This window comes from Erpetoichthys calabaricus, chromosome 16 (assembly GCF_900747795.2).
Source record: "Erpetoichthys calabaricus chromosome 16, fErpCal1.3, whole genome shotgun sequence".
NCBI lineage: Eukaryota > Metazoa > Chordata > Cladistia > Polypteriformes > Polypteridae > Erpetoichthys > Erpetoichthys calabaricus.
In genome coordinates, this window is record NC_041409.2 from 46320204 (window position 1) to 46464382 (window position 144179).

General features: G+C 40.3%; 2 protein-coding genes across 3 annotated transcripts; one reads left to right on the plus strand and one right to left on the minus strand.

Annotated features, from left to right (window-relative positions):
* Positions 1–9765: 9765 nt before the first annotated feature.
* Positions 9766–93188, minus strand: LOC114666741 (SLAM family member 5-like). Of its 2 annotated transcripts, none has more exons than XM_051919923.1 (7): positions 92817–93188; positions 65312–65623; positions 37666–37941; positions 34944–35057; positions 34180–34256; positions 13728–13787; positions 9766–11201 (listed from the first exon to the last, which is right to left on the minus strand). In XM_051919923.1, the coding sequence occupies exons 1-7, from the start codon at positions 92959–92961 to the stop codon at positions 11112–11114; spliced, it is 1074 nt and encodes a 357-aa protein (XP_051775883.1). In that variant the 5' UTR covers positions 92962–93188; the 3' UTR covers positions 9766–11111. The 2 variants fall into 2 exon arrangements, with proteins under 2 accessions (XP_051775883.1, XP_028677553.1); XM_028821720.2 differs by having other exon boundaries at positions 37651–37941.
* A 13852-nt stretch (positions 93189–107040) lies between these two features.
* On the plus strand, positions 107041–108736 carry LOC114667054 (uncharacterized). The gene is made up of 2 exons (XM_028822163.1): positions 107041–107455; positions 108264–108736. The coding sequence occupies exons 1-2, from the start codon at positions 107041–107043 to the stop codon at positions 108734–108736; spliced, it is 888 nt and encodes a 295-aa protein (XP_028677996.1).
* The last annotated feature ends 35443 nt before the right edge of the window (positions 108737–144179 follow it).

Genomic DNA, 144179 nt, shown 5'->3' on the forward strand with positions numbered 1-144179 from the left:
ACTGTGGTCAGCACTTATTGCATTGCAGTATATTTTGTCTCTACTGTCATTTTAGCTTCTGCAAAAACAATTCACATTTTGTATGTGGTGGATGTGCAGCAGTCGTGTTTGCTGTCCAACGTTATATGCCTGTCTTGTGTGTTAAGCAAGCATTTACCATGTATTGCTTCTTAATTCACAAACTACACATTGCCTGCAACTCTCTGAATATTGTCTCTTCCAAGTCGGATGATTTTTCGATGCCAAACACACCATGTTGATTCAATGAGTGTGCTATGGCTCATTAAGTTAAGAAAAGAGGGAATTGTAGAAATCATCAATGTGTGTTTAAATAAAAGCAGAAGGAAAAAAAAAAGCGCATGGTCACTGTAAAAAGACACATTTCTGACATTTTTGACTACGCCCATAGGCAAGGCAAGCTGCCTGGACCACTTCTAGTTTGCAAGACCTTGAACCTCTTAGGGATCCATACATTTCTTAGAAAAGTAGCATAGCTCAAAATAAAGGAGTTAAAGGGTCTTTTGGAAATACAGAAAAGCTAATAAACGTTTTGGTGTCCCTGTTAGCTAATTTCATATTTTGGTGGGGGGGCTAATGGGGTGAGTTAATGCATGCTCATGAGAGACAGTAAAAAAAATATGTGGTGGTCCCACACCTCCACATACGATAAATTACAGATAGTAGTTTTGAAAGAAAAAGCAGACTACAGACTGACAAATTTTGTCACTTGCTTACATGGAGTCAGCACGCAGCATGCCTCCACCATCATCTGCCACTACCTGGGGCAAAAGGCATTCCCTGTATCAGGTTTGCTTCAGCAAGTAATTGTTGACTGCCTTGTATTGTTCATAGAGACAGTAAAACATACAGTCATATGAAAAAGTTTGGGAACCCCTTTTAATTATTTAGATTTTTGTTTATCATTGGCTGAGCTTTCAAAGTAGCAACTTCCTTTTAATATATGACATGCATTATGGAAACAGTAGTATTTCAGCAGTGACATTAAGTTAATTGGATTAACAGAAAATATGCAATATGCATCATAACAAAATTAGACAGGTGCATAAATTTGGGCACCCCAACAGAGATATTACATCAATACTTAGTTGAGCCTCCTTTGGCAAATATAACAGCCTCTAGAAGCATCCTATAGCCTTTGATGAGTGCCTGGATTCTGGATGGAGGTACTTTTGACCATTCTTCCATACAATATCTGTCCAGTTCAGTTAAATTTAATGGCTGCCGAGCATGGACAGCCTGCTTCAAATCATCCCATAGATTTTCGATGATATTCAAGTCAGGGGACTGCGACGACCATTCCAGAACAATGTACTTCTCCCTCTGCATGAATGCCTTTGTAGATTTTGAACTGTGTTTTGGGTCATTGTCTTGTTGGAATATCCAACTCCTGTGTAACTTCAACTTTGTGACTGATGCTTGAACATTATCCTGAAGAATTTGTTGATATTGGGTTGAATTCATCCGACCCTCGACTTTAACAAGGTCCCCAGTCCCTAGACTAGCCACACAGACCCACAGCATATTGGAACCTCCACCAAATTTGACAGTAGGTAGCAGGTGTTTTTCTTGGAATGCGGTGTTCTTCTTCCACCATGCAAAGCACTTTTTGTTATGACTAAATAACTCAATTTTTGTCTCCTCAGTCCAAAGCACTTTGTTCCAAAATGAATCTGGCTTGTCTAAATGAGCATTTGCATACAACAAGTGACTCTGTTTGTGGTGTGAGTGCAGAAAGGGCTTCTTTCTCATCACCCTGCCATACAGATGTTCTTTGTGCAAATTGCACTGAATTGTAGAATGATGTACAGATACACCATCTGCAGCAAGATGTTCTTGCAGGTCTTTGGAGGTGATCTGTGGGTTGTCTGTAACCATTCTCACAATCCTGTGCATATACCTCTCCTGTATTTTTCTTGGCCTGCCAGACCTGCTGGGTTTAACAGCAACTGTGCCTGTGGCCTTCCATTTCTTGATTACATTCCTTACAGTTGAAATTGACAGTTTAAACCTCTGAGATAGCTTTTTGTAGCCTTCCTCTAAACCATGACACTGAACAATCTTTGTTTTCAGATCTTTTGAGAGTTGCTTTGAGGATCCCATGCTGTCACTCTTCAGAGGAGAGTAAAGGGGAAGCACAACTTGCAATTGACCACCTTAAATACCTTTTCTCATGATTGGACACACCTGTCTATGAAGTTCAAGGCTTAACGAGCGAATCCAACCAGTTTGGTGTTGCAAGTAATCAGTACTGAGCAGTTACATGCATTCAAATCAGCAAAATTACAAGGGAACCTAAATTTGTGCACAGCCAGTTTTTTACATTTGATTTAATTTCATACAACTAAATACTGCTTCATTAAAAATCTTTGTTCGGAAAACACCCCAGTACTCAGATGTTCCTAGGAAATGAAAGACATACCACTGTTATCTTTTTTGTTGAAAGTAGATTAAATTATTATGTAGGTTGAGAGGGGTTTCCAAAGTTTTTCATATGACTGTATATAACATGGATTTGCTTTGGGTGGGCAGGTCATTGAGCAGCCTCTGCTGGTGCTGCCTTTGCCGGTCTGCCAAAACTCTGTAGGCCATGAAGGACCTGTAAAAGTCTGTGCACACTTTCCAGGCCACTGCCAAGCAGTTAACTTAGACTGGGGTACATCTTCAAAAGTTTTTGCACCATAAGATTGAGAATGTGGGCAAAGCATGGTACGTATGTCAGACTACCAAGTATTAGTCTATGGGAATTCATTAATTTGGAGAATGTTTATGACAGAGTGCCACATCCAGAGGTCTGGAAGTGCATGCGAGAGAAAGGAGTACCAGAGAAGTATGTGAGGATTGTCCAAGATATGTATGAGGGAGTGAGGACTCTGGTTAAAAACAGTGTTGGGGTAACAAACAAGATTCCAGTGACAGTAGATCTGCACCAGGGATCTTCTTTAAGTGTTTGCATCATTGATCTGGATATAGATATGTTGACTCATGGGATAAAATACCAATCCCCCAGTGCAGGCATTTTGCTGATGACATTGTGTTGTGTAACAGCAGAAATTAGAAACTGGAGAGGAAGTTGAAGGAACGGAGAAGGGCTTTGAAAGATAGCGGTTCAAAAAAAAAAAAGAAGAAGGAAGAATATTGGTGGTTTAGTGATGGGCAGGATTCAAAAGCTAGCCTGCAGGGAGAGCTATTGAAAAGAGTGGGAAAAAGTAAATGTAAAAAGATCATGGTAAGAATAATTTGGAGCTGAGACATGGGGAGAAAGGGGAGAGCAGGAGAGAATGCGGAAAAGGATGTGTGGAGTTACGGGTACAAACAAGGACAGAATAAGAAATGGGAATCAGAGGTATAACAAAAGTGGAAGAGATATATAAAACAGTATAGAAAAGTAGGTTGAAGTGGTATGGACATGTGATGAGAAGAGACAAGTGAATATTATGGCAGAAGAGTGATGAAAATGGATGTACAGAGGAGGCAGATGTGGTGGTGGGTGGATAAAGTAAAAGATTTGAAGGAAAGGGGTTTGAATGGGGTGGAGGTGCAGGACTGAGCTATATGGAGTAGGCTGATCAGGCACATCAACCCCACGTAGAAGTGGGAAAAGAAGAAGAAGAAAATCCCATATTAAAAAAGCCAGACCTGGATGTATTGTTGAAGTAATTTTAAACATACCCTTTATTGGAAAGATCTTAGAGAAGGCTGTAGTGAAACAAATGTCTTGGTAAGACGATTCATTTCAGTCAGATTGAAAACCTCATCTTAGCAATACAACAGCCCTTGTCAGGGTAACGTGATCTTCTGATGTCCACTGACCAAAGAAATATTTCATTACTGATTCTACTGGATCTCAGAGCATCATTTGATACAGTTGACCATAAAATGCTATTGAAAATGTTGTGGGAATCAATGGGTGTCCACTCTGATGGTTTAAACTAGAAGATTTCACTTTGTAAATTCAAGTCGGGAACTCTCCGAACAAACTCCTGTTAGGTATGAAGTGTTTAACCACATCATGTTTTACAGTAAAAGATTAAGGTGTCCTCATCTGATCTATTCTTCTAGGCTCATGTAAGTGATGCCTGAAAGGCAGCATTTTTCTGTCTGCACAATATTGCAGAATTGAGATAGATACCAGCTGTGCATGATGCAGGAAAACTTGCACATGCATTTATAAATTCTATATTCTATTATTGCATTGAACTACTAATTGGATGCTCATCAACTTGTATTAATAAATGGCATTTAGTTTAAAATGTAACAGCCAGAGTATTCACTGGAACTAGAAAATTTTATCACATTAGACAAGGGTTTCTAGCCTTCACTGGATACCTGTCAGATGTTGTATAAAATTCTGCTTCTAATCTATAAAGCCATAAAAATGGACTTGCACAGAATATTTGTGCAACCTACTACTTAAACACTGACTGCCATGACAGGTACACTCTCAAGATTCTACTCTCCTGGTAGTACTATGGGTAAATTAAAATGCATCTGAGACAGACATCTGTTGCAAGAGTGCCCAGGCTTCTGCAAGTATTTGGGGCTCTGATACAGTGTCAATATTAGCTTTGCTAATTGGCACCAAATCTTATCATAGGAAAATGTCCTCCTTTTCAATCACTCTTGGTGATGATGTCATCACACCTTCTTCTTCATCTAGGAAACTTCTTGTCATTTTGTTGATTACTCCCTTTCTTATTCTACCTACACAAATTACATTAAGAAACTTTCTTACTTCCACCTTTGTAACATACTCTGTGTTCTCTCATTCTTCTCCTTTTCTAATGCTGAGAAACTTGTCCCTGGTATTACCATATTCTGTATCGACTACTAAGTTTTAAGTTACAGTGCCACAAAGCTGTGGAATGGTCTGCCTTCTACTATAAGAGATGCCTCTTCAGTCTCAGCTTTTACATTTAGGATGAAGGCTCACTACTTCAGTTTTGAATACCCTGAGTAGAGCTGCTGATCAGCTTTGCATACTGCATCTCTTTTGCTAGTCATTAATACAATATTTATAAACTGTTACTAGCCCTCGCTTATTCTATTTCACTTCTCAGTGGTGCCACTGCTCTATTGCCAGCTTGTCTGCCTGCCTATGAAAAAGTAATCTCAGATAAAGGAGCACTGAAGTCATCAGGTAATAAGGTCCTTTCATCAGATTGGCTGGCCCAGCAGTGACTCAGCTGTAGAACAGCCAATAGGAGGGAGACGGTTGGCTGAGGTGTCCAGGACTCTTATTGTGTCTGGCTTGTCTGACTACTTTTCTACAATCTGGCTGTGGTTCTTTTTTTTAACATTTTATCGAATTTATTAAAAGCAAGTAATATTCCATACAAGCAAGTCAAACTTGACAAAACTAAGTTCTAAGTTCAAACCAACCTTGACCCATGAGAAAGAGAGCAAGGCCAACAGCCAAAGTAAAACTTTAAGAGTAGAAAAAAGGGGGAGAAAATCCTTTCCCCCAATTTAGATGCTTATAATGTTTAAATGCTTTAACCTACCAGGTTTAAAAAAAGTTTTGAACAAATCCTGCTGTGGTTCTACAATTAATTGATTGACAGATATTAGCATTTTTGATTTATGTTAATTAGTTTCTACTTTGTTTTTGATGTATTTTAAAAATTCTCTCTCCTTATTTGTTACAGTTTTGTATTTAGTAAGTGGTATCATTTCTTGCATTTTGCCTTGAGAGATGTCTCAGGGCTTGGTGAGCACAAAGTTGTTTGTACCATTGTATTGTATTTCTGAGGTGACAATGACAGCTCAGTAAAAAGGATTACTTGTGTTCTGTTTTGTGTATTGTATTGTATTCACCCCATCTTTAACACCCATTGCACGCCCAACCTACCTAGAAGGGTAGGGTCTCTCTCTGAATTGCCTTTCTGAAGATGTTCAGGGGCTGTTAAAAAAAATAGGGCCTGGAAAAGCCAATTCAGGCAGTCCTTCTGTGGTTTTGGGCTATACAATGAATACATTGTTGTTGTTAATGTATCAACCTACTGGCAGGTCCCCCTTCTAATCTATTTTCACACCTCCTGATGGTTCAAAACTCTAATGCTAGAGTCCTTACACAGACCCACTACAGCGAGCACATAACACCCATCCTGCTGCACCTTCAATGACTTCCTGTATCTTATAGTACTGAAAATAAAATTCTATTAATAACCTATAAAGCTTTAAATGTCCTTGCACCAGACTACACCAGTCCTCCATCACTCTGGTCATGTCTGCTTACTAAGGTTTACTGATTCTGTCAATCTCATTGGGCACCAAACATAACCTGCACTCTGAGGGCGACAGGTGCTTCAGACTTTGGGTTGACCTCCCTAAATTAATGAGATCAGCCGACACATTTTATTCTTTCAAATAAGTGACTAAAAACATATTTAGTCTGGAAGTCATTTAACTGACCCTGAGTTTTTGACCCATGCTTTCAGCTTACCCTCTTTGTCCGTATGCACAAGATGATTTTTGTTTATATTAGAAATTATGTTATTTGTCCAGGGTTTTCTTGTAGTATTCAAATTTTTTTTATTTTATTCTGGTTTATTGTGTCTTATACTATTTAAATGCCTTGTACATCTTGTTTTTATTGTGTCTTATACTATTTAAATGCCTTGTACATCTTGTTTTTATCTTTATTTAGTGTTTATTGTAGATATTATTTTGTATCCAATGTTCTATATGCCCTGTTGTTTTTTTTTCTGAATTTCTGTGAGGTGCTTTGAGCATGGATAAGGTGCTGTATAAATAAAATTTATTACCATTATTATTTGTGTGTTTTTCTTTTAGTTTCATAAATTTTTTCTTGCCTTTTTGAAAGATAGAGATTGTATTACTGTCACTTAAGTATATCTTTTACTGAACTGTGTGTTAACATATGTGTTTTGTTCTCTTTAATAAAATTGAATTTAATAAAAAAAAATACAGCATCATGTGTTTTCCTTTCCTACAAAGACTTAAACAAAATGAGCCAAATTTAGAACATTTCTATAAGAAAACTTTCAGTTCTCTTATTTTATTCATATGTTTTGAACAGTGGATGAGAAAGTGAAAAATATTAAGCTATACTGATTATTAGCTAAAGGGTGGCTTGTTTGTTGGAAATTTTATGTATTTTAAAAATTCACTGTGTGACTAGTATGGCACCGCTGAGCCCCAAACTCGAGACTCAATAATACCCAACACAGTCACTGGTTCAAATAATGGATTTTTTAATCCACCATGCTCAAAATACAATAAAGCACTGCTAATATTCATGCAAGACAATGAACTCCTTTCCTCTTGTTGTGGTGTGAAATTTTGCATACAAGTTCGTAAATAATTTACAGTAATCCCTCGCTATATCGCTCTTCGACTTTCGCGGCTTCAGTCTATCGCGGATTTTATATGTAAGCATATTTAAGTATATATCATGGATTTTTTGCTGGTTCGTGGATTTCTGCGGACAATGGGTCTTTTAATTTCTGGTACATGCTTCCTCAGTTGGTTTGCCCAGTTGATTTCATACAAGGGACGCTATTGGCAGATGGCTGAGAAGCTACCCAACCAGAGCCCGTATTACGTATTAAATAAAACTCCTCAAATATATTGTGAGCACGGGGGCTGTTCGCACCGCTAGAGGATACGGCCGCTCCTCAATATACGCTGAAAGATTACCTTCACATTGCTCTCTTTCTTGCTGGGCTGACGGAGGGGGTGTGAGCAGGGGGGCTGTTCGCACACCTAGACGATACGGACGCTCGTCTAAAAATGCTGAAAGATTACCTTCACGTTGCTCCATTCTGTGTAGCTGCTTTATCAAGCGACATGCTTCCTGCACGGTGCTTCGCATACTTAAAAGCTCGAAGGGCACGTATTGATTTTTGATTGTTTGTTTTTCTCTGTCTCTCTCTCTTTCTCTCTGATATTCTCTGCTCCTAATGGAGGAGGTGTGAGCAGAGGGGCTGTTCGCACACTGACCTAGAGGATACGGACGCTCCTCTAAAAAATGCTGAAAGACTACCTTTACATTGTACCGGCGGTGCTTCGCATACTTAAAAGCAAAACAGCCCTATTGATTTTTGTTTGCTTTTTTCTCTCTCTCTCTCTGACATTCTCTGTTCCTGACGCGCACTCTTTTGAAGAGGAAGACATGTTTGCATTCTTTTAATTGTGAGACGGAACTGTCATCTCTTTCTTGTCATGGAGCACAGTTTAAACTTTTGAAAAAGAGACAAATGTTTGTTTGCAGTGTTTGAATAAAGTTCCTGTCTCTCTACAACCTCCTGTGTTTCTGTGCAAATCTGTGACCCAAGCATGACAATATAAAAATAACCATATAAACATATGGTTTCTACTTCGCGGATTTTCACCTTTCGCGGGGGGTTCTGGAACGCAACCCCCGCGATCGAGGAGGGATTACTGTATATATCTTTATTTGTAACTTAGGCAAAGCAAATGTAATAGTAGTATTTCATTAGTGAGAAACATTCATGTTTACCCCCACACCCCCCAGACTAAGTCAGGATAGTGAATTTTACAACAGGGTTGGGGGAAGTGCCTCAAACAAGTTTGGCAAATGATTCTCAGGAAAGACAGACTACCTGGCTGGCACGCTTCACCTTAACACATGGTTTTAGGGGCAGGTGTGAAGGTATTCCATGCCCCATTGGTCTGAAGTATGGCTGTTTGGAATTGGCTTGTATCAGAAGCCTTTAAGTACCAAGACACCCTATTGGCTGTAGGGGTTGGACAGAAAATCTATAAATTTGCTTGCTTTACTCTCTCTCTCTTACCAACTGATAAAGGAGCATCTCAGACAACATGAACTGAAAAGGACAGCACAATGAAGAGTACATTTCGGCAGCCATATTGAGACAGGCATGCAGCCTGTTCTGAAGAAAGCTGACCAGAAATGATGCCTTAACTAGAGACATTTTAAGTAACCACAAGTCTGTGTCCCACCTGAAACTACACAACAGCATTCATCAGGTTGTATGGTTGCCAATATTCACATGTACTTTGCATATTGTTATTATTTATGAATATTATCAATAATACATTATTTAAATTGTAACTTAACTCCTGCTTGTCTTTTACTACACCTAATTGCCCGAGGTTATAAATGTAGAAGGCAAGGTGGGGAGAGGTTATATGGTACAATACTTTATAAACAGTGGTAAGTCTGTAAGATTTGAGGCATTCTGACAAAGGCTACACATTAATAATACAAAAGGGGAAAGTAGAGTAAACCAAGACAAAACACCTCTCCTTGTGCCTCCAGTTGAGTGTCGCCCGCTGCCTCTCAATTCTGACTCCTTGAAGTAAGGCAGCAAGCTCCTTTTATGCTGGACCCGGGTCAGCTTCTGGTGACCTGGCATGACTTGAGGGGAGCACTTCTGGGATGTTTGGGAATCAGGGCAGTTCTCCCTCCCCGACAGCTCCCTCTTGCATCACCCAGGTGCCCCGACCAGTTTGCACTTCTGGAATCCAGTTCCCGTGAACCCCTGCAAGTGTCCAAGTTGGGGCGCCTCCAGCGGACCACTGCCACCTAACATATGGGGGGATGGAAGTGCTCTTGACCTCCAGCTTTGGCTCATTCATCTCCTGGCACCTTCCATCTTGACAGGAGGCCATGCTGTTGTCCAGCTGAGAAGTAAGTCTGTCCACCATTGCAATCACAATTGGTAAAAAGTAGAAATCACTATTAAACAAGAAGGCTTGATGACATATCTGCTTTTGTGTAAAAAAGAAGAAAACGAGTAAACAAAAATAGTTTATTTTAATAAAAGTGAGGGAGGGAGGAACATAGGGAGTAAAACATGTAATAAAAATACAACAGAATCAAAATAAAAAAAAAAAACACTAAATTCTCTCTGGGCTTAATTTCTGGGTTATTATTACATTCAGTATATTAGTATGGCAGCCCAATCACCCTATTCAGTTTTCAAGCATTTCTCTCCCCAACCAGTTGGAGCCTTTGTCCATTCTACATTCAAAATCTAATCCCACTGTTGGCCTGAAGGAGCTTTTAAAACCAGGTCCGTAATGAATATAATCATAAAGCCATAAAGTGGCATGGCAATAACACCACCTAGTGGCCCCAGGTGTTCCTGTACTTCCCAAACACCAATACAACTACTGTGAAAACCAGATTGTTAGTCCTCTGGAGCCACAATACACACTGCAGGGGCTATGCATTGCCCTCTACCAGCCTGTGTTGTACAATCCAATTAAATACTAGTAGTGCCTCCTGCTGGTAACACTTTCAAGTTTCTTTTATAGTTTATATTACCAAAATGTATTGACTGTACAATGACAATAAAGCTGAATCATTATTATCACCATGATTCTGTATTGAGTCTAAATACATGCCAACAAGCAGTCTGATTAAAGCAAAGAGTTCAATGTAAATTAGGAATTAGACTCTAATCCAGGGATTGTTTGTAATAAAGAAAACAATTTTAGCATGATGGACTAGAATTGACATGAAGTATTTTTCTAATCAAAAACGTGTTTAAATAAGTAAATGAACATTCTAATTAAACCTATAAGAAGTAAATTCCATAAAATAACTGTTAGGAAACTGAAAGCGGTTAAAACTAGTAGTCACCATGACACTCCTGGACTGAAAATGACTGCTGGAATAAACCATCATTCTAAATTCATGATGTGGATTTAACGTATATCCGTGTTACACGTTTTTCTCTTACAAAGGTTTATGCAGGCCCTGAGAATCTCTATATAGAGTACCAATATAAGAAAATGTTTGACCCAATAAGTTGAGGCATTTGCAAGGCAGGTAACACAAACAAAAAAGCTACATGACAAGAAATATAAATGAACAAATATTTGTTCTTTGCATGTGCTCAGCATGGCCAGGTTCTTCTTGATGAACAGTTGACTGCCTTATTCTTTTGGGTTGCTGCAAAGCAGCTCATAAAGATCCTGATGATTTTAAAATACAGAGCAGCTTTGGGTTAATGCAATGGCTTTGTGGTTTTATTCATTAAGTCAAATACAGTACTGATAAAGTAAATTTACATTGTGAGCCTTTTTACAATTTGAAGAAAAGTACAATCAAAATGTCACGCCAGACATCTTCACATTTAGAGGATAACTTGATACTGTGAGGATTCTTGAACTTGACGGTTTTTCACGGTGTCATAAACGGATGGAGTCTGAACATTTGTTGGTTTCTGTAAAAACAGAAAAATATATTATCACATCATTATGTGTGATGATATTTTGTATTTACAATAATACTGATGAAATGATTATTATCAAATAAACCAGCAAAAGGGATGTTGATTTTCTAATGAAAAAGGTGGTCACTCTGAATAATTATGCCTTTGATTTAAGTGTGTACTACCCAATGTTGGGGATATCTCCTTCCCTTGACAGTACGGGGCACTCCAGCTCTGACTGGATTAGCAATTTCATTCTAATTTGAAGGTTCCATGGTTTAGCTACACAACTATCAAGTTCACTTACATTCAGTCTCAATAAACTTTACAACCAGAGAATATTCCAGAAGTATCAGTATGATGCCTGGATTTCCGGCAGCTAGCTTACTTCTCTTTTGAACCCAGTTATCGATAGTCATGAACTAGTGCCATGAGGACGCATAACAACAGAGGAAAAGTGCATTGTACTTTCTGTTCTCAAAATAAGTGTCCATAACAAAGTGCAGTGCAGTTGCTTCTTTAAAAAAAATAATAAATATGTTCTCTGGCAGTTAAAATCAGTAATCAATAAATAGCTAAATAAATACATTCTTCAAGGGTTAAAACGAAAATCATAAAATTGGGTGCTTCTCTTTCTCTTGATTCTCCATGCCTCTCTTTATTTCTCTTCACCACACATTCACCCAACATCCAGGTATGCTGAATGGAAGCTAAGACATTGGCATGCGTGGTCATCTTTTAAAACAGCCATCATAGTCATTTACCCACTGCAATGTCCAAGCTCATCTCCATTATCCCACCACCATCCTTTGGCATATGTTTACAGAGGTAGACATAATTAAGTAACATTAGGCTAGGGTCTGTTTTTCCAGCAAGTGTAGCAGAACAGGCAACAAAAAGTTGATTGCCACAAGTGAAAAGATGTAATTTACAATCATAGATTATAATCGATAAAGCAATTAAACTTAAATGATAAATTAACCAACAATACAAAAGATCACAGAGCAAAGGATTTTTTTTCTTTCAATTAGACATACTGTATATTCACAGAACAGGTGGGTCTTCAATTGCTTTTGCTTCTTAAATACATCGAGAGAGTCAGCAGTTCAGATGGAGGTGGGCAGCTCTATTCATCAACTCAGAATGACACAAAAAAAAGTCTCGATTGAGATTTGATACCACACAGAGATGGCATCACCAGATGCTGTTCACTGGCAGACCTGAATGGCCGAGAAGGAGCATAGCACCTCACCAGTGTCGCCATATACATTGACTACTCTGTAGGAAAGCATGAGGTATTTGAACTTAATGCATACAGCTATAGGAAGCCAATGCAGTGACCTGAAGAGAGGAGTGACATGTGCCTGTCTCAGCTGGTTAAATACAAGATGGGCCGCTGCATTCTGGATCTTCTACAGCGGCTTGATAACTCATATGTAGACCAATCCTCAAAGCCCTTTGGCTGCTCCTGCTCCTTGAATGCTCAGCAGGCGCAACGTGCCTGACCAAAACATTTACCAACCCAAGCCTAAGACATGGCATTTTTATCCTCTAAAATCTCTACCACCACAGACCCCTAACATGCATCTACCACATTCAGATGAGAGGTAAGAATCAGCTCCAGACAGGGTGCCAGTCCTTTCAAGAACACACCCAAAGCCACAACTCCACCTGGAAAATTTAAAGTTACCACTGCAAATAAAAACCATAGGATTTGGGAGGAAAACAGATATTTTCTCGCAAAACTACACATGGAATGCTCAAATTTAACTGAGATGATGGCAGGGTTGGAATTTGAGTCCAGTGACTGAGAAATATGCGATAGTAGTACTAACTATTATACCACAATACTGTCTTGAACACTTTCAAGCTATCATAACTAATCAACAACTACAAAGAGAAATCTGCTGAAGTGATCAGGAGGAACAAGAACTTTGGTTAAAATACTTTAGTAAGACCTTGAATAATGAGTCCGTATTAAAACCACCAAAGCTATTCTATCCCCAAAAAAGTTATTCATATAGTCAAATAAATATCTAAAATAGACATTAGCTTGATTAGGTCCTTTAAAAATGAATTAAGTTGAAGGTTCTGGCAATATTGGTGTTGGTATCTAGAAAGCAGACACCTTACAACCAAACCATCCATATTAAGAAATGTCGAAGACTGAGGAGATACCAGCTAAGGACTAATTTTTAATCTCTTCGTAAACAGATTATGCACACTACAATCTGGACAGATGTCACTATGCAATCTCAAAAGATTATCATGCAATACTCCTGAATATTGGTGGAAGAAGCAGTAGATGACCATTTATTATGTGAAATATCACTGAACAGTAGATAAAACAACAACACACAATTGTCTTCCTTATTGTTACTGAAACGCCTTACAAGTGTATGCAAATATACCTCCATGGTGCAAGGTGATCCCCCACTCTCTTAAAGCTCCCATTATTAACATTAACAAAGAACTTTCAACACATATTCCAGTCTAGCACACTTTATGAAGGTCTCCACAAGCAACATTGCGACTTACCTTTGGAATATCTATTGTGTCATAAACAGTCATAGGAATGTTTTTACTGTTTTCTTTACCCTGAGGAAAAAAAATAAAATTGTTTTATGTATCTTGTGTGTTATTGTTTGCAAAGTACAAGTAAATACAAGGGTTGTCCAATAATTTATCTACCTGAGCATAACACATTTCTTACAAATTTAAACTTGTCACTAGAGATCAGGATGTGTCTTAGCATGCTGTGTAAGACCATTTCAAGCATTAAATGAGAGAGGATGACAAACACATCTATCTGTGAGTCTACAAAATAAATCAACAGATTAGGAGCATCATTCCATCATTAAACTCCTTACAAAGGAAGAGAAGAGGCCAAATGAAATCCATGAGAGGCTGAAGGCTGTGTATGGTGATGATGCATCGTCATACTATTAGGTGAACATTTGAGCAAAGCATTTTAAATGGGTTCGGGAATAAATTCAAAATGACCCCCAAACGGAGTGTCCTGTGGAGGCATCTTGACAGGAAATGTGCAAAAAACTGGAGGCTAAGATTATGGAAGATTGTTGTGCTAAGGTTAATGTTATAGCTCATGGACTAAGCATTTCACCCATTTGATGATGTGAAAAGTCAGTTCCCAATGGGTTCCTCAAATGCCGACACCAGATCAGAAAGCATGTCACTAGGAATTCTGTCACGAGAACTTGAACTTTATGTCTCTAAATCAGTTATGACCTTTACAAAATCAAACAATACAAAATTATTGAGTAACACCATGTAACAGCTGAAACAAAATGAAATGCATGCACACAAAATGACATTCTCAAACTTGCTCATTCAATTAAGGATCATTTTAGCCAGGAGCCTATCCTTCCAGCACTGGACATAAGTCGTGAAACAAGTACAGTAATCCCTCGCTATATCGCGCTTAGACTTTCGCGGCTTCACTCTATCGCGGATTTTATACGTATTAAATAAAACTCCTCAAATATGTTGAGAGCATGGGGGCTGTTCGCACCCCTAGATAGATTATCTTCACATTGCTCCCTTCCTTGCTGGGCTTACATGTGGCTGCTTTGTCAAGCTATATGCTTCCCGCACAGTGCTTCGCATACTTAAAAGATCAAACAGCACGTATTGATTTTTGATTGTTTGCTTTTCTCTCTCTCTCTCTTGCTCTGACATTCTCTGCTCCTGACGGAGGGGGTGTGGCAGGGGGGCTGTTCGCACCCCTAGAGGATACAGACGCTCGTCTAAAAATGCTGAAAGATTATCTTCACATTGCTCCCTTCTGAGCAGCTGGTTTGTCAAGCAACATGCTTCCCGCACAGTGCTTCACATACTTAAAAGCTCGAATGGCACGTATTGATTTTTGATTGTTTGTTTTTTTCTGTCTCTCTCACTCTCTCTGACATTCTCTGCTCCTGACGGAGGGGGTGTGAGCAGAGGGGCTGTTCACACACTGGCCTAGAGGATACGGACGCTCCTCTAAAAAATGCTGAAAGACTACCTTCACATTGCTGCCTTCCTTGCAGCTGCTTTGTCCGGCGGTGCTTCGCATACTTAAAAGCCAAACAGCCCTATTGATTTTTGATTGTTTGCTTTTTTCTCTCTCTCTGACATTCTCTGCTCCTGACGCGCACTCCTTTGAAGAGGAAGATATGTTTGCATTCTTTTAATTGTGAGACGGAACAGTCATCTCTGTCTTGTCATGGAGCACAGTTTAAACTTTTGAAAAAGAGACAAATGTTTGCTTGCAGTGTTTGAATAACGTTCCTGTCTCTCTACAACCTTCTGTGTTTCTGTGCAAATCTGTGACCCAAGCATGACAATATAAAAATAACCATATAAACATATGGTTTCTACTTCGCGGATTTTCACCTTTCGCGGGGGGTTCTGGAACGCAACCCCCGCGATTGAGGAGGGATTACTGTATAATCAGAGCACCAGTCCATTGAAGTGCCCAGTTGAGGACAATTCATAACAACTAGGAAACTAGTTCACCTGATAAGAAACCATCACATACATGAGGATAACATACGAACATCATACAAACATTGACTGGACATGGGATCTAAACCAGGATAATGTGTCCATGAGCCAGGAACAGTGACCACTGTACACCTGTGCCACATACATTACAAAATGATTGAACAAAACCAAAATTTGAAAACGGTCTTAGCAATTTTAAAATGTAAAATCTACTTACACTATATACAGGCTATCTTCCATCCATGCACTCATTTCCTGAACCTACATAATCTAATGAATAAATCACCCTTTCTATATACTGCCATAAGTAGTATGCACTATTACAAGGCACTTTACAGAGCAAATTGAATTACAGCGCAGATATATAGATCACCACTGTAAAAATCAGAGCACAATGTACACATAAATACCAAACAATAATAAAAGAGAATATAGAAAGTGACAACTTAAAAACCAAAAACAAACTCTAGCACTATCTGTTGAAGTGGATTATACATGGTCATTAATATCATGTTGAGTGGTTTGCCCTCTTGACCACTGTTAAAATCTGCTACTAAAATACTGTCATAATCAGTCTTAATGTCTGTGCTAGGACATTAAAAACAGTTTTTTTTGGATTTCTCCCCCGAAAAAAACAAATCTTCCTCTACAAAAGACTTAAATGAACAAAGTGTATTCTATAAGCTTTTTAGCCACCAGTTACTCAATAAAGATAAAGATAAAAATAAAGATAAAGATAAAACAAATAGCTATTTTTTATCTTGCAAGTTATTCCACCACAGCAGGAGAATGAAATACAAAACAAAAAGCAAACTCCGGTACCACTCTGGGTTCTCCTGAATGCCAGTCTACTTGCTCATATACGCACATCTAAAATACGACCAAGCATTTCCTTTCTCATTCCTCTTCTTTCTCCTACAGTCCCATACCCTATTCACTTTAAAACATTACAACATTAGAACAATCTAGACGAGAACAGTCCATTCAGCCCAACAAAGACTACCAATCCTATCCACTTAATACCTTCAAACTAACATCAAGTCAAGTTTTGAAGGTGTTTAAAGTCCTACTGTCTACTCCCCTACTTGGTCACTTATTCCATGTGTCTGTGGTTCTCTGTGTTAAGAAAAACGTCTTCACATTTGTCAGAAATTTATTCTTAACAAGTTTCCAACTGTGTCCCCGTGTTCTTGTTGAACACGTTTCAAAATAACAGCTTGGATGCACTGCACTTATTCCTTTCATAATTTTAAACACTTCAATCATGTCACCTCTTAATCCATTTTCACTTGAACTGAAAAGGTTCAATTCCATTAATCTTTTCTCATAACTCATCCACTGTAGTCATAGAATCATCCTAATCAATGTTCTCTGGAGTCTTTCTTGTGCTGCTATGTCCTTTTTGCTGCCTGGAGGCCAAACCTGTACACAGAACTCCAGATGAGGCCTCACCAGTGTGTTTTAAAGCTTGAGCAGAACCTCCTGTGACTTGTACTCTACATATCAAGGTGCTATATAACCTCACATTCTATTAGCCTTCTTAATGACTTATGAACACTGTCTGTCAGTTAATATTGTTCAGTCCACTTTGACTCCTAAATCCTTCTCATAGGGTGCACTTTCAATTTTACTTACTACATATAATACTTTACATTTATTGACATTAACTTTCATCTGCCACAAATTTGCCCAAGCCTGTATGCTGTTCTAGTCCTTCTGCAATGATTCAATGGATTCAAGACTATCTGCCAATCCACCTATCTTGGAATCATATACAAATTTAACTAGCACTGTTTTTATATTGGGCGGCAAAGTGGAGCAATGGTAGCGCTCGAGCGTAGCAGCGAGCGGAAGCACAGAGCAGCGGCGTCTCCCACAGGCACGTAGCACTTCGCAAACACCCGAGCAAGTTCATCTGAAGTAAAGCCAGCAGCTGACCAGTAGAAATAACCGGCAGTGAGAAACTAAAGTCGATCGCTCAGCAGGTGGTGGAAACTTAAAGCCGACGGTCTCTGAAGCAGAAAGCACTTAAGTAACTACAGAAAACAGAGAATATGACATCAATACTAAACATAAGTTCTATGTGCTCTCTGCCCGTTGAGGGCACATTTATATGTTGTGTGTCCTGCAGCATGTACACTTCAGGTTTTCCGGCCGACATTGTAGACAGCTTCACCTGCCAAAAATGTTTAGTTAATTTAGAGTTGGTTGGAAAAATACGCGAATTGGAGGACCGCGTTAGGAAAATTGGATCGACTCGGTTTATTTAGACAATTTGGCTACTTCTGATTCGGCTTCAGTCTCTCCTGGTCCCACTGTAGTCAGTGCACGGCCGAAGTCAGCAGCACCAATTCAGCCACAGGGCGAGTGGGTAACAGTAAGTCTAAGAATCCAAAATGTTGTCCCCCGGCACCCAGGTCACCAATTCGGACCCAGAACAGATTCTCAGCACTCCACAGCGCGCCTGTGTAAACTGAGAATAAGAAAGTGCTCATAATTGGCGATTCCATAGTGCGGAATGTTAGAATTCCAAACTGTGTTAAACCAGCAGTTAATGTTAAGTGCTTCGCAGGGGCCAAGATTTCTGGCATAGAGGCCGCATTGGACCGTGTCGCCGACGATGAAGTATCTACCTTATTGCTGCATGTCGGCACTAATGATATTTATTCACAGTAATCTGAGGTATTAAAGAGGAACTTCATCTCTCTATGCATCAAAGCCAAAAGAAAATGTCGGAATTTAGTTGTATCTGGCCCCTTACCAAGATTACATAGAGGGGATGTGATTTATAACAGATTGCATTCCCCTCATTGCTGAATAGAAACCTGGTGTGCAAACAAAAGCATAGCGTTTGTGAACAATTGGGATGATTTTTGGGAAAGGCCTGGATTTTTCAGAAGAGATGGTCTTCATCCTAAGTGGAGGGGATCTTATGTATTATCCCAAAATATGGCAGCAAAACTGCCTGGTTGACTGATTAGAGCACCATCCAGGCCGCAGTCATGTGATCTTAAATCACAGGCTGTTGTTTATCCCACCTGTTACTTTCCTGAAGCTGTTACCCATAATCCTTGTCATGGGGCATCCAGTAAATTTAGTCTTGATACAAACCTTAAATTAATTGATAACCAAAAAATAAGGCATATAATTAGACCAAGGGATAAAACCAGACCCTCCACTAGGGGCATCTGTAATAGAAATTTACTTCAAATTAAAACAAAAAATATATCAGCAGTTCAGAAAGAACCATGCAGTTTTAAATGCTGCTTATTGAACATTCGCTCTCTTGGCACTAAAGCTGTTTTGGTAAATGATATTATATTAAGTACAAAATCTGATCTGTGTCTTCTCACTGAAACCTGGCTTAGTAAATGTGACACTGTCCCCCTAGCTGAGGCGTCACCAGATGGCTACTCGTTCCTTCAAAAGTCTAGAGATTTTGGTCAAGGAGGAGGCCTTGGAATAATTCATTGTAACAAAATGCAAATCACTTCTAAAAATTTAGGCAACTTTACATTCTTTGAGGCATTCAATTTAAATATTAAAACAGATTCCAACACAATTATAGTGCTAGTCTACAGACCACCAGGGCCATATTCATTGTTTAGCAACCTTCTATCTGATTTGGCTATAAATTATGATCACGTAGTACTGATGGGGGATTTTAATGTACACATTGATGTGGAAAATGACACTTTTAGCAAATGTTTTACTTATTTGTTAAATTCAGTAGGATTTTGTCAGATTGTCAAAGGTCCAACTCATAATCATAACCACACATTAGATTTAATTATAACTTACAAAGTTGAAATTCAAAATTTAAATATCACTCCATTAAATGAAGTTATTTCCGATCACTACTTAACCCTTTAACCGCCAACTCCCTAAATATTCCCCAAGCCAGGCGAAATCTGAACAATTTTTGTTTTTTTACTTTTTTACATTTTTTTTACATTTTTTACATTTATTCAAGCAGTATTGACCACTAAATGTTGTGCAAGTTGCCAGTGTATACACGAAATCTATAAATGTAACCTGAATTCTCAGCTAAGCAAAACATCTTGATACCAAACCGTGCCCTTTTCAATGGTAGATACTGTCGAAACTGTAAGCGGCCCTTCCACGACAATAAACTTTCATCAACTGCAACTGACGGTCCTGGCATGTAGGGCAACTGAAATGCTTCAAATAAATGATCAATCAAAGGACGTAGCTTGAACAAGTGGTCGCGGTTTGGATCTTTCTTATCTGGCTCGTTTCTGTTGTCATTCAAATGAAAGAATTTCAGCAGCAAAGAGAATCGGTTACGTGTCATGACAGCTGCAAAAATAGGTGTTGCATACATAGGATCTGTAGACCAGTACATCTCAATATCTGGTTTTCTGATTATTCCCATCAACATCAAAATCCCAATGAATTTTTTCATTTCGTTTTCATCAGTGTCAAACCAAGCACGAACACGGGAATGTGGAGGTAAATTGGGATTTTTCTCAATAAACTGTGCTGCATACAGATTTGTCTGATGAACAAAATGTCTAATCAAATCAGGTGACACAAACAGCTCATAAAACTGCTCAGCAGTGTAATTGTTTACATCAACAATAAAGCCACACGTTCCCTCAAACGAATGCAGAAAAGGTAGTTCACCACGGGCAGCAGCCCAGCTGAGATGCTGGGGATACACCCACTCAGCGCCGTCATCCGATGCGTCTTCATTCACAGTATCATGCAGCGCACGTTGCTGCTCATCACTGTCACTAAAATCTTCTTCAGAACTGCTACAATCATGATCAGAACTGTCCAAAATCGCCTGCAAAGCCTCACTTGAAGTCAGTTTACGTTTCGCCATATTCACAGCTGTTACATGCGAATCACGTCACATGACCGGCCAAAACAACCACAGACTTGTCGAAATACAACGTAGTAATAATACCCACGCCAAACCGTCAGTTATACTACATGCAAGGCATTCATATAACCACAGGCAAATGTGCCGGATAATTCCGGCAGTATGGCGTTAGCATTAAAACAGCGGTGCCGGATATATCCGGCAGAGGGCGGTGAAGGGGTTAATTACATTTGATTTAGTCCTGCCCTTGTCAACACACTCCCAGATTAAAACAAAGACAGTGCGACATCTAGATTGTAACTCTGCTTCAAAATTTATAGATACTTTGAGTAAGTCAAGTGTAATTGTGGAAAACAATTTAGATCAGTTAACATCAAATGTAAACGTGGAAAACAATTTAGATCAGCTAACATCACATTACAATGTGACCTTGAGAGATGCTCTGGACACAGTGGCTCCCCTTAAAACAAAAGTGATCAAAGCACATAGAAACTCTCCCTGGTTTAATGAAAACACTCAAGCTCTTAAATTAGAGTGTTGAAAACTGGAGCGCAGATGGAGAACAACAAAGCTACATATCTTTCAAATTGCATGGACAGAGAGTGTTAATAAATATAAAAAAGCTCTCTTTAAAGCTCGCTCAGAATACTATTCTACATTAATAGATAACAATAATAAAAATCTTTGGGTACTGTTTAGAACAGTGGCTAAATTAACAAATGGAAATTCAGATCAACAGTGCAAAATACCAACAGATATTAGCAGTACAGACTTTATGAACTTCTTCAATGAGAAAATTAAAAATATAAGATCCCAGATCTCTGCATCACACTACAAACCAAATACTAGCTTAGCAGACCCTGTCTCACATTGCATTCAGCACTTTAGTAATTTTAATCCTGTAACTGAGCAGGAAGTCTTAACTTTAATTTCTAAAATGAAGCCCACTACTTGTTCCCTAGATCCAGTGCCAACAAAACTAGTAAAAAGTGCAATGAATGTTCTTGCAGCGCCTATTCTAAACATTATCAGTAGTTCATTATTGCATGGCACAGTACCTGATACACTAAAAGAGTCAGTCATTAAACCATTACTTAAAAAGTCAGACCTAGACCCACACATACTAAATAATTATAGGCCTATTTCAAATCTACTGTTTGTCTCTAAAATACTAGAAAAAGTAGTCGCCAGTCAGCTTTAGTCACACCTTACGCATTACAATTTATTTGAGAAATTCCAGTTTGGTTTTCACACTGGTCATAGTACAGAAACAGCACTAACGTGAGTTGTAAACGACATTCTGATATCCTCTGATGAAGGAAAGTCCACTGTAATTATGTTGTTGCACTTAAGTGCAGCATTTGACACCTTCGACCATTCTATTTTACTACACAGGCTAGAAAATGATGTTGGTCTTACAGGCACTGTGCTCACTTGGTTTAGTTCTTATTTATCAAATTGATTCCAATATGTACAGAAATGTGCTGACAGTACTCCATCATTATACACAGAAGTTCAATATGGTGTCCCACAGGGCTCAGTACTGGGACCTTTACTGTTTTCACTTTACATGCTTCCACTGGGATCTATCATTAGGAAACATAATGTTAATTTTCACTCGTATGCAGATGACACAAAGTTATACCTTTCATTTAAATCAGATGAAGTTTCTCCGATGTTGTCTTTAATTAGTTGTGTTAGCGAATTAAAGGAGTGGATGAATGAGAACTACTTGTCTTTAAATACAGATAAAACAGAGATGTTAATTGTTGGAGGGAATGACGCTGATCATAATATTTTGTCATCATTTAATTCAGCTGGAATTCCAATTAATTTTACTGAATCAGCCCGCAATCTAGGAGTTATCTTTGACTGTAGCATGTCATTTAAAGCGCATATTACAAAGTTGTCCAAAACATGCTTCTTCCATCTTAAAAATGTTAGGAAATTAAGGCGCTTTCTAAATAAAAAGGATTCTGAGAAATTAATTCATGCATTTATCTCTAGTAGGATTGACTACTGCAATGCGGTGTTCACTGGATGTTCAGACTGTTCTTTATACAGCCTCCAGTTAATCCAAAATGCGGCTGCAAGAATTATTACAAGAACAAGAAAATACGAACACATAACTCCAGTTCTTAAATCCTTACACTGGCTCCCGGTTAAGTTTAGGGCAGATTTCAAAATCCTTCTTTTAACATATAAAGCATTAAATGGCCGAGGTCCGGCTTACTTGTCTGAACTTATCATGACTTACAAACCAGAGCGCACATTAAGATCTCAAGATGCTGGTCTGCTTATGGTTCCAAGGATTAATAAAATAACAATGGGAGGTCGAGCTTTTAGTTACAGGGCCCCTAAACTGTGGAATGGTCTGCCTGCTACTATAAGAGATGCCCCTTCGGTCTCAGCTTTTAAATCCCGGCTGAAGACTCACTACTTCAGTTTAGCATATCCTGACTAGAGCTGTTGATTAACTGTACATACTGCATCTCTGTTGTCAGTCATTAGCACTAAAACATAAGTAACATGATAGTTAGAATTGGATACTAACCCTCACCTATTCTGTTTCTGTTCTCGGTACTCAAATGTGGCACTTGGTGCCACGGCCCACCTGCCAAGTTGTTTTGCCTGCCTAAGGTAAAGTCATCCCTGATGGAGGATCGCAGGAATCGTGGGAAAGAGGGGTCCTTTCATCGGATTGGCTGGCCCAACACTGTTTCAGCCGTGGAATGGCCAAATGGGGGAGGCAGCTTGATTGATGTGGTCTCCAGGAGTCTAAAATTATCCAAATCTTATGTGATATCATCTACTGTTAAATTCTGCTCCGTACTTCTAAAAAAATTTTATTTTTTATTTTTTACTGAGGATTTGTTCTGTTCTGTGTATTGTATTGTATTGACCCCCTTCTTTTGACACCCACTGCACGCCCAACCTACCTGGAAAGGGGTCTCTCTTTGAACTGCCTTTCCCAAGGTTTCTTCCATTTTTCCCTACTAGGTTTTTTGGGAGTTTTTCCTTGTCTTCTTAGAGAGTCAAGGCTGGGGAGCTGTCAAGAGGCAGGGCTTGTTAAAGCCCATTGCGGCACTTCCTGTGTGATTTTGGGCTATACAAAAATAAACTGTATTGTATTGTATTGTAGCGCTGCTGCCTCGCAGTAAGGAGACCCGGATTCGCTTCCCGGGTCCTCCCTGCATGGAGTTTGCATGTTCTCCCTGTTTCTGCGTGGGTTTCCTCCGGGTACTCCGGTTTCCTCCCACAGTCCGAAGACATGCAGTTTAGGTGGATTGGCGATTCTAAATTGGCCCTAGTGTGTGCTTGGTGTGTGTGCGTGTGGGTGTGTGTGTATGCCCTGCAGTGGGTTGGCACCCTGCCTGGGATTGGTTCCTGCCTTGCACCCTGTGTTGGCTGGGATTGGCTCCAGCAGACCCCCGTGACCCTGTGTTAGGATTCAGCAGGTTGGAAAATGGATGGATGGATAGATATAGCTGAACAGCTGCTAAGACTCCAAATGACTCAACATGGTTACTTTATTTTAGGTAAGGATTACATGCTGCAGCCAACTGTTAAGTGAAAAGATAGTGGCCCTCTGTCTGACTTAACTGTGCTTTTATAAAGGCAACCTGGTCCCAGTTTTTGTCAGCTAGTGACACTAGGCTGTCACCTTCAAGGTAGGAAGTCTTCAGGCTCCTTACTAGACCTTATTTTGCTTGTTCTTTTTCTCTAAAAGGAAGGTCAGGCATCTCTGGCCCCTGTTGCTATTGCAGGGCACTATTCCTGACAAAATTGACCATTCCATATGGAAGATCTCTCTTTATCAGTGTGCTACTCCTCACTGGAGGTCTGGTGCAGGACTTTCTCCAAAAGTACTTGTCACCTTAGTAGTCTATTTGCACACTACTTCAGCAAGCAGTTAATGATTACTCTGCTTTGTAGGAGGTTCGTTTTTTGAATTCTATTTTGAAATATGCTCCTACTATCTTCTCTGCTCTATTTTATTAAGTGTGCTTTCACTTGATTTTTATTGTTATTTTCTTCATTATTTAAAATTGCTTCTTTGTTTAAAGACTTCTTTGATTTGAATAAACACATTTTAGACATTCATCAGAAAATTGACTCAGTGCACCAATTATACATTGGACAACTAATATATCAAAGATAGTAGTTCCTTTTTTCTTGGTATTTGGGTTTAAGAAAATTGTTTTGTGTAATTTTGAATTCCTGAAAATGCATCTTTATTTGTTATTTTCTAAAGTCTTGTCTGTTCACATCAATACTATTTTTTGTGCAGGAAAACCATTGATGTCTCCCTGAATGAACGATTAGCTGTGTTTCTAATTCACCACTCTAAGGTTTCATTTTAGCACAGTTCATTACCAGCTCAGACAAATTTATGTCCATCAGTTCAGCCCAGGGAGATGAAAAAGCAGTACATAAAGTGCTGACATTATCAATGCAGCAAGTGAAGAGCTTGCCACTTAGTGAAAAAGAATTTAACTTATAACAACAGAGGGACTCATGTAAATTCACTAAAAGAGTGGTGTAAGTGAAATTACCCTGAAAGTTTAGGCACTGACTTAACTCCACACTAAGTGGAGAGAAAATAAGCAATCTTTATAATCTTTCTTTAAAAGTCCATCTGGCAAAGCACTAAAAAAGGATTACTGTAAAAGGACAGAATGCTTCCACTTTGCTATTTAAAACTTGTTGAAACAGATGGTTTAACTGGAGAATCAAGTAGTGAATGGTTATGCATACCATGATGGAGACGAAATCAGATTATTTATTGAATTTGGGAAATTAACTAAAGTGCCTAAAGTTATGGTGTTATCTAACACTATATGTATGCAAAAACAGAGCTGACACATACAAAATAACCTTATGCTTATGTGGATGACATGGATATTAGCAATGAGGTCTAACAGTTAATCCAAATAAGTGTATAAGCAAGGCTGTTTTGATACATTATTTAGGGAATAGTACGGAAATTGAATTAATGAATTAGTTATAAAAAGCAGGATAAGTGCTAATATTCATTAAACAATATATACATACAGTATCTTAGGTGGGCTGACTATAACAAAGGTTTCAAACTGCATGCTATTATTTGTGGATCTCATGGTGACAGGTTTATGTTGGTCCTGTTTTAACAATTTTAAAATAGGTTTGGTGCCTTTGCATTTCAGGCTGGTGGTCCTGTATATCAAATACAGGAACCAGCCCTGGAAAGGTGCCAGTTTGTCAGAGGGTGCATTTGCATTTATTCATGTTGGGGGTGGGGTGGGGGGGAGGCTTATTTTAGAGTCTCTAACCTAATATGCATGTCTTTGGGAGGCAGAGGAGGGGAACCCACACCTCACCTGGGAAAGCATGTGAGCTGAATTTGGACAGTGCCTAGGCCAGACATTGAACCCAGGAGCTGTGAATTCTCTGCACTACTATGCTGTCTGTCTCTCCTTATAGTGTCACTCCCCATCTCTCATCTTTGTGCCCTCCCTGAGATGACGGAAGTGGGTGCTGAATGCAGATTAGGCATCTTTGTTTTAGATCATTGAGCCAAAAGGGACAATTCCTCAAGGTCAGCTGTCAAAGAGGCTTCTGACATTGCAAGTGGCAATGCCCTGTATGACTACAAATTCTTTCAAATTCATATCCCTGAGTGAATCCAGATCATAGAACCATTTGTCCATGTTCAGTAATAAACTCCCTATCCCAGATGCTATCCTGTCCAAAATGGCAGAGGTGAGTCATGCACTGAGGACTTTGGGATTAAATAGGAAAGCATATCAGTCAATTGAGGTAAACAGGGAAACCCCACTCAGGCAGCATCTCAGCCTTCAAGGTCTGATGGCTTTTGGCACATTAGTAAGCGCATCTCTCAGATTTGCAGTTTGCAAGTTTATGTTTAATTATTCTAGTAAATTGTTGATGTTTTAAAGTTTAAATAATGCATAAAAATTAAGTTCTTCTTTAGTTTTCTTTTAATATTTTTATATTACATTTATTTTACTAATTGTTAAGGTTTATGCCTTTTAAAACCAGCCTGTGCCAGACTTCTTTGCAGATTTCTTAACTAAATCAAAATGGCTATAGGTCCTCATGATCATTTTCGGTCAACTGATTTATTCAGCTTCAAAAAGGAATCATACTTAGCAAGCTGCTTTAGCATCTTACAATGAAGAAATCTCTTTAAAAATAGCCTACAGATTTGATGCAATTGTCAAGATGACTTTTACTGTTAAATTGATTATTATAACCTTTTATTGTGAGCTCTTGCCCTGGGCACTCTTACAAAGCTTTTTAATTAAACCCTTTTGATCTGTGATCCAGCCTCGCTGTGCTGAGCTGCTACTGCCTGTTCAGGGTTAAGAACTGATAAGAACCAGTGTAAGCCAGAGTAGGAGACAATCTGACTCCGAGGGTCCATTTATCAGTAACTTGCAAGGACCTGAGAAATGCTCGCTAATCACATACTCTTGTAATTAACTGTGTATTTAAGAAGTGTGATCAACAGTCGAATTATGTAATATCATCTACTGCTGAATTCTGCTCTGTACCTGCAATATTTCTATCACACTATTATATTGTATTGAGGATTACTTGTGTTCTGTTCTGTGTATTGTGTTGTATTGACCCCCTTCTTTTTGACACCCACTGCACGTCCAACCTACCTGGAAAGGGGTCTCTCTTTGAACTGACATTCAAAAGGTTTCTTCCATTTTTTCCCTACTAGGGTTTTTTTTTGTTTGTTTTTTTGGGAGTTTTTCCTTGTTTTCTTAGAGATTCAAGGCTGGGCTTGTTAAAGCCCATTGGGGAACTTCTTGTGTGATTTTGGGCTATATAAAAATAAATTGTATTGTATTGTATGAACATTTCATGTAAGAAGTATAAAATATAAAACAGAGATTGATTTATTAAATTAGAATTCATGTCAGTCAGTCATTTCCCAACCTGATATATCCTAACACAGGGTCACGGGAACCAATCCCAGAAACACAGGGCACAAGGCAGGAAACAAATCCCAGGGCAGGGCACCAGCCCACCACAGAGCACACACACCAAGGACAATTTAGGATCACCAATGCACCTAACCTGCATGTCTTTTGACTGCGGGAGGAAACCGGAGCACCCGGAGGAAACCCACGCAGACAACATGCAAACTCCACACAGGGAGGACCCGGGAAGCAAATCCAGGTCACCTCACTGTGAGGCAGCAGCGCTACACTGTGCCACCGTGCCACACTATGATTCAGTCATTACCTTCATGGTACTGCAAGTTGCTCCATGTACCCATCAATAAAGGAATTAGAACATTATAACAATCTAGATGAAAACAGGTCAGTCAGCTCAACAAAGCTTGCCAGTCATATCCATTTTTTCTAAAATAACATCAAGTCTAGCTTTGAAAGTTCTAATGTCTACCACAGTACTTAGTAGCTTATTCCAAATGTCAGTGGTTCTCAGAGTGAAGATAATCTTCTTAATGTTTAGACAAAATTTACCCTCAAGAAGTTTCAAGTGGTGCCCCCGTGTTCTTGATTAACTCATTTTAAAGTAACTGTCACAATCCACTGGACTAACTCCCTTCATAATTTTAAACACTTCAGTCATATCCATCCATCCATTTTCCAACCCGCTGAATCCGAACACAGGGTCACGGGGGTCTTCTGGAGCCAATCCCAGCCAACACAGGGCACAAGGCAGGAACCAATCCCGGGCCAACCCACCGCAGGACACACACAAACACACCCACACACCAAGCACACACTAGGGCCAATTTAGAATCGCCAATCCACCTAACCTGCATGTCTTTGGAATGTGGGAGGAAACCCACGCAGACACGGGGAGAACATGCAAACTCCACGCAGGAAGGACCCGAACCCAGGTCCCCAGGTCTCCCAACTGCGAGGCAGCAGCGCTACCCACTGGGCCACCGTGCCGCCCCACTTCAGTCATATCTCTTTTTAATCTTCTTTTGCTTAAACTGAAAACGCTCAGCTCCTTCAGTGTTTCCTCATAATTAATCCCCTGTAACCCTAGAATCAGCCCTGTCGCTCCTCTCTGGACTTTTTCAGGCACTGATAAGTCCTTTTTGTAGCCTAGAGATCAAAACTGTACGCCCTGAAACTGACTTCTTGAATTTCTCTTTGACACCATGTATTGTCAAACTAAAGTGGTTTAATAGAGGTAATCCTTTTAAAAAAGTGTTTATTGTACACAAATATGTTTGCCTAGGACATCTTCATCCAGATGACTGAGACTGGTTTGGGGAGTTTTTAGTCAATTCATTAAAGACTACATTAGAACATCAGGGGCCTCATGTATAAACGGTGCGTACGAACGTTTCCACGCTCAAATCGCGATGTATAAAACCTAAACTTGGCGTAAAGCCACGCACATTTCCACAGTACCTCATACCTTGGCGTACGCAATTTCTCCGCTCGGTTTTGCAGACTGGCGGCACCCAGCGTCAAAGCAGTGCTACTGTTCCTGTGTGGTCACCCTTTCTTTCTTAGACCCACATTCCTGATGCGGCTTTATAAATACACTGAAACTAACTGCATATTGTTTATTAGTGTAATGCATCTGATTGTAATTAATCTGCAGCAATATAATGGTCCAGGGAATAGCCATAGTATTCCAAATACCATAACTGCTTTAGCGTTGTTACGCTCACTGCACCTTCTTCTTCTTTCAGCTGCTCCCGTTAAGGGTTGCCACAGCAGATCATCTTTTTCCATATTACGCTCACTGCACCACTCGAAGTATTTATATCACTGTAACTGAGTGGGGAATCACAGCAGCAGCTGATCGGAAAGAGAATTATCGGTATACAGCATGAAGCACGCGCTGCCTGAGCCACGGCAAAACGTTTCAGAGACTTTCCTGTACGGACTTCGCGGTTTAGAAAACGTTTCATCCCAAGAACTATAAACGCACTCAATCAGTCCATCAAGTGCTCCTTGTAGAACTGTTTGTACTTATAAGTACAATTACCTCACTGTAAACTTGCACTACAGTTATAATATTGCACAACCTGCGCCACTTTATAAAGCACGTATTTACATATGATGACGATATCATTTTTAAGATGAAATGCAGCAAAATATGTTGATTATATCAAACAGACTAGCAAAATACCCGTGCTTCACAGCGGAGAAGTAGTGTGTTAAAGAGGTTATGTAAACATATATATACATATACATATATACATATATATACATATCTACATATACACATATCTACATATACATATATATACATATATATATATATATATATATATATATATATATATATATATATATATATACATATACATATACACATCCACATATATATACATATATATATATATACATATCAACATATATATACACATACATATACACACATACATACACACACACATACATACATATATATATATATATATATATACACATACAGACACATATATATACATATACATATTTACATATCTACATATATATACACATATATATACATATGGGCGGCACGGTGGCGCAGTGGGTAGTGCTGCTGCCTCGCAGTTGGGAGACCTGGGGACCCGGGTTCGCTTCCCGGGTCCTCTCTGCGTGGAGTTTGCATGTTCTCCCCGTGTCCGCGTGGGTTTCCTCCGGGCGCTCCGGTTTCCTCCCACAATCCAAAGACATGCAGGTTAGGTGGATTGGCGATTCTAAATTGGCCCTAGTGTGTGCTTGGTGTGTGGGTGTGTTTGTGTGTGTCCTGCGGTGGGTTGGCACCCTGCCCAGGATTGTTTCCTGCCTTGTGCCCTGTGTTGGCTGGGATTGGCTCCTGCAGACCCCCGTGACCCTGTGTTCGGATTCAGCGGGTTGGAAAATGGATGGATGGATGGATGGATATATATACATATCTACATATATATATATATATATATATATATATATATATATATATATATATACATACATATCTATATATATATATATCCAAATCCCTGCGCTTCGCAGCGGCGAAGTACTGCTTTTAAATTTTTATTAAGAAGAAAAGAAAACCTTTTTAAATTGAGGGAAAATATACCAATAACAATTTGTTAAGGATCTGTTTTTTTGTGAAGCTGCCTTTACACAGCCTCTCTGCTGTTTTATAAACGAACGCCATATAAGGCCGTCCTTTCTCCTTGCTTAGCAGTTCTGTATTCTTTTATTATTCGTTTATCACGATTGTAATAGTTATTGTGTAGCTATTTGAGACTCACTGTTCTGTTCAGGTACCCATTTCCTTTATGTAGTCCGCGGATTCTCCACTATTTTTTGTTTGTTTATTACGATTATAGTTATTTATTGATTCCCTTCTTTAGCTGACTGCCTGCTCATATAAGGCGCTCTGCTGTTTTTTTGTGAAGCAGCCTTTACACAGCTTTTCCGCTGTTTTATAAACGAACGCCATATAAGGTCTTCCTTTTTCCTTGCTTCGCCAAGGAAGCAGCCTTTTTATTTAATCCATGGGTTCTCTGCTGTTTTTTTTTTCTTTTTTTACAATTGTTATAGTTCTGTTTGTATACCACGTTGTCAGTTCAGCACTCCGGTTGTAATATGACCAAGCCGTGCAAGCTTACTGTTAAGAATGCAACGTATAGTTGTGCAGGAGAAAAGCAATCTTGCCTTAAATCAATGGCAACCTTTTGTTGGTCTATGAACTTAATTTAAACTTTAGGTTTACACGGTGCTTTGTTTCCGAAGTACCTGCACTCATGAATATGTCTGTATGCGTCAGTCGCTCAAATCCCCGCGCTTCGCACCGGTGAAGTACTGCTTTTAAATTTTTATTAAGAAGAAAAGAAAACCTTTTTAAATTGAGGGAAAATATACCAATAACAATTTGTTAAGGATCTGATTTTTTGTGAAGCTGCCTTTACACAGCCTCTCCGCTGTTTTATAAACGAACGCCATATAAGGTCTTCCTTTTTCCTTGCTTCGCCAAGGAAGCAGCCTTTTTATTTAATACACGGGTTCTCCGCTGTTTTTTTGTTCGTTTATTACGATTGTTATAGTTCTGTTTGTATACCACGTTGTCAGTTCAGCACTCCGGTTGTAATATGACCAAGCCGTGCAAGCTTACTGTTGAGAATAGTTGTACAGGAGAAAAGCAATCTTGCCTCAAAGTTCAGTCAGTTCACGTGAGCCGCTCTCTTGTGTGATGTTGCGATGTCCACGGCTTAATTTAATGTTAGCTAAGACCCGGCACTTAAAAGTTTCTTGCTACAACAATTTTAACTCCGTTACAAAGTGATCCAAAGTCTCGTTTATACCTTGTGTCTTCTCATTAAACTTGAATGTCGCGAATATGGTATTGCAAACGGTAGTGGGAGCGTTTCTATAAACTTAATTTAAACTTACGGTTTACACCGTGCTTTGTTTCCGCAGTAGCTGCACTTATGAATATGCTTGTATGCGTCACTCGCTCGCTTCTTATTGTTTCGCTGCCTTCTCAATTGTGTAATGAATGTTTTCTTCAGCGCTGTTTGGGGCTCTTCCTTGTTTTGTATGTACTTTGTTCACAGTCAGTTCACGTGATTATGTGGGTGGCGTGATGACACGATACGCAAGTCCGCCTCCCACGGCCATCGAGGTGCACTCTATTACAGTATATGGACAAAAAAGAGGTTCCAGTTATGACCATTATGCGTAGAATTTCGAAATGAAACCTGCGTAACTTTTGTAAGTAAGCTGTAAGGAATGAGCCTGCCAAATTTCAGCCTTCCACCTACACGAGAAGTTGGAGAATTAGTGATGAGTGAGTCAGTCAGTGAGTGAGTGAGTGAGTCAGTCAGTGAGGGCTTTGCCTTTTATTAGTATAGATAAAACTTTAACTTCATTTAAATAATCCGTATTGTTAATAATTAAACATGTGAGGACACGGTGCCGTGGTGCTAGCTAGTTCAGAGATTGTTCCTGCATTGCATTGTATTCTTGCTGGTGCTGACACGACACTGCAAGGATAGACGGATAGAATAATTAAACATGTAATACGAAGATATTTCAATGTTACTTAAACGTTTTGAAGAATCGGCATTCTAAGCTTACAGATGGCTTAACGTCTATTACAGAGCTGATTGTGTGGCGATTGGGTATTTGGAGAAAGGAAAGTAAGGACAGGAATTGGAGGTTAGTACGTTTGAAAGAGACAGTACTGCTGCAATAAATTATTTCATCGAAGGTCGCGCATGGCGCAGCAAGCCTCTTACGTGAGACATGAACAAGCACTGCGCCACCGTGTTCCCATGTTTAATAACATGCTTTCATTCCTATCATCATGAAGAAGATATCACGTATACATCTCAGTATTTTAATTATTCAGAGAGCTGTAATATCACGAATGTAATAGATTCTGTGTCCTGTCGGAGAAAGAGAAAGAACAGAAGCACGTAGTGATTCACACACATAGAGCACATAGAAGATCAAATACAGAACAAAGCATTTAACGTGATACTTAGTTAGAATGGGATTTGAGAAACTAGTAAATTAAATGATTTTAAGATGAAGTTTATGATGTTCTACTTTAATGGCAAAATAAACTATTTGATTAAAGTGGAAATTTCGAGATTAAAGTTGACATTTTGTGCTTTTTTCACACTGTGTGCCTTTATTTTCTATGTACCCTAATAAGCTTTCATATGACACTCAGACGGTCCGCTACGAGTCGCCTTTTCACGCCGACTTTGATATGTGACAACATCTTTTTTATTTAGGGCCCTGTGCGACTCTGTGAACTTGAGTTTTCGAGTTTCTCCGACACTATGTCACTCGATCAACTTTCTTTTGTTGATTATACCACTGTTTAAACCAACAAATAGTACGTTTTTCCTTTGCCTCCACTTGGTATTCGCTAAAATTCCTATATTTTCCCCCGTGCTTTTCCCATTGTCTTTTCATAGAAGGCTATTTATATCGATTTGAATATTCAAAGAGGCATAATTCTGGAAGGAGCTGGGGTGGGACCGAAGGCGCTTGCACGTGCGTTACTTTTCACGCTGATCGGGATTTATGTAGTGGAAGAACGTGAAAGTTTGCTTGTGCACAGATTCCTGCATCTGGATTTTTCTGTGCGTACACCCATTCCCGGTTTTGTGCTTACGCCATGTTATAGTGTGAGTTCTACGCACGGCGTTATACATGAGGCTCCAGGGCTTTAAAAAGGCCATTTGCTCATCCTATTCACCTAGATTGTCCTAAATAACATTAAGCCGTGATTTGATGGTCCCTAAAGTCTTGTCCTTTCCCACCCAACTTATTCATTTATTCTATGTATCTATGGATCTTTGCATGAACAAAAACTGTCTAACATGTGTGCGAAATCTACCCATAACAAGATTTCCAGTCACATCCCCGTGTTCTTATTATAAAATTGATTTTAAAGTAGCAGTCTGAATCCTCCGTACTAATTCCGTTCATACTTTTAAAAACTTCAATTGTGTACTTTCAAGTTTCAGACCTCCCATTATGCATTCATAATTTACAGTAGTGAGCTCCATCAGTAACACTTATTTCCACATAAAGGTTTTGCTGTCCTCTGACCATTCTGACTGCATCCTTTCTACTCAACTGAGGTCTGTACTGCTCCACTTTTGATGCCAATTTGTTTACTCACCTCACTTGTTCCTATGCTGGGTGCTTCAATTTCTGCGTAAACAGTATATGGGTTGATTTTCTCTTCTTTATCTAATTCTGACAAAAAATATGCATCAATTAAAAAGATGTAGAACTTTAATTATCCATTAGAGTTGTTGTTGTTGTATACCTTAAATGATTCAAATCATTTGATTTCACATTTGAAAACTTTCAACATGGCTACAAGACACCGACACCTGCGGTTATTGTTTTGCATATTTAAAGTGTGTGTTAGTTCCTCATGATAACTTCATCAGTTCTGAAGCAGATGTAAAGTATGTAAACTTATATATATAAGTATATAAGTTTATATTTTGTATTTGATAAAGTACAAAATGAGATATTGTGATTAACACTTTACCTAATTACAAACATGAATTACTGTCTTAATAAACACTGCTTTAATATTTTGTATTCAGCTCAAACACATGTACCAGTACTGTATATTGTTTCTACCTAAGTTACATCAAAAAGGCTGTTCTTGACAAATGTACAGTTTACTTTTAAAAAATAAAATAAGAATTTAAATTGCACAAAGTAAAGACCATCTTGCTATTTGTCCTCTGGATGAAAATGTATTTTTCTATAATGGATATCCTATTGTGCTTATGCTATAAAGATTATAATGCATTGAGTTCTCTCTTTGGCCAGAATGTCAAGAACAAATCTGGTAAAAATGATGTAACATATGGTTACTGAGTAGGTAGTTGTTCAAGACAGAATGCAATTTAGCATGTTGCATACCTTTCCTATGATGTTTTCTGCAGTACATCATTATTGCCACCAGAATTATCAGAGCAAAAAATGGGGGAGCAACATACGGCAGCAATTTCATGTAGTCATAATCTGAAAAGAAATCTGAATGAAAAAACAACTATCAGAATATTCTGTCAAAGCATTAACTAACATCAGGTAATTGCAGGTCAGTGAAGCAATGCATTTACAACTTAGTGACGAAAATTGTATTCTTTACTCCTTTCTAGTTATTTTCTTAAACACACAGAGCATCAACATCCCTTATTCACAAACCAAACAACAATAGGGGCACAATGGGCAATGCAAGGCAGACATTTTATACTACTAAAAATGTCATAAAGAACTTTCATTAACTAAAGGCTAAGCCTGTGTGATTTACTTCATTTTCTCCAGTTCTAGCCCTGTTACTTAGCCATTGTCTCCTAGCATTCATTGTGTCTCCACATATTTAATAATATGCTGAATGAAAATAAAAACAGCTATATGAGGAAAGATTGAAGAAGTTGAACCTTTTCAGTTTAAGCAAACTGAGATAAATACTGTAGGTGGCATGACTGAAGTGTTTAAAATTATGAAAATAATTAGAACATTGGATGTCCACTTTTACTTTAACATTCATTCTAAACAAAAACAGGTAAACACATTGTTTTAGGAAGATTTTACATAAATGTTAGAAAGTTCTTCTTTACACAGAGAACTAGAGTCACTTATAAATAACCAGGCAGTAGGAAATACTGTAGTACTTTGCAAACATTCAAATGATAAGTTTGTGGTATTATAGTTTTTTTTTTCCTTGGCTTGAATTTATTTATTTTCTCTTTAAAAATTGTTTTGTAAAATTTGAATCATTATTTTTGTGTTTCTGTGTTAACCTGGTTAGTTTTTCATTATTATTTCTTAGTTAGGTACTAATTCTTTAAAAAGGCATGAATTCCCCATACTTTGTGGGTAAACACTTCAAGCACTTGTTGAGAACCTTGATAAGCACTTAATTTTAAATGATACTTTTGATGCCCCTTTTGGGCACTTAATTTTATACTCTTGAGGTTGAATTGTCTTATTATGAATCAAATGAAAATCCATCCATTATCCAATATGCTCTATCCTAACTACAGGGTTACGGGGGTCTGCTGGAGCCAATCCCAGCCAACACAGGGTGCAAGGCAGGAAACAAACCACAGGCAGGGCACCAGCCCACCACAGAACACACACACACACACACACACACCAGGGACAATTTAGGATCGCCAATCCACCTAACCCGCATGTCTTTGGACTCTGGGAGTTAAACCGGAGTACCCGGAGGAAACCCACACAGACATGGAGAGAATATGCAAACTCCACGCAAGGAGGACCTGGGAAGCGAACCCAGGTCTCCTAACTGCGAGGCAGCAGCGCTACCACTGCGCCACCCCAAATGAATTTTAAAAATAAATTGAGGATTGTGTTAACACAGAAGTCTTCTGCCTTATATGGTATGCTTCTAAAAGATGTTAGATATATTGCTTACTTTGAGGAAGTCAAAATAAAGTCATCAATGCAACTATCAAACTCGACCATATCTTCCTATTATTCACTAGCAACACCAAAATGTGAAACTGTGTACCTACTGGTTTAGCCCTTAAACTACATGTAGTTCCACCTTGAAGATATTTAGCTAAGTTGTGCAGGCACTATGAGGTAGTACTGCACATATTTTTTTTTGTTAGAAGAATTACAGGTCACCTGACTACATCCACTCAGTTCTTGTCATCCTAAGCTATAAACCCAAGTCATTCTAAACTTTGAAAGAAGGTATGAATGTCATCAGAGAGCCTAATAGTTATGGAGCTAGCTTATGATACGCTCTACAACATGTATACATCTCCATTACACTGGTTTGTTTTATGTTTCTAGTTAGTTCAGTTCTGAATGTATCTTCAGAGATGTACAGCGTAGAATAACTGACAACTCTAGAACGACCCTATATGAGTGTCAGTCAATGCATACAGTGTACTGGTGTCCACTTAGAGGTGGTTCCTGCCTTATGTAAGATTCAGCAGAGATGGGTTCCAGCTCACATACATCCCTAGGCCTGCAGATCCAATGTGATGTTTTGTTAATATGTGTCCTGTAATTTTTAGAACAATTTACAAATAGTCTGTGTTATCTTTCTCATTCCATCTGAAGCAGAACCACACATTTTAAGAACATTAGAACATTAGAACACTCTAGACGAGAACAGGCCATTCAGCCCAACAAAGCTCGCCAGTACTATCCTCTTCTTATTTCTTCCAAGAAAACATCAAGTCGAGTTTTGAAAGACCCTAACGTCTTACTGTCTACCACACTACTTGGTAGCTTATTCCAAGTTTCTATCGTTCTTTGTGTAAAGAAAAACTTCCTAATGTTTGTGCGAAATTTACCCTTAACAAGTTTCCAACTGTGTCCCCGTGTTCTTGATGACTCATTAAGAGTCGTTTAATCCACCTGAAGCTTAACTATAAAATCAATCTGTAGAAGATTATAAAATTCAAGAACAATGTTCACTTATTCACCTTGACACTGACCCCCCCTTCACTTATTATGAATTAGTATACAGTATGCATGTTAATATTGGTGCTATAAAAATAAAACCATAATTGTTGACAATCTTCTCTATCCAGTTTTCACTTTCATAAATTATTTTAGTTTAATTATTTTTTGGTTACATTACCTCCTTTATTCTGACGCTGACATTCCTTCCAAGGTTGTACACTTTTGTTGATGTTATCCACAGGATTACTAGCCTGGCAAGTGAAGACAATGTCTTCATCTTCACGGCTAAGTGACAAGTTGAGTTTTCCATCTTGGCTCCTTGAGGTGTCACCTTTAAATGATTCTGGTTTGATCCAGCTGTAACTGACCTGATTGCGGGTGTTGGAGATGCAGAGCAGAGTAATATTGCAAGTGTTGTTACCACTTGCTTCACTTATGTTTATGTTGATCACAATTTCTTTAATTTTTTCTGTAAAAAATACCCATGTGAAATGTCAGTAGATATCTATTATGCAATATAATGCAAACAATGTTATCCCTAGATGGGGAATTGGCAGGGTGAATAATACGAAAAGACCAAGAGATGGATGAGACAAAAAAATCAAAGTTTAAAGAATTAGCATGGTTTGTTATCAAAAAAATATCAAACTATGAAGGTCAATACATAATACCAACAATTAAAAATCCTGAAGGTCAATAACATACGCTAACTACCAACTCAACATTTTTTTGTTTGAATTTAGAATCTTGGACAACCAGGAAGTATGCAACACTGACCCTTTGCTCTATTAGAGATAAGTGATTGGCAGTAAAATGTATAGTTATTAGGAGAAAAGACATTAATATAAAAATGGAACAGAGCATCAGCTTTCCCATTCTTAGCCCCTGGTTGATATGAGATATAAATAGGATTTGTTATGATCTGTAAATATCATGAAATGAAATTTGGCTAACTCTAGCCAGTATCTGTTTTCTTTAAAGCTAATTCTATTGTCAGTGATTTACTGCCTCCTACAGAATATGTTTGCTCTGCCATAGTTAGTTTCTTAAAATAAAATGCACAGTAGTCTTGTATCAGAAAATTGTTGACGTAACAACGGACCTACTCCAATACCAGAGGCGTGTACTTCCAATATAAATTGAACCTCAGGATTAGGGAGACAATATATAGGCGCCAATATAAAAAAATATTTTAGATGACAGAAGGCTATTTGTGCCTCTCTTTGTCCAATTGAAATTTTTGTTACTTTTTCATATTAAACATATTAATATGTTATTAATTAATTATTAATATTAATAATCACTGTAATAAAGTTGATATGAATCTTTACACTTGCCTAATGCATTCAGGAGGAACCCAATTTAGTATGGCTGCAATCATAATCCTAATCTTGTTATTTCAATGCAAAAAAACACATTTTCCAACTTTACATATAAACTGTTTTGTCTTAATCAATGTAGGAGTCTTTAATGATGATGAACATGAGTTCTAAGATCTTCAGAAAAAAAAGATGTCATCAATGTAAACTAACACACATATTCTCAATAAATCTCAAAAAAAGTCAATAAGAAATGATTGGAATACAACCAGCACATTAGCTAACCCATAGAGCATTATTCTTTGTAAGTAATTCAAAGTAGATGTATTAAATGTTTTTCACTCATCCCCTTCAATATTCCTATATGTTAACAATGATACATTTCAATGCACTGCAATCTTTTTTCTGTACAAAGAAAAATCCCACACCTATTGAACAGCTGGATAGTTTATCCATCCATCCATTTTCCAACCTGCTGAATCCGAACACAGGGTCACAGGGGTCTGCCAGAGCCAATCCCAGCCAACACAGGGCACAAGGCAGGAACCAATCCCGGGCAGGGTGCCAACCCACCGCAGGACACACACAAACACACCCACACACCAAGCACCCACTAGGGCCAATTCAGAATCGCCAATCCACCTAACCAGCATGTCTTTGGACTGTGGGAGGAAACCAGAGTGCCCGGAGGAAACCCACGCAGACACGGGGAGAACATGCAAACTCCACGCAGGGAGGGCCCGGGAAGCGAACCCGGGTCCCCAGGTCTCTCAACTGCGAGGCAGCAGCGCTACCCACTGCGCCACCGTGCCGCCCTGGACAGTTTAATGAACCCATTTTGCAGCTTTTTCTGTAAATATTACTTCATGGCTTTGTGTTCAGGATAGGATAGGGTGCATACTTTGTCAAAATTTTGTAGGACTGAGTCAGGTAATAAATAATTCAATCAAGCAATTATTTTTCAAATGGGGAGGCAACTCTAAAGATATTTGTTTGTTAAACATATTGTAACGGCGGTGGACAAGTTACATCAGCCAGGAATGAATCACCAAATTAATGAGCTGGCATTACATCATCAATAGCAGGAGCACCTAAAAAAAATGGCAACTCTGTACAGATGAACGTGCTTTTTCCAACTAGTGTGGCAAAAGGCAAGGCATCCTTTTAAGGATAGCTAGCATCCTCAAAGAGCCATATAAAGAGCAGAGAATCCATCCATTGTGGTGCTTGGCACTGATGTTACATTGGTGTCAGGAATGGGACATGGAGAAGATCAACAGTCCAACTTAGCAAATTGTCAGGTGCTTTGGAGACTTAATACGAACCTGCTTGACTCTTCAGAGGAAATGCTGGAGATTCCTAAGGCCCAGATCCATAATCTAGAGTGCCGTTTGCAGCAGCAGTTCAGGGTTGGAGACAGCTGAGAGACTGATACTCCACTGCTCCACCACTGCCTCTCCATTTTCTAAGGTCCATTAGCCTGGGTGCATGGACACAGGCACAGCGTCAGGCTCATGGAACTGGGGAAAAATGTGGCCGATTGAGTTGCTGCTGGCCCCAAGTGAGCTGTGTGAAGCAGAACCAGTGATAAAAATGTGCAGGCCAAGGACAAGGCAGATAATAGAAGTATTGTGAAACAGCGGGGAAGGGAGAGTCTCAAAGCTAAGACCCAGACCTGGAACATGGTTTTCAGTGCCAGTTCCGTAATGGAAAACAGAAAAAAGAGACTGGTATATCTGCATCTTCCCTACAGCTGACTAGCATTGAACATCTTTGTTGCACCGAATGACAACACAGCACTAAACATCCCAGTTGTGCCATCTGCTTGTGCAGCACGCAACATCCCTGTTGAACCATCTGACAACACAGCGCTCCCAAACCCAGCTGATGTGCCCTTGTCACCAGCTGCATAACCGAAGTGGGTGAGAAGACCATGAGTTTGTGCGCTGTTGCAAAGAGTCAGAAGTGGCCGCTAGGTATTGTGACTTTGAAGGGAGGGCTATGCAATGGCGCTGGACAAGTTACATCAGCCAGGGATGAATCACCAAATGAATGAGTTGGCATTACATCATCAATAGCAGGAGCGCCTATAAAAATGGCAGCTCTGCACAGTCGCTAATGCTTTTTCCAACTAGTACAGATATAGGAAAGCAGTCTTTTTAATGATAGCAAGCCACCTCAAAGAGCCATGTAAAGAGCAGAGAATTCATCATTTCTGGTGCTCGGCACCAACACTACAATATTGTTAAATTCAGAATAGTCAGGAGGGAGAATTGAAACAGTATAGCAAAGCATTGTGAGCAAATAATTTAGTAAACAGTGGTTTTGACACTAACTGCACTAAGTCTCTAATTTCCTAAACTGTTTGATGGTTGTGCTTTTGCAACCACTGAAATCCTAAGATAAGGCACGATATGGAAGACAGAATAACAAAGAAAGTTATGGTCACAAAACAATACAAACTGCTATTGGTGGAATCATCAGAGATCCATGATATTATGTGTCGTGTGCCACAAGATTTATTTGGGGTCCCCAAACATTTTCAATCTAAGTGCTTCCATTAGGCCTGATCATTTTGAAATATAGTGTGGCTTACAACAATTATGCAAACAACACACAGATTTGCTTATAGATAGTGCCAGAGGCTCTAAATCCTCTGAGCCTGTGTCTTACCAGCATCACTGAATGGATGAGTAATAATTCCCTTAAAGTAAACAAACAAAAAATGCAAATTATAATTAATGTCAGCAAACAAAGGAATGAGGACATTACAAATAAAGAAGGCCACATGACTTTACAAATAAGGCCAGAACTAAAGAATCTAGGCAGAAGTTTAGATTCAGAGCCCCTGTTTGATTTTGACATTCCTAATTATAGATTTAGATCCTCTAACACTTGCTTGCTCAGTATTCTGAGAGTGAAACATGAAAGAATTGAACAGGTTCTTTAATGGTAATGTTACATTAGGTGACTGTTAACGGCAATTTTAAGTCATAGCCTTCATTAACATTATTTTAGTGAGTCGAAAGGGGATGGTGACTTGCTCCTGTGAAGCTAATGTGTCATGCCCAGCGACTCAAAACAATTAGTCTGCGACTCACTTCGATTCTGTCTTTACTCACAGGGGTGGGCTCTGTGTTGATGGGACTGACAAAAACTGAGTGCTAATCCAGACGTACAATGCACAGAATGTAGTGACATTGAATAAAGAACATGCATGTTTTGAACCTTGCAAACAGAAGTGAGGCTTGTCTGTCTGATGTCTCATGCTTTATGTACTAAAACAAGTGGAAAAAAGGGCAGAGACAGTGGCTGAAATTCCCAATATCTGTTAATCTGTTGACCAATTGTCCAGCTGTGACTCTGCCAGGCAACATGATATTGGCTATGACATAAAGGGATGAGCATAGCTCTGCTGGAAAGTCAGTATTTGGTAAAATAGACACGGGCAGTGTTTAAACTGAAAAGATCCAGCGACAAGATCAATGACTGCAGTCAGCAAATCTGACATACCTTAGGACATGAAGTCTCATAATGTGACATCGGCTTCACAGGTTTTAAATTACACTTGTCAGTCTAGCCCTCTCCCAACACCATCAACCACCATATGCAAATTAAGCAGGTGCTGGGATCCCTACTACAGCCTCTACCCTTTACAACCTTTGTACCTCCCCATGACCTCCCTCCTGATGGCACTACACCTGTGGTCACCATCCCCTTCCTCTTCCTAGTTTGCCTGTCTCTGCTGACCAGTTGACGAGAGACTGGAGGTGAAACTCAGCACAAACAAGGCTGCGGGGCCTGATGAAATGTGTCAGCCAGATCTGTGGGGTCTTTCAGCACCTGTTCTCCTTTTCCCTGAGTCTGAAGGAAGTTCCAGTGCTATGAAAAACATCTTGTATGGTCTAGTGCCAAAGAAAGAGCATTTCAGTGCCTCCAAAAACTTTAGACAAGTTGCTCTTACTTCATACATTATGAAAAGCTTTGAGAAGTTGTTCCTGAAACAGATTTGATCCCAGTTTACAGACCATTCTTGATCCTGTTAAGTTTGCCTACTGTGCTGATATACAGTAGGTGTGGGGGTTTCTCTGATTTACTGTATATAGTATGCTCCACATAGCTGATTCCCACCTGGACAAAATTGGCTCTATAGTCAGGTAATGTCCTTTGATTTCTCCAGTGCCTTTAACACCACCCTGCCCCTTCCTGTTTACCCTCTACACAACAGACTTGGGTATAATAATGGTATTTGCAAACTGCATAAGTTATCAGATGACTCCCCTATCATAGGTTAAATTGCTAATGGAGAAGAGTTGGAGTAAAGAAGGAGGATGGAGGCAGTGATATTTTCATAACAAAAACAAGAACTAGAACTAAAAATATTATTTTTTGTTTTACAAGAATGAGAACTGAAATTAAAGCAAACAGAGAAACTAAAACTAAATAAAAATAAAATTTAGTGATATGTGAACAAACTAAAACGAGAACAAAAATTGAGTAAAAATGAAAAAAACAGCAATAGCATTTTCGTTCAATCCGGTTCAGTCGCCCTGAGCGTTCAGGTAAGTTGCCCTGTTCACTATGAGGCGATTTTGTACCTTGGGCTTACTATAGTCACGTGGCGCAACTTCCGTAAAGGACCGTTGTTTGTTTGTTGAGAACATTTGGTTCGTCAGGTTGAAGCAGTAAGCAAATGTGGTTGCCGACGGCGAGTTTTGCACAGATGTTTGCAGGTAGAAAGCAAGAAAGTAATGTGTGGAAATAATTTAATTACAGTGCAGATGATAATAAAAGCAAATGTAGCGTGCGAGAAGAAGAAAAGAGTCTCGGAGTTTCAGTGCAGGACCAACTGGATCAGTGCTTAGTGGAAGTCCAGCACTTCTCTGGCACCATGACTGCACTTCAGTACAGGGACGTGCGATCGTGGGAGGCATGAAAAGTAAAAAAAAATCAAAAATTAATAATGCTAACATAAAATAAATTTGTCCACTGGTCTGTGGTATAGAATTTGTTTTCTGTATGATTCCAATTTTTATCTTTTTTACCGTCATGATCGCTGAATTTGCACATTTCCTGATCAAATACAAGGGAGAAATGTGAGGTGCGGTAGCGACAAGCGGAGCCTCAGCTCGGACTGTGCTATCCCTCACACACTGGGTTGATGCATGTAATTGGCGCATAGCTGTTGCTGCCTCTCTGTGTGTCGCCAATATAATGTTTGCAGACATGTTAATTATACACCCTGACTTTCCACAGTCTGGGTAATATCTTTAATGAATATCTAGTCTTACTGATCGGACATAAAACCACAGTGAAAAGGCACAAGGTAAGGCAGACAGTAACGTGCTGCACTGGAGGGGGCAGATGTGAACCCAACGGGTGCTCATTGCTGCTGTTCTTCTACACAGACACTCCAACAATTTAGCGATATCAGAAAGTCAAGTGCACTGCAGCGGTCCATTTATTTTATTTTTTCTTCCAACTTCAAAATGGAAGATTAAGACTTTTAAAACTAAAGGAAAACAAGGAGGACTTTTACAAGAAAGTGACGGAGATTTTCGTGGAGAAGGATAGGTGTATGGACTTCATTTACAAATAAAGGTAAGACCATAAACGGTTTTCAATTTTATAAAAAATGTGATCAGACTAAGAAAAAAAATCCAATATTTAAAGACTAAATTTTGACCTTAAATAAAATATCCATTTGCTTTTCTTGTTATCCTTTTGTTGAAAAGTCTTTCATTTGTATTGAATGAGTATAAATTGTGAAATTGCAACCGCAAATTTAGAACATATGGAGGGTGTAGAGCAAATGCGGTCTCTCCACTCTCTCTCGCCGCTATAAATGTAACATTCTTTCTTAGCCAAATATGTGTATAAAAAATGCTGATTAGATATTAAACATAACCAGTAGTCAATTTGCATGCTGCCAATCAAATATTGAATAAGATATTGGTTCATATTTTTGTAAATCTGATTCTGAAGTAGTCAGTGCCCCACGAACCTCACTGCACATCACTGCTTCAATACTGGCAGCAGAAATCATTAACATACAGTCTTGCTGGTGCCCCTTATAGTGCCGAGGACCTTGTCTGTGCACCTGCATTACAGGCGCTCGTCAAGCGAATATTTTCACTGTGTGGCTATCTGTGCAATTGATGTCATTGCAGCATGAACAAATCCCTCGAAATGCGTGCTTGTTTAAAGCTTAACAGCAACGTGCTTGCACAGACTGGTTTCTTTGATCTTGCTGACTGTACTCATTAGGCCACTTAATCTGTTTGCTCATCCATAGTCAAGCTGTGTTTAACAGCATTATGAACTGTGAGTGTATTTTGTTGACTGAAACATAACTTGCATTGAAATATGTGTAGGCCAGCATTTATGGTCTACAGAAAAAAAAACTAAAATTGTACTAATATTAGATAAACAGGCCAGAACTAAATAAAATAAAAACTAAAATTTTAAACACAGAACTACCCTAAGTTCTTGTCTATAAGCCGCGGCTTATCTAAGGAAAAAAGTTGTGAAAATGAAAAAATAGAATATCGGCTTATACATAAATCCGGCTTATACAGTAATCCCTCCTCCATTGCGGGGGTTGCGTTCCAGAGCCACCCGCGAAATAAGAAAATCTGCGAAGTAGAAACCATATGTTTATATGGTTATTTTTATATTGTCATGCTTGGGTCACAGATTTGCACAGAAACACAGGAGGTTGTAGAGAGACAGGAACGTTATTCAAACACTGCAGACAAACATTTGTCTCTTTTTCAAAAGTTTAAACTGTGATCCATGACAAGACAGAGATGACAGTTCTGTCTCACAATTAAAAGAATGCAAACATATCTTCCTCTTCAAAGGAGTGTGTGTCAGGAGCACAGAATGTCACATAGATAGAGAAAACAATCTCTAGCAAACAAATCAATGGTGCTGTTTGGCTTTTAGGTATGCGAAGCACCGCGGCACAAAGCTGTTGAAGGCGGCAGCTCACACCCCCTCCGTCAGGAGCAGGAAGAGAGAGAGAGAGAGAGACAGAGACAGAGTTTGTTTTTCAGTCAAAAATCAATACGTGCCCTTTGAGCTTTTAAGTATGCGAAGCACTGTGCAGCATGTCATTTCAGGAATCAGCTTTACAAAAGATAGCAACGTGAAGATAATCTTTCAGCATTTTTAGACGAGCGTCCGTATCGTCTAGGTGTGCGAACAGCCCCCCTGCTCAATCCCCATATTTCAGGATCACAGATAGTCAGTGCAAGAGAGAGAGAAAAGTAAGCAATCTAGCTTCTCAGCCATCTGCCAATAGCGTCCCTTGTATGAAATCAACTGGGCAAACCAACTGAGGAAGCATGTACCAGAAATTAAAAGACCCATTGTCCGCAGAAATCCGCGATATATATTTAAATATGCTTACATATAAAATCACAATTTAAATGACCGCTACGCGCGCGTGTTGACTTGGCGACGCCCAGAGCAGAAAGAACGCGCTCCGGCCGCTCCAACCGCGCCATGCAGGGAGTGAGAGAGACGCCAATATCTCACACTCTCTCCCCCCTTAAAGAAATTAAATGGGTGCGAGTGAGACCACTGACCTCCCTCCCTTCTATTAGTTATAGGTTATAGTACGTTCGGCTTATCCATGAGTCCGGCTTATCTATGATAAGATTTTATTTTAAAAATTCGTATGATTTTTGGTCTCCGGCTTATACACGAGTCCGGCTTATAGACAAGAACCTAGGGTAAATAAAAATAAAAATTGTTGACTCCACTGAAAACTAGAACGAAATAAAAATAAAAATTAATTTTATAAAATAAAATAAAAACTAAAACTAAAATTAATATCAGAACTTAAATATCACTGGATGGAGGTCTTTGTCTTGTACTTCAATGAGGACCACTTGCAGATCAACAACAACAAGACAAAAGAACTGGTTGTGGACTTCTAGAATGTCGAAGATCCCCTAAGACGAGTCACCATCCAGGAAGAGGAAGTGGAGGTGGTGCAAAGCTATAAGTACCCGAGAGTTCATATGAACAGCAAACTAGATTTTTGTGATAACATAATGGCACTGTATAAGAAGGACCAGGGAAGACTGTACTTCCTGAGGAGACTCTGATCTTTAGATAAGTATAGGAAGCTGAGGGAAATATTTCTCCAGTCTGTTGGTGCTAGCGTGTTCTTCTATGTGGTGGTCTCTGTCTATGAAGGACCAGGGAAGACTGTACTTCCTGAGGAGACTCTGATCTTTAGATAAGTATAGGAAGTATAGGAAGCTGCTGGAAATATTTCTCCAGTCTGTTGGTGCTAGCCTGTTCTTCTATGTGGTGGTCTCCTGAGGAACAAACTTGAATTAAAGTGATGCAAAGTGCCTGAACAAACCTATCAGTAAAGCCAGCTCTATTACATAACTGACCCTTGAGACTCTGGAAGCTATTATGGAAAAGAGGATGGTGGAAAATTTGGACGTTTCAGAAATGATGCAAATTTTTAAAAAATGATTAAATATTAATTACAAACTAAAGCCACTGCAAAATGTGGATTCTCCATATTTCAAAACCAAAACCAGAAACCATAATACCTTTATACGGAAATGGTAAGGCATGACTAGTTTGAGTTAGTGGATTGATGCAATTGATAATAGTATATATAGTGAGGAACCAGATTACAAGACAGAACCCTCAGATGGATGAACCACATAGCAACTCACACCTTCTGCCTGACCCTAAACTCTAGGGGCATACACACAAAAAGAGGCTTGAAATATTAGTATGAAACTTTCCACATAAACATCGGGATTTATAAAAGGAAACTTAATGGGGAAACATGTCAGTACTTACAGTAACTCTAACCTATTTGTACGCAGCATTATGGAGAAACAGGTAAGTGATGACACCCAGCTGAATGACAACAAGCATTTAAATTAATTCCACCAAGCCGTTATTATTATGTGCTTGACATGACAAGCATATTACACCTTTTACATTCCAATAATGCGCAAGTCATCTGTGATGCCAAGATGTGACTGTCAAATGTTGTATCTCAGTGGTCTGGGGTCAACCCACAATTTATTTATTTTAAGGCAAAGTAGCTTTGGCAGCCATACGGTACTGTACATGGTGACTGGCTTATTGGTAACTGTCTGAAACCGCAGTTTTTTTATATGGTCAATACTATTCATTGCAACAGCAATCATGGTATTACATGACGCTGGCACATTACACCTTTCATGGACCTCTAAAATGCAAAGGAGAGGTGCTATAATAATGTGCATGATTCTGTGCTGTCAGTTGTAGAGCAGAGCCTGATACTCTTAAATGCAGGGTCTCGATGCATTAGGAACAAGGCTGTTCTACCAGCCAATGAACTTCTGCAGCATCATGATTGCATATGTATGAGAATGATTAGCATGCTCCATATATAAGTGTTCCAGGGCAGCATTTGAGGCACATTCATGTGTACATATTTACAAGGTGACTGTTATTTTTAAAGGGTCAATTGCATAAAAACGTGAGTACTCTATATTCTGGAGTATGAATTTTCCTGTTTTTTGGCATGTACATATTTTCAAAATATGCTTCAAAAAATTGCCCATCTCTGTTGTCTCGCTTTATACTTGACTGTCAAAAATCATGTCCTTCTTTTCCACACTAAATCTATGACCTCTGTCATGCATGCATGTCTAAGGATTACCATCCAAGCTCTTCCTAGGTATGCAGTACCATCCAGGGCTGAGAATGGGTGGTTTTGCTAACGGACTTGTCATATTCTTCCTCCTCTGCCCAAAGAAAACGCCCAGTGAGGGCAAGTGACCCCAACTCTTATGGTCCCAGAAATTTAAAAGGACGGCTGCAGGAAAGGAGGCATCTTTGACCAAGGAGACGATCCAAAGTGAGACCCTCCTTGCAAGAATGTGCATCGCCGGCAGAAGCCGCTTGCTATGTGGCAGTTGCTTTGTTGTTATTTTCACGGTATTGTGCGTTATTTTTGTTTATAAGAACAGTTACTAAATGGGGAGGACCATGTTGGCACACCAGACAGCTTTTGGCTTATTGACCCTTATTCCCTTGACCACCACTCCTCTTACAACATATTCTCTACATCATGACATGCAAATTCATCCTTTTATTCTCTCTCTCTCTCTCTCATTTTTCCTAGGGCACGAAGCGGAAGCGGAAGCAAAAGCAGAAGCGGACAATGGCCGACAGTGAGGTGAATCGCATTGCAACTGTAGTCGAGGAACTCCAGGCACTCGATGAACAGATTCAGAATCTTCTGTCCAGACGAAGATACCTCAGAGATCTGAAGGCTCGGCTGTTGGATAAACCGTCCTCGCCATCTGTTATCGGCGTAACATCAACCCCGCGTTGTGCCGCGCAAGTCACCTTCACCCCCGCGCCTCGTAGGAGCGACACCGATGATGACCTCGGTGTATTTCAGCTATGCAGGCGGGGGTTCAAGGCCAGAACACCTCCATCGGCACAGGCAAGCATCGTAACCCAGAACCGGTTTGACCCTCTAAGCGTCCCCAGTTCGCCTTCAGCTCCTGGTGATGTAATTGTGGTAGGTGATTCTATTGTTAGGAACCTCAATATCACTTGCCCTAATAGAAAATCTTTTGTTTCTTGTTTTCCCGGTGCTCGTGTCCGAGATGTGACGAGACGTGCACCGGTGATCTACAAGAACAGGGCAGTTGGAGCCATTGTTATACATGCTGGCGTAAACGACATAAGGCACCGACAGTCGGAGATCCTCAAGGCAGACTTCACTGCATTAATTAAAGACACAAAGGAGAGGACCCCATCGGCAAAGATATTCATCTCGGGTCCACTCCCTCTCGTCAGACGATCAAACGAGTATTACAGTCGTCTGCTTGGTTTAAACAACTGGCTGCAGAGCTTCTGCAAGAATCAAGACATCGGTTTCATTAACAACTGGGACCTCTTTTGGGAAAGACCGCGTTTCTTCAAGCGAGATGGCCTGCATCCGAACAGCTTCGGCGCCCGGGTCCTCTCTGAAAACATATCGAAGGTAATTCGTTTATCTTGACTATCTATCTCTGCTTTTAACCCCTTCCGAAATGCCACTCCTGTGTTTGGTCATGATAATTGTTTAAAAAAATCTTCCATAAAAGTGCGCAACATAAATACTGTAATAACCAATCTTAATGCACATAGAAAATCTAGGCAATACGGCATAAACGCCAATAATTTAATTAAAGTTACTACTTTAGATGAACAATGTATTAAAACTGTAAAAACAGATCATAGATTAAACAAAAAATACACACAGAGCGGCGCTAATAAAAATAACTTAATTCCTGTTCCCTATATCAATAACGCACATAGTATTCATCTCTGCTCCTCCGAAACATTGAATATGGCACTATTAAATATCAGAGCTTTAACTAACAAGACGTTTTTTATCAACGACATTATTAGTGATAAAAAAATAGATTTTATTGCACTAAGTGAAACGTGGCTTAGCTCAGATGGCGCAGCTGTTTTAATCGAATCTGCGCCTCCGGATTACAGTTTTACTCGTGCTGATCGCCAAGGAAAGAGAGGTGGCGGATTAGCAAACATTTACTCTAGCAGGTTAAAATGTAAAAATATCAGTTTTGGTAAGTTCAAGTCTTTTGAGTATCTCGCCATTGTTATTCAGGGAGATTCTCACGTTCTAGTATTATCCGTGTATAGACCTCCTAAATTCAACGCGTCTTTCTTTGAGGAATTCTCTGACTTGATGTCAATCTTAATTACGAACTATGACGCACTCTTAATAGTCGGCGACTTTAATTTTCATGTAGATAATCAATGTGACCAAAAAGTAAAAGAATTTATGAACCTCCTGGACTCTTTTGATTTGAGACAGCTCGTTAATCAGCCTACACATAAAGCAGGTCATACGTTAGACTTAGTAATTACTAAAGGACTAAAAGTTGATATAAAGCAGGTCATTGATACGGGTCTTTCAGACCATTTTCTTCTACTTTTTAATATAGAAATAATGATAGAAAACACTCATGAGAAGCATATTGTTAAAAAACGCTTCTTTGACTCATCAGCAACTTTAAAACTTACAAACATTCTAACCAATCAGTCCGTTTATAGTGCCAACTATAATATCGAGGAGAATGTAAATAGTAAGGTGGAAAGATTTAATACTAAAGTGAGGGCTGCTGTTGACATAGTTGCACCTGAAAAGACAGTTAAAAAATCTTCTAGCATTGTTATACCTTGGAAGACCCAAAGAGTGTCTGATTTAAAGAGAACATGCCATAGAGCTGAGCGTAAATGGAGGAAGACTAAACTAACTATTGACTATGAGATATTAAAAGTTAAAATAACAGAATACAATAACACAGTCCGTCTTGAGAGGCGCTGCTATTTCTCTAAGATTATAAATAACAATGCTAGTAATCCCAGAGTCTTATTTTCGACAATTGATCATCTGTTAAACCCAGGTAACTCAAAGGAATGCCTCCTAAGTACTTCCAGTAAAGCCTGTGAGGCTATCGCTTTATTTTTCAATCAAAAAATTAATGATATTAGAAATAACATAGTATATCTCCCCAACACTAAGGATCCTCCGAAACCCCAGTACTCCATAATAAATAAATTAGAGTCTTTCACTAGGATAGATTTACCTGATTTACATAAAATAATTTCTCAAATGAAACCCTCCACCTGTGCCCTTGACCCAATACCAACAAATTTTTTCAAAGAAGTATCGGGTGTGCTTAGTGATAATGTTCTTGACATAGTAAATTCGTCATTAGATACGGGGGTCTTCCCAGACTGTCTTAAGACTGCGGTAGTTAAACCCCTACTTAAGAAAAATAATCTCGACCCCTCTGCTCTTGAAAATTATAGACCCATCTCTAACGCGCTCCGGCCGCTCCAACCGCGCCATGCAGGGAGTGAGAGAGACGCCAATATCTCACACTCTCTCCCCCCTTAAAGAAATTAAATGGGTGCGAGTGAGACCACTGACCTCCCTCCCTTCTATTAGTTATAGGTTATAGTACGTTCGGCTTATCCATGAGTCCGGCTTATCTATGATAAGATTTTATTTTAAAAATTCGTATGATTTTTGGTCTCCGGCTTATACACGAGTCCGGCTTATAGACAAGAACCTAGGGTAAATAAAAATAAAAATTGTTGACTCCACTGAAAACTAGAACGAAATAAAAATAAAAATTAATTTTATAAAATAAAATAAAAACTAAAACTAAAATTAATATCAGAACTTAAATATCACTGGATGGAGGTCTTTGTCTTGTACTTCAATGAGGACCACTTGCAGATCAACAACAACAAGACAAAAGAACTGGTTGTGGACTTCTAGAATGTCGAAGATCCCCTAAGACGAGTCACCATCCAGGAAGAGGAAGTGGAGGTGGTGCAAAGCTATAAGTACCCGAGAGTTCATATGAACAGCAAACTAGATTTTTGTGATAACATAATGGCACTGTATAAGAAGGACCAGGGAAGACTGTACTTCCTGAGGAGACTCTGATCTTTAGATAAGTATAGGAAGCTGAGGGAAATATTTCTCCAGTCTGTTGGTGCTAGCGTGTTCTTCTATGTGGTGGTCTCTGTCTATGAAGGACCAGGGAAGACTGTACTTCCTGAGGAGACTCTGATCTTTAGATAAGTATAGGAAGTATAGGAAGCTGCTGGAAATATTTCTCCAGTCTGTTGGTGCTAGCCTGTTCTTCTATGTGGTGGTCTCCTGAGGAACAAACTTGAATTAAAGTGATGCAAAGTGCCTGAACAAACCTATCAGTAAAGCCAGCTCTATTACATAACTGACCCTTGAGACTCTGGAAGCTATTATGGAAAAGAGGATGGTGGAAAATTTGGACGTTTCAGAAATGATGCAAATTTTTAAAAAATGATTAAATATTAATTACAAACTAAAGCCACTGCAAAATGTGGATTCTCCATATTTCAAAACCAAAACCAGAAACCATAATACCTTTATACGGAAATGGTAAGGCATGACTAGTTTGAGTTAGTGGATTGATGCAATTGATAATAGTATATATAGTGAGGAACCAGATTACAAGACAGAACCCTCAGATGGATGAACCACATAGCAACTCACACCTTCTGCCTGACCCTAAACTCTAGGGGCATACACACAAAAAGAGGCTTGAAATATTAGTATGAAACTTTCCACATAAACATCGGGATTTATAAAAGGAAACTTAATGGGGAAACATGTCAGTACTTACAGTAACTCTAACCTATTTGTACGCAGCATTATGGAGAAACAGGTAAGTGATGACACCCAGCTGAATGACAACAAGCATTTAAATTAATTCCACCAAGCCGTTATTATTATGTGCTTGACATGACAAGCATATTACACCTTTTACATTCCAATAATGCGCAAGTCATCTGTGATGCCAAGATGTGACTGTCAAATGTTGTATCTCAGTGGTCTGGGGTCAACCCACAATTTATTTATTTTAAGGCAAAGTAGCTTTGGCAGCCATACGGTACTGTACATGGTGACTGGCTTATTGGTAACTGTCTGAAACCGCAGTTTTTTTATATGGTCAATACTATTCATTGCAACAGCAATCATGGTATTACATGACGCTGGCACATTACACCTTTCATGGACCTCTAAAATGCAAAGGAGAGGTGCTATAATAATGTGCATGATTCTGTGCTGTCAGTTGTAGAGCAGAGCCTGATACTCTTAAATGCAGGGTCTCGATGCATTAGGAACAAGGCTGTTCTACCAGCCAATGAACTTCTGCAGCATCATGATTGCATATGTATGAGAATGATTAGCATGCTCCATATATAAGTGTTCCAGGGCAGCATTTGAGGCACATTCATGTGTACATATTTACAAGGTGACTGTTATTTTTAAAGGGTCAATTGCATAAAAACGTGAGTACTCTATATTCTGGAGTATGAATTTTCCTGTTTTTTGGCATGTACATATTTTCAAAATATGCTTCAAAAAATTGCCCATCTCTGTTGTCTCGCTTTATACTTGACTGTCAAAAATCATGTCCTTCTTTTCCACACTAAATCTATGACCTCTGTCATGCATGCATGTCTAAGGATTACCATCCAAGCTCTTCCTAGGTATGCAGTACCATCCAGGGCTGAGAATGGGTGGTTTTGCTAACGGACTTGTCATATTCTTCCTCCTCTGCCCAAAGAAAACGCCCAGTGAGGGCAAGTGACCCCAACTCTTATGGTCCCAGAAATTTAAAAGGACGGCTGCAGGAAAGGAGGCATCTTTGACCAAGGAGACGATCCAAAGTGAGACCCTCCTTGCAAGAATGTGCATCGCCGGCAGAAGCCGCTTGCTATGTGGCAGTTGCTTTGTTGTTATTTTCACGGTATTGTGCGTTATTTTTGTTTATAAGAACAGTTACTAAATGGGGAGGACCATGTTGGCACACCAGACAGCTTTTGGCTTATTGACCCTTATTCCCTTGACCACCACTCCTCTTACAACATATTCTCTACATCATGACATGCAAATTCATCCTTTTATTCTCTCTCTCTCTCTCTCATTTTTCCTAGGGCACGAAGCGGAAGCGGAAGCAAAAGCAGAAGCGGACAATGGCCGACAGTGAGGTGAATCGCATTGCAACTGTAGTCGAGGAACTCCAGGCACTCGATGAACAGATTCAGAATCTTCTGTCCAGACGAAGATACCTCAGAGATCTGAAGGCTCGGCTGTTGGATAAACCGTCCTCGCCATCTGTTATCGGCGTAACATCAACCCCGCGTTGTGCCGCGCAAGTCACCTTCACCCCCGCGCCTCGTAGGAGCGACACCGATGATGACCTCGGTGTATTTCAGCTATGCAGGCGGGGGTTCAAGGCCAGAACACCTCCATCGGCACAGGCAAGCATCGTAACCCAGAACCGGTTTGACCCTCTAAGCGTCCCCAGTTCGCCTTCAGCTCCTGGTGATGTAATTGTGGTAGGTGATTCTATTGTTAGGAACCTCAATATCACTTGCCCTAATAGAAAATCTTTTGTTTCTTGTTTTCCCGGTGCTCGTGTCCGAGATGTGACGAGACGTGCACCGGTGATCTACAAGAACAGGGCAGTTGGAGCCATTGTTATACATGCTGGCGTAAACGACACAAGGCACCGACAGTCGGAGATCCTCAAGGCAGACTTCACTGCATTAATTAAAGACACAAAGGAGAGGACCCCATCGGCAAAGATATTCATCTCGGGTCCACTCCCTCTCGTCAGACGATCAAACGAGTATTACAGTCGTCTGCTTGGTTTAAACAACTGGCTGCAGAGCTTCTGCAAGAATCAAGACATCGGTTTCATTAACAACTGGGACCTCTTTTGGGAAAGACCGCGTTTCTTCAAGCGAGATGGCCTGCATCCGAACAGCTTCGGCGCCCGGGTCCTCTCTGAAAACATATCGAAGGTAATTCGTTTATCTTGACTATCTATCTCTGCTTTTAACCCCTTCCGAAATGCCACTCCTGTGTTTGGTCATGATAATTGTTTAAAAAAATCTTCCATAAAAGTGCGCAACATAAATACTGTAATAACCAATCTTAATGCACATAGAAAATCTAGGCAATACGGCATAAACGCCAATAATTTAATTAAAGTTACTACTTTAGATGAACAATGTATTAAAACTGTAAAAACAGATCATAGATTAAACAAAAAATACACACAGAGCGGCGCTAATAAAAATAACTTAATTCCTGTTCCCTATATCAATAACGCACATAGTATTCATCTCTGCTCCTCCGAAACATTGAATATGGCACTATTAAATATCAGAGCTTTAACTAACAAGACGTTTTTTATCAACGACATTATTAGTGATAAAAAAATAGATTTTATTGCACTAAGTGAAACGTGGCTTAGCTCAGATGGCGCAGCTGTTTTAATCGAATCTGCGCCTCCGGATTACAGTTTTACTCGTGCTGATCGCCAAGGAAAGAGAGGTGGCGGATTAGCAAACATTTACTCTAGCAGGTTAAAATGTAAAAATATCAGTTTTGGTAAGTTCAAGTCTTTTGAGTATCTCGCCATTGTTATTCAGGGAGATTCTCACGTTCTAGTATTATCCGTGTATAGACCTCCTAAATTCAACGCGTCTTTCTTTGAGGAATTCTCTGACTTGATGTCAATCTTAATTACGAACTATGACGCACTCTTAATAGTCGGCGACTTTAATTTTCATGTAGATAATCAATGTGACCAAAAAGTAAAAGAATTTATGAACCTCCTGGACTCTTTTGATTTGAGACAGCTCGTTAATCAGCCTACACATAAAGCAGGTCATACGTTAGACTTAGTAATTACTAAAGGACTAAAAGTTGATATAAAGCAGGTCATTGATACGGGTCTTTCAGACCATTTTCTTCTACTTTTTAATATAGAAATAATGATAGAAAACACTCATGAGAAGCATATTGTTAAAAAACGCTTCTTTGACTCATCAGCAACTTTAAAACTTACAAACATTCTAACCAATCAGTCCGTTTATAGTGCCAACTATAATATCGAGGAGAATGTAAATAGTAAGGTGGAAAGATTTAATACTAAAGTGAGGGCTGCTGTTGACATAGTTGCACCTGAAAAGACAGTTAAAAAATCTTCTAGCATTGTTATACCTTGGAAGACCCAAAGAGTGTCTGATTTAAAGAGAACATGCCATAGAGCTGAGCGTAAATGGAGGAAGACTAAACTAACTATTGACTATGAGATATTAAAAGTTAAAATAACAGAATACAATAACACAGTCCGTCTTGAGAGGCGCTGCTATTTCTCTAAGATTATAAATAACAATGCTAGTAATCCCAGAGTCTTATTTTCGACAATTGATCATCTGTTAAACCCAGGTAACTCAAAGGAATGCCTCCTAAGTACTTCCAGTAAAGCCTGTGAGGCTATCGCTTTATTTTTCAATCAAAAAATTAATGATATTAGAAATAACATAGTATATCTCCCCAACACTAAGGATCCTCCGAAACCCCAGTACTCCATAATAAATAAATTAGAGTCTTTCACTAGGATAGATTTACCTGATTTACATAAAATAATTTCTCAAATGAAACCCTCCACCTGTGCCCTTGACCCAATACCAACAAATTTTTTCAAAGAAGTATCGGGTGTGCTTAGTGATAATGTTCTTGACATAGTAAATTCGTCATTAGATACGGGGGTCTTCCCAGACTGTCTTAAGACTGCGGTAGTTAAACCCCTACTTAAGAAAAATAATCTCGACCCCTCTGCTCTTGAAAATTATAGACCCATCTCTAACGCGCTCCGGCCGCTCCAACCGCGCCATGCAGGGAGTGAGAGAGACGCCAATATCTCACACTCTCTCCCCCCTTAAAGAAATTAAATGGGTGCGAGTGAGACCACTGACCTCCCTCCCTTCTATTAGTTATAGGTTATAGTACGTTCGGCTTATCCATGAGTCCGGCTTATCTATGATAAGATTTTATTTTAAAAATTCGTATGATTTTTGGTCTCCGGCTTATACACGAGTCCGGCTTATAGACAAGAACCTAGGGTAAATAAAAATAAAAATTGTTGACTCCACTGAAAACTAGAACGAAATAAAAATAAAAATTAATTTTATAAAATAAAATAAAAACTAAAACTAAAATTAATATCAGAACTTAAATATCACTGGATGGAGGTCTTTGTCTTGTACTTCAATGAGGACCACTTGCAGATCAACAACAACAAGACAAAAGAACTGGTTGTGGACTTCTAGAATGTCGAAGATCCCCTAAGACGAGTCACCATCCAGGAAGAGGAAGTGGAGGTGGTGCAAAGCTATAAGTACCCGAGAGTTCATATGAACAGCAAACTAGATTTTTGTGATAACATAATGGCACTGTATAAGAAGGACCAGGGAAGACTGTACTTCCTGAGGAGACTCTGATCTTTAGATAAGTATAGGAAGCTGAGGGAAATATTTCTCCAGTCTGTTGGTGCTAGCGTGTTCTTCTATGTGGTGGTCTCTGTCTATGAAGGACCAGGGAAGACTGTACTTCCTGAGGAGACTCTGATCTTTAGATAAGTATAGGAAGTATAGGAAGCTGCTGGAAATATTTCTCCAGTCTGTTGGTGCTAGCCTGTTCTTCTATGTGGTGGTCTCCTGAGGAACAAACTTGAATTAAAGTGATGCAAAGTGCCTGAACAAACCTATCAGTAAAGCCAGCTCTATTACATAACTGACCCTTGAGACTCTGGAAGCTATTATGGAAAAGAGGATGGTGGAAAATTTGGACGTTTCAGAAATGATGCAAATTTTTAAAAAATGATTAAATATTAATTACAAACTAAAGCCACTGCAAAATGTGGATTCTCCATATTTCAAAACCAAAACCAGAAACCATAATACCTTTATACGGAAATGGTAAGGCATGACTAGTTTGAGTTAGTGGATTGATGCAATTGATAATAGTATATATAGTGAGGAACCAGATTACAAGACAGAACCCTCAGATGGATGAACCACATAGCAACTCACACCTTCTGCCTGACCCTAAACTCTAGGGGCATACACACAAAAAGAGGCTTGAAATATTAGTATGAAACTTTCCACATAAACATCGGGATTTATAAAAGGAAACTTAATGGGGAAACATGTCAGTACTTACAGTAACTCTAACCTATTTGTACGCAGCATTATGGAGAAACAGGTAAGTGATGACACCCAGCTGAATGACAACAAGCATTTAAATTAATTCCACCAAGCCGTTATTATTATGTGCTTGACATGACAAGCATATTACACCTTTTACATTCCAATAATGCGCAAGTCATCTGTGATGCCAAGATGTGACTGTCAAATGTTGTATCTCAGTGGTCTGGGGTCAACCCACAATTTATTTATTTTAAGGCAAAGTAGCTTTGGCAGCCATACGGTACTGTACATGGTGACTGGCTTATTGGTAACTGTCTGAAACCGCAGTTTTTTTATATGGTCAATACTATTCATTGCAACAGCAATCATGGTATTACATGACGCTGGCACATTACACCTTTCATGGACCTCTAAAATGCAAAGGAGAGGTGCTATAATAATGTGCATGATTCTGTGCTGTCAGTTGTAGAGCAGAGCCTGATACTCTTAAATGCAGGGTCTCGATGCATTAGGAACAAGGCTGTTCTACCAGCCAATGAACTTCTGCAGCATCATGATTGCATATGTATGAGAATGATTAGCATGCTCCATATATAAGTGTTCCAGGGCAGCATTTGAGGCACATTCATGTGTACATATTTACAAGGTGACTGTTATTTTTAAAGGGTCAATTGCATAAAAACGTGAGTACTCTATATTCTGGAGTATGAATTTTCCTGTTTTTTGGCATGTACATATTTTCAAAATATGCTTCAAAAAATTGCCCATCTCTGTTGTCTCGCTTTATACTTGACTGTCAAAAATCATGTCCTTCTTTTCCACACTAAATCTATGACCTCTGTCATGCATGCATGTCTAAGGATTACCATCCAAGCTCTTCCTAGGTATGCAGTACCATCCAGGGCTGAGAATGGGTGGTTTTGCTAACGGACTTGTCATATTCTTCCTCCTCTGCCCAAAGAAAACGCCCAGTGAGGGCAAGTGACCCCAACTCTTATGGTCCCAGAAATTTAAAAGGACGGCTGCAGGAAAGGAGGCATCTTTGACCAAGGAGACGATCCAAAGTGAGACCCTCCTTGCAAGAATGTGCATCGCCGGCAGAAGCCGCTTGCTATGTGGCAGTTGCTTTGTTGTTATTTTCACGGTATTGTGCGTTATTTTTGTTTATAAGAACAGTTACTAAATGGGGAGGACCATGTTGGCACACCAGACAGCTTTTGGCTTATTGACCCTTATTCCCTTGACCACCACTCCTCTTACAACATATTCTCTACATCATGACATGCAAATTCATCCTTTTATTCTCTCTCTCTCTCTCTCATTTTTCCTAGGGCACGAAGCGGAAGCGGAAGCAAAAGCAGAAGCGGACAATGGCCGACAGTGAGGTGAATCGCATTGCAACTGTAGTCGAGGAACTCCAGGCACTCGATGAACAGATTCAGAATCTTCTGTCCAGACGAAGATACCTCAGAGATCTGAAGGCTCGGCTGTTGGATAAACCGTCCTCGCCATCTGTTATCGGCGTAACATCAACCCCGCGTTGTGCCGCGCAAGTCACCTTCACCCCCGCGCCTCGTAGGAGCGACACCGATGATGACCTCGGTGTATTTCAGCTATGCAGGCGGGGGTTCAAGGCCAGAACACCTCCATCGGCACAGGCAAGCATCGTAACCCAGAACCGGTTTGACCCTCTAAGCGTCCCCAGTTCGCCTTCAGCTCCTGGTGATGTAATTGTGGTAGGTGATTCTATTGTTAGGAACCTCAATATCACTTGCCCTAATAGAAAATCTTTTGTTTCTTGTTTTCCCGGTGCTCGTGTCCGAGATGTGACGAGACGTGCACCGGTGATCTACAAGAACAGGGCAGTTGGAGCCATTGTTATACATGCTGGCGTAAACGACACAAGGCACCGACAGTCGGAGATCCTCAAGGCAGACTTCACTGCATTAATTAAAGACACAAAGGAGAGGACCCCATCGGCAAAGATATTCATCTCGGGTCCACTCCCTCTCGTCAGACGATCAAACGAGTATTACAGTCGTCTGCTTGGTTTAAACAACTGGCTGCAGAGCTTCTGCAAGAATCAAGACATCGGTTTCATTAACAACTGGGACCTCTTTTGGGAAAGACCGCGTTTCTTCAAGCGAGATGGCCTGCATCCGAACAGCTTCGGCGCCCGGGTCCTCTCTGAAAACATATCGAAGGTAATTCGTTTATCTTGACTATCTATCTCTGCTTTTAACCCCTTCCGAAATGCCACTCCTGTGTTTGGTCATGATAATTGTTTAAAAAAATCTTCCATAAAAGTGCGCAACATAAATACTGTAATAACCAATCTTAATGCACATAGAAAATCTAGGCAATACGGCATAAACGCCAATAATTTAATTAAAGTTACTACTTTAGATGAACAATGTATTAAAACTGTAAAAACAGATCATAGATTAAACAAAAAATACACACAGAGCGGCGCTAATAAAAATAACTTAATTCCTGTTCCCTATATCAATAACGCACATAGTATTCATCTCTGCTCCTCCGAAACATTGAATATGGCACTATTAAATATCAGAGCTTTAACTAACAAGACGTTTTTTATCAACGACATTATTAGTGATAAAAAAATAGATTTTATTGCACTAAGTGAAACGTGGCTTAGCTCAGATGGCGCAGCTGTTTTAATCGAATCTGCGCCTCCGGATTACAGTTTTACTCGTGCTGATCGCCAAGGAAAGAGAGGTGGCGGATTAGCAAACATTTACTCTAGCAGGTTAAAATGTAAAAATATCAGTTTTGGTAAGTTCAAGTCTTTTGAGTATCTCGCCATTGTTATTCAGGGAGATTCTCACGTTCTAGTATTATCCGTGTATAGACCTCCTAAATTCAACGCGTCTTTCTTTGAGGAATTCTCTGACTTGATGTCAATCTTAATTACGAACTATGACGCACTCTTAATAGTCGGCGACTTTAATTTTCATGTAGATAATCAATGTGACCAAAAAGTAAAAGAATTTATGAACCTCCTGGACTCTTTTGATTTGAGACAGCTCGTTAATCAGCCTACACATAAAGCAGGTCATACGTTAGACTTAGTAATTACTAAAGGACTAAAAGTTGATATAAAGCAGGTCATTGATACGGGTCTTTCAGACCATTTTCTTCTACTTTTTAATATAGAAATAATGATAGAAAACACTCATGAGAAGCATATTGTTAAAAAACGCTTCTTTGACTCATCAGCAACTTTAAAACTTACAAACATTCTAACCAATCAGTCCGTTTATAGTGCCAACTATAATATCGAGGAGAATGTAAATAGTAAGGTGGAAAGATTTAATACTAAAGTGAGGGCTGCTGTTGACATAGTTGCACCTGAAAAGACAGTTAAAAAATCTTCTAGCATTGTTATACCTTGGAAGACCCAAAGAGTGTCTGATTTAAAGAGAACATGCCGTAGAGCTGAGCGTAAATGGAGGAAGACTAAACTAACTATTGACTATGAGATATTAAAAGTTAAAATAACAGAATACAATAACACAGTCCGTCTTGAGAGGCACTGCTATTTCTCTAAGATTATAAATAACAATGCTAGTAATCCCAGAGTCTTATTTTCGACAATTGATCATCTGTTAAACCCAGGTAACTCAAAGGAATGCCTCCTAAGTACTTCCAGTAAAGCCTGTGAGGCTATCGCTTTATTTTTCAATCAAAAAATTAATGATATTAGAAATAACATAGTATATCTCCCCAACACTAAGGATCCTCCGAAACCCCAGTACTCCATAATAAATAAATTAGAGTCTTTCACTAGGATAGATTTACCTGATTTACATAAAATAATTTCTCAAATGAAACCCTCCACCTGTGCCCTTGACCCAATACCAACAAATTTTTTCAAAGAAGTATCGGGTGTGCTTAGTGATAATGTTCTTGACATAGTAAATTCGTCATTAGATACGGGGGTCTTCCCAGACTGTCTTAAGACTGCGGTAGTTAAACCCCTACTTAAGAAAAATAATCTCGACCCCTCTGCTCTTGAAAATTATAGACCCATCTCTAACCTGCCTTTCTTAAGTAAAATTCTAGAGAAGGCAGTCATTATGCAGTTAAATGAGCACCTCAATAAACATGCTATTCTTGATAAATTTCAGTCAGGTTTTAGAACAAATCACAGCACAGAAACTGCACTCGTTAAAGTAGTAAATGACTTGCGGGTAAATGCAGACAGAGGCCATTTATCTGTTCTCATCCTCTTAGATCTGAGTGCCGCATTTGACACCATTGATCATAATATTCTTAAGAATCGTCTTAGTCAATGGGTGGGCCTCTCTGGCAGTGTCTTAAATTGGTTTGAATCCTACCTGGCAGGGAGAAAATTCTTTGTTAGTTGTGGTAATTATAACTCAAAGACACATGATATTCTATATGGTGTTCCACAAGGCTCTATCCTGGGTCCGCTGCTCTTCTCAATCTACATGCTTCCATTAGGTCAGATTATCTCGGGACATAACGTGAGCTACCACAGCTATGCTGATGACACACAGCTGTATTTATCAATAGCACCTGATGACCCCAAATCTCTTGATTCGCTAACACAATGTCTAACCTGTATCTCAGAATGGATGAATAGTAACTTTCTCAAATTAAATAAAGAAAAAACCAAAATCTTAGTGATTGGCAATAATGGATACAATGAGGCTATTAGAAATAAACTGGATGCATTAGGATTAAAAGTCAAATCGGAGGTAAAAAGCTTAGGGGTAACCGTTGATTGTAATCTGAATTTTAAATCGCATATTAATGAGATCACTAGGACAGCATTTTTTCACCTAAGGAACATAGCAAAAGTTAGACCTCTTATATCATCGAAAGATGCAGAGAAATTAGTTCATGCGTTTGTCTTTAGTCGGCTAGATTACTGTAACGCACTCCTCTCAGGACTACCCAAAAAAGACATCAATCGTTTGCAATTAGTGCAGAATGCAGCTACTAGAATCCTTACCAGGAAAAGAAAATCCGAACACATTTCTCCAGTTTTGATGTCACTACACTGGTTACCTGTGTCATTCAGAATTGACTTTAAAATTCTGCTTATGGTTTATAAAGCTTTAAATAATCTCGCCCCGTCTTATATATCGGAATGTCTGACACCTTATATTCCAAATCGCAACCTCAGATCCTCAACTGAGTGTCTCCTTAGAATTCCAAGAGCAAAACTTAAAAGAAGTGGTGAGGCGGCCTTCTGCTGTTATGCACCTAAAATCTGGAATAGCCTGCCAGTAGGAATTCGCCAGGCTAATACAGTGGAGCACTTTAAAAAACTACTGAAAACACATTACTTTAACATGGCCTTCTCATAACTTCACTGTAATTTAATCCTGACACTCTGTATATCCAATTCATTATAATAACTATTCATTCAAAATTTGTACTAACCCCTACTCTCTCTTCTGTTTCCTTTTCCGGTGTCCTATTGGTGGTGGCTTGTGCCACCACCATCTACCCAAAGCACCATGATGTTCCAACAATGATGGATGGATTAAAAACCAGAAGTCTGTATAACCATCAGCATCAAGTGACTCCGTGAGAACCCTAACTACAAAGAGGACTATTTCATTTATGTTAGGTAGAATGCCCAAAGGGGACTGGGCGGTCTCGTGGCCTGGAACCCCTACAGATTTTATTTTTTTCTCCAGCCTTCTGGAGTTTTTTTTTTGTTTTTTCTGTCCACCCTGGCCATCGGACCTTACTCCTTTTTATGTTAACTAAGGTTGTCTTATTTTAATTTCTTATTTGTCTTTTATTCTTCTTTTCTTCATTATGTAAAGCACTTTGAGCTACTTTTTGTATGAAAATGTGCTATATAAATAAATGTTGTTGTTGTTGTTGTTGAATACTAGTCCTTCTTCAGTAAAGAGATTAACATGTTTCCACCTAACCAACATCAGTAGTTTTTTTTATAAAAAGTGACTACATAATCATGGATACTTGTATTACCCTTTTTAAAATCAAGTAAATGATTAACGGCCACCTCAGAGCAAACAGAGATGTCAAATATATTACTAAATTCTCTAACAAAGTACTTTAAGCAGAAATAACAAAAATGACTTGAATCATGTGTGGTGGACACCTATTAAAGGGGCTTATCATCCAGGGATATAATAAAATGCTATTTATGCTCTTTCATTAGGACATGTATGTGCATGTTGGTTGAAAATGAGCTGAGACTCTTGCAAAAACCCTTTACATTTCTTTACATCGCCAGAAAAACGCAATGAGGGGGTGAAATTTACAACTAGTATGAAACGCTGATTCTCTTAAAGCATCACTTTATTACTACTGTTTATTAAATTCAGTGACTTTTTGCTGGAAAGAGAGCAATACATCACCCTGAAAAATCTCATATTATTTGTGTCATATTATTCACATGTGAAGTCATCTAATCATATGCTCACAAGCTACAAAACACATATGTTTTTGCTAAAACATTGTTAAATAAATACCACTGGAAAAAGAAAGCAATCCACCAATAGGAAGTCCATTCACACAGGATCACACTTTTGAATTAAAAAGAGGACTCTTGAACAGTGAAAGAAGGGAATACACAGTTATTCAGATCAAAAGCTTTTGATACCGGTTGCTGTTGTTCAGCTTTTGTAACCATAGGCTCTCATTCTGTCAGAAACATTGTTGTCTCAGTTCTCCATGAAAACATGAGTTTAAATTTTTTTCTTGGCCTTCACTACAAACCATATCGGGTAGGTAACATTACAAAAAATATTATTTTTTGGTGTGTTCTTTAACTTCTTACAGTCTATACAGTAATAATGCTGGGCTAATACAATAAGGTAGCAAAGCTTTGCTATGGAACAAAACTTAAGTTACTCTTACCATATACCTGAAGTGTGACACAGTAAGTAGGAAGCTGGTTTCTTGAAGTTGTAATCACCTGCTTGTATTCTCCACTGTCCTCTAGCCTTAGTTTGTGGATTGTTAAAGACCAGTCATTACTATTTAACTGTACTCTCTCTCTCCAATCAGGAGCTGGAGCCTTCTGGGTAGACATCACAATTGTGTTTCCATCTCTTTTCCAAGTCACACTTTCAATATCTGTGATATTAGTTGTACTTGAAGACAAGGTGATGGGCTTTCCTTCAGTCCCAAGTAAAATATTAGAGGATTTTGCGACAGACAGGTGAAAAACTGAAAGACAGCCAAAAAAAAAAAAAATGTTGTTTACAGAATTTAGTAAATTATTCAATGGTTAAGTCTTTTTGTAAATAAGGTTTTGAAGAAAATAAAGAGTAAACATTATAAGAAACAATGTAAAACTAAGGAAAAAAACAGTAAACATATGAAGGAAGACAAATATCAGTTGATAAATTGATAAACATGTCTATAAAAACGTGTGTGTGGGAGGCAGCCGATGAGATAAAATAAGTATAATGGTACATCAGACCTGGGGGTGGCACTGTCCATTAACACTTTCTCTGTTTCAGAACCACAGAGGGGAAATCCCACCTGACTGTCCTGACCTCACTTTCAGTTCCAGCCCTCCTAACCTCACTTCTGGTTCCATACTCCAGAGACATACCCCTTCCTGTCAACCCACTATAAAACTACCATCTTGATCACTATACCTCATTTTAGTTTTTGAAGTCAGTCTGTAATGACTGCTTTACTAGGTTATTTTTTTATTTTTTTCAAGTCTACTGGCTGGATACCCCAAACCTTCATATTTCTCTTTGTGATTGTTTCCACAATGCACACACCTAAATTGATAGGTATGAAGATCCTATTGCAGCTCATCAAAACAGGCTTTTGTTGTGAATTCTAATCCATAAGGTATAGGCAGGAGTCATGGTCAATATATTGGGCATGACTAAGTGACTGTTTAGCGATTTCTTTATTTTTACTCATAAATTACCAACCTAAACCAATTTACAGTAAATTCAAACTACCTGTGCACAAATACAATTTGACCATGTCTATGCAGGAAATATGACAAATCAAAAATAATTCTGAAATAACAATGTGTGCCCTTTGAAAATTGCATAAATATACTGCTGAAAGTCCAAATAAAAGCAGAATTTACCTGCCTCCACAGTAAGAACATCAGCCTCGTGCAAAATGTTTTAGTGACGGTTATATTGAATTGTACTTGAAGTGGCAAGTGTTCAGTAACCTAGGTGCTAAACAAGCTATGTGAATGGTGTTGGGAACAAGCCACAATGAATATGAGCTCAAAGAAGCAATACATCTTCTACAAAGAACAAGCAATCTTCTACAACTCTGCGCTGGCCAGTGAGATTTTCTACGCTGTGGTGTGCTGGGCTGGTAACATCACATCAAGAGAGGCCCACCAGATCAACAAGCTAATTAAAAGAGCAGGCTCAGTTATAGGACACACTCTGGACCTCCCGGAGGTCGTAGCAAAGGAGAGAATTAAAACAAAACTGAGTGCCGTTATGAACAATGCTACACATCCTCTCTCTGGCAGACTAACACAGAGGACTTTCAGCCAACGAATTATTCAACAGAAGTCTGTCAAGAAGCGAGACTGGGGCTCCTTTATACCAACAGCAATACATCTGTGCAATGCCTCACTGGGACTGGGGCTGCCAGGTCAAACGTTTTCTTTATTTTTAAATTTTATTCCTTTTTAGTCATTCTGGTGTGTGTTCACACTATATTGTGGTTGAATATGTATATTTGTCTTTTAATGTATGTATTTATCCATTTAAAGAGCTTCTGTAAAAAGGGAAATTTTCCTCTGGGGACAAATAAAGTTCTGTTTATAAAGTTCTGTCTATCTAACACTGAACTGTGAATTCTGCTTCTCAATCAAGCTTTAGTGAACTGTGAACGGTTAAACAAGTAAGTGTTGAAACAAGAAGCAACTGTACTTTGTGTTAACATTTTGTATGAACATTGTATCATTTTTTGCTGTAAGCTTTGCATCTCTAAATGGATAACAGAGCAGACTGCTATTAATTGATTTACCCTTTGAATTTTTATTGATTTGAACTTTGTACCTTTTACATGAATATTTAGGAAACTCAAAAAACAAACTGGTTGATATATCAGTTGTTTCTTTATGGAATGCTCATAAACAACTTTATTTCTTTGATAGGGCTAAACAAAGATTTACTATTACCAATCATTTCTGTATACATTTTAACCCCACAAAGGGAAAAGCCTTTAGGTTTGGAATGCATGCTACACAGAGAACAGAAGATCTTCACTACCAACTTGACAAGATGTCTACACCTCCCAATGAAATTTGCAAGAGAAAAGACCTCCACAGACTGAAGAAACACTTAAGCAGCTATGTACCAAGGCTTGAAGGAACTCATCTTCTATATTCTATATTCTGCATTCTTATCTTTAAGTAACACCCCTTTATAATCCATTTCCTACTTTTTGCTAATACTGGTTTCACTGTGTTTTATTGATTTTGCTTTGTTGCAATGTTGAGCACATATTGTTTGGTTAGGCCAAGGTATATTGTTAAGAGCACCTAGCGTGGAGTGATTGCCATATCCCCACAGGGTTTAGCAGCTTCTATTGTAAGTTGTGTTGTGAGTGGGCACCTGCTTTGGTAAGTGGCACAGGTGTTGAGTGACACTCGGGTCTAAACACAACCATTTGGACAGCTTATGCCAAGTTAGTAAGTGTCTTTTCTTAAGATGGTATATATAGGGCACTATAAAGTAACTTTATTAAAGTCTCATTCTGTTTAAGTCAGCTGTTTACAAGTGGGTAATATTTTACACAGGGGGAACGTAACTTTTAAAACTAGCTTAGTTATATTACTCATTACTTACAATAAAGACACCAGTGCATTACTTTATGTTAACTTTTCTTCTTTTGTATGAAAAAAGCACATTTGACTGGCCAGAATTTGTTATTAAATCCTAAGCCCATATATTAAAGTGACCAGAAATGCAGGCAAACTTGATAGTTTTCTTGTATTTTATAAATGTATTAAGTCCTCCATGTGCTGTGAAGTAAATAACATCCATCCTGTTTTACATTCCTGATCTGCGACACTGATAATTCTCGGTATGAACAATGGCTGCTGTGTCACCCGAACACTGCTTCACCATGTCTATAGAAAACAACTGGATGAAAATTAAACTGACACTTTATTAATATGTTTCTGTTACCAGATTTTATGTAGTACACTCTTCTGCTTGGCTGTGCAATTGGACGAAGAAGTGGTGCAAGTTTTCTTCTTGCTTTACATCCAGTGCAGCCGAAATAATAAGAAAGCAGATATTTTTACTTTAGTAAAATAAGTATTGTTTTAGGTTACTTGTTACTTTAAGAAGTTTTTGGACAACTTAATATGAACTTAACAACTTAACCTACTGCTCTAGAGATTGTGCCGCTGAGCTTAGCTTAGCCCTATACGTTCATCTTATCAACATAAATTTGGCAATTTCTGAAATATTGGCACATTAGTTCAACCAAAAGAAGGAGGTGGGATTACATCAGGGATCGGCTCTTAGCCCTTTCTTATTTGCAATGGTGATGGACAGGTTGACAGATGAGATTAAACATTAGAAGGTCAGCTCAAGTTGAACAGTTGGGAGACAAAGTCAGAGAGTCGAGATTGCGTTGGTTTGGACATGTGCAGAGGAGAGATGCTGAGTATATTGGGAGAAGGATGCTAAGGATAGAGCTGCCAGGGTAGAGGAAAAGAGGAAGGCCTAAGCGAAGGTTTATGGATGTGGTAAGAGAGGACATGCAGGTGATGGGTGTAACAGAACAAGAAACAGAGGACAGAAAGATATGGAAGAAGATGATCCACTGTGGCAACCCCTGACAGGAGCAGCCGAAAAAAGAAGAAGTTCAACAAGAAGAAGGAATAATGTAATCTCCTTAGCATTTCCTTCAGGAAATTGATCTTTGTGGAAGCTTACACAAAGTCGCAAAAGCGTATACAGCACTGATGTGCACAAAACCGAGTCTAAAACAGAACTGAGGGAATAGGGAAAAGGTGGAAGCTTTTAAAGGGGAAGACAGGAAGTGAGATCAAAGCGGTTGGGCTCATGAAGGTCTTCAGCCATAGGTTCGAGCCCGGACGTGACATCACAGGGGCCGGAGCCGGCAACAACTCCTTCCATCGGCTCGGTCCCGGAAGTGATGTCAATAGGGCTAGGTGGAATCTCCCGTGAATGGTCTGCAGGAAAGGGAGAAAAAGAGTCAGTGCACTCTGCCACATCCCGGTATGACTCGGAACTGCCCTTACTCAAGCTCTTTAGCTGCCTCCTATGGGCACGTGTGTGACACTGTGTACTTTGTGTTCCAAGTTGCATGAGCACATTACAATGTATAGACATTACATAGAAAACAATATATATACAAAAGCAAGAAAAAAACAGTCATCCTTCTTTGCTTGTGTATGCATATCCCATAAAACCTTGGATGTACAGTATGTGCTTCTAAACATGTACCAGCAATTCAATACAGCTGTAGTCATGTCATTTATTTTTTTCTTAAAAGACATCTCATTCTTGGCCAAGTACCACACTTCATTTTTCCTTTTCATTTTCACATATCAAGCCCACAGTTCATTTTTGTATTCTATGAGATTACTCTGTCAACAAATGCACCATTTTACATGTTCTTTCCCCAGGTTGAAATTGATGCTGGTGATGCACTTTGTATTCCACATTTTATAAGAAGATTGCAATGCAATTTCATGTGAGCTTATATACTGCTTTTAGCTAACAAAAATAACTGGAGCAAGTATAATTTTTAGAATAGTGTTTGATCTTTTTTATTATGTGTATTGAACAAATATGAGTGCAAGTAATATTTTTTTCTATAATTATTGTATGCAGTAGTTCTCTTGAAGAGAAACAGCAATTCACATTTGGGTAGCAACATAATATGCATGCTGGTGAGTGTATGCAATACAATACATGTGCCTGCAATTCAATATACCTGTACTGAAATCAAATATAATTGTTTAACTTGTATTGTCACGTATTAGTAACAGGAGATGAAAAGATAACAAGACGAATTGCTTTTAATAGTGTACTACATGGTCCCAAAAAAATAAATGGAGGGTTTGCATTCCTTCTCTGATTGTTAGACCAAACCCTCCCATTTTCTAACTGGTGTATACTGTTTGGGATTACAGTGGTAACCTCACATGTATCCATAGTTACGAATATAGGACTGTGGGATGTGGGTGGATTGGCATCGCTAAAAACAGTTGAAGCAAGACAATGTCAAGGGAAGATTTAAACAAAATTAAAATGATGGTTGAAATTTTACTTTTAGCATTGATTTTTTTAGTAAGGTGGTAATCAGTAAGTGGTAGCTGACACCTGCCGTAGTTGAAACAGGCAACTCTGTAAGTAAATAACTGGCATCGCAGTGATGTATAGTTAACAGTAACAGTGATTCCTTAGCGGGAAAAAAGTCAAGGCATATAAAGAGTAATTGGGTATAGCACCATATAACTCTTTTTATAATTGTTAACCCTAGCTGAAAGCAAAGGCACATGTGTTCATAAATAAGAAAGCATCCATTTTAAGTACAGGTAGATGGCTGGCTTCAAAGCGGTTAAGAGAAGATCTCCACAGTATGTAGACAGGCATCTAAGCACCGATCAGGCACAAGCAGGTATAGAAACAGGCAAATGAGTAAGTAAATAACTAACAGCGGATATTCATCAAGCAACTTTTCTTAGTAAGAAGGAAGAAGTGTAAAAAACATTTACTGGATTGAACAGTTCTTAGCAGTCAGGAAAGTAGAGCAATGAAGAGGATGATAACTTAAGGCTTCAATAATGTGAAGGATTACAAACAATGTGGGTGGAGACCCTTTAAGTAAGGAATAAGAGGGGCGCAATGTTAGGTGAACAGACAGAGAAAGATAAAGTTAACCTCAAAGAAAGACAAACAACAGGCAGTCAAGAGGGAGAATATTACAGTAGCTTAAGCTTTACAGAAGGAGTAAAATAACTGTTGCAGTTCTTTAATCTAATTTTTTAGCCTTTTTTAGTTTTAACATTTAAATTAAATAATTTAAATTTATTTAAAAAAAAAGGTTCAGTAATTTAGCAATCCAAAGTCAAATTTTAAAAATGAGGCTAGTGCAAACTCCCTTATTACATCAATTCTCCACTAACATTGTTTGTATTTCTTCCTATTAATGAACCCGTACGCTGTCACCCTCTTAACCTTAACCTTTACCTTGCCAAAGGAGGGCTTTTCCATTTGCTCTTGTCCATTTATTCTGCTCCAGACACTAAAACATCTCTGTATCTCCTATTCCTTCCTCTCCTTCTGTAGCCTGTTTTCTACCTCCAGCAACAGGAGCCTTTTCCTCCATTCAGTCCTCAGCTTCACACTTTTAGTTATTGGGACTCATCTCTGACTATCATGGGAACCTCTGCACCATTAGCACCAGTTCAGCACTAACTGGCCAGCCAGCCCTCCATCATAGGTTTTCTTATAGGATCATTGTTGCCACACAATGATCAGAGGAACCTCCTGTAAATTTAACAGTTTGCCTCAACAAGTTTCTTGTGTTGTTTGAAGCAATAACCTCTGGAGCACTCTTCAAACATTTAAGGCCTATTAACCCCAACAGAGACAAACATCAAACACTATAATAGTAGATAAAAATTTCCATTGTTAGTGTATATTTCTGTATCACCATTAGGGCCTTGTAAGGTCCCATCTTTACTCCAAGCCACCCCTCTCTGCATTTGACATCTTCTCCTACCGGGTCCTCCACCCCACCATTCACTACATGTAAGCAATAACCCATCCTGCTAAAATTAACAGATCTTCAGTATCAGTACATGCTGCCAACCTTCTCCTCCTCGGGGTCCTCTTAAAAAAATGCTAATACTTTCATGTGCAAATTACATCAACTCTATTTAGCAATAGAGGAGAGGAAAACATAACTCATGTACATGCAAAATGCAAACAAAATAATCGTCAATAATTGGCAAAATCTATGTGGCCTTGGCTGAGGTTTACCTCACTTTGCAATGTACAACAGCATAGACTAGGATCTAAATTTTGGTACTTTGATACTTCTTAGTTACCAGAGGCCTCATGTATAAATGGTGTGTATGCACAAAAATGTGGCATTTGCCCATTTCCACACTCACATCGCGATGTATACAGACTAAACTTGGTATAAAGCCACACACATTTTCACACCAGCAAATTGGCGGCACCCAGCGTCAAAGCAGTGCTACTGTTATGTGTGGTTTCCCTTTCTTTTTTAGATTCATATCCATGACACAGGTTTTATCAAATATACTGAAATTAACCGCATATCCTTTATAAATTTAAGGCGCCTAATTGTAATCAACCTGTAACAATATAATGGTATACGAAATGGCCAAGCTATTCCAAATACTACAGTTGCTTCAGTGTTGTTACTCTCATTGGAACTACTGAGAGTATTTTAACCCATTGTATTTGAGTGTCTGCGGTGGGCTGGTGCCCTGCAGATTTGTTCCTGCCTTCCGGGATTTGTTCCTGCCTTGCGCCCTGTGATTGGCTCCAGCAGACCCCCGTGACCCTGTGTTAGGATATAGCGGGTTGGAAAATGACTGACTGACTGACTGACTGACTGACTGACTATTTGAGTTTGGTATCACAGCTATACAGCCACTGATCAGAATGCTCTATGACGGGTTGTGTCGAGAGCACAGAGGATTATTGGGATATCAGATTCCAGCTCTGGAGGACATTTATAGCGCACGCTGCCTAAGTAAAGCCAGCAGCATCTGCATGAATTCCAGTGAACCATGAGCACAGTCTATTTGAACTTCTCACATCCGGCAAACGCATCAGAGCCTTTCCTGCATGGACCTCAAGGTTCAGAAACAGATTCATCCCAAGAGCTACAAAATCCCTCAATCAGTCCATCAAGTGCTCCCGGTAGAACTGCTTGTACTTAGAATTACAATTACCTCACTGGAAACTTGCACTACAACTGTAATATTGCACAACCTGACCCACTGTATGAACCATTTGCACTATCTGCACTATATGTACATGTATATTGTACTTATGCTTTCATATTGTATATTTTTCATTGTTTTTATTGTATTATTATTATTGTTATTTTATCATTTTATAGAAAAATAAGTTTATGGAGGATTTGCATATTGAATATCATTGTGCCATACATTAACAATAAAGGATTTCAATTCAATTTGATAGAAGGGATCGCATATTTACAGATGATGACGACTGGCTTCTAAGTCAATTTAGATTTCCATGAGCTATTCTCTTTGAGCTCTGTGCTGTTGGAATACTAGGATGTGCACTTAATATCATTTTTAAGATGAAATGCATTAAAATATGTATATTACATTATACAGATACATTTTTAACTTCATTTAAATAACTGTTAATAATTAAAAATGTGGGGGCACGGTGGTGCAGCAGTAGCAATGAGCTGGCACCCCATCCAGGGATTGGTCCTGCCTCACACTGTATAATTGCTGGGACTGGTGTGACCCTGGATGGATAGATGGATGGTATAATTAAACATGTACTACGAAGACTTTCCAATGTTCCATAAAAGTTTTGAAGAATTGGTGTTCTAAGCTGGTCTGACATTTATTAAAGAGCCTATTGTGTGGCGATTTATTACGTGTTGAAAGAAAAGGAAGGGTAGGAAATGACAAAATAAACTACAAGATCAAAGTGGAAATTTTGAAATTAAAGTTTTCTTCACTGTGTTGCTATTTTTTTTCTTTTCTCTGCTACACTAGTACGCTTCTGTATGGCACTCAGCTGGTGGGCTACGACTTGCCTTTTCACAGCGACTTTGATATCCAATCACTTCATTTTTATTTCGGGCACGATGCGACTTTCTGAACTTGAACTTTCTAGTGTTTTCACCACTCTGTATCACTCGATTAACTTCCTTTTTTTGCTTATACCACTGCTTAAGTCAACAAATAGTACATTTTTCCTTGCCCCCACTTTGCAGTCGCTGAAATTCTTTTTTTTCACATGCTTTTGCTATTGTCTTTTAACCACAGAACAGAAGGTGATATTTATATCGACTTGCATATTAAAATATGCAAAATTATGGGATGAGTTGGGGTGGGGCGGCAGGCGTGTGCGCGTGTGTTACATTTCATGCTGACCGGGATTTATGAAGCTGAAGTGTGTGGAAGTTGGCACGGTTTTGAGCATCTGAATTTTTTTATGTGTATGCACATTTACCACTTTTGTCCGTACGCCTTAAATTAGTGTGAATTCTACACATGTTTTTATACATGAGGCACCAGGTGTGGGTGAGCATGAAAGTGTGTCAGAATATTATTTGATTCTCCCGAGTCCCATTTGACTCACATTGAATGTAGCTTGGATTAGACAGATTAAATCAGAAAAACTGTATCAATCCCAAGAGAAAATTCAGATGCATACAGCAGCAGAAATATAAAAAATAAAACTACAGATTCACAGAACAGATAATACAGTGAAAAAATAAACAAATAAATAAATATTGTGCAGATATTTCAAAATGAACTTAACAAATACAACGGAAAGAAGCACTGAAATGCTTGATAGTAATGATCAGAAAAGACCCCCAGAGGCACTTCTTTGCATACTGTAGTGAAATGAGCCTGTACTTAAAAGTGATCCAAGAAAGTACCTTATGTAGGGGATGGATGGGATTTTTCATGATGGCATCCAATTTTGCCACCATCTTCTTTTCTACAACAGCTTCCAGTGTTTCCAGGGCTCTCACTGTGATGGACCATGTTTTCCTAATAAGTTTGTTCAGGCATTGTACTTCTTTTGAGCGGAGGTTGCATCCCCTGAAGACTGCGGAATAGAACACCACACTGGCTACTATGAACTGGTAGAACATTGCAAGCAGCTTGCTGAACACATTTAAAGCCCTGAGTCTCCTTAGGAAGTCAAGTCTGCTCCGGCTCTTCTTGTCCAGCACCACTGTGTTGTCAGACCAATCCGATTTTTTTTTTATGTGAGCCCCTAGGTACTTGTAGCTCTGCACCACTTCCATGTCCTCCCCTGAATGGTGACTGGTCACAGGGGCTTCTTGGCACACTAGTGTATTGCTGATGTTAAGTTGCAAGTTGTTTTCAGTGCACCACAAGACAAAGTTCTCCACAACTTTCCTGTACTCTGACTTGTTTCCATTATTAATGCAACCTGTGATGGAAGAGTCATCTAAAAGGTTTTGTAGATGGCAGGCGGTGCATTGTGCTGGAAGTATATTGTGTAGTGGGTGAACAGGAAGGTAGACAGGATAGTTCTCTGAGGTGTTCCAGTATTACTCACCACCACTTCTGCCACATAGTCCCTCAGCCTCACAAGCTGCTGTCTGTTGTTCAGGTAGTCCATGATTCAGTAGATTGTGGGGACATCAAGATTCAAAGCCTTTAGCTTTTTCACCAGCTCCTGAGGCAAAATGGTGTCAAAAGCACTGGAAAAGTCAAAGAACATGATCCTGACTGTTGTGCCAACTTTTTCTAAGTAGGTGGGGGGTGGGGGGTGAGGGTTTCTGGCGGCCACAGGTGTGATGTCATTGTAGAGGAAGGTCTAAGACACCAGCTCCCCATGACTTGGTCTTCTTATCATTGATTTCATTTGGCAGTCTTCTGATACATTGGGCTCCCACTAAACTGGATAAGCATGGTGAAATTTGTAGTACTACTAGCGTCACACATATACTGTTGTCACACACCACTTACTTATCAGTCAGTCATTTTCCAACCCGCTATATCCTAACACAGGGTCACGGGGGTCTGCTGGAGCCAATCCCAGCCAACAAAGGGTGCAAGGCAGGAACAAATCCCCGGGCAGGGCGCCAGCCCACCGCAGGGCACACACACACACATTAAGGATCACCAATGCACCTAACCTGTATGTCTTTGGATTGTGGAAGGAAACCGGAGCACCCGGAGGAAACCCACTCAGACACGGGGAGAACATGCAAACTCCATGCAGGGAGGACCCGGGAAGCGAACCCAGGTCTCCTTACTGCGAGGCAGCAGCTCTACCACTGCACCACCGTGCACCATCACTTACTGTATTTTAGCCTCCTGATAATATCTAATGAAGAATACAGTATGTATTCTTCCAATATGAAATTTCATTTTATTTTTCTTTGGTTGTTTAGATTTGGGTATGTTAAGAAGACAGCTTAAAAAGATGGACAGACAGTTGTACAATATATAGTTCTGTTAAAAGCTGAAAAATTGGTCTCTTTAGAACACAGTGTTTAAAATGAAAGCTTTACATGAATAAATCATATTTGCTTATAGAATTTTGTCTAGATTTTGAGAAGCCGTCAGAGAATTATAGCTTCAGGTATTAAAAATTAGTGGAATATTTTCATCCATCCATCTAACTATCTATCCATCCAGCCAGACAGCCATTCATTCATTCATTTGTTCATTCACCTTTTTTACTTGTATATTATAGTTAAAGCCATCACACTATTTTTTTATTCTTCATGTCATAATGTAGACAAAAACCATATCATGTATAAAACTATAGATTTCATATGCTTCATCCAAATACTGGGAGACAGCAGTTTATTACTGAATTGGAACCCTCGAGTGTTTCTTGTAACAAACCATTTTTAATACTTCTCTTTATTCGGAAGAAACCTATAGCATGCATGTAACTACTGATTTCCTTGTCCTTTTATTTTCAGGAAATAGGTGGGTATTGTGTAGAAATTTACATTTTTATTTCTGAAAGTTTTGGTTCCTCTTGTGTTTTCAATTAAAGGATTTTTTTTTCCAGAAAATAGTTTATTTCAGTTTTTGCTGCATGATAGAAGCAAAATTTTATGATGGCATAAGGGTTAGCTCTTGTGCCTAACAGCTCTAGGGTCCTGGTTTAAACTCCCATCCCAGACTCAGCCTGTCTGAAATTCTTATGTTCTTCCTGTGTCTGTGTGGTGTTTCTCCAGGTGCACTAGTATGGTCCATTGCACAACATAGGGCTAAGACTATCAACAACACCAAGATAAAAGATGAATGTAAACAATGTTACCTGCTCTTTATTGAGGATTTTTTTTGTAATAACAATATTTCAATAAATGTGGTTTTTAAAGCCACACCTAAACACTTTTTAGTCATAATTTGGAAAGTATGTCTATATACTTTTTATCTTTAATTAGATGTACAGGTACAGATATAATACAGTGGCATGCAAACGTATTCAATCCCCTTGAAAGTCATCATACTTTTCTGTATGACAAAAGATTTGTATACATATTTATCCATTCAGTATTTTAATGTGAACTCTCATGCTGTAACAATACACTTCCAAAGTCAAAATAAACCATTTTCTGTAGATATTTAACTGAAGAAGAAAATCTCAGAAGTTAGTGTTTCCCTAAGTATTCAATCCCTACACATTATTACTTTGTTGAGAACCTGTGTGCTGCCATAACAGCCTTAATTCTTTTGGGTATGTAAGTATGTCCTAGTTTTACATTTTGTTCAGAGTAATTCTACCATGTTCTTATTGGCAGAATTTCTAGAGATTCTCTAGGTTTGTGGGATATTGCCTCTGGAAAGCAGTTTTCAAATATTGCTACAGATTTTCAAAAGGGTTATGATCAGGGCAATGACTCCAAAACATTCAACTTACTGTTTATGAGCCATTCCAGTGTCCCATTGGGTCATTGTCATGTTGAAAGATGAATCTTCTACCAAGCCGTAGGTTCATAGCAGACTAGAACGAGTTCTCCTGCAATATTGTGCAGTTTTTGTGTCCATCCATCGTCCCTTCAACTCTGACAAGATTTCCAGTCCCAGCACATGAAAAGCATACCCATAGCCTGATGCTGCCATCACCATATTTCACTGTAGGTGTTTCTTGAGGCACGGGCAGTGTTAGTTTTACACCACACAGACCTCTTTGAAGTCTGGCCATAAAGTTCTGTTTTGGTCTCATCTGACCATAAAACCTTCTTCCACATCTTAACCAGGTCTTTTTCATGCTTTGTAGCAAATGTCATATGTGCTTTTATGTGGACCTTCTTAAGGAATGGCTTCTTTCTTGCTACAATTCTATAAAGGCCTGTTTTATGGAGGCCTCTTTAAATTGTGCACCCTTGCACCTTCACTCCAGCTTCAGCCAAAGAGCATTGCAGACTTCTGTGAATGACGGTTGGATTTTTAGTCACCTCACTATCCAGTCAATGTCTTGCTCTGATGTTTAGTTTTGGGGGACGACCTACACTAGTAAGAGTTTAGGTGCTGTGATGAACCTTCCACTTTCTGATCATGGATCCAACAGTGCGTAATGGGACATTCCAACGCTTTGATATTTTTTGTAGCCCTTTCCTGCTTTGTGCATTTGAATGACTTTGTTTCTCACATCAGAAGAATGCTCCTTTGTCTTCATTTTTGCAGTGATTGTCCAGCAACAAAGATGACCCTTTTCATACTTTATAAATTTTAAATTACTAGGTACGCTTACCTGTCAAAGATAAGTCATGTCATCCATCCATCCATCCATCCATTGTCTCCCGCTTATCCGAGGTCGGGTCGCGGGGGCAGCAGCTTGAGCAGAGATGCCCAGACTTCCCTCTCCCTGGCCACTTCTTCTAGCTCTTCCAGGAGAATCCCAAGGCGCTCCCAGGCCAGTCGAGAGACATACTCCCTCCAGCGTGTCCTGGGTCTTCCCCGGGGCCTCCTCCCGGTTAGACGTGCCCGGAACACCTCACCAGGGAGGCGTCCAGGAGGCATCCTGATCAGATGCCCGAGCCACCTCATCTGACTCCTCTCGATGCGGAGGAGCAGCGGCTCTACTCTGAGCCCCTCCCGGATAACTGAGCTTCTCACCCTATCTTTAAGGGAAAGCCCAGACACCCTGCGGAGGAAACTCATTTCAGCCGCTTGTATTCGCAATCTCGTTCTTTTGGTCACTACCCATAGTTCATGACCATAGGTGAGGGTAGGAACATAGATCGACTGGTAAATTGAGAGCTTTGCCTTGCAGCTCAGCTCCTTTTTCACCACGACAGACCGATGCAGCGCCCGCATTACTGCGGATGCCGCACCGATCCGCCTGTCGATCTCACGCTCCATTCTTCCCTCACTCGTGAACAAGACCCCAAGATACTTGAACTCCTCCACTTGGGGCAGGATCTCACTACCAACACTGAGAGGGCACTCTACCCTTTTCCGGCTGAGGACCATGGTCTCGGATTTGGAGGTGCTGATTCTCATCCCAGCCGCTTCACACTCGGCTGCGAACCGATCCAGAGAGAGCTGAAGATCACGGCCTGATGAAGCAAACAGGACAACATCATCTGCAAAAAGCAGTGACCCAATCCTGAGCCCATCAAACCAGACCCCCTCAACGCCCTGGCTGTGCCTAGAAATTCTGTCCATAAAAGTTATGAACAGAATCGGTGACAAAGGGCAGCCCTGGCGGAGTCCAACTCTCACTGGAAACGGGTTTGACTTACTACCGGCAATGCGGACCAAGCTCTGACACCGATCGTACAGGGACCGAACAGCCCTTATCAGGGTGGCCGGTACCCCATACTCTCGGAGTACCCCCCACAGGATTCCCCGAGGGACACGGTCGAATGCCTTTTCCAAGTCCACAAAACACATGTAGACTGGTTGGGCAAACTCCCATGCACCCTCCAGGACCCTGCTAAGGGTATAGAGCTGGTCCACTGTTCCGCGACCAGGACGAAAACCACACTGTTCCTCCTGAATCCAAGGCTCGACTATCCGACGGACCCTCCTCTCCAGGACCCCTGAATAGACTTTTCCAGGGAGGCTGAGGAGTGTGATCCCTCTGTAGTTGGAACACACCCTCCGATCCCCCTTCTTAAAGAGGGGGACCACCGCCCCGGTCTGCCAATCCAGAGGCACTGTCCCTGATGTCCATGCGATGTTGCAGAGGCGTGTCAACCAAGACAGTCCTACAACATCCAGAGCCTTGAGGAACTCTGGGCGTATCTAATCCACGCCCGGGGCCCTGCCACCAAGGAGTTTTTTGACCACCTCGGTGACCTCAGTCCCAGAGATGGGGGAGCCCACCTCTGAGTCCCCAGGCTCTGCTTCCTCATTGGAAGGCATGTTAATGGGATTGAGGAGGTCTTCGAAGTACTCCCCCCACCGACCCACAACGTCCCGAGTTGAGGTCAGCAGCACACCATCCCCACCATATACAGTGTTGACACTGCACTGCTTCCCCTTCCTGAGACGCTGGATGGTGGACCAGAATCTCCTCGAAGCCGTCCGAAAGTCGTTCTCCATGGCCTCCCCAAACTCCTCCCACGCCCAAGTTTTTGCCTCAGCAATCACCAAAGCCGCATTCCGCTTGGCCTGCCGGTACCTATCAGCTGCCTCCAGGGTCCCACACGACAAAAGGGTCCTGTAGGACTCCTTCTTCAGCTTGACGGCATCCTTCACCGCCGGTGTCCACCAACGGGTTCGGGGATTGCCGCCACGACAGGCACCGACCACCTTACGGCCACAGCTCCGGTCAGCTGCCTCAACAATAGAGGCACGGAACATGGCCCATTCGGACTCAATATCCCCCACCTCCCTCGGGATGTGGTCGAAGTTCTGCCGGAGGTGGGAGTTGAAGCTACTTCTGACAGGGGGCTCTGCCAGACGTTCCCAGCAGACCCTCACAACACGTTTGGGCCTACCAGGCCTGACCGGCATCCTCCCCCACCATCGAAGCCAACTCACCACCAGGTGGTGATCAGTTGACAGCTCCGCACCTCTCTTCACCCGAGTGTCCAAGACATGTGGCCACAAGTCCGACGACATGACCACAAAGTCGATCATCGAACTGAGGCCTAGGGTGTCCTGGTGCCAAGTGCACATATGAACACCCCTATGCTTGAACATGGTGTTCGTTATGGACAATCCGTGACGAGCACAGAAGTCCAATAACAAAACACCGCTCGGGTTCAGATCGGGGGGGCCATTCCTCCCAATCACGCCCTTCCAGGTCTCACTGTCATTGCCCACGTGAGCATTGAAGTCTCCCAGCAGAACGAGGGAGTCCCCAGAAGGTATGCCCTCTAGTACACCCTCCAGGGACTCCAAAAAGGGTGGGTACTCCGAACTGCTGTTCGGTGCATACGCACAAACAACAGTTAGGACCCGTCATGTCATACAATTGTTTAACCCACTTAATCCAGACCAGGATTACTTGGGAATTACCTGGGAATGGGCTGGAAGCTATCCCAAATAGCACAGGGTGCAAGGCAGAAACAAACCCTGGACTGGTCACCAGTCCATCGCAGGACAAGCACATCTGCACACCCACACACCAAACACACACTAGAGACAATTTAGTGTTGCCAAGATTTTGAAGATTTTGAGCACCTTTTAATAAATTACATAGGAAGGGTTTTTTCTTTAGCTTTTCAGATAATCCCCTGTTTACGGTTCCAGACGTTAGGTTTAAGGCTGAATGATTATGGAAATGACAGTCATGAACTTTGCTGACATTTCAAGGACAGTAGAGACCTGGAAGACAAGGACTGAGTCGTAGAACACAATCCTTAATGAATATTTAAGGTCAAATAAGTCTTAGACTATATATCCAAGGAAATTTAATGCTTACCTTACGATTTAATTTTGTCAACTTTTATTTACCAGCAAAATTTGCAAATTAATTTTTTAAAATGTAGCCATCAATTTATAATCAGTGCAGAAGCTGTGAAATTTAAAGTTTTAAACCTCGAACAAATGATTCAACATTTTATATAGAATGTAACAGTTGGTGACTTGAAGTTTGTCTTTTTTGACTGAACTGATATGACCTGCTCCAGCCATTACTAAAGGTCTGCCTAGACCTGTCCATGTCATGTACAATGCTTTTCTTCCTGAAGTTCTCCTGACCATGCATCCAGCTTACTAAATAGTATACAGGTAAAATTCCGTTACAACGAATATCTTTACAATGAAATTTTCATTACAGTGAAGTATTTTTATGTTCCTGACAGTTTCCCCATATGACGCGAGCCTATAGAAATCTCATTACTACGAAGTACATTCATCAGATACTTTCATTACAACGAAGTGACCTTGAAATGCCTGAATGAATCATCCACAGAGCGGTTAGTTCTGTGGTTGCAGCTCAGTTGTGCACAACTATCCCCAAACAGAAACACTGTCATTTTTTTTTTCTTTCTTTGAACTTTCCTCGTACTGTTTTCGGCGGTTTTCAGTGATACATTTTGCTTATTGCTCATCAACATTTGAAAAACATCCATTGGAATTTAACTCATTGTCACCCTCTTATAGAAATGGCAGACACAGAAAAACGATAGCAGTTCATATTAGAAAAAAAAATTACATTTTTACAGCTCTCGGCTGAGGCAAAAAGAAAAAAGATGTTGCCAGTGAATTCGGAATTTCGCCATTGACGCTGTCAACTTTCTTGAAAGACCGAGCAAAAAAAGAAGAAAAATCTCGGGTTGCAAACGTATGTGAACTGCTGCATTTAAAGACGTCAAAAAAGCAGTTTCTATGTGGTTCAGTGATGCTCATTCAAGAAACATTCCTATTAATGCAGCACTCATTCAAGAAAATGTGAGGTCTGTAAACTCTCTTGGGACCTCCCCCAATTAGACAGCATGCCGAAGAGCGTCCCGAAGTCCGATCTCTGCGTCTATGGAAGATTGTTTATCTGTTGCCAGGGCAACAGCAGGCTCAAAGCTATGCTGCGTCTCTCCGCCAAAGCAAACAGAAAAGATATCGGTGGGTGATGCAAGGTACATTGTAAATGCAGATAACAGGATCACTTGATCACTGATCTGGCCACGACCCTGCCTGACTGTTGTGTCTGTATATAGGAGAGTGGCAGATCCCGCTACAATAAATAACCGTGAGCTGAATAAAGCTGGTTTTGCTAAAGTACTGAGACTCAGCCTCGTGTTTTGGGGTGCAAGACAGGGACTTATAGCGCGACCCCAATCTTTTATGATATGCTCCTGTGCCGCCTTCACTGCAGCGCTATGAGCCTGTTCTTGCCCTGCCCCGGCAACAGACAAACAATCTTCCACAGATGCTGCAATTGCACTTCAGGAAGCACTTCAGTGTGTCGTTCCTGTTGGGTGGGGAGTGTGTGTGTGGTGGGGGGGGGGGGTCTCAAAAAAGTTCAGAAACCTCACAATATGAACAAGAAAACCATGATTTGGCTCCTGATTGATAATTGTGCTGCACACAACATGCTTCCACGTTTATATAATGTTCGCGTTGAATTCCTCCCACCCAATTGCACAGCAGTGCTTCAGCCATTGGATTTGGGCATCATTCGCACCCTGAAAGTGTATTATCGCAAGGAAATGCTCAGAAAAATTCTCGTCAGCATAACTTGTAGGCAAGAGGAGATTAAAATTAACGCGAAAGAAGGTATTTTAATGATTGCAAACGCCTGGGTGTAAGTTAAAGAAAACACTATAGTAACAAATACAGAATCTCATTACAACGAAATTTTCATTACAACAAAATATTTTTTAGGTCCCTGGCAATTAGTTGTAACGGAATTTTACCTGTATTTTAGATTAATTGTTAATGACCACATTATTAGCTACACATGCCTTTAAATGGTTGTTATGTAAGTGGCTGTAATAAATGATATTTAAAGTATGTAGGCTGCTACAAAAGGTAGTGTGTGAATTCAGTTTGCCAAATGAATATGTGAGATATAAATAACTTTGGTAAGAAATGTCAGACATCCCAGCATGAATGCATCAGGAACAGCTTCTTTGCTGGGATGTTCACATGTGACAGTGTCAAGGGGGTAACTATAATAAGAAAAACAATTCAGATCAGAGAGCAATGTGCTCAGACGTGTTGCAAAATGGATATGTTGGCTGATAGGCTAACAAGGTTATAGTAAAAAAACAAGAAGCAGTGGTTTCATTGGGATAAGAAACATGAACTCTGTACACTAAACAGATTTTTAAACAATACCTGGTCTGTTGAATCATGTTAGTTTATTCAGATGAGTGGAAATATTGAAACACCACAGGAGAGGATAAAAAAATCAACAATATGAACTCTAAGTGCCAGAGAATACCTGAACATTAGTGCCGAACATATACTGTACATGGTGTCTTAACGGCAGTATACCCTGTAGCGACTGTATTTTTTCAGTGGCATGATGTTGAATGCCAGTCTTGGAATGACTCCAGAAACATCATGGTAGATAAAGTATAATGTAGTAGAAATCCCAACCACAATGTGTTGATTCAACTGAATATCAGTGAGACGTGAGGTTGCAAAAGGCCACCATCTTCTAATTTGCAACATTTTGCACTCACATGGAAGCATGCCTGTGGTTCATTTTGAACACTTTGCTAAGTCAATGCCTTGGCAAATTCAACAAGATCTGACAATAAATGATGGACCAACTCACTATTATTTATATCGTATTTAATGTATTTAGTGTATTTAATAAAAAGGTCACTTGGTGTATTATATTAGATCAGGGGTCCTCAATCACAGACCTGGAGGGCAGCAGTGGTTGCAGGTTTTTGTTCTAACCCGGTTGCGTAATTAGAAAGCAATTCTTTCCAATAATTGAATGTCATGGCTTGTTAGTGTTTTAACTCTGCTATGTTAGGTCATTCTCATATCCTACATTTTCTTCTCCTTTCTAGGGATATCATCCAAATGATATGAAGGCTAAAATGGATGAATAATTCTCAGTCCTTCACTTTTTACTCTTCACTTTTTTTCCAAGTATTTAATTAAACCTGATAGTGCATGATACATACACAATAAGTTTAAATGGTAACAAGCTAAATGGAGAAATGCTGGTCTCTTTTGTCATTTGCATATTATTGCTAATTAGGAGCAATTAAAAAACAAGACTACAGCTGTTTAAGACCAAAAAAGGCAATAAGGGTTCAAAATCTTAATGAGCAAGACAACGAAAATGAAGCAGAAGTGTTACTTGAGCAATAAGTGCTTCTTATTAAGCAATTGGGTTGGAACAAAAACTTGCAGCCACTGCGGCCCTCCAGGACGGTGATTGAGGACCCCTGTATTAGATCCTGTTCTTCACAACCACATGCTGCCTGCTTTTAGAATTTCTGATCATCAGTTAAGAGGACCTTGTCTTGTACTTTCATTTCCTTTTAATCCCTCATTTACAGGGCATGCTAAATTGGAAACTTTGCTCGTGTAGTCTAATATTTGTTTTTATTGCTGTCAGTCTCATATCTACCTTAACGCTGTAGTCTTTACATGAGTCATACTGTTACTGTCGAAGTTAAGTATTTTCTCACTACATTTTGTTTATGGGAGAGGGCTAAATAGTGATATATCAGCGGTTTTAAGTGTGAGCATCTCATTCAAAAGGCTTCAAAGCAAAGTGCTTCAAGTTAGGAATTGAAAAAAATGATTTCATGCACACAGAATGCCTTCCTAGAATCTGAACCTTTGATTTTTCAAAGCTGTCTATATGTTTTCAGTCATCACAAGGTGCCAGTGTATTTCCCAGCATCAATTAAAACAAGGAATTCTATACATCTTAACATGAATGGAAAATTATACATATTTCACATATAAATACATTAATCCAGTGTCTGAAGGAAGGCAGGGGGCTGAAAAGAGCCGGCCACAGACAGTCCACATCTAAGAGTTCTCATCTTACACCCTCAAGATCTTACAGCAGGACAGCTAATTAACAGAACATGAATATGCAGTTTTTAAAAATACAAACCAAGATGTGTTGATGCATTATTGGGAGTAAATTTGTACTACATAAAAATTCTGAATCTGTTTTTAATAAACATTTTTTGATAAAATTTTACTTTAAACAAGTAAGTTTTCATGGACTACACTAAGGATAAGCTCAAGCCTCGGATGACACATTCCAGAATCATTCAACATATTTCACTCCTGATAAGCTCTACTTCCTGATTTTCTCTGAATTACCAACACTTGAAGATCAAAGTCTTCAGCTTTATCCATTTTTGGTGTCCAAACACAACTGCCACCAAATACATAAACTAAATACAGCAGCACTTCAGTCACTCCTAGTGCTGTCTATATGCAGGTTGACCAGGGTTACAAAGAATTTTTTTGGATTTGGTGGACTAAACAAACTTATAATTATATCACTTTCACTGAAGCAGAAAAATGAATAAATTTGCTTTCAGCAGAATATCTAAGTAAAGAGAGTGGGCTGATGTACATTGATAAGAATTTTTGAAGAAGGCTGTAAACTCAAGTAGCTAATCTTTCCGGTCACAATATCTCCACGTAAGCTAAGATGATCTCTAGAACATTGTTACAAAAATAGGAAAGTATGCCTGTGCTTCACATTTGTCGACTTGCTTGACTCATGCTCTGAAAAACTAAACCAGATATGAGGATAAATGCAGAACCAGCTTACTACTGAAAACATGCAATAGACTGATTAAGAGGCCACTTGGTGTGTAACATTGCAACATCCTCCTCCCAACAGCATTGTTTCAACATTCAGTACATTAACTCAGCAGTTAAGAAGAGTGATTTTTTTTTTACATGACTTGGGAGTTACATTACTGGGCTTTCATTCCACATCCAATCTGGAACTCATTGGTGCTAAGCAATCCCAGATCCTGGTTTGCTATTAAAACCAGTATGGTAACCCCACAATTCTTTTTCCACCCTCTCCTTTAATTCATTAAAATTAAAGGCTCCTTCTTTAAACATGGGTCCCTTTAAAACTCGCAACAGGGTTAAATACTTGCTGAGCTTGTGTCCCCCTGGCATTTACACATTCAGATCTTTCATAAACCTGTCTTTGTATATTGGTGGCAGTCCCAGGTCTTTCCTGTCTTGGTCATCTCATAGAATATAGACACAAGGTGAAATATTTTGTATGAATTATTGCTCAATGCATCTATTGTCACACACGTGCGCATGGGAGCCAGCCACAGCGACCAAAAGAAGGGAATTCCATGTCCGGTTGGAAGGTGGCGGGGTGCTCTTAACCCTTTTATTTTGTCCTTGCAGACCAGACACCAGAAATTCTGCCTGAGTACAAAGACATCACTTCCACCTCGGCCCCGGGGACAACGCCACTTCCTGTCCCAGCCCCAAGGAGAATGTCGCTTCCTTAAAATCTCCCTATAAAACCCAACTCCTGTCTTCCTTTTGGCAGTTCTGTTTTGGACTCCGATTTGTGCACATCAGTGCTATCAATTTACTCTATTTTTGCAGCCAGGAAATAATATATGAGTGGCTGCCCCAAACCTTTATTTTGTGTCAAGGCTTGTCTTTTCACACTATCTAACCTCTATGTGAATCTCTCATCATCTTTATAAATTCTGTCACTTGCTTCATCCATCTTCTAGTAACATGACTTCCAATACAACTCGGAGGCCTGCCACGTGCAAAAGTTCGCTGATGACACTGCTATCGTGGGCTGCATCAGGACTGGGCAGGAGGAGGAGTATAGGAACCTCATCAAGGACTTTGTTAAATGGTGCGACTCAAACCACCTACACCTGAACACCAGCAAAACCAAGGAGCTGGTGGTGGATTTTAGGAGGCCCAGACCCCTCATGGACCCTGTGATCATCAGAGGTGACTGTGTGCAGAGGGTGCAGACCTATAAATATCTGGGAGTGCAGCTGGATGATAAATTGGACTGGACTGCCAATACTGATGCTCTGTGCAAGAGAGGACAGAGCCGACTATACTTCCTTAGAAGGCTGGCGTCCTCCAACATCTGCAATAAGATGCTGCAGATGTTCTATCAGATGATTGTGGCGAGCGCCCTCTTCTACGCGGTGGTGTGCTAGGGAGGCAGCATTAAGAAGAAGGACGCTTCACGCCTGGACAAACTGGTGAGGAAGGCAGGCTCTATTGTTGGCATGGAGCTGGACAGTTTGACATCTGTGGCAGAGCGACAGGCGCTCAGCAGGCTCCTATCAATTATTGAGAATCCACTGCATCCACTAAACAGTGTCATCTCCAGACAGAAGAGCAGCTTCAGTGACAGACTGCTGTCACTGTGCTGCTCCACTGACAGACTTAGGAGATCGTTCCTCCCCCAAACTATGCGACTCTTCAATTCCACCCAGGGGGGTAAACGTTAACATTATTCAAAGCTATTGTCTTTTTTTTTACCCACATTTTTATTACACTTTAATTTAATATTGTTTTTTATTAGTATGCTGCTGCTGGAGTATGTGAATTTCCCCTTTGGATTAATAAAGTATCTATCTATCTATCTATCTATCTATCTATCTATCTATCTATCTATCTATCTATCTATCTATCTATCTATCTATCTATCTATCTATCTATCTATCTATCTATCTATCTATCTATCTATCTATCTATGCAACCAATGGCTATATTATATTTGACCCAATGCCAAGCATCTTGTTATCCTTTACCTTCTATCATAGTATGGCAATGTGAGTTTTCCTCTGGCCCTCCTACTTCTAAGAGAAGTATTTTTAAGAGTATCTCTGCTTCTTACAAAACTTACAGATTCAAAAGTTTAGTTTTTTCTTCCACTTAAAGATTACACTTAGAAAGCCATGGATTTGGCCGAGAATGCCCATTGTCATCTTAGCTCACTGGAATTCCCAGGCATGTTTTTGCATATATTCTGGGAATGCCTCCATAGACTCATGTTACTAGTTCTATTTAGCTATCTGCCTTGGTTCAGTTCTTTCGGTTAAGAGTGGCTTTTGCCCTCTCCTCTTGGACATATCCACTGTTTCTCCGTGTTCCTCTAAGCAGAGGCTATTTGCAATTGGTAAAATGTTTATGTTGGCTCAAGCCTCCTGCTTGTAATCTACTTTCCTTTTCCTAAAACCTCTTTCCCTTATCTAACCCTTCTTGAGCTCTCAGCAGTGAGGATAAATGGGTTGTCTTGCTCCAGTATAGAGAAGTGGCAGTCACATGTAAATCTTTTGGGAGATGGGAGGCTGCTGACCCTTGCCCAGTCTCTTTGATTAGTCAGTCTCTATGGGCCTCCAATGTGTACAGTTTCACTCTGTATCAGAAGGGTAGGTTGACACCATTGGGTGGGTACAGTCTGAGGATCACTACCCTGTTCCTTCATTTTATTATTACACCAAAACCTTTTTTTATTTATTCATTTTGTCTCTTTTAAAAGTTTGTTTAGTAAGAATATCTCGCTATTATAATAAAAAAATCCTGGGACGAGACAAGACTTTTTAGCCTGGGATGAGACGTGACTTTTTCAGAGAGATACCTGTCACGACAAGACTTTGTGGCAATAGATTTAACCACACCTGGGGCCGGAAATAAAAGACAAAGAGTAGATGACAAAGTAGATCATCGTAAACAATTCAAAAACATTGGCACGATACACATGCAAAGCAGGTTAGAGATAATGAAAGTACTAAAATTCGAAAGTCTCAAAAAAATGATAGTAAAGATTGCATTAGCACAAATAAACGGAAATCATTACTTGGTGAAATAACGGAAAAGTGAAAAGAGATCGAATATATTGTTTGGATTTAAACTTTAAGTCGGAGACTTGTAAATCGTCTAATTTGTGTTGCCATCGGGGAAAAGTAGTGTTTCTTCCCAATGATCCACAAGAAATTTTGTTGTTTGGTGAAAGTGAAATCCACATACACAAGTGGCAGAGATGTTAAGTGGCTGGCACGTAGCACAGGCCAGGAGGGTTGTTGAGCGAAGTGAGCAGGGGGCAAAGGCCCCTAGTGATTACAAAATAAAAAAACATCAATTAAGAGCATGTGGAAATACAGTGACCATCTCAGGGCCATCTTAACAGCACTATAGGCCCCCCGGGCAAAATAGTGCACTGGGACTCCTACCTACACAACCACTCAGCAAGTCACAACATACAAGGATTAGCATATGGGGCCCCCGGGCAACTGCCCAGCGTGCCCATGTGTTAAGACGGCCCTGCACCATCTACAGAAAATGCTCACACAGCCTGACACTTTAAAACTGTTCTCAGCTGCAAAAACTTGTTTGTACTACTTTTGAGAAAGTCGTGCTGTCATTTTGAGAAAACAACTGGAAGTAAATTATATTTAATAATGGCCTTAATAATGGTCTTCTGAGCAATCCTGATGAACAGAAGTAGGCTGTTTTGCTAGCACTCATGATTTCCAAAGAATGGAGATGTGTTTTCTGACTTGTATTTCTCTCATGGGAAAGGACTGTATAGTGTTGTAATGAAAGCAACGTTAAACATGTCATCTGAATGTCAAAAATAAATTCTTTCTATGAGTTTTGAAAAATTCTTCAGCATACACAATATCTTCATAAGAGTCGATCCATTCATTTTCCAAACTCTTTTATATGCAATTCAAATATCATGGGATGCCAGAGTCTATCTCAACAGAATGAGATGCAAGGCAGGAACCGTTCCTCTACCAGTCTACAGCAGAGGCCATTAAGAGTCACCATCAATGTCATTAGAACATAGATACTTGAGCACAGAGGCACAGAGGTCTGTGGCAACATCACTAATATGTTCACTGGCGACTTTACTTTGAATTCTCCCAGTAAAAAAATTACCAATACAGCCTGTGACATTGAAATAATTTTAAAGAAAAAAAAAGCCTGTCACTGTGGCATGCAGTCTCCACTCCCTGCTGAATAGTAACATATGGTACACAGTGCATACCGATCAAAATATACATTTACTTGAATCTGAGCCTCTCTGTACAAAAAGTGGCATGGAATTACATCATTTGACAACATCAAATCTGTTTAATTCAATTTAGGATAGTGAGGGCAAGAAATTCTAAACTACAAATGAACTTTGATATACAGTAGACACGTTTATCCTTTTAATACCTCATTACAAATTAAATGTAAAATACCATTAACATGTCCGATTAAATGTAAAACATCTACTAAAATTATTGGATAAATAACATTCTTTATAAGATAAAAATGCAGTTTTTGAGAGACACCATGTTTGCATATTTTGCTTATTAAGTTTTTATATTAGAAATGACATCATTACTTGCTTGGTATTGCAATTGAAATAAAGCATGGATTCTGCCCCTTTTTTAAATCCTCAGGTAGGATTTCATTAGTTTCAGAATGTTGTTATCATTATTATGTATTGTTCATATTGTTTTGGCAGTATGATTAAAGAATAAGGAGAATAAGTCTTTCTAAAGTGTAAAACAATATCAAAAATATACATTTCCATCCAACCATCTACTCATTTCTTAGCCACATTTCACTACATAATCAGCAAGAAATTGAAATCTATACTGACAGCATCAAGCACAAGACTCAAAACAGTAGATGTGAGACCAGTGCAACAAAATGCTGACACTCTGTGCAGAGCAGCGGTGTGCTGGTGGCAATCCAAGCAGCGAAAAGCACACAGCAGGAATTGATTCTGAACATCAACAGAGCACGCCTGGCACCTACCATGCCAACAACGAAATCTCCTTTGGGAAGTGGGAGCAAAACAAGTTTAACCAGGAACTTAAACGTGCTGACAGAAAAAGAATGTTCAGACTTCCTAAGGAAGTTATCCAAACTCTGCCACCCTGGAACTGTCTATCCGGATTATAATCAGCACACCATAATGCATTTTAACAGTTCATTTTACTTCTGTTTTGTGCACTTTGCATTTGTAAGCTTGACACCACAAACACAACTTAGCCGTTGTTTTAACTTTAACATTAGCGCACTTTTAAGTTTCAGCTTTCACTTCGTCATTGTGCCATTCTATCAACATTCAATTTTTAATGTGGCGTTAGACCTCTGTTTACACGCTTCACCTCGCTACAAATGACAGTGTCCATCTTCTTTTCATATGCCATACAATTGTTCTGCATCCTTGCTACTCCGTTAAGTGCATTGTAAGGTTGGTTCAGTCAGTTCGTTTAGCAAGTCATCCCTGTTTCCCTGGAAATCTTATCCCATATATACTGTATGTACGAGTCACCGTTTTTTCTTTAGGTTGTACATATAAAATTGAAACTCTAAATCCACCCAATTACAAAAAGTGAGTCATTAAAAAAAGAAAATTTGTAATTAAAAAAGTAATATTGGGCCTTTTCTGTAATCCTGGACGTGTCCGTCTTTGCATTTCCTTCAGGAGTAATATTTACATGGCTCCTAATGTGCACTATGTTCAAAGTTTATGTATATTGTTGGGCATACAAAGAAAGCCCTCAAGACAACAATGTCTGAAACACTTCAGCGAGGCATAGCCGAGTGGACGTTAATTGCCCGTACCGCACTCTCTGACACACACGCACGCACTTGCTGGACAGCCGACAAGTAGGTTGCACAGTAAGAGACTTCTAAAAATGCAAATTAAGACGCGAGGATGAATTATCGGAATAAATCCTGCATTATTTGTAAATTCTACTTTTGATTGCTTTATTTAATTATAACGTTTTATTTTTAACCTCTTCTACTTACCGAACAATATTAAGCATAAGCACGGTCTTCGGATGACACTTTCCAGGCGAATCATCCGACACATTTTACTCCTAACAAACTCTTGATTTTTCTTTTCTCTGAAGTATATACGTTTGAAGAACAAAGCCTTCAGCAAGATCACCATATAAAAATGCTTCTATCCGTTTTTGGTTTCAGAAAATCGCGAGTAGAACAAACACGCCTGTCAGCAGGCTATAAATAGCAGCACAGTGCAGTCCCTCGTTACGTGTGTGGCGACAGCTTCTCTGAAGAGTGCGGCTTCTTCTCCCTGTTCCGTTTTGTTTGAGGAGTGCTTTCTGATTATAAAACTACAAAATAATTAAAAGGTTTAGATGTAACAATACAATTACACATGCAAATTACCTAAAAACACACTGACAATTTCAATCGATGTGTGAGTCTAAGTATCTTTGCCTGTAGAATGTATCGCTTTTTTTCTTTGCTGGAACTTAATTTTATTACGTCATTATGAGCCTTTCTCATATATGAGTTCAACTTAATTCCCGTCCGTCTGCGCAGTGTAGCTACTGTGGCTGCGGATGAAGGTTTGCTAGGTTCTAGCACATAAAGTATTGTAGCGACTAGGGAGGGTGAGACACAAAACAAGTGCTGGAAAACGTGGTGCTCCAAAAATGCTGAGTTTATTAAACAAGACTGGACAGAACAGCCATAAAAAAACCTTCCGCTCCTTTCTTTTTTTTAGGGTCCTACACACACCCCCACCACACCCCCTCCTTCCTGTCTCCACCTTCCCCCTGCGCATGCACCTTCTATCTTTCTATGTAGTTATAAAAAAACACGAAGCCTTCCCTAAACAGAGTAAACAGAAAACATTAATTACAGTACGTCACACTGACCCCCCCCCCCCCCCCCCCCCAGTCCCTCGCCCCGAGGGATCACAAAATCCAATAAACGTCTTGGTAGCCTTCTTCTGCGTCTGGGCCGTGGAGGGACATGTTCCTGAGATCCAGATCTGCCATCATTATGCTCCCCTGAACCGGTGCTTTCAATTGGAATAGGGATGGGAGTCAATGGTGGGGCATCTTCGGGATCCATGTTTGAAGGAGAAACTAAATGGGCACATAAATATGGTGCAAGCCGATCTCGATGAAGAACAAGTTTCTTCCCTTCTGGTGCAATTTGTACACGATAAACTACTTCCCCTAGGCGAGCAAGGACCTGACAGGGGCCTACCCATGGGCTCTCCAGCTTTGGGCAACGCCCTCTTCGACGCCGAGGGCGGTATACCCAGACCTGTTCTCCCTCTCGAAAGTGCCTTCCTTGGGCTCGGATGTCATAGTTGCGCCGTTGTCGCTCCCCTGCAGCCTTCAGCTGGTCCCTGGCAAAGGCATGGGCTTTCTCCAGTCTATCTTGCAAACGGCGGCTATATTCGGGACCTGGGCAAGGAAAGAGCGAATCAGGGGGAAAGCCATAAGCAAGGTTTGGGGGAGTCCTGATCTCCCGTCCTAGCATCAAGAGTACAGGTGTACACCCAGTAGACTCTTGGACAGCAGAACGGCATGCCATGAGGATAAGTGGTAATTGGTCATCCCAGTCCTTCTGACCGTGGGATGTGAAAAGTGCAAGTTGGACACCCAGAGTCCGATTAAACCGTTCCACTAATCCATCACTTTGTGGGTGTAAAGGGGTAGTCCGAGTCTTCTGGATCCCCAGCTGCTGACACATCTGCTGGAACACCCGGCACTCAAAGTTGCGCCCCTGATCAGAATGAAGTTCATTTGGGATGCCAAAACGGCTAAAGAAATCCTCAATAAGTGCCTGGGCAACAGTCACAGCCTCTTGATCAGGAAGGGCATAAGCTTCTGGCCATTTTGTAAAGTAGTCCATTGCTACAAGAACATACCGGTTTCCCTTCTCTGACCTAGGAAAAGGGCCTAACACATCAACACCTACCCGTTCCATGGGAGCTCCCACCTGATACTGCTGTAGGGGTGCGTGGGACTGTCCGGGAGGGCCTTTCCGGGCTGTACATACATCACACCTCCTGCAGTGATCTTCTACATCCCTCCGGCAATGACCCCAGTAGTATTTCTGTTGTATCCGGCGTAAAGTTTTTCTTATGCCAAAATGCCCAGTTCCTGGGGCCCCATGGTGATCTTTAAGAACTTGCTCCCTGAGGGCTTTTGGAACCACCAGTTGCCACTGCAGTTCACCTGTGGCAGGTACGCACCAGGACCGCATTAGAATCCTATCCTGTAGAGCAAGACTGTCCCACTGTGCCCACAAGCCCTTCACTTCCAGGGATTCTTTTGCCACCTCTACCCAACTGGGTTTACGCTGGGTCTCTAACCACTGAATGATCAATTGTAGGGCTGGATCTTCTTTCTGTCGGCCCTCCCAATTTATGAACATGTTTATCAAATTTAAGGCTCGACACTCCGGACTTGTCTCAGCTGCTCTTTCAGCATCCTGGGCTTCCTGACGATCACAATGACCACAACCCTCGGCTGCACACGGCCTCCGGGACAGAGCATCTGCATTGCTGTGACGCTGTCCAGCTCGATGTTCCACACAGAAATTGTATGCTTGAAGCTGCTCGATCCATCGGGCAACCTGTCCCTCGGGTTCTCGGAATGTCAGCAGCCATTGTAGAGCAGCATGATCCGTGCGGATGACAAATGGAAGCCCACATAGTAGATGTTTAAAATGCTGAACTGCAGAAACTACAGCCAGGAGTTCCCGGCGAGTCACACAGTAGTTTCTTTCTGCTTTTGACAATGCCCGACTATAATAGGCCACCACCCGTTCACCATCTGAATGTGTCTGGGAAAGTACTGCCCCTAAGCCCACATTACTTGCATCAGTGTCCAAGAGGAAAGGCAACTTCAGGTCAGGAGGAGCTAAAACAGGAGCCTGGCTGAGGGCTTGTTTAAGGCCACTAAATGCCTCCTGACATTCCTCTGTCCAGTGATAAGGCACATCTGTGTGCAAGAGATTATGTAGAGGTGCTGCAATTGTGGCAAATCCTTGGATAAACCTGCGGTAATATGAGGCCAAGCCTAAGAATTCTTTAACTTGACGTCGGTCACTCGGTTCTGGCCACTGCTTAACAGCATTTACTTTTCCCTCCTCAGTGGCTATACCTTCGTGGCTGATCTCATGACCCAAAAATAAAATTTTCTTTCGCATCAGGTGGCATTTCTGTGGGTGAAGCTTTAGTCCTGCACTCTGTATCCTCTGTAAAACATCCTCTAGGGCTTTAAGTGCATCATCAAAAGTATTCCCATGTAGATCGTCCAGGTACACCAAACACTGTGTAGGTGGAATCCCAGCAAGTACTCGTTCCATCAAGCGTTCAAAAGTCGCAGGGGCATTGCATAGTCCAAAGGGCATGACCCGGAACTGCCACAAACCTCGCCCTGTAGAGAATGCAGTTTTAAGTCGCGCCTGCGGGGTAAGGGCCACCTGCCAATACCCACTGCGAAGGTCCAATGAGGAGAACCAGGCAGACCCAGCAACCAGTTCAAGAGATTCATCAATCCGGGGTAGGGGATAGGAGTCCTTAAGCGTGACACTATTTAGCCGTCGGTAGTCAACACAGAACCTCCAGCTGCCATCTTTTTTTCTTACCATTACTATTGGGGAGGCCCAAGGGCTTTCAGAAGGTTCAATAATACCTGCATTCTTCATCTCTTCCAGGATCTGATTTGCTGCCTCCTGCCGGCCCAAGGGGATTCTGCGTGGAGTCTGCCGTATAGGGAGGGCATCACCAGTCACAATATCATGCTGGACTAGATGGGTTTGTCCTACATCAACTGAATTGGTAGCAAAACAATCCTCATACTTTATTAAGAGTTCCTTCAGGCGCTGGCCTTGTACAAAATCAAGCCCCTCCATATTGGCCTCCCAGATTGCTTGAATAATGTTTGACACTTGAGGTACACCAGTTTCTTTGCAGCTTGATGAAGGCCTGTCTGCCTGAATGGGACAATGTGGAGGTTCTGGTGCTGCCCCCATCAAGAGACTGGAATGAGATTGTACAGCAGAAAGGGCATCCAAGTGTGGTGATTTTATGGTAGTAGATTGGTTTTGAGGTGTGAGAGGCTGGACCAAGCTTGAGACAGCAACCATGGCTGAGCTCTCCAAAGATCCCGAGGAAGAGGTTAAGGGTAGGATAAAACCCCCAGCCAGATGCAGAGTTTCTGTCTGTAAATTGATACTGGCACCAAGGTTCCGCAAAAAGTCCAGCCCCAGAATACATGGATCTTCCACTGCAGCTACCCAGACTTCATGTTCTCCGGTCCAACCAGCCAATTCCATCCTCACTTTCAACCTTCCAATCATTGGCGTTTCCTCCCCAGTGACTGTACTCAAGTGTGTTGTAGTGGGCTCGAGGTTGGAGTCCCGTGGGAGGGTGTCAGGGCGTACAAGTGTAACTGTAGAACCAGTATCCACCAATGCGTAGCAGGGCTTATTTTCAACATGGATGGCAACATAGCAGCTTGCCCCTGTACCTATCTGCCCCACCCGGAATTCCAGCTCACCAGATGGATGGAACTCCTCTGCTGTGACTTTTTGTAACAATCCCTCATTGTTCCTTGGGACGACTTTAGGGACCAGCGCTGTCCCATCTACGCTGGCCCCCCAGTGTTTCCCGGCAGTTGTTCATCTTTTACTGGACAGTCCCTCTTTAAATGGCCACCCCTTCCACAACGCCAACAAAAACGAGAGTTTGACACAACTCGCCCACGGCCTTCTTGGCTACCTGATCTTGTAATTGAATTCTGTGGCAAGTCTTCTACAGGTTGTGCTCCCCGGGCCTGATGAAACAGCTGCTGGCTCTTGATCATGTGTAAACTGCTACCGCTAATAGGTGGTGGTTCTTTTAAGACTTCTTCCACTCTCTGAGCTATCTGTAGAGCCTGTTCCAAGGTAGATGGGGCTGCCAGGCGTACGTGCTGTCTCAAGGGAAGAGGTGTCAATCCCCTCAGAAATGCCTCTGTGGCTAAGGTGTCCTGAGAGGCTGGAGGGAATTGAGAGAAGGCTTTTCTAGTTAATGCCTGAGCATCAGCAGCAAAGTTTCCTAAACTTTCTTGTTCATCACGGACCCTGCTGGCCCACTGACTGCGCAGGTCTGCTTCAGATTCCCTCTTTCCAAAACGCCATTCAAGTGCATTGGTCAGTGCTTTAAAGTTGAGTCTGTCTTCTACTCTGAGATCAGTTAGTGCTTGCAATGCTTCACCCTCAAGGGATATGGCCAAGTTCAAAGCTTGATCTCGCGGATTCCAACTATTGGCTAGAGCAACTAACTGGAAGCGGGCTAGAAATGCCTCCCATGAACTCTTACCGTCATAGCGCCCTACTTTGATATAACGATCCACTGATGCCTGTTGCATGTAAGCCCCTCCTTCTCTTGCAAGATTCTTCCATGCAGTATTAGATTCCGCAGGTAGCTGACCTTCACATGCTGACATCTGTTGCTGCAACCCGTCAGGTCCGTGCTCGGCTTGGGCCACCTTCGAAAACACCCGCGGCGGGTTGTTCCATTCATTGCTCAGCATATCCGGATTTATAGGCAACGTACCTCGCTGAAGCTCTGCAACCTGGCTGGGCGGGCTTGGTGTCTCGTAAATGCGTCTCGTTTCATCTTCCACGTGTACCACATCGTACCTTGGCTCTCTCTTTTGTCCCCAGAAACTTCCTTGCAAAACATTATCGCACTCTATTGTTACCATGTGTTCATGACTCACTGCATCGTGTACTTGAGGCTCCGTGTTAACGCTGCGGCGAGGTGGCGTTTGCGCATCCCATACGTTTGACAGCATAGCCGGGCGCTGTGCACTTTCCCCAAGGACCCGTCTAAAAGATTCGGTTAAGTCTTGTATTTCTTGTTCGTTCACTCTGGTAGTCGCTATGGGAGTTCGCTCCATCATCTCACTCCTGACACCACTGTAGCGACTAGGGAGGGTGAGACACAAAACAAGTGCTGGAAAACGTGGTGCTCCAAAAATGCTGAGTTTATTAAACAAGACTGGACAGAACAGCCATAAAAAAACCTTCCGCTCCTTTCTTTTTTTTAGGGTCCTACACACACCCCCACCACACCCCCTCCTTCCTGTCTCCACCTTCCCCCTGCGCATGCACCTTCTGTCTTTCTATGTAGTTATAAAAAAACACGAAGCCTTCCCTAAACAGAGTAAACAGAAAACATTAATTACAGTACGTCACAGTATATTTTAAAACGTCAGAATGTTTCACATAAATCCAAACTATGTTTCAAAAATAAATTATACATTGTTAAAACTGCAGTTTTGATCTTCTTATCTATGTAGTTAGGGTTTATATGAACAATAATTACCCTAGAATATCCAGGATATTTTCAAGGTTAGCTACTTGCAAGAATACCCACTTGGAAGATTCATGTATTGTGGTCGAGTAAAGGAACTGCTAGTCACCCCTTAAAAAAATTCAGGAGGCCAACCTGTTTAATTTCAACAAAAGTATTTTGTGTAAGTCAAACAAAAATTAGGGCTGCTATATGCACTAACAGAAAAGCTTCAAAAGAAGATTGCCATAAGGTAAGGTGATCATAAGGAAATCAGGAAAGATCTCCATCCTGTGTTGGGTTCAGTGAAAGACTGAACACCTCATCCGGGCAGCACTTGGATTTTTAGCTCGGGGACCAGAATAGATGGAGTCAGCTGCCCAGACTGGGCATCTTCTCTATGTAGTGGATGCAACAAGACCATCAGTGCCGCCTCTTGACCTGGAGTGGTATTCCATACATCTGATGAGCTTGGAGAGTAGTCCATAGATTAGCATGCATGACATGGCCCCCACCTCAGTTAAGCCCCGTGGGGGTGAGTGGACCTGACAGTGAGGTCGTGGGCCTAGAAGAGGGTGTTGGCATTGGCGTGAAAAGTACCCTTGCAATAGAGCACAGTGTACTTATAGGACCATAAACTGAGGAACCACTGAGTGATCCGAGGGTTGGAGTTTCTCTGTAAACAGAGCCACTGGAGAGGGGTGTGACCCATCACCAGAGTAAACTCCAACCTGAGAAGGTAGTAACAAAGTTGTGTGATAACCCATTTGATTGCCAGTGCCTTCTTCTCAATGACCACATACTTCATCTCCCAGTCCAGCAGTTTACGGCTCAGGTACATGACGGGGTGTTCAGATACATCAATGACTTGGCTCAGTACAGTGCCAAGGCCAGTATTGAAGGCGTCAATCTGGAGGCAAAAGTGTAAAGAAAAGTTTGGGACCAATAATTCCAGAGCTTACATAAGGACCATCTTGAAGTCACAGAATGTGGCCTCAGTTCGGGCATCCCATACCACCATGTTGATGGCCTTCTTCCTTTTCATTTCTGTCAAAGGAGTAGCTTGTTCTGAATACTGGGGAACAAACCATCAGTAGTACACCACTACACCTTAGAAAACCCGCACCAGGCCGGCTTTCTTGATACAGCTAAGAATGACTGAAATGTGTTGCAAATGTTCCTTCCTGGTGCTAGGATATGCAATAACATTGTCTAGATAAACAGCAGAGTAGGCAGATGGTGGAATGTTGCTGTGGCCCCATGTAGCCTAAATGGAAGGACACATTACTGCCACTGTCCACTAGGGGTACAAAATAGGTCCTCTCCTTCACCACATCAGTCAGAGGAATCTGCCAATAGTCTTTCGTCATGTCAAGGGTAGACAGGTAACAGGAAGCTCCCAGTTTCTCCAGGAGGTTGTCAACCCTTAGAATGAGATAGGAATCAAAATGGGAGACTTAATTTAGCTAACGGAAGTAATTACAGATGTGTCAGTTACCATTGTGTTTGGGAACTGAGACAATAGGACTGGACCAAGGGCTGTGGCTTACCTCTATGACTCCAGTGTCCATTATCTATTGAATCTCAAACTCTTCCTCAACCAGATTGGCCTCTGGGAGGCAGTATGGACATTCTTGGACTATGACCCATGGGTTAATTTCAATGTCATGGATGATCAAGTTTGTTTGCCCTAGCTTGAAATAAATAAGTCAGGTGACAGAGGTAATCACGGTTCCCAGTTCCTTCACTGGGTTTTAAGGGTTTCCCTGAAATTTTGTAGTTCAGAAAAAAACATAGCAGAATATGGAGTCATGGCTCCCTTGGCAGCATTGTCAAACAACAGTTTCAGTAAGTTTACATGGTAGACCCTCTCTCTTGGATGCTAGATATTTTGAAAGACCAGATAGTCTACCAGCTCCTTGATCTCCCACACCTCAAAGGGCCCCTCCCAATATGCCAGCTGTTTGGAGTGTGATGTGGGGAGAAGTACCATGAGCCAGTCCCCTGGGATAAATTTATGATGACTGAAGCCACGTTTGTAAAGCTTGGACTATGTGCTCTGAGAGCCCTTGAGATTCTCCTTTATGAGGGATTGATAATATTGCGAGAAGAGGACATTGCTTCCTCCTTCCGCAATAAAGTCTGGGGGTGATAGATGGATGTTTTGAGGTGGGTGATGCACAGCAGTTTGATGATTTACCTGAAAGTATTTGCCATAAAGTGTGTCTTTTTTGAGAATGCCGATGTGTGATAAGACCCATACAAGTTTCTGGACAATATTTTCTTATTAGCCACCCATAGGGGTATCGCCTCTGGGTTTCAGGTGGCATAGTCCACGAAGATGAGGATATATTTATGCCCACTTGCAGACAGTTTTGGGCAGACCAACAATATCTCTCCCAATGCACTTTGAAAGGAATGTCAATGATTGACAAGGGTACAAGTCTCGCTGGGGTATTTGGGACAATTGATCTGCAAAAACAGCACACCTCTTTGTGCACACCTGACCAAAAGAAACATGCAGTTATGCGCTCTAAAGTTTGTTCTGGTCCCAAGCGAGTGCCTAATATATAGGCGCCAATTGCTGCACTTCTTGTCTTGACAGGAGGAGCTGAGGCAATAGCAGGCTTATATCTCCCTCTTCAGGGTGTGCCTGCCTGTTCCTCCCAGTCGTCATAGGTGAGGAGGTGCACCCATCCATGTCGCAGCCTTTAATGGACAGTTGTAAGCTCAAATATGAGCAAATAGGTCTTGATGTCATCCTGAGCAACTGTGCAGGCCCTTGGCTCTAGCTAAGATGACCTGGTTCTTCCTCCTACCAGCGGGCATCGGCCTCGAGCAGCTCCACCTGCTGAACTTGGAGCTGATTTACTTGATTGGCAAGCCACTGGACTGCATCTGCCAAGTTCCTTTGGACAGCCATCTTCCCAAGTATGCGATCTGTAGTCGAGTAAAGAATCTACAAGTTGCCACTGGAAAATGTTAGGGCAGCAACCCAATCGAATCCGTTTATTTCCAATAAAAGTATTTTGTTTAGGTCAAACAAAAATTAAGGCCGCTATGTGCATCGACAGAAAAGTTTCAAAAGAAGAATACGTCAGGCTAGGTGATTGCAAGGTAACTTGGAAGGAACTCTGTCCTGTGCTGGGTTTGGTGCAAGACTGAACACCTCCTCACTAGGGTCTTCTCTGTGCTGTGATGGGAATAAGAGAAGAGGATGTTAACAACAGCGTCCCCTCTCGACAGAGAGTGCTATTACATACCTCTGATGAGACCAGAGGTCCAGAGACACAGAAGCATGACCATATATATAAAGGAAAATTGCCAGAAATATGGACAGGAAAGTACAATCTTAAATATCAAAAAACATGGGACAGATAGGTTCGGAAAGCGACCCCTGAAAATTATTGTGACTATCTTTTAGCCCCACATCAGCCCTGTCCTTATTTTTCAAAATATTTTTCATCAAGAGTCTAATGTTTCTAAGGAGATCAGGGGTGTTTTTCCCAAAACAGATAAATCTTAGTGAATAACAAATGAAAAAACAAACAGTGCAGGTGAAGAACAAGAGAGTTTTGCGAGTGTTTACCAAACCCTTTGTTATTCAGTATTTAACAAGCAAGTTTTAATGTTGCATTTCATTTACTTCAGAAATCATATGTTAAAGCTGGGTATGACATCATACCTGAGTTGACCGTGTTCCACTAAAACATTCATTAAAAAAATACAGGTGCCTCCAGGGAAACCTGCTGTGGTTGCTCTTTTGGAATACAGACAAGTACTGAACAAATTAATAACAACACATTACCTCAGGGGTTCTCTGTCCTGGGGACCCACTGTGGCTTCAGGTTTTTGTTCCAACCAGATTTATAATCAGTGGCAACACCTGATAACACTGATCTCATTTAATTAGCTGGTATTTTTTTCTCTTCTCTTATTCTACATTAAGAAAACACCACTGCATGATTTTTACATTAATAAGACATTTAGGAATAGTTCAGTTTTTGAAAGTGTTTTAAATGCTTGACTCCCTTTTGTTGATTTTATTATATTTTGCCCCTTCACTGTGCAGTTTGCTCCCTTTATTGTATCTTAATAATGACAACCAGCAGAGCAGACAGCCAGGCAAACAACACTGACAACTTTAGCGTTAGACCCACTAATTAGAAAAGAATGAATTAATTAAATATTAAAACACTTGGCAAAAAATAGAATGAAAATCAAGATGAAAATATTGTTAAAAAGAAAAAAAATACATTATTCCCATATAACTGCTTGGTACATTTTAATATATATATATTTTACCACACTTAACTTTCTAATTTCTACATTTTTCCCAAAACACAGAATCTGGCAAATAACAGTTCATTTAATTAGCCCAGGAGTCCAATTAAAAATTGAAGATGGTTGGAACAAAAACCTGCAGCAACAGTGGGCCCCAGGATCAACGTTGATACCTCTGCATTACATGGTATAGTGCACATCCAAACACTGTATCAATATGTCCACAGACAGAAGTTAGACAGTACTGTGTGTATGACTGATTTAACGAAACTAATGTGCTAATATGCAGTGTAATAGTACAGCTTTCACTTCTGTTGATGCATGGTGTGGTCATCTTTGATTTTAAGGTCAATGTTGGTAAGACTCTCATAACTTTTTGAGTAGGAAATATAACTTGTGGGGGCATTCCAGTTGAAACTTCTTACTTGTAACTCAGAAAATTCGACTTTCCAGATCAAATAGAATGCAGCAAAAGTACTTCTGTGTTCGGCTCCTCCACATTGTCCACATCAGAAAAGCAGACTATCCATAATAAATAATTCAATCCCATATATTTCAGTTGTAAAATATGCCATAGAGATTTCTTCATGTGTAGAGGAAAAGAAGAAATGTTATTCAGAGGATTTAGTTAACAAGAAAAAAAAGGGAGGCAAAGATGGTACAGGACAGAGCTGGTTCCAAAGAAATAGCAAACTTAATACAGTCTCCCCTAGTGTACTAACCATAGGGTATGCCTTTACAAATGTTACGTTGGTTGCTTTTGCTCCTGCTGAACAGAGCCTTTCAGCATCTCAGATGAAACATAGAGATTCTCTTTCTCTCAGCTTTCACTCTTGATGTTGCTCTTCATCCAACCACACTTCTTCCTTTTTATTCTTTTCTTTCCCCACATCACTCCTCTCCTCCTCATCCCTCTCTCCTTGAATCTGGTTTATCTCCACTCATTGGTTCAAGCTGGCTGCCCAATCCCGGCACATTGCTCTTGCTGGTGGTCCTCATTCCAATAGCCAACTTGCGCTTTCACCTTTTTAAGGTTTGCATTTATCCCATCTCAGCATTGTGCAGTCGAATACATGGTAATCATAGCCAAGTCGCTATAATACAATTTCACACCAGACGTGTAAATGTAAAAAAAAAAAAAATACAAAATATCAATCAGTACTGTTATGTTCTGCATTAAGGATTCACCACAGTGGTAGGTTTTTTTTACTTCAACAAATGCATTTTATTTAACATCTATATAATCACACTTAGACTTTTTCTACATGCTTTCTCTCTGAGCTAATAGAAGCTCCCTCTCCTCTCATTTTGCTCTACCTATCAAATCAATGACCTTTAACATAATGAATATTTAAATTAAACCACATCTGTCCTCTTTAGAAGAAAACAGTAACAGTAGTTTCTATAACATACTTATTTAACTGAAATAACACTTGTCAAAAAAAAAACATACATTCTAGGCTATTATCTTTGAGTCATCACTAAGTTTTGAAAAACAAATCTCCATGGTAGTAAAGTCCAGTTTTTACCAATTAAGGCAAATTTCTAAACTAAAATCCTTTCTATCACAGAAGGACTTGGAAACAGTCATTCATGCCTTTATTACATCTCACCTAGATTATTGTAATTCCTTATACCTGGGTCTGCCAAAATTTGCTCTGTCGCGCCTTCAGCTGGTTCAAAATGCTGCAGCTAGATTTTTGATTGGGTCGAGAAAAAAGGATCAAATCTCCCCCATTTTAGCCTCTCTCGACTGGCTACTGCTGAGGCATCGCATTGATTTTAAAATGTTGTTGTTTGTTTTTAAAGCTTTGCATGGTCTCGCTCCAAAATATATCTGTGACCTCCATCACCCCTATGTGCCACTAAGAGCACTGAGGTCATTTGTAGTGCCAAGATCTTGGCTGAAGTCTAGGGGAGACAAAGCTTTTTCAGTTGTTGCTCCTAGGATTTGGAATGACTTGCCTCTCTGCACATCAGGACTTCATCCTCGATTGAGGTTTTTAAAAGTCGGCTTAAGACCTACTTGTTTTCTTCTGTCTTTCATTGTGTATGATGGAATTGTGGTGGATGTTACAATTGGTTGTTTTATTAATCTACTTTTGCATGATTGTTTGTATTGTGTTTATTTTAATGCTTTTTTGTACAGCACTTTGGCGCAACCTCTGTTGTTTTAAATGTGCTTTTATAAATAAATAATCTAATCTTAACTAATCTATCCTTATTACTTACACTTATAAACATAAAACATTTCTGTTCATAAGTTCTTATCTTTATCAAAATCTTCATTCATCATTACAAATCCAGCCTCTGTGGCTTAATAACAGCTCTGTCCCTCTGAGTTCTAGTGAGAGACAGTAAAGTTCGTGGTGGAGACAGATGTACTGGTGGTGCCACTGTGGTCTCAGGCTTCTAGCAGAACAACTCTGTTGTTTCCATATCTTCAAAGCCGGCTCCAGGACTAGACAAAGTTGTAACTGCTGTAACGCTCAGAGAATTCAGTTCTGCTCTTCCAAGATCTTAAATATAGCCTTATTAAATGTTAGAGCATTAACCAACAAGATGTTTTCCATCAACAATAGGAAAATCAACTTAATTACATTAAGTGAAATGTGGCTTAGCTCTGTTGGTGCGGCTGTATTAATTGAATTGACACCTCTGAATTACAGCTTTACTCATGCGGTTCGCTATGGTAAGAAAGGCGTACATTCGCGTCTTTTGAGTATCTTGCCATTATTATTCAAGGGTTTCTCAGTCTCTAGTATTGTCTGTGTATAGACATTGTGAAAGGATCTGACTTGACACACTTAAAAAGGTTTGGGGGAGCCCCCCGTTTACTATTAGTCTTTGAAGGAGTCCAAACAAGAACTGATGATTAGTGGTTAAGATGGTGGAAGTGATGTAAGGTAACCTGAAGTGACCTCCTTCTGACGTCGTAACCGGAAGTGATGTTCTTCTAGGCGCCAGAACTGGAAATGACGCCTTTAGTGATGAGTCAGACAGGTTTTCCTGTGTTTGGTCTGTAGAGGTAACAGAAGAAAGTTTAGTACACCCCGCCACCTCCTGGCCTGGCATGGAATTACCCTCGCTTGGTCCATACATCTTCCTCCTACTCGCACGTGTGTGACAACCTCAAAAATATAATGCGTCTTAAAAGACAGTTACAAAATCCTCCGGTACTGTTACACCATGGAAAACCGAAAAAGTGTCTGATTTAAAGAAAACCTGCCAGAGAGCTGAGCATAAATGGAGAAAAACTAAATTGATTGTCCACTATGAAATATTGAAGGCTAAAATAATAGAATACAGCAATCGGCAAAGCCCTATTAGGCCGGCAAAACCCTATCATCACCTCCACGTGGTGCCGGCTGGATTCCAACCAACAGTGAAGGTCTTCGACATCAGGTGGAGCAACACACTGGCCGATGTATTCTCTGCTCACATCAAATGCAATGTCAAATCGAACTGGTTGTGATCAAGCTAGGGCATCCCACCCACCATCCTCCAGCGCTGGAGCGACTACTTCTTATGGATTTGCAATGAGGAATTTCCCCACCCACCAATCCAAATCGCCAAACTTGTCCCTGGACCTGTGCCTCCAATCACATGGAAGTTGAAGCCGCCATCAAGAAGATGAAAAATGGGAAAGCAACTGGCCCTGACGACATCCCCACGAAAGTGTGGAAGCTCCTTGGCCGCAGGGGCGTTCTGATCCTCACTACCCTCTTCAACCATATCATCCAAGATGGAGAAACCCCAGCACCTTGGATGACCAGCACGACAGTGCCCATCTGGAAAGGCAAGGGTGATGTGGCTGAGTGCTTGAATTACCGACTAATCCACCTCCTGTGCTGTGCCATGAAAATCTTTGAGCAAGTCATCGTTACCATTACCCCAAACCAATGTGGATTTGTAAAAGGGTGCGGCACAATGGATGTCATCCAGGCTGCCCAGAAGAAGAATAAGACGATCCACATGGTGTTCCTTGACTTGGAGAAGGCATTAAATAGGGTACCTCATGACCTTATCTGGTATGCCCTACGATCACATTGTAACAATTCGCCCGCACGCTGACACGAGATGATCGCTACCGCTAACCTGTCCTAAGTGACGGCAGATGATAAAAGGATAGGCCAATATCACACCCCAATAAATCTCCCGTATACCACTTATTCTACACTGTTCCCTAATGCCGACACATTTATAGCCCACAAAAAACTAATAGTCAATCTCTACCATCACATGAGGAATATATTACATAAGAAAACAAGAATACAATCCCTTACATATGCCCCCCCACCCTAAAAACCCTTATATGTGGTTCTACAAATATATACATATATATACAATAACAATATTCCTTCCCCCAGTTCCCCTTCCAGAAATTGTAAATAAGTCCACAGTTCTGCCCCCCTGATGCCAGCAGGCGAAACGAGGAGATCTGTCAATTGCGGACTCCTAGCAGCAAACAAAGCTTCGCCATAAAAGATATACAGTCAGTCTTGCGCCATGATACAATACAGTAAGTCCTTCGATATAGCTCACCCAAGTCCATAGGAAATAGCAGAACATTCAATTCCCTGATCAAAAGAATTACTTCCACACTTCTGACAGTACTGTAGGAGCTCCTGGACTTCGTCACATGGCCCGTACAGTAGCTGATCTGTTTTTTTCCAATTTTCTTTTCCCCTCCTCTCTTTAAAACAGCACACTATATGCAAATCACTCCCCAAAAAAAAAAGAAACCGGAAGTTCCACCTCTGGGGCACCGCTGTCAATCTCATGATGTAAGAACGATCCTCACAACACCCAATCAACAACAGAAAAACATTATATTCATGTGGCAGCACTACAACATGACGTCCCTGAAGCCTACGTTGACTGGGTCAAATTACTATACAGCAATGTTAGCAGTATCATTCGGTGTCCAGTGGGAGTCTCACCACCTTTCGCAATCAACGTTGCAGTCCACCAAGGATCTGTCCTTTTGCCACTCCTGTTTGTCTTATGCATGGACGTGGTAACCTCTAATCTCCAAACACCCCATCCATGGTTGCTCCTCTATGCCGACGACATATTTCTTGCTGATGAAGATCTGGAGTGGCTAACACAGCAGTGGAAGACTCACTTGGATGCCAATGTTATATGGCTTAACATCAAGAAGACTGAATACATGGAATGTGGTCTGCAGACCAACGGCACCATCAGCATTGGTGGCAAAGACCTGAAGAAGGTCACCAACTTCAAATATCTCTGCTCAGTCATCAGCAGCGATGGCAACCTGTTCCCTGACATCCGTGCAAAGATCAATGCTGTATGGTTGAAATAGTACAGGTCACCAGAGTCCTCTGTGACCTCCGCATGCCAAACCATCTTAAGTCCAAGATATACAAAACAGTGGTGCGTCCAGTTGCCCTTTATGGCTCAGAGTGCTGGACAGCTACTGCAAAGCACGAACAGGCCCTTAGTGTGATGGAAACACGGATGCTGCAGTGGTGCCTTGGTTTGACAAGATGGGACCATGTCATGAGCACTGATGTCTGGAAAAGGATGGGAGTTATACCAATCCTGGAAAAGATGCGTGAGGCAAGGCTATGATGGTATGGTCATGTCGCCCGCCGTGATGAGAACTCAGTGATCTGAATGGCACTGTGCCTGAGCCCCCAAGGCAGACACCCACGAGTGAGACCAAAAAAACGTTGTATGGGCCGGATCAAGGAAGACATGAAAATCAATGGTGTTTCCCCAGAGGACATCCTGGATCGTGCCAAATGGAGGAGACAAGAAGAACCTGCAATCGCATGGGACTAACGCTAGGAAGAAGAATAAAATAATAGAATACAGTAACATAGTCCGTCTTCAGAGGTGGTGCTATTTCTCTAAAATTATAAATAATAATGATAGTAATCCAAGAGTTTTATTCTCTACAATTGATCATTTGCTAAACCCGGGTCACTCGATGGAATGCCTCCAAAAAACTTCCAGTTAAACTTGTGAGGCCTTTGCTATATTTTTTAATCACAAAATTAAAAATATAATATAATATAATATAATATAATATAATATAATATAATATAATATAATATACAGTAATTCCTCCTCCATCGCGGGGGTTGCGTTCCAGAGCCACCCGCGAAATAAGAAAATCCGCGAAGTAGAAACCATATGTTTATATGGTTATTTTTATATTGTCATGCTTGGGTCACAGATTTGCGCAGAAACACAGGACGTTGTAGAGAGACAGGAACGTTATTCAAACACTGCAAACAAACATTTGTCTCTTTTTCAAAAATTTAAACTGTGCTCCATGACAAGACAGAGATGACAGTTCCGTCTCACAATTAAAAGAATGCAAACATATCTTCCTCTTCAAAGGAGTGCGCATCAGGAGCAGATAATGTCAGAGAGATAGAGGAAAGCAAACAAATCAATAGGGCTGTTTGGCTTTTAAGTATGCGAAGCACCACGGCACAAAGCTGTTGAAGGCGGCAGCTCACACCCCCTCAGTCAGGAGCAGAGAAAGAGAGAGAGAGAGAGATAGAGAGAGAAAAACAAACAATCGAAAATCAATACGTGCCCTTCGTGCTTTTAAGTATGCGAAGCACCGTGCAGCATGTCGCTTCACGAAGCAGCTGCACAGAAGGTAGCAACGTGAAGATAATCTTTCAGCATTTTTAGACAAGCGTCCATATCGTCTAGGTGTGCGAACAGCCCCCCTGCTCAATCCCCCTACATCAGGATCAGAGAAAGTCAGCGCAAGAGAGAGAGAGAGAAAAGTAAGTTGGGTTAGCTTCTCAGCCATCTGCCAATAGCGTCCCTTGTATGAAATCAACTTGGCAAACCAACTGAGGAAGCATGTACAAGAAATTAAAAGACCCATTGTCCGCAGAAATCCGCGAACCAGCAAAAAATCCGCAATATATATTTAAATATGCTTACATATAAAATCCGCGATAGAGTGAAGCCGCGAAAGGCGAAGCGCGATACAGCGAGGGATTACTGTAATATAATATAATATAATATAATATAATATAATATAATATAATATAATATAATATAATATAATATAAGGGCGGCACTGTGGCGCAGTGGGTAGCGCTGCTGCCTTGCACTTGGGAGACCTGGGGACCTGGGTTCGCTTCCCGGGTTCTCCCTGCGTGGAGTTTGCATGTTCTCCCCGTGTCTGCGTGGGTTTCCTCCGGGCGCTCCAGTTTCCTCCCACAGTCCAAAGACATGCTGGTTAGGTGGATTGGTGATTCTAAATTGGCCCTAGTGTGTGCTTGGTGTGTGGGTGTGTGTGTCCTGTGGTGGCCTGGCACCCTGCCCGGGATTGGGTCCTGCCTCGTGCCCTGTGTTGGCTGGGATTGGCTCCAGCAGACCCCTGTGACCCTGTGTTCGGATTCAGCGGGTTGGAAAATGGATGGATGGATAATATAATATGCCAATACTGATGCTCTGTGTAAGAAAGGACAGAGCCGGTTATACTTCCTTAGAAGGCTGGCGTCCTTCAACATCTGCAATAAGATGCTGCAGATATTCTATCAGACGGTTGTGGCGAGCGCCCTCTTCTACGCGGTGGTGTGCTGGGGAGGCAGCATAAAGAAGAGGGACGCCTCATGCCTGGACAAACTGGTGAGGAAGGCAGGCTCTATTGTAGGCATGGAGCTGAACAGCTTGAAATGTGTGGTAGAGCGATGGACGCTTAGCAGGCTCCTATCAATTATGGAGAATCCACTGCATCCACTAAACAGTGTCATCTCCAGACAGAAGAGCAGCTTCAGCGACAGACTGCTGTCACTGTCCTGCTCCACTGACAGACTGAGAAGATCGTTCCTCCCCCAAACTATGCGACTCTTCAATTCCACCCGGGGGAGGGAGGTAAACGTTAACATTATACAAAGTTATTGTCTGTTTTTACCTGCATTGTTATCACTTTTTAATTTAATATTTTCTTTATCAGTATGCTGCTGCTGGAGTATGTGAATTTCCCCTTGGGATTAACAAAGTATCTATCTATCTATCTATCTATCTATCTATCTATCTATCTATCTATCTATCTATCTATCTATCTATCTATCTATCTATCTATCTATCTATCTATCTATCTAATATAGTACATCCTCCCAATACTGATCCTAGGGCGGAGTGGTGGCTCTGAGGCTAGAGATCTGCACTGGCAATCGGAAGGTTGCCGGTTCGAATCCCATAAATGCCAATAGGGACTCTGCTCTGTTGGGCCCTTAAGCAAGGCCCTTAACCTGCAATTGCTGAGCGCTTTGAGTAGTGAGAAAAGCACTATATAAATGCAAAAAAATTATTATTATTATTGAACCCCGGTATTCCATTTTAAGCAAAATAAATACTTTCACCAGGATAGAGTTACCTGATTTAAAAAGATAATTTCTCAAATGAGACCCTCTACCTGTGTCCTTCACCCAATACCAACAAGTTTTTTCAAAGAAGTATTGATAGTGTTCTTGACATAGTAAATTCATCATTAGATATGGGGTCTTCTCAGACTGTCTTAAGACTGCTGTAGTTAAACCCCTGCTCAAGAAAAATAATCTCAACTCCTCTGTTTTTGAAAATTATACACCAATTTCTAACCTGCCTTTCTTAAGTAAAATCTTAGAAAAGGCAGTCATTATGCAGCTAAATGATAACTTGAATAAACATTCTATTCTTGATAAGTTTCAGTCAGGTTTTAGAACAAATCACAGTACAGAAACTGCGCTAGTTAAAATAGTAAATGACTTGCGGGTAAATGCAGACAGAGGCCGTTTATCTGTTCTCATCCTCCTAGATCTGAGTGTCACATTTGAAACCATTGATCACTATATTCTTATAAATTGCCTTAGTCAGTGTGTGGGCCTCTCTGGTAATGTCTTAAATTGGTCTGAGTCTTACTTAACAGGCAGAAAATTCTTTGTTAGTTGTGATAATACTTCAAAGACACATGATATTCTATATGGTGTTCCACAAGGCTCTATCCTGGGTCCTCTGCTCTTTTTGATCTCCATGCTTCCGTTAGTTCAGATTATCTCAGGGCATAACGTGATCTACCACAGCTATGCTGATGACACACAACTTTATTTATCAATAGTGCCTGATGACCCCGACTCTCTTAGTTCACTGACACAATGTCTTATTTGTGTTTCTGAATGGAGGAGTAGTCATTTTCTCAAACTAAATAAGGAGAAAACAGTAATCTTAGTGATTGGCAAAAATGGATATAATGAGGGTATTAGAAATTAACTTGATCCATTAGGCTTGAAAGTCAAGACAGAGGTAAAGAATTTAGGGGTAATTATTAACCTTGACCTAAATTTTAAATCACATATTAATCAGATCACTTTGACAGCATTTTTTTCACTTAAGAAATATAGCAAAAATTAGATCCCTTATAACTTTGCAAGATGCTGAGAAATTAGTTCACGCTTTTGTTTTTAGTCAACTAGATCACTGTAATACACTCCTCTCAGTTCCACCCAAAAAAGAAATCAATTGATTGCAGCGAGTGCAGAATGCAGCTGCCAGAATCTTAACTAAGAAAAGAAAATCTGAGCACATCTTGATGTCACTACATTTGTTATATGTGCCATTTAGAATTGACTTTAAAATACTGCTTATGGTTTACAAAGCCTTAAATAATCTTGCTCCATCCTATATATTGGAATACCTCTCGCCTTACACTCCAAATCGTACCCTTAGATCTTCAAATGAGTGTCTACTTATAATTCTAAGAGCTAAACTTTAAAAAAGTGGTGAGGCGGCCTTCTGCTGTTATGCACCTAAAATTTGGAATAGCTTACCAATAGAAATTTGCCAGGCTAATACGGTGGAGTACTTTAAAAAACTGCTGAAAACCCATTATTTTAAAATGGCTTTCTTATAGCTTCATTTTAGTGTAACCCTGATATTCTGCATATGCATTTAATTATCATTTTTATCATTGCTCCGCAATCCATACTAAACCCTACGTTCTCTGCTGTTCTTTTTCTGGTTTTCTGTGGTGGCGATCTGCACCACCACCACCTGATCAAAGCACCGTGATGGCCCTACATTGATGGATTGAAGGCCAGAGGTCCACATGACTATCATCATCTAATTCTTCCACATGAATCTTGAAAACCATGAGAACTTATTTAGATCATTTATGTTAGGTAGAATTCCCAGTCTTGTGGCTTTGGAACCCCTGCAGATTTTGTTTTTTTTTTCTCCAGCTCTCTGGAGTTTTTATTTTGTTTATTTTTTTCTGTCCTCCCTGGCCTTTGGACTGTAAAAACATAAAATGATGTAATTGAACAAAATGTATGTGTGTACAGAAAATAGGACAGAATGATGAAACTTGTTTGTGTTTTGCGTACGTGACAAAAAGCATATATACTTTCTGGAAGTTTTCTTTTGATGATGAGTGTGACAAGAAAATATACCTTTAGGGTAATGACTTTACAAAATTGGAAAAAATACAATGAGTCAGGACGCTATTTTTATTGCTTACGTGGTCAACGATCAGGAGATTAGAAAGGTATAAAAGAGCAAGGACATCTGCGCTCGAGGCAGATGAAGCGCGGTGTCCTAGGACTGTGTTTCTCTGTCATTTTACCCTTGCCTGGTATGTATCAATAAAAGGTTTTGACTAATTTTAATTTTCTTCTCTGTCTTCAGTCACAAAAGTGTCCACAGTTTTTGGCGCCCGGACGTGGGGCAGGAGACGGCCGGTCGACTCCTCCAGCGAGACCATTTCAGTGATCCGTCTTACCAGCGGACTGCCGTCAACTTGAGTACTCCGGCAGCAGAGCATGCAGCTCCGGCAAAAGTTAGGACTGCCCTGTCCTGAAACAGTTCTTGCGTGAGGAGTCCCTGGTCTCCTCTTTGCTACATCCACAGTGACTGAACAGATTTCCAGACAGAGCTTGCACACTTCCAGGCTGGGGTAAGCACCGGGGGATTTCCGAACATTTTTTATTTTCTAAATAACGGGAGGGCGAGTTTCCTGTTGACCGTCTAGTCATACTCATATCTCAACGGGTTGCTTAAGGTGATGGAGACTTGACCCAAGCAGTTTGACGCATACGAAAGGTCTGACGAAAGGATACTGGCCTCACCCATATCCTAGACTCGGCTGGACGTATTGATGTAGTATTCTGCTGAACCGAATCGGACACGAAGTCACCTGAGCTGGAATCCGGGGATGTGAGCGGACAGGCTAACGGGACGAGTAACGGGGTGGTATGGAAATATAAACCGGAAAAGAGCACAGATTGCAGGATTGCTGTTAGGACGGAATGATATGTAGCGCTATGGAAGATATGTAGCGCTATGGAAAATAAATAAATCTACATACGGAATAAGCAACAATACCGTGTTCTCCTGGGAACTGGGACAGGACCGATAGTTAGGTGTCTCCCCTTGGGAAAAAGAAGGGAACAGTAAGGGAATAGTGAGTGGCACACTTAGTACCTCGCTGATTCATACGGACAAGGGATTAGGCGAATCAGTATATGTAGCGCTATGGAAGATATGTAGCGCTATGGAAAAATAGTTGGAAAATTAAATACAGAACCCGGGAGAGCAAGGGGACATAATGGGAACTTATAACAGTAAGCCTGTTAATCGCCGCACAGGGGGATCAAAATCATTAACGCTGGAAGAATTATTTTCGGAGGATCAACAGACGCCCCGTAAAAATGGGTCTCCTAGAAAATTAATAGAAAAGAAGACAGGTTTAGATTTCAAGAAGGCATGTAAGAAATGGAATAGACAGAGTGGTGGGCGTTGGCCGATAGAGGGGACAGGAGATGTAAGTGAAATACAGGAAACTAGGAAGATCCTGTGTAGGAATAAGCAGGGTTGTTGTAGTAGTGGACCGTATCGAATGGATATGTTCGATAGATGGGAATTAGTAATAAAAGACAGAAATTTAGAAGCAGTACAGAAACAGAATGAATTGTTGCGGGCAAATGAGGGAAAGGCTAAAAAGGAGAAAGAGGAATTACTAATTACATTACAGAAAGTTCAGACAGGCACTGAACCACAGGCAGATGGGAGGAAAAGGAAGAATAATCCAAATAAAGACCCCCATTTATCCTATTATTTTTTCCCCTCCTCAGTACCAACCTCAGGCACCTCCATTAAGTTTCCCCTGATGATTCCCCAGGCACAGATCACTATGACCCCTCAACCCATCGTGATGACCCACCCTGTACTAGACAAACCCCCGTCTCCAAATGCACTCGAAGTCACAAACCAGCTCCAACTTTTTTCTCTTCTGATCCTTCACCTTTACTTACTTGCCCTTCAATAGAAGTTCCCAATCCCCATTATAACCCTGCCCATCCAGCTGGACCCCAAAATCCCACAACAGTTATGATAAATCGGAATTGGGACATCCAAGAACTAAAAGATGTCGTGAATGCACTTCCAGATCCAAAGGAAGTAGGAGGACTAAAATTTGTTGAACAACTTGATCAGTTAGATAGCATGTATAAGCCTAATGCTGCTGAATGGACCCAGGTACTTCGTCGAAAGCTTGGGACCACATGGGCCACTGTTAGCAGGGGTGTCCGCAATGACGTTCCATGGGTATGGAACCCAACTTTAACTCGAGGAAAGGGGATAGGTGGAGAAGGCGAATTTAACCCACAATGGGAGGCGTTGAGACAAAATATTGCAGAAAAATATAAAAAAGGAACGGACTGGTCCCTTATTTCTGCTGCAAAACAAAAGAGAGACGAAACGGTTGATGAATGGGCACATAGGATTCAAGACCTTATGGCTAATCACTCGGGCTTGGGAAATGCTGATGACTGCACCCGAGCTGCAGTTCCACCTTTTGTTTCCGGTTTGCGCCTTGATATACAAAACAAGGTCCGCACTTCCTGTATTGAGTGGGAAAGTGCCACGTTTGATGAAGTCAAACGACATGCTGAACATGCCGAAAAACAAACTAAGCAGAAGGAATCGGACTCTCATGCCAAATTATTGGCAGCACAGATGAACTATTATACCAGGAATGCTCCTGACCAAGGTCGAGGATATGGCTTTAGAGGAAGGGGACGAGGACGAGGAAGAGGACGAGGTGGTTTTAGAGCTCCTCCTGTTGACCACACTAAGAATCCTTTTATTCCCTCTCCCTTAAATTCCAATGCTAATTCCTTCTCTTGCTACGTCTGTGGAGAAACTGGACATTTTCGTCGGGACTGCCCTTACAGACAGCAACAGCCTCCACCTCCCCTTATTCCACCTGTTTTTTCTGACACCCCTGACCAACAATACTGGCCATAGGAAAACGCTGGGACCTCCAGCCACTCTTTTCAACTACCTTTGCTCACCCATAATTCAGAGACTGATCCTTTACTGACATTGTTTGTTGATGGCACTGAGACTATTTTCTTAATCGACACTGGTGCCACTCGATCTACCCTCTCGCTGGCAAAGGTCCCTGCTTCGAACGAAACTGTTACTGTGCTTACTGCTTCTGGACAACCTCACCTTCTTCAAGTATCAAAACCTCTTCAAGTCCAGTCACGTCCTGGCGGACATACCTTGTTCAACCCCAAAAGTTGTTGTGTCAAATTACCCCTTACCCCAAACCCTCTTTTGCAGCATGAGATATTTCCCTACACACCATTCTCCTCAAAGCCCTACACTCTTTCTCCCCTTGTCTTTTTCCCAATTTACAGGCCCCTGACATTTTACACTGTACTGCCCAATACTTCCCTATAGAAGCAGACACCCCCTGGCTAGAATCTTTCCTTACTTCTGGTACTTGCCCCGAAACCCTTCACATCTACTGTGTTTTTATTTCATCCACAAAGGCAGCTGCTTCTGTTATCTTGGCAGCATAGTGCCTCATATTTCCTTAGCTAAATCACACACTGTTAAATGGGGGGAAATAGGACCATGGGTGGAAAAATGCCTTGAAAGAACAGACTGGTTACAAGTTACTCCAGGTATTTTTGATACTCCTGACCATTTAATAACTAAAGTGGTGTTTCAAACTGATTTTTTAGCTACATCGCGCTTGGTGCCGTCCTTCCTCTTTTGCTTGTTCATTACAAACCACTTTCCCTTCTTGGCTCTCTATGCTCCCTGATTCACTATGGTCCCAGGGAAAGAATGATTATGGAAGGATAGCCCATTGTGAGCCTCTGGTGATCCACCCGAAATCCTCCTTCCGCCCGCACCGTGCCCAATATCCTCTGTCTCCCGAAGCAGAGGCTGGCATCTCCGCCGTACATTCCGATCTTGTCAAACGCGGTACCGCCGTTGGACATGGACCGTCATGCCTCAGGGATACACTGAAGCCCCTTGTGTTTATGGATAAGCTCTTGCCCAAAATTTAGAAGGCTTTTGGCCGGAAGTAGTACATTGATACAGTATGTAGATGGAAATAATATGTAGCGCTACGGAAGAAAATTGTACAATAGATACTCAGAAATTGTTGCTGTTTCTGGGGGACAATGGCCATAAAGTTTCTAAAGTTAAGCTGCAGCTAATCAAAACAACTGTAAAATATCTAGGTCATGACATTACGTATGGAACAAGAGCTCTCTCTAGCGATCGCATTACAGCCATCCAAAATCTTCCTAGACCGGTCACAAAACAACAGGTTATGTCTGTTTTAGGTATTCTGGGCTACTGCAGACAGTGGGTTCTAAATTTTACTGAAAGAGCACAGCCGTTGCAACAATTGGCTAATACTCCTGGCATCCTCCTTTCTGGCCAGGTCCAATGGAATGAACTGGCTGAGAAGGCTCTCTGTAACCTCAAAACTGCTCTTCTATCTGCGCCCGCGCTAGGTTTGCCTGATCATTCTCGTCCATTCACTTTGTTCGTGGACGAAAAGCAGGGATTTATGAATGCAGTACTGACGCAACAACATGGAGATAAACAAAGACCGGTGGCTTATTTTTCTAAAAAAAACTGGATCCAGTGGCCGCAGCACTTCCTCCGTGTCTTCGTGCTGTGGCTGCAACAACAGAAGCTGTATTAGCAAGCACGGATGTAGTTCTCATGAGCCCCCTAACAGTTAAAGTGCCTCACGCTGTACATTCTATCCTAGTACAAGCCAAAACTTCACATCTCAACTAGTTACGCAGTGGTCCAAGGGGACCGCCTGCTGGAAGCAAATCGAATTTCATCAAGCTTAAGTGCACAAACAGCTGAACTCGTAGCACTCACTCGAGCATGTCAGCTGTCCGAAGGGAAGATCGTAACAATTTATACAGATTCCAGGTATGCTTTTGGAGTCTGCCATGATCATGGAGCACTATGGAAACTAAGGGGATTTAAGACCAGTACTGGCAAACCCATCCAACATCAGAAATTGATCGAATCCCTTTTAGAAGCCATAACCAAACCATCGAAGCTAGCGATTGTTAAATGATAGCTCACACAGGATCCTGTTAGCAAAGGAAATGAATTAGCTGACCACTTTGCTAAAGAGGCTGCATATAATAACACACCAATTTCTTTATTCCAACAGAGAAATGACCAGGACCCTGATAATCAAATTATTTCTTTACAGAGTGCAGCCACGGATATCGAAAGGAGAAAATGGTCCAAAGAAGGGTCCCTCTCTGATGGAGTCTGGACTCATAAACACACTAACAAACCTTTTCTCCCAAATGCCTCTTTCCCAGGAATGGCAAAAATCGCCCATGGCCTCGATCACGCAGGCAGAGATGCCATGGTTCGAGATGTTGAAAAACATTGGGAAGCTGTAGGTTTCTCTACATATGCAGAGCAATTTTGCAGATGCTGTGCAATATGTCAAAAGTTTAATGTGGGAAAAGGTACCCAGGTAAGTCCCGCCGTTACCCCTAATCCAATGGGTCCGTTTGAACACCTCCAAATGGATTTCATTGAACTAACCCCGTCTAAAGGGTACCGATATTGTCTTGTGATTGTCGATGTGTTCTCCCGATGAATAGAGGCTTTCCCTTCAAAACACAGCGATGCCAAAACAGTATCTAAAGCACTAATTAAAGAGATTATTCCAAGATGGGGTATCCCTCAAAAGTTACAAACAGATAATGGCACTCATTTTGTGAACTCCGTTATAAATGAATTAACCACCTGGCTCCAAATTAATGTGCACCATTATTGTAAATACCATCCCCAAAGCGGAGGCATCGTAGAACGATGCAATGGCACTTTAAAAGCTAAACTCGCAAAAATTTGTGAACAAACTAATTTATCATGGCCGGATGCACTACCCTTAGCTTTAATGGGACTAAGGGGACGGACACACCGACAACTGGGACTATCGCCGTTTGAGATTCTGACCGGACGTCCCATGCCCGTTGGCATGGTTGTAGGAAATGTGAATTTGCATACTGTGGACAATGATCTTCTCTCTAGTCTTGCAGGTTTGCGAACCTCGTTGAAGGAAATCCACCAGCAGGTTAATCAAGCCTGGAGGACCAGTCCCCTTTCTAAGGATTTACCAATTCCCTTGGGCACCTGGATCCTGGTTCGAGATACTCGAAGGAAACACTGGCATCAGCCTAGGTGGAGAGGACCATTCCAAATTCTTCTATCCACACCACACGCCGTGAAAGTTGAAGGACTGCCTGCCTGGATTCACGCCTCACATTGCAAGAGATGGCACCCTTGATTGCTGTGCTACTATGCTTTTCTTTTCCCTTGTCTACTGCCCTGGTCACCTTGACTTTCCCGTTAGGAATTACCACATCAGTGCAGTTTGATTTCTGCTCTATTATCAACTGTGGGACTGGTCGACAAGCCCAGTGGACCGGGTCTGACTGGGATCAGTGGTTTGCATCCTCCTTCGGATCCTGGGGACAATGGATAAGATCTGTTTTCATTTCTTTGGTTGTGGCATTTTGCCTCCTCCTCCTGGTTGGTTGTTGTATTATCCCTTTGTTTCACTATATAATATCTAAGTACTTTACCGCCTCTATGGAAAGGGCATATATGCTACACGAGGAGCACATGTCTCGTATAGCTTCTTCCATTTTCTCCTCCCCATCCCCTTTTTTCCCCCCTTCCCCTTCATCAACCATTTCAATTTAATTATTGCCCACATCATTTTGTTCAAAAAGGGAGGAGTGTAAAAACATAAAATGATGTAATTGAACAAAATGTATGTGTGTACAGAAAATAGGACAGAATGATGAAACTTGTTTGTGTTTTGCGTACGTGACAAAAAGCATGTATACTTTCTGGAAGTTTTCTTTTGATGATGAGTGTGACAAGAAAATATACCTTTAGGGTAATGACTTTACAAAATTGGAAAAAATACAATGAGTCAGGACGCTATTTTTATTGCTTACGTGGTCAACGATCAGGAGATTAGAAAGGTATAAAAGAGCAAGGACATCTGCGCTCGAGGCAGATGAAGCGCGGTGTCCTAGGACTGTGTTTCTCTGTCATTTTACCCTTGCCTGGTATGTATCAATAAAAGGTTTTGACTAATTTTAATTTTCTTCTCTGTCTTCAGTCACAAAAGTGTCCACAGGACCTTACTTTATTCTTTGTTACTTGGTATTGCCTAATTTTATTTTTATTCTTTTTTCTTTCTTCATCTTGTAAAGCACTTTGAGCTACATAATTTGTATGAAAATGTGCTATATAAATAAATGTTGTTGTTGTTGCCCCAGCACCCCTTTTGCTCTGAGAGGAGTCATCACTGCCAGACCTATACATTGAGACTTGGAGACAGGACAAATTGAGAATGTTATAGCAACATCTGTTTGAAAGACTGTCTCAGAAAAATATGCTATTGAGGGGTGCCATTTCAGAAAATAAGTAGGAATTGGGCTTTATTAGTAGTCTTTATTTATTGCTTTTAACGTTTTTCTTAAAAAAATTAAGAACCACTTAAGTTATTGCTAAAATTGCTTCTTAACTTCTATAATTATCTATTTAAACCAGCAGCTAAATGTGTGCCTTTTGATTATGGTGACATTCTATATATATATATATATATTTTAACTAAGACATTACCATAACATATACATATCATTTAAATTAATAAAATAAATTGCAAACTTAGATTAATGACAACATTCTGTGAAATTGAGAATATTATGATTATCTTTAAATTGGAATCTTTCCCAAAATTCCTATTTACTTTACGCTCGTGTATACAAATAATGCAATCTACCTATCCAAAAAAATGCACAACTTCTTTAGGAATGATATTTGCTAACTTTTAACACAAGTTTGAATGTATGTCCATTTGGGAGACGATCATAGTTTATGTTAAATCATCCATCCATCCATTTTCCAACCCGCTGAATCCAAACACAGGGTCACGTGGGTCTGCTGGAGCCAATTCCAGCCAACACAGGGCACAAGGCAGGAACCAATCCCGGGCAGGGTGCCAACCCACCGCAGGACACACACAAACACATCCACACACCAAGCACACACTAGGGCCAATTTAGAATCACCAATGCACTTAACCTGTAGGTCTTTGGACTGTGGGAAAAAACCAGAGCGCCCGGAGGAAACCCACGCAGACATGGGGAGAACATGCAAACTCCATGCAGGGAGGACCTGGGAAGCAAACCCGGGTCTTCTAACTGCGAGGCAGCAGCGCTACCACTGCGCCACCGTGCCGCCCTATGTTAAATCAGCTTTTAGCAAATCACTCAAGAGCTACAGTCCTGTTTCCATTTTGATTGTTTAATTTTATTACACTATGTCTGTCTCTTCTATGCTACAGTTTGAGGATTATTATTATTGGCAACATCATAACTATTGTTGTTTGTGTTATTGTTGGACTGTGTAGGTCGTCAGATGTTAAAACTGAAAAGCGCTAGTATGTGAAAATAATATAAAACACTGTAACACTATAATTACCTGATAAAATATTCTCTCCCCACAGCTGAATGAAGTTTAAAGAACACCATGAATCAGAATACAACTGATCTGGTAGACAGGAGGTGACTGAAAGCTACTTTTAATATTTGAGATAAGAGAAAGCTGGTGAACAACCTCACATGACAGAGAGTGATTCAGACCAATGAAGGAAGTCCTATAGGGGCAGTCAAGTTGTCTTTTTACTTATTTTCATTTTATTCTTTCTTTCCTCTAACAAAAATCTCTAGTGTTTCAGAAAAAACATTAAACAATAAAATGATTTAAAATGAAAAACAAAAAAATGTTCGGTCCTCAGCTTCATTTAGTACTTTGCTAAATCCTGACTAGTTGTTAGAAAGGTCCTTTCATCAGACTGGCCAGCCCAGCACTGACTCAGCTAAAGAATGGTCAGAAGGCAGCATATTAGCCAAGGTCTCCAGGAATGTGAACTATGTCCGACTTGCCTGAGTCTTTTTCTACAATATGGCCATGGTTCTTGATGGACTGATTTTTTTTTTTTACTTTTTTTATTCGATATACTTTGTTAATCTCCAAGGGGAATTTGTCATTTTGCATGACCTTTGGGGGTCAGAGTGCAGAGTCAGCCATTGTACAGCTCCCTTGATATTGTTGTTTTTATTTATGTTAATTAGATTCTAGTTTGTTTTTGAATTATTTGAAAAAGTCTGTATCCTTATAAGTATTCTGTACGGAAGCCGAGAGAGGACATGCTATATCGTTATTTTTAAAAAAATTGTTTTCACGAGATAACGGAATAATTTTATCGCGATCTCGAAGAAACGAAACTTAACCTTTGCTCCTGGCGGGCTTGCTATCATAAATCACAGTATCTGATGACAACGATAGTAACTAGAAACCTCCTGTGATACGTACAGAAATGTAAGTCTATTTGCATCATGCAATTTTGCAAAGTAATTGCAAAGTAATTAGATGAACTGTTGCATGTCTGCTTTGGTTTGCATTCTGACAAACTGCAGCGGCTAACAGAGACTGCGTTTTTATTCATTCAGCCACACCATGAATCCGTTCATCATTGCACTTAAAGAAAGAGGGATACCGGAGGAGAACCTACACCAAATGGCACAAGACAAGGTCAATTTTCAAACATCTCCATACTTTACGTTTGATTTTTATTAAGTTAACTAACTAAGTGACGGCTATACTTAAATGAATTTACCGTAAATCTATTATGGGAAATATGGTGAATAGCTCATAAAAAATTTGAACAGTGCTGAAAATCATGTGCTGAAAGTCATAACTACTGTCAGTTCCGTCTATGGACGGCAAACTGGGGCAGTAGTGCGTTCCTTCATTGAACGCCATGATTTCGAATTTTAGAACGCAAAGTGTCACCCGCCAGATGCATATGATGTGCGATAGCTTTTACAGTCTAGAGTCGTGATATCTCAAAGGCTGCAAAGAATTTTGAAAAAGCATTAGATAGAAATTATATTGTCTCAACATTCTCTAAGTTTGCTTCTTATGGGAGGAAAAAAGTCGAACAAAAGTTCAAATCTCTACAAAACGGTGAGTGATACAGAACAAAATGCATATGCAGCCCAAGCAAGGATATGTGAAAAATCCCTGGAAAGGTTTGTCAGGTAAAGCTTGACAGCTGTATGAGAGGAATGATAAAGACATTTTATATAATGATAATGTTATTGTTGTTATTATTATTATTATTATTATTAATAACAATAATAATAATAATAATAATAAAGTCATCATATGTATTATTTGATTAATGATCCTTTTCAGTCAACTATATCTGAAGTAGCATATACGACCAATAGATATTATCAGCCCCTTTCCATCTATCTTCCCTGGTGCTGCTCTTCACCTTTATTGTTCTAACTTTTGCCTGGATGTAAGCAGATAATCTGTATATTTCTGCAGTCATTCACATCAGCAATGGAGACAAGCCACGTACTTAAATCACAACCACATAGGCTTCACCACATGTAAACGTGTGATATGCCTCACAATCAGAATATAAAAAATATAGGAAAAAGGCAGACAACAGACAACAAAGAGTATGTTAAAAATCTGTAGTCAGATTCCTGGTGTCATATGAAAAAATAACAAAGAACCTGTACCAGAAAGCAAAGTATGTAGAAGAATTTTATCAAGAACTAGAGTGGAAAGCTGTTGCCCGAATCATGGCCTTTGGGTGGCAGAGATTTCAATACTTACCTGTTCAGCTTGCTCCACCATTTCTTTATGAAGCTCTTTCCATATCTTCATATACCTGCAATCTAATGGAGGCATTTTTCAACTACATTAGCCCCACTGAGAAGGATGCACTGACAGAGGCTTTGAGTGATTTCAGCCAAGCTGGTTTGGAAGAGCTTCTTACCATTCTGAGCAGTCATAACTGTACCTCTCTGCCAACAAAATAAAACTTGCTGACCTTGTTAAAAGAAATCGCACACAAGGAGATGGTCCAAGAGCCAGCATTTATAATAAAGTGCTGGTAGCCAGTCCTGAAAGCTATAGGAGAGTCTTTGAGTGGGAAGACACTGGAAAAGATCCTAGATGATCTTCAACCAAAGCCAAGAAACATCACAAAATTCATCCAGTTTCCAAAGTCAATGTCACCAATTGAGAGGACCACATCTCTTCACCTTCTAAGATTTGTCAGAGAGATTCATCAGAAGGAGATTGGACTGTTCCTTAGGTTTTGCACAGGGTCTGATCTTTTTCTGTCAAAGACCATTAATGTTACATTTAAGGACATGTCTGAATTTACTAGACGGCCAGTAGCCCATACTTGCAGTTGTGCCCTGGAAGCATGCAACTACAGCAGTTTCTCAGAATTCAGGTCAGAGTTTCTGTCTGTGTTAAAAAGTGGAATATGGGTCATGGATATGGTATAAAAAATTTTTGATCAATTGAAGACATCAGAATGGCCACATGATACTGCAGGGATGCAAGCCTATACATCAAATAAGGAGCACATATTATGCATTGCACTGTGCTACAGGTGTCTGAAATACAATTAACATACTGCTCCAAATGTTTTATAGTGGTTGCTGTCTTCCTGAAGTACTGTTTACACAGATCAGTTACATATGCATTCTGTTTTTTTTGTCATCACAACATGGTTCCCTCAACAAGAGTCAAACTACTAAATGTTTTTCTTCATAGTTCAACATAATGCTCTTTAATGCATTACTTTGTTACATATTGCATTTTGTTACCTGTACAGATCAAGCAAGTTGTTTTGTTTACACAAAAGTTATTGTTGAACAACATAAATGATGTAATTATTAAGTATTAATATAAAAATTCATCACAAAGATCACATGGATTTTGCCCATCTAATTTGCATTTGTATTTCCGTTGCTTGATGTTTGAATTTTGTACACATTTTTTTTCCAGAGGAACTGTTGGAAAATGAGTTTTAGTTTTTTTTAATGTACATTCATGTTTCACATTTAACAGCTTTTCTTTTCTGCAGGTCTATTGTGTGATATGATGTCATGTAATGAGGAAAACAAGATTTGAGGAGAATATATAGACAAGGAAAAACTCCCAAAAGAAAACCTTGTAGGGAAAAAATGGAAGAAACCTTGGGAAAGGCAGTTCAAAGAGAGACCCCTTTCCAGGTAGGTTGGGCGTGCAGTGGGTGTCAAAAGAAGGACTGTTACTGTTACCTGTAACCTCTTGCCTGTTACCTTTATTGTCAACTCTACAGGCCACCATGGCAGACTGCTTTGCTGAATCTTTAATTCAACTCAACTTACCACCAATACAAGGCTTCCAAGAAGTGTCCTTTGTACCCTTAAAGGACTATAGCTAAGGAACGATCAATCGAAGCATTGAGCTTGCTAATAGCAATTGGACAAAGACACTGATTTAAGCTTTTATTTAAAAATTATTTATTTCCATAATGACAGCAAATAAAAAATGTTTATTTGCATAATAACTAATGACAACAAATAAAAACAAGTATAAGTAATACAAAGATTATACAATCTGGTTGGGTTCATGCATCTTCATTCAGTCCCAGATGTCAGTTTCTAGATGGTCCAGTTCCTTAGATAGATAGATAGATAGATAGATAGATAGATAGATAGATAGATAGATAGATAGATAGATAGATAGATAGATAGATAGATAGATAGATAGATAGATAGATAGATAGATAGATACTTTATTAATCCCAATGGGAAATTCACATTCTTCAGCAGCAGCATACTGATACAATAAATAATATTAAAGAATGATAATAATGCAGGTGAAAAACAGAAAAACAGACAATAACTATATATAATGTTAAATGTTAACGTTTACCCCCCCCGGATGGAATTAAACAGTCGCATAGTTTGGGGGAGGAACGATCTCCTCAATCTGTCAGTGGAGCAGGACAGTGACAGCAGTCTGTCGCTGAAGCTGCTCTTCTGTCTGGAGATGACACTGTTTAGTGGATGCAGTGGATTCTCCATAATTGATAGGAGCCTGCTGAGCGCCCTTCGCTCTGCCACAGATGTTAAACTGTCCAGCTCCATGCCAACAATAGAGCTTGCCTTCCTCACCAGTTTGTCCAGACGTGAGGCGTCTTTCCTCTTAATGCTGCCTCCCCAGCACACCACTGCGTAGAAGAGGGTGCTCGCCACAACTGTTTGATAGAACATCTGCAGCATCTTATTGCAGATGTTAAAGGATTAATTAATTAATTGTATATCCTTAAGTAAAAAGTTAAAATAAAGATTTCTTGCTGGAGATTGAGCTCCTTTACAGGTGTCCAGCAGCTATGCAAATAGCAAGCTTCATTTAAATGTACATGGCTCCTCTCAAAATGTCCATGTTTGCAAATGAGTTGGGCTCTTTACAAAAAGTGTCAGAAAGCAACTGAATTAAATGCTCAATTTTTGCCACAAACTGGCAAATGAACTAAAGCTGAATTCAGAACTTTTTCTGAAAAGAGTTATAATAAAAGACACCACCGCAATCCCTTACACTCAAATAAACATTTACACCTGGCTTTCATTCCACTACCACAGTTATCACACAAGCCAAGTTTGATTCCTAAAAGTTACTTGAACCTGCAAACAGGCTGGCTATACAAATCATTCTGAGGTCCTGCTTCACATTTCAGCTTTCCCAAAATACACTACACTTAAGTTCAGCACAACAAAAATTTCAAGGTTAGGTCATTTACCTGAAATCTATCAATAGAAAAGGTTAAACCATAGTAGCAAAACAAACAAGCAAAAAAGTCTAAAGGAAACATACACACTCAAAAGAAACAGACATAAATAAAACAGTGAGTATAAGATCCTTTATGGACATATTATTACATATGTTGGTGTGAGTACATTAGGGGCTTCCGACTATTCTGGTTCTGACAATATTTCTCTTACCAAAGGCCTAAGTTCTCTGTACAGCCTAGTAGCCTCAACAGTAGTATAACTAGCTTCAAGATGGTGTTCCTCCATTAGCAAAACACAGAGTTCATGAAGATCTGGATCACAGGGAATACCAGTTTTCCAAATGCAAACACCCTCTTCTACAATTATATCAAGTCTGTCATAGTCAACTGGATGGAGGTAGTCCTGTGCTTGGTAAAGTTCTGGTGCTTGGTACATGAGAAAAGGTCTGCCGTGAAATAAATCACAACCACTCCCACCTGGCCTGATCCGATGGTTGTTCCACATTCTGACCACAGTATCTATCTTCCTCTGCAAAGAATATTCAAATTACTCAAATGTGTTACTAAACTTCTCACCACAACCCCAATACACAGGCACACATAGACACAGGTAGGAATTATTGTCCCCCTGAAAGAATATTGCTCTGGGCTGCCATATACATATATATACAGTAATCCCTCCTCCATCGCGGGGGTTGCGTTCCAGAGCCACCCGCGAAATAGGAAAATCCGCGAAGTAGAAACCATATGTTTATATGGTTATTTTTAGAATGTCATGCTTGGGTCACAGATTTGCGCAGAAACACAGGAGGTTGTAGAGAGACAGGAACGTTATTCAAACACTGCAAACAAACATTTGTCTCTTTTTCAAAAGTTTAAACTGTGCTCCATGACAAGACAGAGATGACAGTTCTGTCTCACAATTAAAAGAATGCAAACATATCTTCCTTTTCAAAGGAGTGCAAAGCAAGCAGTCAAAAAAAAAATCAATAGGGCTTTTTGGCTTTTAAGTATGCGAAGCACCGCCGGTACAAAGCTGTTGAAGGCGGCAGCTCGCACCCCCTCTGTCAGGAGCAGGAAGAGAGAGGAAGAGAGAGAGAGAGAGATAGAGCGAGATAGAGAGACAGATAAAAAAATCAATACGTGCCCTTTGAGCTTTTAAGTATGCGAAGCTCCGTGCAGCATGTCCTTTCAGGAAGCAGCTGCACACAGCCCCCCTGCTCACACCCCCCTACGTCAGCGCAAGAGAGAGAGAGAGAGAAAGTAAGCTGGATAGCTTCTCAGCCATCTGCCAATAGCGTCCCTTGTATGAAATCAACTGGGCAAACCAACTGAGGAAGCATGTACCAGAAATTAAAAGACCCATTGTCCGCAGAAACCCGCGAAGCAGCGAAAAATCCGCGATATATATTTAAATATGCTTACATATAAAATCCGCGATGGAGTGAAGCCGCGAAAGGCGAAGCGCGATATAGCGAGGGATCACTGTATATATTCATTGCATTCGTAGTCTGTGTCACAATCTGATTGTATGGGTGGTTACCTACCAGGTAACGCTTGTGGTTGGTCAGCAAGTCAGCTAACATCCGCCACGGTGCCCTCATTTCAGTTGCGAGAAGCAGATCATAGAATGGTTGAAATAGTTTACTGTCAAATAATGCAAAGAGTACGCGACACGTGTTTCGCCCTAATTCTGGGCTCATCAGGCGTACACACACACATATATATATATACAGTATCTATACACACACACACAACATTATATTAATTTAGGGCTTGAAATTCATCTTTGAAATTGGGGGGTATCCTCCCTTAAATTAAACACAAGGAGGAATTTCAGACTTGCTGGAGTAAATGAAATTGTGTTGATGGGTCAAAATTCCAAAGATTAAAAGATTAAAGATCACTCTGATATTAATATTTCAGACTTTTTATAAAATCGCATCTTATTCTTAATGATGTTTAGAATTGTTTATACAACTTTGTGTAGATGGAGAAACCTGAAAGTCTTTCAAACAGGTTGTTATTCCAGTTATTTTAACTTTAAATAAAGGATTGTTTAATTTTACATGTAAAGATTACACTCATATTCAGACATAAAACAGACATGCAAAGGAAAATTGCTTAAGTAATATAAAAAATCTATAGAGAATGTAAAATAAATTATGCAAAAGGAAATAAGTATTCTTTAATTTTTGTATCTATTCTATATTGTTTTTCCTATCATAATATTATTTTCCATAGGTCTTAGACAGTATAGTAGTCAACATAAGGGTGTAAGTGTGAATGCTGTTAATTTAAGAAATTTTCAATAGTAAAAATGAAAAGCTAATATACCCTCAGCTTGGGTGGTACCACAGCACATATTGACTGCCACAGATTCAGCATGCTTGTTTCAAATCCAGCACCTGATTGTCTGTGTGGATTCATATATTCTCCCTATGTCTGTGTGCTTTTTTTCTGGGTACTCCAGTTTTCCTTCCACATTCTCGAACCCATGCTAGTTTGGTTACTAGCATGGCTGTGATGTGGCAGTATACCCTGTCCAGACCCTGTCTTGAGCCTAGTTCTAACATTATAGGCTCTTGCTGTCTGCTCCTCTGAACTGGAGTAACCTGAGAATGACTAGGACTATAAGTCGGCCAGTGTACACATTTACTTTGAAACTGCCATGAACTGTTTCCAAAACCAAAAGTCACTTCTAAAAGATCATAAAGTAATGTAAAGTTGAATTGTGCTATCATAGGGTAATGCGTTCTACAAATTCATTTATAAGCTGAAATGTCTTTCTTTCCAAAGTTTGATGGCAACAGGGGCATATTTAACAGACGCTTTTTCAATGTTGTCTTTGAGTACTGTTCATCATTGTGTCACAGCAGTCAGTTCGTCATATAAAAAGGAGCGAAACTGATTAAGGACTCATTAAAATAATCCAAGTTAATTTCCTTAAATGTACTGATTTTAGTGCAAGAATGTACTTCAGACTGATTTTCGCATTTAAGTAAATAAAGTTTAGTCAAGTGTTTTCTGAAACGCAGTTTAAACATACGGCAATACGCGCACCACAAGTCTTAGACTTGGCGCACTTGAACAGGTGTACTAAACAGTAGATCAAATTGTGAAATTCAGCAGCTGCATGATGCATGATGCATGCATGAGAACTTAACAAAATGTAAAGTGTAAAAAAAAATTAAATCCCTACATAAATTAGGCACAATTACTTAACAATAATTTTACAAAGACGTTGAGATCGCTTTCCAAATAATGTGCGGAATAGCTTACTCGCAATTCCACGCTGAATTTCAAGCCCAGTGTAATTTTATTCACTGGAATGTTCGTGGGTTCCCATCCAGCTGTGAACCCTTACAATCATCACCACCTTTCACATCAATAGGTATGGCTCAGCAAACACAAATATTTACCCAAAAAAGGAAAGCCGCCAAGCATATACTGTATATACACTTAGGCCTAATCGGCATTGATGGACTCATGGTTAAATGGCAAAAAATGCAATTACACCAGTTCATAAAAGCTAAAAATGCGTAAAGGCTGCTTGTAATAGTATAGAATTCATATGTACTTGACTATGGTGTGCATGTGCGTGTTTGTGTGAACGAGTTCTTCCTACCTAAATGACGTCAAGAAAGCAGAACTGAATGAGACCTTTGTCAACCACGTCACCATTGAAGTCTCTCACTGACTGAAACTCTAGAAACAAATCTCTCCAGTAGTCCACATTTTGCCTCCGATAGAATCACCACCACCATTCAATCCTTTGATTTGCAGTACGTCTTCCTTGAAGAATAGCAGGTTCAGAAAGTGAGCCGTTTTCATCGTCACGTAGAAAACGCTGTAGTCTGTTAACGTGCACATTTTCAGTACCAAGATCGGATCTGATTATTTTTGGGCAGCCCCCCCAACTCAATGACAGCACTAATAAAGTAACCTGCAACAACCTCAGGTTTACTGTTAGTGACTTTCGCTTGCATCCAGATGATATGGCGTGAGAAGCCGTTCACTGCGATACCAAAAGGTGTGAGCTTATCATAGCTGTCCATGTGCCAAAGGTAATTTGGTCCCGGGACACGGTAATGCCTTCTTCGCAGTCTCCTGCGTCCCCTTAGCTGAATGCCTTCTGGGTCCAAAGTTGATTGTATTTCATATACAAGATCTCTAGTGACTCTTAATCCAGCTAATCTACATCTCTCTGTCATCATACGGTATCCGTGGAGTTGCCCAGGGCCCGTTAACTGCTCTGCGATGTCGTGCACAATGGCATCAGGCTGGCTTAGATTGCGACGCCTATACAACTGAAACCTTGCTAACCGTCTTCTTAAATGACGCACACTAACGTTGTTATTTTCTAAACTAAGGCATAAAGATATTTCAGCCTGCGTCAGTCCTTGATTAAACAAAAATGTGATGCGCTGATCAATAAAGTTCTGCTCTTCTGCCATTTCAAACCATTTCTGCCATTATTCCGTTAGATCTCAATAAAATTATTCCGTTATCTCGAGAAAACAATTAAAAAAAATAACGATATAGCACGTCCTCTCTCGGCTTCCGTAATTCTGTAATTAATGACTGGTATATTCTATTGCATTTTGCCTTGAGAATTGTCACGGCACTCTGCTCCTGCTCTTGGTGAACAGCACTGTGCAAGAGCAAAGTAGTTTGTACCATATGTAATTGAAACGGGCTGTCAGCAAGCCCCAAACCCCAACACGAACACACAAGCACAGTCCCAGATTCAAATAAAGAATGGTTTTTATTACAAAAAACACATCTTCCAAGTAACACAAGCACAAGTCATCTCTCTCACGATCACCTCCCCTCTCTCCACCACACTGCCCTCCTTCAGTCGTGTGTTACCTTCTTTCCTCCCAGCTCCGACTCCTATGGATAATGGAGTGTGGTCCCTTTTATTGAGGACCTGGGAGTATTTCTGGTGGCAGGGCTGATGCCCGTTGGAAGTACTTCCAGGTCATACGGAAGTCAAATATAGCAGGGACCAGATCTCCCTGAAGCGCCCTCTTGTAGCACCCATAGACCCCAGCAGGGCTGTGCTGCCAGACTGCAACTCCCGGAATTCCCTGCCAGTTCCCAAATAGATGCTGATATGGAGAGCTGCTGCCATCTAACGCCTGGAGGGAATAAACACCCCTCAGAGGCAGTCCTTCCCTGTCCTTTACTTCTTCTTCTGGTACTGGAACCATGTCCGGTTGGGACATCTGTCCATTTGCCCAGGGCCTCCCGTCTGGGTAAGAAATCTTCTCTGTCTGTCCATCCACTTGAGGAGTCTCTGTTGGGTCTGGCACATTCCTCTCTCTTTCCCAGGATGCCACTATGCCCTTTCTGAACCTCCCATCCTGGTAAGGATCCATCGCCTCTCTCCGGCGCTTAAGTGTTCAATCTGCCTCAAGAATGATTTAAGATATGAAGAGGTAGAGAAAGTGACGGCAAAGGTGGTAGGGAATGAGAATGGCACCCATACGCATGCGCCTCACGGCCGCTGTGCTGCCCACTGATTCTACAATAAAATAAAATAAAAATAAAAAGAGTAATAAAAATCATCACTCCAAAAGTGGACAGTAGAGGTCACATAGTATATGTGTACCAAATTTCAGGTCAATAGGTGAAACGGTTTGCGAGCTACATGTGATTTAAAATCCTGGACAGACAAACAGACAGCCACGGTAGCAAATTATATAAGAAGATGATATCTATGGCACATTTTGTGATTCTGTTTGTTTTGTAATGTAACTGACAACTACACAAAATTACAGTCATTTTCTGTCATAATCATATAAGGACTTTAAACTGTGCCCACTAATGAAGGATCAAGCAGACATTACTTTTTTAGTTTTTAGTGCTACCCAGTGCCTTCTCTACTAAAACCAAAGACTTGAATAAGATGCAAAGCTTTTCAAGCAGAAAGCCTGCGGCACCTCCCGTTTTGCAACTTATATCACCAATCTGCTTTAAGGATTTGAAAAGGGCCAACACCAACTAAATGATGAGGAGTTAACGGGGGAGCACAGTCGGAAACGTGTTAGCTGGATTACATCCTCAGGACCTTCCTTGACTCATTGGATGGTATCTTAAGTTCCCCAGCTCTTGTCTTCCTTTCTCAGCCACAGCAAAAAAAAACTTCCTTTCTCATCCTTCAAAATGAGATTGTTCATAGTCTTCTGTAGCTTTGGGAAAGTCATGTCAGTGTCAGGTTGGATAATGGATGGATGGATGGATGTCAGTGTCCTTTAGGAAGTGCTTTATTGAAAAGCTCACAAAACCATGCAAGCCAATTTCTACTGAATATGTTGTAACACTCCAACCCTTCCCTGTACATTTTGCCAGGCTTCCTGGATACCCTCCTTCCAGGGAACTGTAAGTTCATCCAAAAATTTTGTCAGGTCTCAATAAGGTGGTGGTGATCTCAGTAAGGAACCATAGCTGTGTACCAGTGTCTACTCTCATGGTTAAGTATTTTTCTTAGGCCAAGGACTGCTTTTACAAACTGGATGAGATGCTTTTTCTGACACTGGAGCATTTCAATTGCCTACCTGGTTGTGCCACCTTCTGTATCGACTCTGGGCTGAGGCATTCTTTTAACCACACAGGATGTGATGGAGGTTTGTTTGAGCAGGTCACACTTCTCCTTTAAGCCAAACCATAAATTCAGACTGGCTGGCCTCCAGACGGTGTCATATGTGGCACTGATAAGGAAGCTCATTGTTACTACAGGGATCTTTCAATTGCAATTAAAAATTTTAAAGAAGAGGAACATTTGCTTATCATTACACATATACATTTCCTAATGTCTAGTTTTTTTCATATCAAGAAATGAAACAACCTGGGGCTTTTTAAATAACAAAAGGTGGAACTGAGAAAACAAAACAGCTTGATGATCCTTATGCATCTGAAATATCCTACAGTCATGACAATTATGAATTCCATCATCTATTAATCCATACATTTTTGCCTAGTTATTGAATTCAGGGTTGCACTGAGCTGGAAGTGACTCTGCAAGTAACAGGGATTGCAGTCTATCAAGATGCAAATAAAAGTCAAACATATGCACTTGGTGAAGATATTTGTGGTTTAAAATACTGAAGGTTTTCATTTAAAGGGAGAAGGGATAATAATTTATTAAGAGCATGTTTTGCAAACTGTTATGACAACAAAGCTGAACTATCTTGCTTAAATTATTAGCAGTTCATTCATTCACTTAATCTGATTATAAAACTACAACATTAGAACATTGGAAAGGTTGTATTGAGAAGAACAGGCCATTCAGTCCAATAAGGTTGTCCATCTTATTCATCTAGATTGTATAAAATGAAGGTCCCAAAATTCCTATTCTTCACCACACCTTTTGATTGTTTATTCCATGTGTTTATGCTTTTTTTTTTACTAATTTTATTTCAAGAAAATAACATTGCATACAATCAAGTCCAACTTAAACAACAAACAACTTCATAGTCAAACTAGAAAAAAATCAGAAAGGTAAAAAAGAAAGCAGTAACAAACAACACAAAAAAATCCAAAACATAACAAAACTGAATTCATCCCCCACGTATGTGTCTATGGTTCTTTGCGTGAAGAAGTCGGTTAGAGATAATACTAATCTCAGCAGCATCGAGTATAAGGAATTAATGAACCCTGGTTTAGGCAATTTCATCCATTATTATGCCTTCCTTGCCAATTTATAGCAGCTGTAAAATAGAGACAAACAAAGGACAAAGTTGTGGGGGATCCACCCCGTATATTGTAGTTTCTCAGGACATGAAAAAGGCTGAGTGATACTCCACCAAATAGTCTGTCGAGACTGAGTCATCAACATGGACTTCAGAGCAAGGTTTGTGGGTTTTTTATAGTGGAGAGACAGGAAGAGGAAGGTCACTTGGAGGGAAGGCGGATGTGAGGTCGTCAGGGGGTATGGTCTGAAGTCAAAAGAGGAAGGAAGTTAGTTCTTACTGCTCCTGAAAGAATGGGAGAAAAGGCATTAGCACACTTGGTCACCCACTATACCTGTGCTTCAGCATTAGTTAGACCACCCTGCTGCCTCCCGTGCGCACATGTGTGACACTGCTAAATAATCTAACTACCTAATATGGGAACATTAGAACTACTAAGCCCAACGCTCACCATTCCTATCCACTTAATTCTTCTAAAATAGCATCAAGTTGAGTTTTAAAAGTTCCTAAAGTCCTACTGTCTACCACAGTGGTAGCTTATTCCATGTGTCTATGTTTCTCTATATTCTCTATGCAAAGAAAGACTTCCTAATGTTTGTGTGAAATTTACCCTTAACAATTTTGCAATTTTGTGTCCCTGTGTTCATGACGAACTCATTTTAAAACAACAGTCTATGATCCACTGGACTAATTCCCTTCATTATTTTAAACACTTAAGTCAGGTCACCTCTTAATCTTCTTTTGCTTAAACTGTAAAGGCTCATCTCTTTTAATCTTTCCTCATAATTCATCCCCTGTAGCCCTGGAATCAGCCTAGTCGCTCTTCTCTGGTCTTTTTCTAGGTCTTTTTCTAGGTCTGCTATGTCCTGGATCAGAACAGAACATGATCAGAATTATTTACTTACTGAATGCTACCAGAAGGTTTAAGAAACATTTTTATAAATATTTTTTTAAACAATCCAGTGGATTGAGTCTATTACTATAAAGTGGGTTCAACACGAACATGGGGACACAGATGGATACTTGTTAAGTGTAAATTCTGTACTTCCTGGCCATCGGACCTTACTTTATTCTTTGTTACTTATTATTGCCTAATCTTATTTTTATATTTTTCTTTTCTTTATTCATCTTGTAAAGCACTTTGAGCTATTAATTTGTATGAAAATGTGCCATATAAATAAATATTGTTGTTGTCAGATGATAATGATTGTGTCAGAGGGTGTCATAATAATCTCATGACAATCAACATACTAGATCAGTATGTAGATCAGGGACCAGCATCCAAGTTTGATTGATATTGTTGGCGACATGAAAGGTTTATGAACTTGCGTGATTTGCTAATCATTAGTAATAGTAAGAAATATTTTTATTATTTAAGTAAGTTAATGTTTACGTTAAGGAAGTCTGCACACATACTGTATAGTTAATGTCTGGTCTAGCAACACCAGAATTCTGAATGGAGGTGGCCAGTTTCTTGCACCAGCTAGGAGCTACACATCAAAACAGTTTGGACTGAGATTTAAAACCATGCAGAGTTGGCATCACCAGTCGCCATTCATCAGCAGACATGAGTGGTTGAAAAGGAGCATAGAGCCTCACAAAATGTCTCCATTTATACAGGTGCCAATCCATTGACTACCCTGTAGGTCATCATCAGGGGTTTAAGCTTAATATGTGCCACTATAGGGAGCCAATGTAGTGATTTAAAGTGAGCAGTGACATGTGCCCTCCTCAGCTGATTAAACACCAAACATGCCACTGTATTTTGAATCATTTGCAGTGGCTGGGTGACAAATGCCAGTACTCCTGTCAGCAGAAAGTTTCAGTAGTCCAGACATGCCAAGACCAAAGACTGGACCAGGAGTTGTGTTGCATAATCTGTTAGATATTGTCTGACCTTGTGAATATTGTATACAGTGAATCTGTAAGACTGGGAGACTGTAGCAATATGATTACTGAAAGACAACTGGTCATCGATCACCACTTTAAGGCTGTGTGCCAACCTGCTGAACAGATGAGCAAGCAAGGATAATTGGAAGGTCCAAATTGACCTGGAGATGGTGTTCCTTTATCCAGTTTTCAATCCCAGTGAGAAATGCAGAGATTCTAGCTGATACCATGTGGTCCTCCAGAGGGAATGACAACATAACACTGATAAGAGAAACCATGAGACTGGATGACAAGGCCTAGTGATGTGGTATATTTAGAGAAGAGGAGAGGAACACACACCAGTCCTTGGACCACCCACATGCTTGCCTGGAGCACCCTCGACATCTCTTCATGCCAGGATACATGGTAGGATCAGCCCTAGAGGTAGAACTCAAACCACCCGAAGTCAGTCCCAGTGAAGATCAGAGAGCATTGTAAGGAGGATCTGGTGGCTGACCGTGTCAGTATTAGAAAAATCTTCCAAAGGCTGCACAATTTCAGAATATATACAGTAATTCAATATAGCATGTACACTTCTGGAATGCCTGCACCCTGTCTTTATTTCTTGACATTAATGAAGCTCCATCAAAGTGCCATGCACAGTGATAAGCCCAGATTCAGTGACCCTAACACTGCAAGGATTTTCTCTGTACCAACATTAGCTGTCATATTGTGTGTATTCACAAGCACAACTCTTTACTTAAAAATGCCTCCTTGAATAAAGCAAAATCACAGAGCTGTAAGCTCATTATTTGAAACATGTTAACATTTATCAGCAATCAGTATAATAGGTATTAGGACATGCATGCAAATCTTTTTTTTTTTGTTGTTATTGGAATAAGGAAACAGCAGATTCAAGGAAATCATTTTTTATATCAGCTCATCATTTTGGCATATTTTTGGCAATATTTCAAAATGGTTCTTAGTTTCAGAATTATATTTAAATCAGCAATTTAAGCTATTGTAATAAAATTCCCCGGGTTTAGAGCCTCATCAGTTTCTCTGTGCCCACTCAATAGGATATCTTGTTTGGCACAGAGCATTATAATGTCAAGAACCACATCAACATGCTCACAGTTTCTTTCTGCAAAAGATGCATTTGTTTTATCTTTATTTTAGTTGATTTGATGCATTTGACTGTATGTGTCAAATCTCGCTTGTGCATTTATGTGCTGTTTAAAAGTTTTCAAAAAGAAGAAACAATCGATTTTTGTACTATGCATGTGATCGTACTTCATACAGTAGTTAGCCCCCTTACAGTGGCTCCAAAGGGCAAAATGCAAAAAACAATATAAAACTGACACAATTAAATTAACTAAACCCTATGGAAGCGTATTAGAGCCATGGAGAAGAAAAAAAATACAGACACAGTAAAGGAATGAAGTGTATGTTGAGAATAAAATCACCATGCCAACTTTATTCTTGTCATTTCCACTTTAATCTTGTTGTTTATGTTGAGATTAAAGTGGAAATGTCAACTTTATTCTTGACATTTCCACTTTAATCCTGTAGTTTATTTTGTCATTAAAGTAGAACATCATAAACTTAATCTTAAAATCAATGTTTAATTTACTAGATTTTCTCAAACATAACTAATCATAACTAATGTAGCACATTAAATGCTTCATATTAAGTGTTCCCCGACCCAGTTGTTAATCACTACATGCTTCTTAAACTGACTTCCTCTGGCACAGAGAGGAGCCACAGGCAGACGGTCACCACACAGAATACATTCACTTCATGATATTACTTCTCTATGAACATTTATAATACCAAGATATATACTTGATATCATTTTCATGCTGAAATGCATTAAAGCATGTATTAAACATGTGGGGGCACGGTGGCCTGGTGGTAGCACTGCTGCCTCTCAGTAAGGGGTCCCCAGGTGTACGTTCAGTGTAGAGAACCTTTATGGGAAGTGTGATGAGGCTCCAAGAAGCTGGATGTATGAATGGGTATTGCACTGGTTTAACTGAAATATTGTGCAAATGTTGGATTTGTGAGTTGGTAGTCGGAGACATGAACACAGAATTCAATGGATGTTCTTCTGAGCGGGCTTTCTTTATTGCAGATGTGCTATCTCTATCGAACATACTAAACCCCCAGTTCCTATCCTTCCTTTTTCTTTCTACACATAACCAATCACCACACAATAAATGTCTTTGTGAAAGTAAAACTAGCCATAAACCAAGGACACTGAGTGTTAGGAACTTTTAGTGAACTTTGAAAATTCTTCGTTAGAAAGAGCATCTGGTGCAAAATTTTGCCAGATCAACATTCGGACAACAATACAGATTTCCATATTGGATTGGTCGAGTCCCGGCTTAACAACAACCACCACCAGTACTTTTAGCCAACAGGGTACTGGCAGAAATTGGGCTACTGTTGGCCAAAGAAGGAGCAGAAGAGGGGTGAAACATGTCAGGAGGAAAGACGAGAGGAGGAAGGTAAAGAGAGTGGAACTGAGGGTAAGAACTTTGAATGCTGGCACTATGACTGGGGAGTAAGGCCAGGTGGATCGGAGGTGGATTCAAATTGTTCTATTATGGTGTGGATGGGAGGAGAAATGGGGTAGGAGTTATTCTGAAGGAACAAGAGTGTTTTGAAAGTGAAAAGACTGTCAGACAGAGTGATGATTATGAAGCTGGAAATGAGAGGTGTGATGATGAATGTTGTTAGTGCATATTCCCCGCAAGTTGGATGTGCGATGGAGGAGAAAGAAGATTTCTGGAGTGAGCTGGATGAAGTGAAGGGACAGAGACTGGGGATTGGAGCGGAGTTCAATGGACAAGTTGTTAAAGGGAACAGAGGAGACAAGGAGGTGATGGGTAGGTATGGTGTCAAGGAGAGGAATGAAGAAGGTCAGATGATAGAGGATTTTGCAAAAAGGATGAGTATGGCTGTGGTGAACACATATTTTAAGAAGAGGGAGGAACATAGGGTGATGTACAAAAGTGGAGGAAGATGCACAGAGATAGATTATATCATATGCAGAAGAGTCAATCTGAAGGAGATTAAAGACTGCAAAGTGGTCACAGGGGAAAGTGTAGTTAAGCAACATAGGATGGTGGTCTGTAGGATGACGTTGGAGATCAAGAAGAGAAGGAGAGTGAGGGCAGAGCCAAGGATGAAATGGTGGAAGTTGAAAAAGGAAGACTGCAAGGTTGAGTTTGCAGAGGAGGAAGTAAGACAGGCACTGGGTGGCAATGAAAGTTAACAGACAGCTGGGCAACTACAGCAGAAGTAGCAAGAGTGACAGCAAGAAGGGAGCTTGGTGTGACATCTGGACAGAGGAAGGAGGAAAAAGAAACCTGTTGGTGGAATGGGGAAGTACAGGAGAGTACACAGAGGAAGAGGATGGTGAAAAAGAAGTGGGATCGTCAGAGAGATGCAGAAAGTAGACAAGAATACAAGGAAATAAGGCGCAAGGTGAAGAGAGACGCGTTGAAGGCTAAACAAAAGGCATATGATAAGTTGTATGAGAGGCTGGACACTAAGGAGGGAGAAAAGGACTTGTACCGATTGGCTAGACAGAGGGACCGAGCTGGGCAAGATGTGCAGCAGGTTAGAGTCATAAAGGATAAAGGTGGAGATATACTCACAAGTAAGGAGGGTGTGTTGAGAAGATGGAAAGAGTACTTTGAGAGGCTGATGAATGAAGAGAATGAGAGAGAGAGAAGGTTGGATAATGTGGAGATACTGAATCAGGAACAGCTACGAAGAAGATGAAGAATGGAAAGGCTGTTGGTCCAGATGACATACCTATGGAAGCATGGAGGTGTTTAGGAGAGATCCAAGTGGAGTTTTTAACCCAATTGTTTAATGGAATCTTGGAAAGTGAGAGGATGTTCGAGGAGTGGAGAAGAAGTGTATTGGTGTCAATTTATAAGAATAAGGGGGATGTGCAAATGCTGTAGTAACTACATGGGAAAAAATCGATGAGCCACAGCATGAAGTTATGGGAAAGAATAGGAGAAGCTTGGTTAAGAACGGAGGTGATGATTAGTGAGCAGCAGTATTGTTTCATGCCAAGAAAGAGCACAACAGATGCAATGTTTGTTTTGAGCGTGTTGATGGAGTAGTACAGAGAAGACCAGAAGAAGATGCATTGTGTCTTTGTGGATCTGGAGAAAGCATATGACAGGGTGTCTCGAGAGAAGTTGTGGTATTGTATGAGGAAGTCGGGAGTAGCAGAGAAGTATGTAAATGTCGTACAGGATATGTACAAGGGAAGTGTGACAGTGGACTATGATGTTTGCTGATGACATTGTGATTTGTAGTGAGAGTAGGGAGCAGGTTGAGTTGACATTGAAGAGGTGGAGATATGCCCTAGAGAGGAGAGGAATGAAGGTCAGTAGGAACAAAACAGAAAACATTTGTTTGAATAGTAGGAAGGCAGTGGAATGGTGAGGATGCAGGGAGTAGAGTTGGCAAACATGGATGAGTTTAAATACTTGGGACCAACAGTACAGAGTAATGGGGATTGTGGAAGAGAGGTGAAAAAGAGAGTGCAGGCAGGGTGGAATGAGTGGAGAAGAGTGTCAGGAGTAATTTGTGACAGACGGTTATCAGCAAGAGTGAAAGGGAAGGTCTACAGAACAGTAGTGAGACCAGCTTTGTTATATGGGCTTGAGATGGTGGCACTGACCAGAAAGCAGGAGACAGTGCTGGAGGTGACAGAGTTAAAGATGCTAAAATTTGCATTGGGTGCAACGAGGATGGACAGGATTAGAAATGAGTACATTAGAGTGTCAGCTCAGGTTGGATGGTTGAGAGACAAAGTCAGAGAGACGAGATTGCGTTGGTTTGGACATGTGCAGAGGAGAGATGGTGGATATACTGGGAGAAGGGTTTAAGGATAGAGCTGCCAGGCAAGAGGATAAGAGGAAGGCCTAAGAGAAGTTTTATGGGTGTGGTGAGAGACGAGATGCAGGTGATGGGTGTGACAGAGCAAGATGACGAGGAAAGAAAGATATGGAAGAAGATGATCTGCTGTGGCAACCCCTAACAGCAGCAGCCATAAGAAGAATACTAAGAAAAATCATTTCATGCTGAGACAAATATAAAATATCTCTCAAAGCTTTTCACAATTTGGATATATACACATTCTTTCTAATAATTTCTATTACTACTTTCTAAAATTTATGTTAATTTCAGTCATTTTCCAACCCGCTATATCCTAACACGGGGTCTGCTGGAGCCAATCCCAGGGCGCAAGGCAGGAACAAACCTGGGCAGGGTGCCAGCCCACCGCAGGATACACACTAACACTAGGCACAATTTAGGATTGCCAATGCACCTAACCTGCATGTCTTTGGAGTGTGGGAGGAAACCCACACGTGGAGAACATGAAAACTCTACACAGGGATGACCCAGGAAGCAAACCCAGGTCTCTTAACTGCGAAGCAGCAGTGCTACCACTGCACCACTGTTCTGCCCTTATGTTAATGTTGATTTTTTTAATTTATTACTCTGGTTTTTCAAATGACACCCACCTTATAAAACAAGTGTAATTATTCTACAAATCCACAAAAATAGTTTCTTTTACTTTTTTTAATTCTTTTATTTTTTTAAACATTCCAATTAAAGGAAATGCACTCATCACACCCAGGCTAGGGGAAATATGTTGTAATTAATTTAAAGCATATTTTTAATTCCTCATTTGTACAGTTTGCCGACCTTCTCCGCTATGACAATGCATTTCTGTTTCCCGTTCAAAGTCAGGGCATCTGGTAATCTAGCATTTTGAGGTTACTGTAAGTGAAATAGATTAACTGAGACATTAACAATTTTAAGTTTTCATGGCATCATACTTAACAGTCATTAATAATACATATATTGTCTTCCTGCTTCTCTTGCTGATTTTAAGTATAATTCCAATTTCTATTTCCAGAACATACAGTACTCGTTCTGTGTGTTTTAAGCTGTACTGCACAGTATATGTTAATGTACTCTTAGCTTATCAATAAGAAGTACAATGTATAGAAAACACATATAAACCTAATGTTCTTAGGAAATGAGCACTATTTTCAAATGCACATTTTCCATCTAATGTTACAAAAGATACTAAACAGTAACTATTTCAATTTTTTCTTAAACACTGCAATTGAGGTGAAAGATTTCATTTTGTCTTTGTCTCTGCCATGGCAAAAACAAAGACCATTGTCTATTGATGTGATAATTTTTTCATACCTCATGAGGAAGGAAGTGCTAGCATCAGTAATGTTTATAATGTAAGCACTGCTTTTAGGCCTAACTGGCCACAGAATTCTAGTGAACAAACTTTGAACCTTAGCATGACAATGTTCTTCAAAGTTATTAACTTTCAACATGTGCAAAAGTCTGCACACACCACCCACTTCTTTCAGCTTGCAGTTAGTTATGGTGCACTTTGAGATTGCATTGCTTTCCTAAAATGTGCATTTTAAGCTGACTGGTCACTTCATGCTGATGTAGGTATGAATTTGGGTGTCCTCTGTGACTGACTAGTGTCCAAATCTGTCCTGATTCATGCCTTACACCAATAAATTCAAAGAGACATTAATGTTAGATGACAGGAAACTCAACCTGGTACTGTATGCTCATGCAGTATTGAGTACAAGTTGCTGTTCAGTATCATTGTGATCTGTGGGTATAAAACATCTTTACATATGGTGGTGTTTGGGCTAATAGTCCTAAAAAGAGAAAGGACAAAGCAGACAGTACAGGATACCCGAGGTTTTTAATAACACTGCCTGTCTTTCTAAGGCAATATGTGTAAAATATCGCCGAAAAGAAAGAAGCTGTGTGCCAAAAATATTCTGAGTTGACTTAGTGCTTGAATTCATTTTATGAAATTTACTCACAAAAAATAAAGGTTGGTGTTACTAATATTAAAGCAATATAAAACACCATATAAAATGTATCATAACATTCACAGAAAAACTATACACAGAAAAAGTTAAAACATACAATTTCCATACTAGAGTTGTTTCAATGAAGGGCATTACTCCATTTTTTTCCAAAAAGCTGAGTAAGTTACGAGTAGATAGATAGATAGATAGATAGATAGATAGATAGATAGATAGATAGATAGATACTTTATTAATAGACATCAGCAAAAGAAGAACGATGAGTGTTATGTGCATTTC

What these genes read in the sequence shown, in the direction of transcription:
- LOC114667054 (XM_028822163.1), top strand. Translation starts at nt 107,041, where the DNA reads ATGAAAAATGGGAAAGCAACTGGCCCTGACGACATCCCCACGAAAGTG. An exon ending in CTGGTATGCCCTACGATCAC is followed by an intron (nt 107,456 to 108,263) that starts ATTGTAACAATT and finishes CAGCACTACAAC; the next exon opens with ATGACGTCCCTGAAGCCTAC.
- LOC114666741 (XM_028821720.2), bottom strand. Translation starts at nt 92,961, where the DNA reads ATGGTGATCTTGCTGAAGGCTTTGTTCTTCAAACGTATATACTTCAGA. An exon ending in TGTCACACTTCAGGTATATG is followed by an intron (nt 37,942 to 65,311) that starts GTAAGAGTAACT and finishes TATTTTTTACAG; the next exon opens with AAAAAATTAAAGAAATTGTG. An exon ending in CAGAAAACATCATAGGAAAG is followed by an intron (nt 34,257 to 34,943) that starts GTATGCAACATG and finishes ATTTTTTGTCAG; the next exon opens with AATTAGATAAAGAAGAGAAA.